This window comes from Tachyglossus aculeatus, chromosome 2 (genome assembly GCF_015852505.1).
Source record: "Tachyglossus aculeatus isolate mTacAcu1 chromosome 2, mTacAcu1.pri, whole genome shotgun sequence".
NCBI lineage: Eukaryota > Metazoa > Chordata > Mammalia > Monotremata > Tachyglossidae > Tachyglossus > Tachyglossus aculeatus.
Genome location: NC_052067.1, coordinates 34,144,930 through 34,257,366, shown reverse-complemented (window position 1 = coordinate 34,257,366; position 112,437 = coordinate 34,144,930). Strand labels below are relative to the sequence as shown.

The following is a 112,437-nucleotide window of genomic DNA, read 5'->3' as shown; positions in this document are numbered from 1 at the left end:
AAGAGTATTTACCTCCACTTACCTTCAAAGGAAGATGAAAAGAAAGCTGATAAAGGAAAGATGTTGATCTTTCCCAAGAGAAGGGTAAAGTCAGGTTGATAGGTAGATGGCATCAGAGCTTGTTTTGGTTCTTTATGCAGCAATATTTTCATTGGTAATCGCAATAATACTGTTACACAAAATCTCTAAAAGTGTTGAAGTTATATAATAACTTCAGCTTCAGCGTCTTTCAGTAGAAATGGCAGTGCCTGATTTTGTCAGTGGTCTGAAACTTGGAATTTAAAGGAGTGGAATGTAACCTGATGAAATGAGCAAGTATCCAAAGTAGCAGAAAATTTTTGAATTTCTTGCTTGATACACAAAACTTTTTTGAAAAGTCTGAAGATAAACGTGATAGTGGGAGGAAGAAATGCTCTGAGGAAGAAATGCTCTTAAAAAAAGGAATCTATTATTATTATTATTCTCTGCCCAGGTCCAACATCAAGCAAGTATGGTCACCTGTTATTATTCCCCAAGCCTCTTGTTTCTCTTATCACCCCAAGACATCAAGCCATGTGCTGAGTTTAGCAGGCAGGAGTAGGTGGGATAAGACTTTTAAGCGCTGGGGGAGATACAAGGTGATCAGGTTGTCCCGCGTGGGGCTCCATCCCCCTTTTCCAGATGAGGGAACTGAGGCCCAGAGAGGTGAAGCGGCTTGCCCAAGGCCACCCAGCTGACAAGGGGCGGGATTAGAACCCAAGCCAGGGCATCCACCAAGCTCGCTCTCTTCCTCCCTTCAAGGCCCTACCGAGAGCTCACCTCCTCCAGGAGGCCTTCCCACACTGAGTCCCCTTCTCCCCCTCCCCATCCCCCCGGCCTTACCTCCTTCCCTTTCCCACAGCACCTGTATATATGTATAGATGTTTGTACGGATTTATTACTCTATTTATGTATTTTACTTGTACATATTCTATTTATTTATTTTATTTTGTTAATATGTTTTGTTTTGTTCTCTGTCTCCCGCTTCTAGACTGTGAGCCCGCTGTTGGGTAGGGACCGTCTCTAGATGTTGCCAACATGGACTTCCCAAGCGCGTAGTACAGTGCTCTGCACACAGTAAGCGCTCAATAAATACGATTGAATGAATGAATGTATATATGTATATTTATTTATGTATTTTACTTGTACATATTCCATTTATTTATTTTCTTTTGTTAATATGTTTTGCTTTGTTGTCTATCTCCCTCTTCTAGACTGTGAGCCCACTGTTGGGTAGGGACCGTCTCTCTCTGTTGCCAACCTGTACTTCCCAAGCGCTTAGTACAGTGCGCTGCACACAGTAAGCGCTCTATAAATACGATTGAATGAATGAATGCCCCTTCCCTGGCAGACATAAGAAGCCGGTGCCTTTTCTAACTCATTCCCTTTGACCCTTCTGTTGGGCTGATTTCTGGGCTTACTCGAAAGCTACCTTAGGGCCCAGTTTTGACCATCTGTGGTCTCTCGGCAGGCCTGGCTCCAGCCTAGTAGTTCCTGGCTACCTTCTGGATTTATTCTGTGTCAGATTGCATTCTCCAGGGAGAACAGATATATGCCATGGAGGGGCTTCTGGAACTGTGAGTGGGGATAGGTGTCACCGGGGGCCTTTCAACTCTTTCGTCCCTTTTCGCTTGCACCTCCACACCCATGCTGATCAGTGCAGAGGCACTGCACACCAATGCAATGCTCCATGTTCTTCAATTCTCCAACCGCCCCTCGCAAAAAAAAAAAATTCTATCATGTCTAATGGGCACAATTGCCCTTCAGAAACATCACATGGAGTTGTTACCTATTTAGACCTCCCTTCCCTGAAAGTCTCCTGTCTTTTCTCCCTTCACCCTACTTCCTGGATTTCCATGATGTGTGCACTAGTTTTTTCCCCTTCCCTCCCCCCGCCCCAACCCCAATCCTTTATCCTTACTAGGGGTATCCATACCTAGAATGGATGTTTTCCCGTCGCGTCTCTTATTCATTCCATCATATTTATTGAGCGCATACTGTGTACAGAGCACTGTACTAAGCATCTTACCAAGACGTCCGGTGAGCAAACCACAAGGTCACTAAGCAATTGTAAATGTGTGGATTACGATGAGAAGGTCTTGGACCAGGACAGGACATAAATCCAATGGTAAAATAAGGAAATAGCCCCAAGTGCTCATTAAGTGGGTTCAGCAGTTTCTTGACTGTAAAAAGAACAGAAGTAGAAGACTGTGTCACTTGTTTCTTACCTACTCAACCAGTGCATTACCTGAAGGTTAGAATACCTAGCACTGTCTAGGAAACTTTCCATGACAGAAAAAGAACCCTAAATGAACAAACTGGGTTTTGAGAAAGGAGAAAGCACTCTAACGTGAGAGAAACAGATTCAGAACAGACACCAGCTTTTAAATACCTTACCATCTCTCCCACCAGGGCTCTACTCTGGGAACAGACGTGGATATGACTGAAGAAACAGATGCAAAACTAGCAGTCCATTCTACACTGGGTGCAGGTAAGATGATCCCTTGTCAGACTAATGTATTTGGTCAGTTGCAGTACCTATTTTTTTCCTTGGAACCCAACCACTACCAAGGCCTCTGAATGAGGAGGGTAGCTATATGTCCTGATTGTTCTATGTCATATTAGTCATTTAGCTGCTATTGTGTCATATCATTGTATGCTACATTTAAGTCAGTAAAATGGCTTTGGTTTTTTTTTCCCTTTCTGGTCTGTTTACACTCTTTTTCAGCCTGCTAAACAGCTGTTGCTGTCTTATTCATTCTTCACACGTTCTGCCTAAGGAAGCTGTTTATGTAAAGAATCATCTGAGTGCTGATTGACTGTGGCCCAGGGTCACAATGTTGATAATTCTCATAGATGCCAACTCTGTGGTGGTGATTTTTTGAGGTAGACTCCCAGCCTTGGTAATTCAGGCTTCTGATGAAGCCCGAGAGTTTCCAGTCAGGGCTGAAAAGACCTAAAATGGTAGTTTACTGGTTTGTTATTTCTTTAAAGCCTAAAACCTTCCAATTTCTACTACTACTACTACTACTACTACTACTACTACTACTACTACTACTACTAGTAGTAGTTCATTCATTCATTCATTCAATTGTATTTATTGAGCGATTACTGTGTGCAGAGCACTGTACTAAGCGCTTGGGAAGTACAAGTTGGCAACATAGTTAAGTACTAAGTATTGTACTCAACACTAGGGTAGTGCTTGTTAAGCGCTTATTATGTCCAAAGCACTGTTCTAAGCACTAGGGTAGATACAAGGTAATCAAGTTGTCCCACGTGGGGCTCACAGTCTTCAGCCCCATTTTACAGATGAGGTAACTGAGGCACAGAGAAGTTAAGTGACTTGCCCAAAGTCACACAGCTGAGAAGTGGCAGAGCCTGGATTAGAACCCACAACCTCTGACTCCCAAACCCAGGCTCTTTCCATCCACTAAGCCAGGTACTATACAATCAGATGAGGCAATCCCTACCCCTACGGCTTATAGTCTAAGTAGGAGAGAGACCAGGTATTTTATCTCCATTTTACAGTTTAGGAAATGGTGGCCCGGAGAAGTTAAGTGACTTGCCCAAGATCATCCATCAGGCAAGTGGAAAACCTGGAATTAGAGCCCAGGTTTCCCGACTCCCAGTCCTGTGCTCTTTCCACTAAACCATATTGCCTTTCTAAATATCCATGTCCCCATTTAACCCCCGCCCCATATTCAAAATGAAAGATTGGTTTAAAGGACTCCGTGGCCAGTGGTGATTCCCAGTACTCAAATTTGATAGGTAGTTGTCACAGATGAGTTCAGTAAGGATTATTTGCCACCTTTTGCACCTTGCTGTTGAGAGGCAGGCTTACCTGACACAGAATCCCATCAAACTAACTCCCTCCTCAAATCTGGCAATTACTCTCCACCCCCCTTCAAAGCCTTATTGAAGGCACATCTCCTCCAAGAGACCTTCTCAGACTAAGCCCCACTTTTCCTCAGCTCGCACTCCCTTCTGTGTCACCTTTACTTGCTCCCTTTGCTCTTCCCCCTTCCCAGCCCCACAGCACTTATGTAAATATCTGTAATTGCATTTATTTGCATTGATGTCTGTCTCCCCCTTCCTAGACTGTAGGAGCATTTTGCGCAGGGAGTGTCACTGTTTATTCTTTATTTTCCCAAGTGCTTAATACACAGTAAGCACTCAGTATGATTGAATGAATGAATGAATCCACGAGCTCTAAACAAGAACCCCTCCCTCTTGGCCTTCTGTACTAATTCTGTACAAATTCCACACATTAGCCCCAATTTCTTTGCCCAACTTAGATGATTCTGGGCCCTGAAGAATCCCCGGCATTCACACCTCACTGCATGACTTGCAATTCTGCAGCTTCCCCAGTTATTCTGATAGGCATCAGTACAAACCCTTTATAGAGGTGGGTCAGAAGGCTGTACCAAATACCCCAATGGTCTAGGAAAATACTCACTTCTAATAGGATAATAATAATAATAATGGTATTTGTTAAGCGCTTACTATGTGCCAAGCACCGTTCTAAGCACTGGGATAGATACAAGGTAATCAGGTTGTCCCATGTGGGGCTCACAATCTTAATCCCCCTTTTACAGATGAGGTAACTGAAGTACAGAGAAGTTAAGTGACTTGCCCAAGGTCACACAGCAGACAAGTGGCGGAGCCAGAATTAGAACCCATGTCCTCTGACTCCCAAGCTCACGCTCTTTCCACTAAGCCATGCTGCTTCTCTATGGATCTTTCTGGTGGTCTGTCCCCAAGAAATCATTTCTCCCAGTCCAACCTGGGTACACACATTCGCACCCCAAAATTCTGGGGAAATGCAAGGTCATTTCCTCTCTACTTTTGTGGAGGGGGGGAAAGTTGTGAGGGAGAAGAAATGAGGAAAAAGCATTGTCTTAGTGGCAGAATCTTTTAATAATCAGTTGACAGGTGGTAACAATGCATGATAAAGACAATTCCTTAGCAATCATTCCTGCTGCCTGTCGTAATGGTCAAATTATTTTGGAAGTCCACTAATCTCCTTTATTGCATTGTGTTCCGCCAACACCCTTTTTGCTTCCTCTGACTTGGAGCTAGAAATAAGAAAATGAAGCACAGTAATGTTCTCCGAATCCATTCATCTTAAGTATCTCCTGGCATTCAAGGTTATAGAAAAATATAGTAAATCAGCCGTCTCCATGGTTATGAGAACTTTAGAGGGAAAGGTCAAAGCAAGCTGGTGTTCATTCATTCAGTCATATTTGAGTGCTTACTGTGTACAGGGCACTGTATTAAATACTTGGGAGAGTACAACAATAAACAGACATATTCCCTGCCCGCAAGGAGCTTAATTTCAAGATGAAATCGTTATCACCATTGTCCCACTTGGGTGCTGGAGACTTGGTAACATACTTGGTAACACTGGGCCCTCCCAGTGGCTCCAGATGCCAGGTTCCACTATTCCATTATAATCTGAATGGCAGAACATTGTTGTAAAAAAGGTATCACATCGTTATAGTCTATAAACCCCCTAGCTAAACAAGCTCATCCCAATTATCCACTGAAATGACCGTAACAGCCTCCTTTTATTGTAACTGCCCATCTTCCAAAGGCAGCCTTTCCCTCAGGTACTTATGGATGGGATTCATGCGGCCCTTTTCTCAGGAACCTTCGTCCCTATAGCTGACAACTTTTGGTGCTTATTGTGATAATGAGTCTCCAGATCTCATCCTGAATCATTCTGCGGTTGGCTCACCGTGGGCACCAAATCGTAACGGTTCTGTGGCGGGCTGGTATCTTTTCACTTCTGTTCTAAATATACCAGCCTCTTTTTAGGGTATGGTCCCAACTGTTGAGCATGTAAGCTTTTAAATTAGTTTGTCTTTATTCAGCCCCCACACCTCTCCCGCTCACCAAGCAGTTCCATTAACTCTGTCCCTGTGGTGTATGCACAAGGAAGCTATGGGCTGAACATTTAAGGGACAGAGGGACGGCCATCGGAGGGCAGAGCCAGAAAAATACATTAAGAAACAAAATGGCACCTAAAAAAGAGCACATCAACAGGAAGTAAAGGACACTTCCTACTATAATGGGGTTAATTGGCTGGGCTTGTTTGACTCTAACTGCTTCAGAGGAAGTGTGTATTCCGTATATCTTCCCTCATGTCTCATTCCCAGGAGCAAGAGGGAAGGAGAAAGTTCCCATAACTCACTCTTTTGGAGCAAATAGCCCCCTTTTTTTCCTTGGAGTAATGAGCAGGGACTTTTGGGTGAGAGATTAGGATAGGGTGTGGCTGAAAAATGGGAATTTCCCTGTTTTCTTCCCTTCCTTTCTATTTTTAATGAGAGAAGGAAAGAGCCAGAGATTCTTATAGCAAGTACCCATCTGCAATAGCACCTCCTCTCTCAAGCCTCTGCATTCCCTATTTCATCCACCAAGTATCTGCCCAGATATAATAATAATAATAATAATAACAATAATAATGATGGTATTTGTTAAGCACTTACTAGGTTGCCACGCACTGTTCTAAATGCTAGGATACATCCAGAGTAATCAGGTTGTCCCGCGTGGGGCTGACAGTCTTGATCCCCATTTTACAGATGAGGTAACTGAAGCACAGAGAAGTTAAGTGACTTGCCCAAAGTCACACAGCCAAGTGGCAGAAACAGTATTAGGACCCCATCCTCTGACACCCAAGCCTGTGCTCTTTCCACTAAGCCACACAGCTTCTCTACAGAAACACCTTCTGCCTAGAAAGAGAAAGAAAGAAAAACCCCGCAGGCCGGAAAAGAAGCTTTCAAGGGTAATTTCTGTCTTTGGAAGGGAAAGAAGGAAGGTGACAAAGTGTGTGTTGGAGTGAGGAGGTGGGTGTTCAGAAAACAGGATGATGTAGGCAAAGGCTGGTCTTGTCTAGAAAAATAAAAAATCGGGGAAAATAAAGTAGCATATTCTCCCTCCAATTCAGTACAAGCCAGCCAAGAGTGAATATTTCCTAGCTGTCTAAAAAAAAATATAAAAAATTCAGGACATCTTCCCATTCTGAAAGATTGGGCCAGGTACCACAGGGAGAAGAAAAATAACTATGGGTGAGAGTGTTGCTGCCTGAATTGCCCAAGTAATTGTTGTATGTAGTACCAGAGTAGAGCCCTCCCTTGAGATGGTGCTCATGGCGTTGACAGACAGTGAGCATGTAGAATGATCAACCCATCCCAGAAGACAAAGTCTTGTCTATTTAGTAACCCCTTAAATCAAAGCCGTGACTGTAGGGACAGAGGAGAGAGCTAGGTACAATCCCTGCCACCTCAAATCAAGTGCAAAGAGCTTATAAAATTTGTATGATCAGAAGACAGATGAAAGGAAAAGACAAGAAAGCCTCTGGCCTTATCTCTTGAAGAACAGGCTGCTGGTCTGGTCGAGCTTTGTTTGAAAAGCCTGCAAATCAGTGTTTTCCTAGACACTTTTGGGGAACCAGGAGTCTAACCGAGTCACTACTTTTCTGTTCTCTGCCTATCCCAGCCCAGCACCTCAGGTCCCATCATTTAGGATGCTCCCACCAACCAAGACAGGAGAAAAGGTGTGTTTTATCTTCTCCATTATCGTATCTTCTGGAAGGCAGAGAAAAGCAGTGTGATCTAGTGGATAGATTACACTCCTGGGAGTCAGAAGGACCTGGGTTCTAATGCCGGCTCTGCCACTTGTCTGCTATGTGACCTTGGGCAAGTCACTAAACTTCTCTGGGACTCAGTTCCCCCGCCTCTATAAAATGGGGATTAAGACTATGAGCCCTATGTGGCCCAGGGACTGTGTCCAACCCAATTACCTTTATCTACCCCAGCACTTAGTACAGTGCCTGACACGTACAGTGTGACACATTACCACAATTATTGCTATTATTAAGTCTTAAACTTCCATCTGTTCTCTCCAAAAGCTTGATACAGTGCCTTACACTTAGAAGACACTCAAAAATTGTGTCTTTTTGGGTTATCACAGTTCATTCATTCAATCAATCGTATTTATTGAGCGCTTACTGTGTGCAGAGCACTGTACTAAGCGCTTGGGAAGTACAAGTTGGCAACATATAGAGACGGTCCCTACCCAACAGCGGGCTCACAGTCCAGAGAAAGTGAGACTAGGTGCAAGGTATTATCTAAAGTCGTGCAAGAAGGATCGTAGCCCTACCACTGGACAGCTAGGGATTGATAAGAGCCTCCCAATATATAAAAATCTCATTGTTTTTAAGAGTGAGACTTGATTCCAAGAGGAAAGAGGAGCTGAAGTAGGGTTGAAGATGATTGTAGGGTGGAATGGGTTTAGTAACACCAGCTTGAGGGCTTTCCTCTACCTCATTTTTTGTAGAATGTCTTGTCTTGATCCATTAGGGGAAGTGAAAGGGGAAAATGATTCATTGACCTTCTGTTTAAAGACATGCATTTCTTTTTCGTGTGCAGTCTCTTGAACCAGAAGACTTGGAGATAGAGGAATAAGGGGAGATGGTGGAAGGTGCGGGAAGGAAATGTCAGCTGGCTGGCGGAGGGCATCAGGGAGTTGTGAAAGGATAATGCTTGGCCACTTGCCCCTTTAGCTCTGTGAGTTTGGTGTTCCAGAACAACTTGGTGTTATCATCTGGGCCCTCCTCGTGATGTTTCTGACAGGGGCTTGGGGGGTGAATGACTCAAAGTCACTAGGACCAAGGGCCCCAAGCCAGAAGCCAGCAATGAATGTTATTCAAAAGCCAAAAGTTACTCTGTGACGTTTATTCTGAAATCTAACACTTTTCTAAGAACCATAGAAGATGTTTTAGCAGAGATGATCCAAGTAACTGCTAACCCCTTATTTGGGGGACACCTTACAATTAAATTTATTCAGCAGTCAAGTGGAAAGAGCACGGGCCGTAAGAAGACTTGAATTCTAATGCTGGTTCTGCCACTTGTCTGCTTTGTGATCTTGGGTTTTGCTGTGCCTCTATTTCCAAATCTGAAAAATAGGGATTCGGTACCTGATCTCCATCTTCAGACCGAGCCCCATGTAGTCCAGGGTCTGTGTCCAACCTGAGAATATTTTATGTCCCCTAGCGTTTAGTACATTGCTTGGCATATAGTAAGCACTTAAATATCACAATTAGCAGATCTGAGTTGAAAACATCATCCATCCCAGGATTTAGTCCTCTGTTATCCTTCCCGGTTCAAAATAATCAGATTTAGGAAGGTGGGAGGGAAGGGGTGATTAGAAGGGCAAAAAAGACTGCATAAATTGATGTTTTAATACTTGGAAGTAAGAGCCTCTTCAGTTCCATATGCAAAACATCCAGTTTTAAGTGTTATCAGTTAGTAGAATTTATCGAGTACTTAGTTTGCAGAGCATTGCACTAAGCACTTGGCAAAGTAAATCATTACAACACGTTATTATTAATAGCAATAATCAGTGGTATTCAGTGAACACTTACTATGTGCTGAGCACCGTACTCAGTTCTTGGGAAGATACATTGTTTGTAGACATGATTCCTGCCCACAAGGAGCATACAGTCTACAGGAGACAGGCATTAAGATAGATTAGGGATAGAAATAATATAGAATAATAAGAATATTTATACAAGTATTGTGGGGCTGGATAAGTATTTAAGTGTTTACGGGGTATGTAGCCATGTGCTTAGGACAGATAAAAGTGCTTTTAAGGGGTAGGTAGCCAAGTGCTTAGGGCAGAGGGCAGATAAAATAAATAAAGCCTTTTGGAGGAGACGTGATTTTAGGAGGGTTTTGAAGGTGGGAAGGGTAGTGGACTGTCGGTTATGAAGGAGGGAGGATTTCCAGGGCTTAGGGAGATCATGGGCAAGGGGTAGGTGCGGGATAGATGAAATTAGTTACGGAATATATGTTGGTTTTAGAGGAGCAGAGTGTGTGGGTTAGGTTAGAGTGTGGGGGACAGGGGGAAGCAGCATAGCTCAGTGGAAAGAGCCCGGGCTTTTGAGTCAGAGGTCATGGGTTCAAATCCCGGCTCTGCCACTTGTCAGCTGTGTGACTTTGAGCAAGTCACTTCACTTCTCTATGCCTCAGTTACCTCATCTGTAAAATGGGGATGAAGACTGTGAGCCCCCTGTGGTGCAACCTGATCACCTTGTAACCTCCCCAGTGCTTAGAACAGTGCTTTGCACATAGTAAGCGCTTAATAAATGCCATCATCATCATCATTACAGTAGGAATCAGTCATGTTAGTTAGGAAGCAGATAGCTGATTGAGTACCTTAAAGCCAGTGATGAGGAGCTCCTATTTATACAGGTGGATGGGCAACCACTGGAGGTTTTTGAGGAGTGAGGCTATAATAATAAAAATAATAATAATAATAATAATGGCATTTGTTAAGCACTTACTATGTGCCAAGCACTGTTCTAAGCCTAAGACTCCCAAGCCTGTGCTCTTTCCCATGCTGCTTCTCCATGCTATAGGGACAGAACAGTTTTTCTGAAAAATTATCTGGGCAGTAGAGTGAAAAATTAACTGGCGAGGGGAGAGAAAGCAGGAAGCTCAGCGAGGAGGCAGACGCTACATTTACTATTCTCTTGTGCATATTTACTATTCTATTTACTTTGTTAATGATGTGCATCTAGCTTTACTTCTATTTATTCTGATGACTTGGCACCTGTCCACATGTTTTGTTTTGTTGGCTGTCCCCCCCTTCTACACTGTGAGCCCGTTGTTGGGTAGGGACCGTCTCTACATGTTGCCAACTTGTACTTCCCAAGCACTTAGTACAGTGCTCTGCACACAGTGCTCAATAAATACGATTGAATGAATGAATGAATGAATGAATGAATGAAAGAATGAAAGAAAGAAATAAATAAGTGCTTGGATCAGGGCGGTAACAGTTTGGATGGAGAGGAAAGGGCAGGTTCTAAAGATTTGAAGATAGGACCGACAGGCTTTTGTTACAGATTGAGAGTGTGGAGGATGTGAGGAGTTGAGGATATTGCTGTGGTTACAGGCTTGAGAGACAGGGAGGATGGTGGTACTGTTTACAGTGATAGAAAAGTTATGGTGCAGGGGTGGGGAACATGAGGAGTTCTGTTTTGGGCATGCTGTTTGAGGTGTTGGCGTGACATCCAAGTAGGGATATCTTGGAGGCAAGAAGAAATGCAGAACTGTAGAGAAGGAAAGGGGTCAGGGCTGGAGAGTTAGATTTGGGAATCATTCATGTAGAGATGATAGTTGAACCTGTGGGAGTGAATAAGTTCTCCAAGGGAATAGATGTAGTTGGAGACTAAGAGGGAACCCAGGACTGAGCCTAGAGGGTGGGAGGCAGAGGAGGAGTCTTCAAAAGACTGAGAAGGAGCAGTCCGAGAAATGGGCAGAGAACCAGGAGAGGACGGTTTCGGTGAAGCCAAAGTTAGATAATGTTTCCAGGAGAAAGGGGGGTCCACAGTGTGGGAGACAGTGGAAAGGTCAAGGAGAATTAGGATGGAGTAGTGGCCATTAGATTTGGCAAGGAGGTTGTCATTGGTGACCTCAAAGAGAGCTGTTTCCGTGGTGGGGGGTGGGGCTCGAAAGTTGCAGGGGGTCAAGAAGAGAGTTGGAGTAGAGGCAAATAGTATAGACAGACAACTTGCTCAAGGAGTTTGGGGAGTGTGATAACTGGAGGGTGCCGTGGTGTAGGAGCCACTGAAAAGTGAGTGGTTGAAGATGGTGGTCAGGGAGGGAAAAAGGGAGGGGGCCGTTGCTTTGATGAGAATGAGAAGGGATGAGATAGAAGAATAATAATAATAGTAAGGTATTTAAGCACTTACTATGTGCCAATCACTACACTAAGCATTGGTGTAGATGCAATGAAATCAGACACTTTTAAAGATGAGAAAACTGAGGCACAGAGAAGTTGCCACTTTCCCTACGGTCACATTGCAGGCAAGTGGCAGAGCTGGGTTAAGAACCCAGATCTCCCAACTTCCAGCCCTGCGCTCCCTCCTCTAGGCTACGCTGGTTCTCAGTGTTCGTGTTAATAGAATAAACATGGCTACAGTGTTGACTCAATTCATGCGAACAGATTATAAAACTCTCCAGTCAGAAGGTGTCTGTAGTCATCTTCCAGGCAGCGCAAGGTAACTTTCTTTCATTCATTCAGTGAATATTGTAGGACACTTAAAGACCATAGATTCCTGAAAATGCTCAGAGCAGTGGAAAGAGCTATTTACTCCCATTTTTATTAGCAATTAGCACAGCATCATTCCTAGAACTGAAAGGAACCTGAAACGGCCACCTATACTGTTTCCCAGCTTCTACACACTTGATTTAAATCATTTTGGGAGACCGATAGCCTTTTACCCTGTTCCTTAAGTTTCCAGGGAAGTGAGGAATGCAAGCATCTGTTGTATTTCTCACACGGGATAGCTAGTTCCCTGGTTTATGGGAATTAAGTTTTTCCATAAAACAAAGACTCACTCAAAGCAAGTGAAGAAAAAAAAAGACCCAACAATTTGATCCAGCTACAGTTAAGTGATTATTCTGGGATAAAATATGTTTCACACATGCCCCTCATAGACAGTTTTGGGACATGTGAAGATTATGAGTACTGGAATCCAACTTGAATATTCCTCATAACTGCAACTTTGTTCAGCCATTTCTACTTAAAACCACAAATATGGAAGAGTAGTGAGCACTCCAAATGGGCAGATGGGACCAAGCTCTTTTCGGAATTCCATACAGATGGGGATAAATGCTGAAAGAGTTCATGAAGTTGAATAACTGGACAGGAGAGTGGCAGAGAAGTCTCAGGATGAGCAAGGGCAAGATGATGATGCATTTAGGAAAAAAATTAAGCTTCAGGTATATGATAGTGGCTTCCGAACTATTCGTTATGACTCAGGGAAAAGATCTTTGAGCCAGTTATTGTTCCCTAAAATTCACAAGTCCAATCTAGGACAACAACTGAAAGGGCTAACAAAATTCCAAGCATCAGGCAGGACATAAAAAACAAACAAACAGGTAGTGGCCCTTTGGATACTATGAACATTTTCATTAACACCTAAAGCACCTGTTTTAGGAAGGACAAAATAGTGGAAAACTTAGGGAAAAACAACCACAGTGATTAGGGGATGGAGCAGCTTGCATGTGAAAATAGAACCCTTTGGTTTGGAAAAAGAGCGTGATGCATCTGTTCTTCTGAGGATGGATGCATCCAACAGCTGTTAGCACCTCAAAATGTCTTATTGTCGTTGTCAGCAACAGAATATTGGGCTGAAGAGACCTTTGGGTGTATGGCACTTTGGGGCTCCCTTTCACCCTTCTCCTGATTGAGGCAACTCAAACTCAAAGGAAAGAGAACCTGGATGCTGAGGGAGAAGGACAATGAGAGCGATTGATGAATCGAATACTGGGATGAATTGAATTATTTTGGGGGAAAAGTACATTAGACAAGAAGGAAATGTTGAAGTGAGATTATTCAGCCTGGAGACCTAAAGGCTAACTGATGAATTAAAAAGTTGCATGTTCTGGTTGAGCTCCAATATGGAGATTAGTGACCAGCTGTTTCCAAAAGGAAGAAATGAAAAGAAAGGCTTAATTTTAAGAGGAGAAATTTGGGTATAATCTTCACAACAATGAGAGTTGAGAAACTCTAGAATGGACTATAGCTATTCCTCAACACAATCCTTGAGGCATCTTGGATTTCCTCCAATGAACTCGGAGACCTTGTACTGAGGTTGATGGTTTGGAATGAGAAAAAAAAAAACGGTGGGGGGGAAGAGGGGAAAAATAGATTCAAGTTACCATTCTGCCTTTAACCTGGAACTACTTGTGATGTTTTAATCCAGCTAGCCTTTATTTAGCCTAAGATTTGTTAGTTATTTTATAAAGAGAGTTGGAAAGTGAATTATTGTAGGTTTGGACTGACCATCCTTCTTAAGAGCTGCTTCAAAAGTCAATGTATCTGCATAGAGGGGACATCACATGGAAGTCCTAATCCTCAAAGAACAGCACATCATGGAATTTCTTTAGCCTTCTCTTTCAACTGCTGGGACTCAGTGTCTGAGCATGCTTTGGAAGTCATGGAGTAGTGAGCAAAAATTATTGTTATTAAAAGCTTCAGTGGGGTAGCAAGATGCCTAATGGCTTTGTTACTTTTGATACTTTCTTAGGTATCACATCTCCATATTCTCAGTCTGCTAGTTACAAGTGAAATCCCACAGTCTCACTCCTGACCTTGTAACAAAGAACACAATATTCAGATTCACTTCCAAATTCATAAAGATATAAAAATAGCCAAGCTTAGTACTACAAATGCTCTGTGCATGTCAGCTTCAGTTTTCCTAATAGCTCACGTGACCCACTCATAATTTCCCACTACTCCCTTCCTGGTTAAATGGTCTAGGTGGTTGAACTAATGCTCATCGCTTGAATTGGCTAATTAGTCTCTAGGGGGTATTAAACAATTTCAAGTTGGTTTAGTCAGGAGTTTTGGACATGGAAAAGAAAGGTTTTATACTCAGCTTCATAGTAGAGTCTTAGTGTCAAAATAAAATTTCTTTCTTAAATCAAAGGGATATTGGGGACAGGTCAAACGTGGTGATAGCCATCAGAGAAACCACAGAAAGAAAGAAGTGAGGAAAAGAACTGAGGGCTTTTTGGCCCCATCTATATTTCCAGAGGCTTAAAGATTTCCTCCTATGTCATTTTACAGATGGGAGGGGAGAGAGAAATCATCTTTTTTCAAAAAAGAGGAATCCTTCCCTTAGGTCCCGTCTACTCTTAGGCTCTATCCCAAGTAATAGTATTCATTGAGAGCTTACTGTTTGGTTGGGAGAATACCGTAGAATTATAAAACACAAATCGTGTCCTCAAGGAATTTACAATCTAGCTGGGGAGAATCTTTCCTTCAAGAGCTTCTTAGTATTAGCTTCTGGCTACACTCTTTTATGGAGAATAGGTGCCCACATTTCCCAGAAGCAGTGCTGTCAGATCCAGTCATTTCAGGGAACAGCAAACATTACCACATACTTGGGTAGAATCCAATCTGCTATAATACTCCTTAAATGATAGCAATGTTGTTTTCTAAATTTGATTTATTTAAAAAAGATTAAAGATTTGACATGATGGAAGACATGTTTTTCAAGCCGCGTGACTAATGAAACCTCCTCAAATCTGACACCAAACATGGAAAAATTTCACCTTTGCTAATTTAAAAAATCTGATTTGTATTACCCCTCTTTCAAAGAGATTAATATTCTAGGCAGAGAAATTTTGAAAGCAAAAATTTTGTATTCTAATAGGTCCAAGAAATGAAGAAGAAACAACCGGACATGGAGAAGACATAAAGCCAGAGGAAGTGCCTCTTCTCACTGAGCTGAGGGTGCTGAAGGGTAAGGGAAAGACTTCTCATTTAGTTACGGTTAAGTTGTTGAGTTAGGAATGTGATAGCAGGATTCACTCTGCTTTTATAAATCTTTCCCATCCTAATTCCTTTTACTTCAGTCTTCTAGACTGTGAGCCCACTGTTGAGTAGGAACTCTATATGTTGCCAACTTGTACTTCCTAAGCGCTTAGTACAGTGCTCTGCACACAGTAAGCGCTCAATAAATACGATTGATTCAGTCCTTGTAAAATCGGTGATATCTGGTTCTTAGAAAAGTTCCAAAACCATTTCTAATGCCAGCCTGCGAATCACTGATGTGAATCGTTATTTCTGCCTCTCTCCCCTTCATCCCCACCTTAATAGCTGCCACCCTGGTTCAAGCTCTGATGATATCCCAATTAGATTATTTTTATTAATGGTACTTATTAAGTGCTTATTACTTGCCAGGTACTATACTAAGCGCTGGGGTAGATACAAGATAATCAGGCTGGACGCAGTCCATGTCACACATGGGCTTCACGGTCTTAATCCCCATTTTACAGATGAGGTAACTGAGGCTCAGAGAAGTGAAGTGACTTGCCCAAGGTCACCCAGCAGACAAAGGAGAGAGTCAGGATTAGAACCCAGGTCCCTCTGACTCACAGGCCTGTGATCTTTCCGCCAGGCCATTCTGCTTCTCTGTCAGCAGCGGCCTCACTGGTTTCCTTGCTTTCAGCCTCTCCCCTCTCCAATCTGCGCCCACACATTGCTGCACAGGTCATCTTCCCGAAGCATCACTCGGCCCACATCTTCGAAATTCGCCACTGGCTTCCCTGTGTCTCTCAGCCTCAAACAGGTCATCACATCAATACTTGACTATTGTAGCAGCCACCTCAGAAGTCTCCCTGCTGCCAGCCTCTTCCACTTCCAATCTCTTCTCTTTCCAAGTTATAATCTACTTCTTGGATCACCTTTCTAGAATGTCATTCTGCACAACTATCTCCATTCAGAAGCCTCCAGTGCTTGCTCATTCATCTTTACATCAAAAAGAAGTTTCTGCCACTGGTTTTAAGATATTCCATCGGTTCTCTCCCTCCTACCTGTACACTGTCTTCTCGTACTACAGCCCAGAAAACATACTCAGTTCCTCCCAACTTTCCAATCTTACTGTGCCTCATTCTTAGCTCTCGTGCCTCAAATCTCCACTCCCCACCCCACCCCCAGTGCTCCAGACCCCAGCTCTCTTCATCTTCAAAGCCCTTCTGAAATCTTATATTCTCTAGGAGGCTTTTCTCGAATCGATTGTCTTCTCTCCAGGTCAAATCCTCCCTACTATCATCTCGGTATTTGTACAGCACCTTAGTTAGCCCTTTTGCACTAACAACTTCTGGCTGCACTTTTGTACATATGGTACATTCTTTCTCCTATTTGTAAATGATTTTATATCTTGTCTCCCCACCTAATTATAAGCTCCTTATGGGCCAGGATGGTGTCGTCTTCTAGTTTGTCCCCCAAGTGCTTAGTACAGTATACTAAGCGCAAAGTTGGTTGGACCCAATATGAGTGTATTGATTTCAACTATAAATCATTCCTTTTCTTTGTTTGTGTTGTGGCTCAGCTGGGGATTTTGTCCTGGGCAATCCTCTGTGCCTCATGTCCCAGGCACAATAAGGTAAAAATTATTCCAAAGATTCACACCAGGGAATTCCCTTCCAGAGAAAGTGAGCTTGATCCAGAAAGGCCAGTTGCCATTTGAGAACAAACTTGCAAATGGTTTCAATTAGTTTTGACATCTTTCTGCTGCCGAGTTGCTGTTTTTCCATTTACCTTGGTACTACTTTTTTCTGAGGAAAGTGATTCAGAGGTTAGTATTGTATGTGATATTTTAAGAAGAATTCTGCCAAGTCTGTTTAAGCAATTCTGGTGGGAGGCAGATTGAATAACGTGTTTGTACATACCACCAAATGCTTAAAAATAATTCCCTGATTCTGCACCTTCTTAAAAAGGAAATGGACTCCACCACAATGAAATTACACTTACTGTCTTAAAGCAGGAAAAAACTAAGATGATCTCCATTCACAGCTGCAGAATAATTATGTGTTTCTAGGCATTCCCTCAAGTATTTTCATGGATCTAGTTAGAAAGAAATCACCTCTTTGCTGCAGAGTGAGGTGTGTGACAGGAGGATGAATTCTTCTGGAAGGGCTGACTAGATTTTAAACTCCTTGAGGACAGAGATCTTTTCTACCAATTTTATTGTATTGTACTCTCCCAAACATTTAATATCGTGCCCTGTCTGCACATACTGTGTGCTCAATAAATACCAGTGATCGATTAATGTCAGACTCAAAGGAAATTTCTAGCAAACTTGAAATGTATTGGCCGACTGCCAGGGATCAGCAAAAAAAAAACCGGAAAACGTTTGCCATCTCCAGCTTCTCACAATCCTTGGAAATCTGTAGTAGAGTGAATAGTAGTGGCAGCTAAGTAGAGTTTAAAAACTGCTCTTTCCTCCGAGAACTATTCATTGCTGATTGTTTAGTCTCAGCCCAGGTTAGGAGAGGGGCAGGGAAGGATTTTCTTACTATAGCACTTGATTAAGTAAGCCAGTGTGGCTTATACATGGAATAAGCCATCAAATGAGATGGGTTTTGAGTAGCAGCGTGGCTCAGTGGAAAGTGCACAGGCCAAGGAATCAGAGGATCTGCGTTCTAATCCCGACTCTGTCACGTCTTCTGTGTGGCCTTGGGCAAGTCACCCAACTTCTCTATGCCTCAGTTACCTGGTCTGTAAAATGGAGATAAAGACTGTGAGCCCTTTGTGGGGCAGGGCCTGTATCCAACTTGCTATCTTGTATCTGCCTCAGTGCTTAGTACAGTGCCTGGAACATAGTAAGCACTTGGCAAATACCCTTGGGTGGTTGTGACTTTTACTCTTGGGTGGTTGTAACTGTGTTTTCTTCCCAAATGCTTCCTGTTCACTCTGAGCCTCAACTATTAGCTCCAATCTCAGAAAAACGGGACCTGAATTTATTAGTTACATCAGTTTACATTTCTTAATACAAACCTACAGAAGAAAGGAGCACGAGTGCTTTTTTAGAGAAGCTTGAAGGCATAATTTGTATCTCTTGTCTGTCCATTCAATTACCACAGGTTGAGAAAGTGGTGCAATAGCAGGCACAATTTTTACTTCCACAGAAATGAAATAGGTCAGACTCCTTGGTGACTCTGCTTTGCCATCAGGCAAATCCTCTCCTTCCCTGACCCCCTGATTACTTTGACTCCATCCCTCTTTCAAACTTTAAAAGTTCATTCATTCATTTATTCAATCGTATTTATCGAGCGCTTACTGTGTGCAGAGCACCGTACTAAGCGCTTGGTAAGTGCAAGTTGGCAACATATAGAGATGGTCCTTACTCAACAGTGGGCTCACAGTCTAGAAGGGAGAGACAGACAACAACAACAAAAAACATGTAGACGGGTGTCAAGTCGTCAGAACAAATAGAATAAAGCTAAAGCACATCATTAACAAAATAAATAGAATAGTAAATATGTACAAGTACAATAGAGTGATAAATCTGTACAAGCATATATACAGGTGCTGTGGGGAGAGGAGGAGGAGAGGAAAATGGGGGCTTAGTCTGGGAAGGCCTCTTGGAGGAGGTGAGCTCTCAATAGGGCTTTGAAGGGAGGAGGAGAACTAGCTTGGCGGATGTGTGGAGGGAGGCATTCCAGGCCAGGGGAAGGACGTGGGCTGGGGTAGATGGCGGGACAGGCGAGAATGAGGTACAGTGAGGAGTTTAGCAGCAGAGGAGCGGAGGGTGCGGGCTGGGCTGGAGAAGGAGAGAAGGGAGGTGAGGCTTAATAAATGTCATCATTATTATTAGGAGGGGGCAAGGGGATGGAGAGCCTTGAAGCTGAGAGTAAAGAGCTTTTGCTTGATGCGTAGGTTGACAGCCACTGGAGATTTTTGAGGAATGGCTACCCTATCATGCAATCAGAACTTAGAACAGTGCTTAGCACATAGTAAACGCTTAACAAATGTCATTATTATTATTATTATTATTATCTCTAAAGACACCTAGGCTCCCTTTTCCTTTGGAAGGAGTACTGCTCCCACCTTGTGACCTCAGCTGGGAATGGCGGCTTATCGCTAAGATTACACCGAGGAGCAAAACCTGCCATCAGGATGCTCCTTGATGGTGACAAAAACGGAAGACGACATTCATTTCTCGTGAAGTGGCCAGATCCCGAGCCAATACTGTGGTACTGAGTAAAACGAGGCTGTCTGATGGAGGACGTCAGACACTGTTTTCAGGAGTAGGGTGGGTTTGATGCCTCGATAGGTGGTGATCCTGAAATATTGCAAAAGTCACTGGACCTCCTGGGATTGGAAAACTAATGGCAGGCCCTTCTTCAGCTCAGCAAGTGTGCCAGATCAGCTCAGAATCCCCAGCACTGTCTTTGGAATTTTGCAGCTGGAGAGGGAGAAAGAGAGATTGGTAAAACGGAAAGGTAGATAGGGAAAAGAGAGGAAGAGGTGGGGAAAAGGAAGAAGAAAGCAAGGGGAAAAGAGATGATGATAGGGAGGAAAAAGATGAACTCCCTGCCACTCCAAGAATTCTGTTCCTTAAACTGCACCCTCCCCAGATTCTCCTTGGGAAACCATTGACTGGAGAGGGTGGTTTAAGGAGCAGAACTACCGAAGCAGCAGGGAGATCTGATATTAAATTCTCTCAATTGCTAGCTCCCACCCTACCCGTATTCCCTGACAGCCCGGGGGATTAGTGATCTGAGAGGGCAGTGAGCAGCTCACGGTACCAGCCCCTTTTGTCAATTCATTAATGCAACTCCCAACCTTTGCAATAATTACCGCGATTTCCCCTGCCAAGCCCTTTGCTCTCCACACAGCCCCGTTCAACAGCCAAGGAAGATGAGTCAGTCACACTTGGACAGGAAGCCCTTCTTCACTCACTCATTCATTCAATCATATTTATTGAGCGCTTACTGTGTGCAAAGCACTGAACTAAGCGCTTGAGAGGGTACAATATAATGACAGACGTATTCCTTTCCACAGCCAGCTCACAGTCTGATACTTCTTCCTCTCCCCACAGCCCCTGTAGCACTTTTATTACATATCTTTATTCTGTATTGCTTCCTTCTATCTGGAAATTATTGACAGTTGGTCTCCCCCACTAGACTGTAAACACTTTAAGTGCACTGAACCCTCCTACCATTTTCGTACGGGAAGGATCTGTGTCTGATTCCATTGTCTTGAATATGCCCCTCCACATAGCAGAGTGTTTGGCCCATGGTATGTGCTTTACAAACACCCTTATTATCATTATCATCTCAAGAACTTAAAAATGTACTGTGCACTTAGAAGGCACTAGAAATGCTGTTGATTAATATTTTCATACCACTCCATAAAAAGTAGCTGTTGGAGTAACAACTCTGTCAGGTCTGAATATATTGTAGCACTGCAGTTTATAGAAATGAAAATTTGTCAGTCCGCTTTTAATTCGATCTCATGGGTTGTATTTATTTTTGCTTTATGAGCTATTGCTTTATTATACAGAAGACCCCTGTTGTGATGCTACGAAACAGAACAAGTATCATTTTGATTGGCATTTGTACATTTTAAGTAAATTCCCCATTCTGCTGCTTTTGTCGAAGAGCCTGGTTGTGAGAGGGGATGACCGTACTGCTGCTCGTACTTTTGGAAGTAGGTGAGGGTTCTGCACAGCTGGGGGCTGGTCATCAGGATAGCTTCAGCAAACTCCCTTCCCTCCACTTCCCTTTCCCTACCTGAGAGGTTTCCTCTCCCTTAGTTGATCCTTTCTTGGATCTACAGTATGTAGATCCCCCATTCAGAGGTAGGAAAATTCAGATAAATAAAGAAATAAAATCCCTTCCAACACAACCTTATGACAAGACAGAGTTGTCTTTGCCCCTGATGGCTGGTACTTCACAAATCAGAAATCATTAATACTGACTAATGAGATGGCATATATAAAAATCGCCTAACTAGACAACTAGATAACAAATGCGGTTCAAGCCTTACTTCCTTGTTTTGGAAGGTTTACATTATGTAGTCCCTGAAATTTACAGTTAATACTAACTTAAGTTTAGTCCTTCTTCCTTTCCTCCCTGAATTTGTCTGCCCAGATGAACAGTTGCACCTGGTTTAGATAATAATAGTTATGATATTTGTTAAGTGCTTACTATATGCCAGGCACTGTACTAAGCGCCAGAGTGGATACAAGCAAATTGGGTTGTACACAGTCCCTGTCCCACGTGGGGCTCCCAGTCTCAATCCCCATTTTACATATGAAGTAACTGACGCAGAGAAGCGAAGTGACTTGCCCCAAGTCACACAGTAGACAAGTGGCAGAGCCGGGATTAGAACCCATGACCTTCTGACTCCCAAGTCCGTGCTCTATCCACAATGCCACGCTGCTTCTACATGATTTCCTTAGCCTTGGTATTATTTGACACACCAAGATTCACATTCGTGCAGTATTTCAAATCGATTGGGGTTGCCACCACAGCTGCCATACCAGAACTGCATGCAGGTTTTCTGCTTTAAATTGTAGAACCATTTCAGAATATAGTCCTGGCACTCCCCTCTGTCCTGTGCCATAGAGCAGACATCTGGAAAAATCAAATGTGGATACAGTTAGATTATATTTGTGAGAGGGACTATCTATTAAGTCATCTTCTGGAGCTAATTTTCCTGCCTAAGGTAGTTACTTCTTTACAAGACAGTCATTCTTCTCATCCCCACTTAATTACCTTTGACACCTCTCTCATTTTTTATAGCATTTATTAAGCACTTACTATGGGCAACGCACTGTTCTAAGCACTGGGGAGGTTACAAGGTGATCAGGTTGTCCCACAGGGGGCTCACAATCTTAATCCCCATTTTACAGATGAGGGAACTGAGGCCCGGAGAAGTTAAGTGACTTCCGCAAAGTCACACAGCTGACAATTGGCAGAGCCGGGATTCGAACCCATGACCTCTGACTCCAAAGCCCATGCTCCTTCCTAGTTTAAAGTCTGGTCAGACTTCTCCTAATGTCAAAAAATGATTTCAACCATTCACCCTCTTTCATATTTTATTTCTTGCAACTGTCCAATCCATTTCTTACTTCCCCCGAACTCTACTACGTCTATTCAGAGAACTTTTATTTCCTATTCAGAAAGAGCAAATATAGTGATTTCCTCAATTTAAAAGCTCAGATACTTTTTTCTACAAAATGAATGCTGCTTTTTTTTTAATCCAGAGAATAGATGCCCTACTTGCGAATGACTTTTGCCCAGGTCCCCAAAAATGGACAAAATGGAGGTTAGCCAGATTAGAGCAGTCAGATAATATAATAATAATAATAATAATAATAATAATAATAATAACATTTATTAAGTGCTTACTATGTGCAAAGCACTGTTCTAAGCGCTGGGGGGGATACAAGGTGATCAGGTTGTCCCACGGAGGGCTCGCAGTCTTCATCCCCATTTTACAGATGAGGTAACTGAGGCTAATTTTCCTGCCTAAGGTAGTTACTTCTTTACAAGACAGTCATTCTTCTCATCCCCACTTAATCACCTTTGACACCTCTCTCATTTTTTATAGCATTTATTAAGCGCTTACTATGTGCAACGCACTGTTCTAAGCACTGGGGAGGTTACAAGGTGATCAGGTTGTCCCACAGGGGGCTCACAATCTTAATCCCCATTTTACAGATGAGGGAACTGAGGCCCGGAGAAGTTACGTGACTTCGCCAAAGTCACACAGCTGACAATTGGCAGAGCCGGGATTCAAACCCATGACCTCTGACTCCAAAGCCCGGGCTCTTTCCTAGTTTAAAGTTTGGTCAGACTTCTCCTAATGTCAGAAAATGATTTCAACCATTCATCCTCTTTCATATTTTATTTCTTGCAACTGTCCAATCCATTTCTTACTTCCCCTGAACTCTACCACGTCTATTCAAAGAGCTTTTATTTCCTATTCAGAAAGAGCAAATATAGTGATTTCCTCAATTTAAAAGCTCAGATACTTTTTATTACAAAATGAATGCTGCTTTTTTTTAAATCCAGAGAGTAGATGCCCTACCTGCGAATGACTTTTGCCCAGGTCCCCAAAAATGGACAAAATGGGGGTTAGCCAGATTAGAGCAGTCAGATAATAATAATAATAATAATGATAACATTTATTAAGTGCTTACTATGTGCAAAGCACTGTTCTAAGCGCTGGGGAGGGATACAAGGTGATCAGGTTGTCCCACGGAGGGCTCGCAGTCTTCATCCCCATTTTACAGATGAGGTAACTGAGGCTAATTTTCCTGCCTAAGGTAGTTACTTCTTTACAAGACAGTCATTCTTCTCATCCCCACTTAAGTACCTTTGACACCTCTCTCACTTTTTATAGCATATATTAAGCGCTTACTATGTGCAATGCACTGTTCTAAGCACTGGGGAGGTTACAAGGTGATCAGGTTGTCCCATGTGGGGCTCACAATCTTAATCCCCATTTTACAGATGAGGGAACTGAGGCCCGGAGAAGTGAAGTGACTTGCCCAAGGTCTCACGGCAGACATCATCATCATCAATCGTATTTATTGAGCGCTTACTATGTGCAGAGCACTGTACTAAGCGCTTGGGAAGTACAAATTGGCAACATACAGAGACAGTCCCTACCCAACAGTGGGCTCACAGTCTAAAAGCAGACATGTGGCGGAGCCGGGATTCGAACCCATGACCTCTGACTCCAAAGCCCGGGCTCTTTCCACTGAGCCACGCTGCTTCTCTAATTATTCCATGTAATTCCGTGTAACTTCCAAATGTTACATGTGGTGAGTGAGTTTTGCTTAACTTCTGTATAATGATCTTAAGTGTAACTGTCGGTATCAAGAATGGTGAGTTTGATTCTCTGGGAAGCCAAAAAAAGCTTTGTAAGGCCTCTGGTGTGTTCGTGTGGTTCCAACCTGCTGAAAATGGGAGCGGTGGGGAAGTTCTGGGGCATCCCAACAACTGGATATCGCTGCGCCTGTAGGGATGGGATGATGAGACTCCCCGTAAATGTGTGCATGGACAAACCACGCACCCCACAAGGTCATTCATGTGGTAAAAGGGAAAGTCGATTGCATCTTGTTCTAAATTTACTTAATTTTAGAGAAAGCATATTTGGATATTTGCCACTGTTGGGCTTTCCCCTACTGCAGTACGCACTGGGATATAGAGATTAGCCCTTTGGTCCGCCCTCATGCAGACTTCCACAGATTTCTGGTTTTCATCAGGACTAGAAGTAGTCCATTAGACTACTATCCAAACTATCTCTTCCCCCCTTCAAAGTCCTACTGAGAGCTCACCTCCTCCAGGAGGCCTTCCCAGACTGAGCCCCCCTTTTCCTCTGCTCCTTCTCCCCTCCCTATTGCCCCGACTCCCTCCCTCTGCTCTACCCTCTTCCCCACCCCACAGCACTTTTGTTTTATTATTCCATTTATTTTATTGATGATGTGTATATATCTATAATTCTTTCTATCTATTTTGATGCTCTTGATGCCTGTCTACTTGTTTTGCTGTCTGTCTCACCCTTCTAGACTGTGAGCCTCCACTTCCTACTCGAGTAGCTTACAACTTTAACTTTCTATTCATCTCTGTCTGTATATATGTATATATGTCTGTACATATTTATTACTCTATTTATTTATTTATTTTATTTGTACATATTTATTCTAATTATTTTATTTTGTTAATATGTTTTGTTTTGTTCTCTGTCTCCCCCTTCTAGACTGTGAGCCCACTGTTGGGTAGGGACTATCTCTATATGTTGCCAACTTGTACTTCCCAAGCGTTTAGTACAGTGCTCTGCACACGGTAAGCGCTCAATAAATACGATTGAATGAATTAGACTCCGTGAGTTTTTATAAAGGAAACTCTTTTGTGGAGCATTTGGTACTGAGCACTATGAAAGGTAAAAATGTACATTTTGTTGTATCCCCAAGTGCTTAGTGCAGTGCTCCGCACACAGTAAGCATTCAGTAAATACCCTCGAATGATTTTGAAAATCAATCAATCAATCAATCATATTTATTGTATCAGTCGTATCAATCCAGCAGTAAAGAGATTTTTTTGAAAATAAATGTACATGACCTAACCAAATACCACCTTACCAAAAACCATATCTACCAGCATGGCTCAGTGGAAAGAGCACGGGCTTTGGAGTCAGAGGTCATGGGTTCGAATTCCGGCTCTGCTACATGTCTGCTGTGTGACCTTGGGCACTTAGCTTCTCTGAGCCTCAGTTACCCCATCTGTAAAATGGGGATTAAGGCTGTGAGCCCCAGGTGGGACAACCTGGTCACCTTGTATCCCCCCCCCAGCACTTAGAACAGTGCTTTGCACATAGTAAGAGCTTAACAAATGCCATTATTATTATTATTATTATTACCATAGTAGGCACCTGCATTTCCAGTTGTCTATTTTGGGAGCTCTTTTCTATTTTCTTCAGGAGCATATTTATTATCCTCGAAATAATTATCTTCTCCTTGGGGTGTGGTGAGTTTCTCAGCTGTTGAATTCACCCCTAAGAAGCTTTTTCTCCTCTCAGGGGTTTCCAATCTTTCCATATAGTCAGAGTCTTTGAGAGAGAACCTGTGGAAACAATATGAGAGGTTCAGTAGACTCCTCGCTTGTGCTCCGTGCTTGGCGGTCTCTCCTCCTGTCAGAAATAATGTTTTTTACACAGCTAAGCTCGTACCATAAGGCCTACCTCTTTGTATTCAAGCGTTCCTTGTTATCTCCTCGATTCTGCTCTTCACACTCTTTGAGAAGTTCTGGAGGAGGGTAAGGATTGATGTCACCTACAGAAAAATCATGGGGTGGGGGGGAGATTGTTTTTAGTCCATGAAGTATTCCGTATTTCTTCCGAAGAGCTGGTTGGACCCAATTCTCTTCCTCATGTGTAAAGGAAAGAGAACATGAGCAGGGTGTATAATGAAGATTTATACCAAGGCAAAAAACTTCCCCTCTCTTTCAGGGATATACCTGGAGTGTAATTCTTTTCCTCTGCTCCTCCTCCCCTCCCCATCACCCTCCCTCCCTCCCTCCGCCCTATCACCTTCCCCTCCCCACAACACTTGTGTATGTCTGTCCATATTTATTACTCTTTTTATTTTATTGAGGATGTGTATAGGTCTATAATTCTGTTTATCTATTCTGATGGTATTGACGCCTATCTACTTGTTTTGTTTTGTTGTCTGTCTCCCCCTTCTAGACTGTGAGCTCAGTGTTGGATAGGGATTGTCCCGATTGGTTGCCGAATTGTACTTTTCAAGCGCTTAGTACACCATCTCTCCGTTGCCGACTTGTGCTTTGTACTTCCCAAGCACTTAGTACAGTGCTCTGCACACAGTAAGCGCTCAATAAATACGATTGAGTGAATGAATGAATGACCGTCTCTCTCTCTCTCTCTCTCTCTCTCTCTCTCTCTCTCTCTCTCTCTCTCTCTCTCTCTCCCCGTTTCAGACTTGTGCCTTGTCCTTCCCAAGCACTTAGTACAGTGCTCTGCACACAGTAAGCGCTCAATAAATATGATTGAAGGAATGAATGAATGAACGGCCGTCTCTCTGTCTCTCAGTTGCTGACTTGTGCTTTGTCCTTCCCAAGCGCTTAGTACAGTGCTCTGCACACAGTAAGCGCTCAATAAATAGGATTGAAGGAATAAAAGAATGAATGGCCGTCTCTCTCTCTCTCTCAGTTGCCAACTTGTGCTTTGTCCTTCCCAAGCGCTTAGTGCAGTGCTCTGCACACAGTAAGCACTCAATAAATATGATTGAATGGATGAATGACCGTCTCTCTCTCTCCATTCCCGACTTGTGCTTTGTACTTCCCAAGTGCCTAGTACAGTGCTCTGCACACAGTAAGCGCTCAATAAATATGATTGTAGGAATGAAGGAAGTAAGCACTCAATAAATTCGATTGAAGGAATGAATGAGTGACCGTCTCCGTTGCCGACTTGTGCTTTGTCCTTCCCAAGTGCTTAGTACAGTGCTCTGCACACAGTAAGTGCTCAATAAATACGATTGAAGGAAGTGCTCTGCACAGTCAGCGCTCCATAAATATGATTGAACCAATCAATCAATCGTATTTATTGAGCGCTGACTGTGTGCAGAGCACTGTACTAAGCGCTTGGGAAGTACAAGTTGGCAACATACAGAGACCGTCCCTACCCAACAGTGGGCTCACATGAATACTGAGTCAGGGAAGCACAGTGTGACCCATCTTTCGGGTGCATCCGAGAGAGTGTGTTTCTAGTGGTTGGGCTCTTCTGAGAAGGATAGAACTCTATTTGGGCCAGTTAGGAGAAATACTGAGATGATTGGGAGCAACGGAGGACATGCCCGAAAGGGAGGGGAGCATGACATCCTGAAACCAGAAAAACCACAGGCCATGTGAGCAACCTGAGGTTGCTTGCTGCTTGTTGGCCAACATTCTGATTTCTTGTTTCCTAGAATCCCTTGTTCCTGGGCACGAGGCAGTCCCCTTCAGATCCCTCTCAACCCAAGCTAGACTCTAAATGTGGGGGCCCCAGACCGAAGCACCACCCCAGGCCCCACAACCAGTTGGTTCCCCACAGCCTCCTGCTCACAAAGGGAAGAATAAACAGTGTCTTCACATCCCTCGTCTTCATCATCATCATCAATCCATACTTCCATCCATACTTCATGCTGCTGCCCAGATTATCTTTGTCCAGAAACGCTCTGGGCATATTACTCCCCTCCTCAAAAATCTCCAGTGGCTACCAATCAATCTGCGCATCAGGCAGAAACTCCTCACCCTGGGCTTCAAGGCTGTCCATCCCCTCGCCCCCTCCTACCTCACCTCCCTTCTCTCCTTCTCCAGCCCAGCCCGCACCCTCCGCTCCTCCGCCGCTAATCTCCTCACCGTGCCTCGTTCTCGCCTGTCCCGCCATCGACCCCCGGCCCACGTCATCCCCTGGGCCTGGAATGCCCTCCCTCTGCCCATCCGCCAAGCTAGCTCTCTTCCTCCCTTCAAGGCCCTGCTGAGAGCTCACCTCCTCCAGGAGGCCTTCCCAGACTGAGCCCCTTCCTTCCTCTCCCCCTCGTCCCCCTCTCCATGCCCCCCATCTTACCTCCTTCCCTTCCCCACAGCACCTGTATATATGTATATATGTTTGTACATATTTATTACTCTATTTATTTATTTTTTTATTTTACTTGTACATATCTATCCTATTTATTTTATTTTGTTAGTATGTTTGGTTTTGTTCTCTGTCTCCCCCTTTTAGACTGTGAGCCCACTGTTGGGTAGGGACTGTCTCTGCATGTTGCCAATTTGTACTTCCCAAGTGCTTAGTGCAGTGCTCTGCACATAGTAAGCGCTCAATAAATGCGATTGATGATGATGATGATCAATCGTATTTATTGAGCGGTTACTGTGTGCAGAGCACTGCACTAAGCGCTCGTCTTCTATTCTAATGGACTGATCAGTGGTCTGGGAAGATCTGGATTTTAGTCCCAACTCCGCCACTTCATGCCTCATGCTGCAGTTTTCCCCCAAATGTCCCATTGCCTGATCCAGTACAGTCAGCCAAATGCCTCTGCGTTATAACTGTCACCGTTTTCCGCCAGCCAAGTCCTCCACCCCCACCGCTGCTACTCACTCCTTAGGAGATTGAGAAAGGCCCGGATAAACCGCCGGGCATATGGCATTTCAAGATCCAGAGCGTCGTCCAGTCTCAGCAGGTGTTGTTCTAAAGGGGAACTAGAGAGATCAGCCAGTTCACCAATGCTAACAGCTCTGCCCAGGGCCACAGTGAATAAGGTGTATCCTTTGCATCTGGCATCCAGTGAAACTTGTCTCAGAATTGACCTGTCCCAGGCACTTGTCTCGCTTCCCAGAATTATAAAGAAGACCCTGTTTCTCCTTGGGAAGGGAGCCTGTAAGAACACCTGCTCCATCGTCCATTCCAGGGCGTGGGCGATGGCAGGTGGCCCTTTCACCTGGCGGAAGGACGTTTGAATGTGGCTCTTCATCCGTGGTCCGCTGCGGTAGGTGAGCAAGTCGAACTCCTTCTCGGCTGGTAGAATGTCTTCGTAAGGGAAGAAACCAGGAGGTGCGTATTGCACCAAGGCCACCCGGGCCCCAGTGTTGGATGTCTGGGGGTGGGTGGCAATGACAAACTGATCCAGCATGGTGCTCACAAAACGCTTCACGACACTGAACGTTTCACTCCTAACACCCCGTGAACCATCCACCACATAGGCAATGTCCATATTCACCGGGATGGGGGACAGATTGTATTCCTCACAGTCCAGTTCCCTGTTGCAAGGATCTAGAGAGGAACCCAGAGAAATGAGAAATTAATCCACCAGTGACTAGCAGGCAGTAAGAGCTGACAACCTTTTCTCTCCGGTTCTTTTTCATTACAGAAAATGTGTCCCTCAAAAGAGAACTTTAGAAAGAAAATTAATTTTGGGGGGCCCATGAATCCCAAAGAACGTGTTTTGAACTTGGTCAGTGAAATCTTCCTTAAAATCATGGTATCTAAAGGGTGAATACTGAACATGACCAATTTTCCTTTTTCTCAGATTCCACGGTAAACAGAATGGCAAATTAAAAGATGCAAAAAAAAAGTTGACAGCCTACAGCCATTGAGTTAGCCATTCTTACTGAAGGGAAGCTGAAATATCAGTCTTTTCTGGGCACAACAGTGGCCATTGGGATGCCTTCTGTGGGGCAAAAATCATGACGATTCCTCCACTCAGAGCAGTATTCTGAGAATGGAAGTTTTTCAACCTGAATGCCTCTTATTACTACTGGTGCCTGGGGTCAGCTGATCTAGAGCTAGGGCTCGCTCGCTCTTCATTTCCTTCCCTCCAGCAGTAAAGTGTCATGATTCTTAGGTAGGCAATAATTTGGTTGAGTTTCTTTCTGAAGGAGCAGAGACCATAATACTGTGAGGGCCTTGGAGCAAGGGTCTGTGAAGCCTTCTCCTCTTCCCATCTGCTTCACTCAGCAGCCACCTGAGAGCTGAGTAGGAAGGGAAAAAAGTAACTCCTGAGACTCATAGTCCCAGAAATTCCCTTGGAAATTCCCAGTGCACTCCTCCGTGTCCTCGTTCCTCAGGTCTCATCTTCATGGTAAGCACCCATCCACAGCTTTTGGGGGAGCTTAGCCTGAATTGTGTTGCAAGGGCTCCGCAGAGGTTTGAGGATGGAAGTCCTACCAAAAAGAAGCCCCCCTCCCCAAACAAATTCTCTGTGACCCTGAGCAAAAACTCTGGCAGCCCCAGTGGACTGTCCATGCCCTAAATGGATACTCAAACAGGAACAATTAAAAACCTTCCTTAAAATCACTCAAATCTCATGATTTGGTCATCATAAATCATGCTGTATAAACAAATGAGTCAAATTTTACAGCAAATCCACGACTCTGGCAGAGCCCAAAATGAGCTGTTGAATGTACAGATTTACCGTAGCAGAGCGTACAACTGGTCAGCCTCTCCAAGTCCTGTTCCTCCTTGCTTCCCCAAACAAACAGCTTAAATTGCTCTGAATCATCCATCTAGTATAAAACATACATAAAATGATTCTTATTTAGGTTGATGGACTTTCAGTTTTCTGTCTGACGGGGCAATACTAGTGACAGAACAAAGGAGCAGATAAATTTCTAGAAAAAAAAATAAGCTTTAACCGTCAGTTACCTGCTTCGGCTGCAAACTGCCCCAGGGTGGTTATAATGTGTTTATGATGGGACCCTATTCAGCCCAGTTGACATAAGCTCACTTTTGTCTGTTCAGCAGGTCTTTGGGTCTTCCAACCCTTGGTTTCATGCCTTTTTGAGTCGGTTATCTTAGTTGAGGGCAGAAATATTTAACTTTTTTTGATTCTCCTCAAATTGTTCAATACGCTCTCCCCCTAAACTTTCATTCTTTGAGGATCAGGACTGAAGGACTTTTACTAGGAACCTTTGGAATGATTTTTTTGCTTTTCGATGTTGCTGTTCCTGTTGTGGGCAGGGACCATATCTACAAACTCTGTTATGGAATGCCCAGTGTTTTAAGAAAGCAAGGTCAACATAGCTGATAAATCTAGATTCTGGGTGAAGCAAAAAATAATAATAATAATTGTCACTGAGACTTAGAAAATATGTATGCTGGGAGCTGATTTATCTGTGCCTTCCAGAAAATGAGGCTACCAAGTCCAGAAAACTCTCAGTATTGTTTCAGCTGAATAGGATGCAAAGCCAGGCAGGCAATGTTATTAAAATCCTTTTTGTGGAGGACGGATGTTGAATAGCTGTAACATGAGGTGAGAATTTCATTCTGTTAAAATTGTCACTGGCTTCCTCCCTGGAGAAAATAATTTTGCTGAAAGGCTGGCTCAGAAGCACCATCTCCAACTCCAGTCACACACTTTCTCAGTGATTTAAACTGCTGGCTAGGGCTTGCTGGGAGTGGAGAAGTGGCAAAACTATCTTGGGCAATTGGGGAAGTTGCCCGTGGGACCCTGATCAGTGAAATCTTCACATTTTCCAACTGTCCAGGCTTTTGAGCAATTTGCAGTTACAGTACTTAGACAGAACATATCAATAAATCAGTTATATTTATTGAGTCCTTCCTATGTACTAAGCACTTGGGAGAGTTCACGACGACATCAATTCAAACCAGATGCTTCACCAAAATACACTACCTAGCTGCTCCAATTTTGCCCGTAATTGACCTCTGCCCAATCACCTGTGCAGTGATCTGTCCCCCCACTGAAATTTTTTTGCGCCCCCCGCTTTTTTTAAAATCATATTTGTTAAGCACTTACTATGTGCCAGACACCTGAACTAAGTGCTGGGGTATATTCAAATTAATCAGGTCGGACGCAGTCCCTGTCCCACATGAGGCTCACAGTCTTAATCCCCATTTTATGGGTGAGATAACCGAGGCCCAGAGAAGTTCACCGAGTTGCCCAAGGTCACACAGCAGACAAGTGGCAGAGCTGGGCTTAGAACCTGGGGCCTCCTGTCTCCCAGGCCCGTGCCCTATCCATTAGGCCACACTGCCTTTTCATAAAAATAGAGGAGCTGCTTCTCTTGTAGAAATATTCTTGAAGATGATCTCCCCCTTGTCCCCCTTGTACCCCCTCCATCCCCCCATCTTACCTCCTTCCCTTCCCCACAGCACCTGTATATATGTATATATGTTTGTACAGATTTATTACTCTATTTATTTATTTTACTTGTACATATCTATTCTATTTATTTTATTTTGTTAGTATGTTTGGTTTTGTTCTCTGCCTCCCCCTTTTAGACTGTGAGCCCACTGTTGGGTAGGGACTGTCTCTATATGTTGCCAACTTGTACTTCCCAAGCGCTTAGTACAGTGCTCTGCACACAGTAAGCGCTCAATAAATACTATTGATTGATTGATTGATTGATTGACAACCAGCCTTAGCCAGGCATGCTTTCTATATAATTAGTTCAACCCCCAGGTACATGCCGTACTTACCACAAAGGCACGACGGACATTGGGAACATCCGAGAAAGCAATTATGGCAGGAATGATGCCCAGAGCGCTTAGCTCCAGTGTAGCCGTATTGATAGAAGTGGCATCTTTGGACAAGCCTGCGGCAAAGAAGATGGCCACCTTTCTCAGAAGTATACCAGCACGGGTCCGCTTGAACACATTCCTCGCTACAAATAGCATGGCCCTGCCAACATTCCTGGAGCCAGATGAATGCTTCAAAGGTATTTGCCCAACAGCAGCCAGGAGCAGATTCTTCTTCTGGAAGTCCGAGAAGCGTAGCAGATATCTAGTGTTGTCGTTGTATGAAACGATGGCCACGCGGGCGCCAGTTGGACAGTTGTTTCCGCTGATATTCATTCTCTCCAGGAGTGATAGCAAAATGTCGATCATCCTTTTGAAATCTGATGGGGTGACACCTTCAGACATGTCCAGGGCAAAAACCACTTCCGTTGGGAACACCGGACATCTAGGGGTATCTGGATCAAAAAATAAGCCATTTACTTGATTTCAGTAACCCACCAGCATCCGTGATTTAAGATCTGACCAATGAGCAAAACTATTTACCTGATGAGCAAGCTGAAAGAGAAAGGAACAGAAAAAGAAATAATACGGTTATGTTCCTTTATACAGTAGCGTGTTTTCCACTTTTCTGTTCTTTGGGTGGGGTTCTGAGATGTCACATCTTCTAATTATATCATCTTATATGGGAAGAGATACCATCATGAGGAGGTGTGACCTGTTCCTGCCTCCCTTTAACACAACACAACACAACACAAATCAGCCAAGGCAAACAGTTCTCTCTCTTACACTTGAATATCTCTATGGGTAGAATTTCAACAACCTTTCTGAACATCAGAGGACTGGAAAGGCTCTAGGTGGGTGGGGAGGGGAGAGACAGGAAAGAGGAGGCAGAGGAAAGGACGGAGAGGAGAGGGAGGCAAGGTGGCCCAATTATAAAAAGTAGCCCTGCTGTCAAATCACCGTTAATCCTGGAAAGATTTGGAGTCCTGAGTCTGCCTCCCACTGGCCCCAAGGAAACGGAAACCCAAATGCAAAACGTACTGACGAAGGAAGAGGTGGATTTTTATAAAAGAACTAGTGTGATATAATAATAATAATAATAATGGCATTTATTAAGCGCTTACTATGTGCAAAGCACTGTTCTAAGCGCTCAGGAGGTTACAGGGTGATCAGGTTGTCCCATGGGGGGCTCACAGTTTTCATGCCCATTTTACAGATGAGGGAACTGAGGCACAGAAAAGTTAAGTAACTTGCCCAAAGTCACACAGCTGACAATTGGCGGAACTGGGGTTTGAACCCATGACCTCTGACTCCAAAGCCCGGGCTCTTTCCATTGAGCCATGCTGCTTAGAGGCAATGCAAGAATATTGTTAAGAATGAAGAGTAATCATTTTCAAACAGTGTTTTTTTGTGTAGCTGTGTAGGGTAGGGAGTCTGTTGCTTGAAACCGAACGCTTGATTTCTTTAGTGCTTAGGTTAGCCATTGTTTTAACAAATCCAAAGGACAAAGACTCCACATTTGCTCATATAATGGAAACAGAACTGACTGCAGAGGTACTAGAGTGCGTCACCTGCCCATCTCGCTCCTTCAACCCTGAACAGAGGAGTCTGTCTCCAGAACTAAGAAAATGATTCCTGGTCTTTTGGTAGCCGGTGATCTTGGCTCTCTGATGGTAACTTGGTGATGAGAACAGTTACTTACTAAAAATAGTTCCAAGTCCATTTCTACACCAAGTCCCATTACACCCCGACCTCCATGGGTCTTTCTTCTTCATCTCCCAAAACTCATCTAATTCCCTCCAGTCCAAATCCATTGCCCAACTCATGCAGCTTCCTGTCCTTTGGTTCTTTGGCAAGCCAAGGGTGATGCAGATTTGTCAGATATGAGGAAAGGATGGAGCCTATACTCACGGCAGTTGAATCGTGTAAAGTTGACCATCTCACAAGGCTGTTTGGAAAAGAGAAGGGTAAAATGAAGTTTCAATTTCCACATAAAGAATTAGAAGTTTTCTGGGCCCACTTCCTGGGTAATTTATACCACCTGAAGCTTGGAATGAACAATGGGTACCTTCCACCTGAAGAAAAAAATAAGTACCTTTTCCAGTGCAGACAGCCCTACCTTGCTCTTTATTGTCTCTCCCGTCAAAGTCATCCCCAAAGTTTCACACCCAGAAACTCTGACTGAGGAACAGCCTAGGCAGCTCAGCATTCATCCAGCATTTTCTGCCTAGTCCTATATTAACTGTCCATGCGGTAGGTTGGAATAAGCTCCCACTTCTAACTTCTGTATCACTTCATTCCTTACCCCATCCCGGAGGCGCTTCCCTCTGCCCAACCCTTTCTCCTGCCCTTCTGGTGATGCCTTATTTTCTCCATGGGGCCATTATCTCGAAAACTAGTATGGTATATGGATCAGGCAGAATGTGGGGTGACAAGGAACATGTGGGATCATAAGGGTTTTAAAGATAATTTTTTTATCCTATTGTGGCAGATGTGTAATAGGCACAGAGCATGTTTTCAGTGAATAAGATCTATCCTGGGGGTTAAAAAAAGAAAGCCCTAACTAGGACCAGGATCTGTCTTGCAGGCCACGCCAATTCCTAGGGTGTCAGACCACTGGGCAGTACTTTGAGGGATGGGCTTCTAGGGATGCGGACATTCTTGGTGACAGGATTATGGAGTAGTTGTAGACATAGGCCAGCTGAGGTGTTGCTCCCCTGTCCTCGTCCCCAGACATCCCTAGGTAAAAATACCTAAATTCCTTCTGAAGCAGGTCATCCTGATGAGGATACCCTCCAGTAGACATAAATAAATTTAGAACTTGAAAACCCCTTACCGTCATAGACATCACACCTCTGGGTCCTTTTATGCCCTGGAATAAATGAAGACCCAAAAAGTTTAGAATGCTTGTCCTAAACACCCAAGAAGTGTTTCATTTTGAAACATAAAAAGATTTAGAGGCTAGCAACATGCCTGTTCTCTTTTTCACTTTATGGACTTTTTTTTCTATACTTAACTGAGATTTTATGCAAAAAAAATGGTGAAATAATCATATTATTAATGTAATAAAATCCTAGATTTCCCAATTTTTTTTTTTTGGCAGACAAAGAAAACTGTATTCAAGTTGTTACCATTGGTCCAGGTGGGCCGAGATCTCCTGGAACTCCTCCTAAACCAGGGTAGCCAGCAGTATGCTAAAATGAATCAGACCAGAGTCAAATGATTTCTCCTTGGACTCAGGCTTTACAATTTCAGGGGATTGAATTGGCTTTTTGGAATCCTGAAGGGAGTGAGAAAACAGCCTAGAGAAGAAAGGGATGGATGCGTATAGAATACTTGCGTTATTTTATGAGAGGCAACAGAAACCTCATGGATTAAACTACTCCTTGGTTGGGTGGACGTGAAACCCCTTTGGTTACTTTTTAAAGTGGGATGGCAAAGATCCAATCAATCAGTGGAATTTATTGACCGCTTATTTGTGCAGAGCACTGTAATAAGCACTCAGAACAGTAAAATACACTTGGTAGACACAGTATCTGCCCTCAAGGAGTTTTCAGTCCAACTGGGGAGACAGACGTTAAACTACATTACTGATAAGGGAAATGGCCAAATATAAGGCTATGGGGATGGCAACCATTGGAGGTATTTGAGAAGCGGGAAGGTGTTCATTCACTCGTTTATTCAATCATATTTTTTGATCGCTTACTGGGTGCAGAGCACTGTACTAAGCGCTTGGGAAGTACAAATCGGCAACATATAGAGACGGTCCCTACCCAACAACGGGCTCACAGCCTACAAGGGGGAGACAGACAACAAAACAAGTAGACAGGCATCAATAGCAGGTGTGTGCAGAATGATTTTTTTAAAAAGATGACCCAGGCGGCTCAGCGAAGTGTGGATTGGCAAGGGAGAAGCTGGAGGCAAGGAGGTCAGCGACGCGGCTGATGCAGTCGTCAGGATAAGATGTGTCAAGTTCTTGAACCAATGTAGCAGTTTAGATGGAGGGGAAAGAGCAAATTCTGCAGATGCTTTGGAGATAGAACGGACAAGATTTAGTGCTACCAGCCAAACCGTTAGCAGGCTTTTGGCATGTAATGTGATTGTCCCCATCGCCACTCCAAAGCCACCTGTGCTTCTACAAGCGGGTCAGAGTAGCCTCAGGGAAATCATTCTTAGTGCCAGCTCTGGACTAGGAATGGCTACCCAGGTCAAAGACTCTTCCAAGGCTATAAACAGATGTTCTAAACTCTCAAAGCCTTCCTGATGATTCTAATAATAACAACAACAATAATAATAATGGCATTTATTAAGCGCTTACTATGTGCAAAGCACTGTTCTAAGCGCTGGGGAGGTTACAAGGTGATCAGGTTGTCCCACGGGGGGCTCACAGTCTTAATCCCCATTTTACAGATGAGGGAACTGAGGCACAGAGAAGTTAAGTGACTTGCCCAAAGTCACACAGCTGGCAGTTGGCGGAGCTGGGGTTTGAACCCATGACCTCTGACTCCAAGGCCCGGGCTCTTTCCACTGAGCCATGCTGCTTCTCATGGGCTCTGGCATTGTTGTGGGTGAATGTTGAATGTGCCATTCAACAAATAGTGACAAAACAAATGTCCGGGAGAAGAAATAGTCTTAAAACTAGTAGGGGATTCAGCAACCTGTCATGACAAGGGCCATTTTCCTACAAAACCATTCAGGCCATGTTTCCCCACACCTCAAAAACCTGCAGTGATTGCCCATCCAAATCCATATTAAATAGAAACTCCTTACCATTGGCTTTACCATTGGCTTACCATTTCCAACTTGTACTTCCCAAGTGCTTAGTACAGTGCTCTGCACACAGTAAGTGCTCAATAAATACAATTGAATGAATGAATGAATGAATTGGCTTTAAAGTACTCAATCACTTTGCCCGCTCCTACCTCGCCTAGCTACTTTCTTACTACAACCCAGCCTGAACACTTCGCTCCTGTAATGCCAACCTACTCACTGTACCTCAATCTCTTCTTTTTCCCCGCCAACCTCTCACCTATGTCCTGCCTCTGGCCTGACACGCCCTCCCCCCTCATATCTGACAGACAATTACTTGCTCCACCTTCAAAGCCTTATTGGAGGCAAATCTCCTCCAAAAGGCCTTCCTTGACTAAGCCCTCATTTCCTCTTCTCCCATTCCCTTCTGCGTCACCTGTGCACTTGGACTTAATCCCTTTATTCATCCTTCCCTCAACGCCACAGCACCTGTGTACATATCTGTAATTTTTTATGTATATGAATTGGCTTTCCCCCTCGCCCCCCTCTCCATCCCCCCCATCTTACCTCCTTCCCTTCCCCACAGCACCTGCATATATGTATATATGTTTGTACATATTTATTACTCTATTTATTTATTTATTTTACTTGTACATATCTATTCTATTTATTTTATTTTGTTAGTATGTTTGGTTTTGTTCTCTGTCTCCCCCTCTTAGACTGTGAGCCCACTGTTGGGTAGGGGCTGTCTCTATATGTTGCCAATTTTTACTTCCCAAGCACTTAGTACAGTGCTCTGCACATAGTAAGCGCTCAGTAAATACGATTGATGATGATGATGATGATGTATATGATGTCTGTCTCCTCTTCTAGGCTGTAAGCTCACTGTGGGCAGAGAATGTGTCTGCCAACACTATTATATTGTTATGTTGTAGTCTCCCAAGTGCTTAGTACAGTGTCCTGCACACAGTAAGCACTCAATAAATACGACTGATTGATTGATTGACAAGTGCTTCAGTATAACCTATGGCTTCTGTAACCAAGTCATAGAGTGCTTCTTGGGAATTGTTGCAACTACTCCCATAGTGATGGGTTGGTCACAGTTGTACCCATTTTCCACCCCTCAAAAGATTCCAATAAGGATGAAAGAGGTAGCTGAAGAATCCAGGGGTCAATGATCCCAATTTAGGAAATAAACCAGAATAGCCACAGTGAGATTCCTAGCAAGCACCAAATATCCAGAGCAGCTTCCGACCAGTGAACCCTCAGTATGGGAGCCCGGCCCGCCCTTTGCAGAAGGAACGGAGCATCCAGAAGGCTGCCCTCTTAACTGCTAAATAATAATAATAATAATAATAATGGCATTTGTTCAGCACTTCCTATGTGCCAAGCACTATTCTAAGCGCTGGGGGGATACAAGGTGATCAGGTTGCCCCACATGGGGCTCACAGTCTTAATCCCCTTTTTACAGATGAGGTAACTGAGGCTCAGAGGAGTTAAATGACTTGCCCAATGTCACACAGCAGACATGTGGCAGAGCCGGGATTCGAACCCATGACCTCTGACTCCAAAGCCCGGGCTTTTTCCACTGAGCCACGCATTAGGGAGGCTGAGCCATCCGTAAGCAAGGGCTATGGCCTGGAGTGACATGGCTCCTTAGGATCCCCCCTCCAAGCACCGTTTCCCCTTTCAATGGTCTAAATTTTTGAATCCTGTGCTTCAGTTGCTCCTGTGGTTTGTAATATAATCCTCTTTCTATGTGCCCATCGTCCCCTTTTTAGATTGTGATTCCCTTATTGAATCCTATATGAACAGTTTATCTTGTGCCTGCTCCCTTTCTTTCCTCCCACTTCTCCAGCTGGAACAGTAGCAGAATAATAATAGCCCCCCAATCTGCCAACCACCAACCTCGTGCTCGGGGGATGGCTATTATTCATTCCTTCAATCATATTTATTGAGCGCTTACTGTGTGCAGAGCACTGTACTAAGCGCTTGGGAAGTACAAGTTGGCAACATATAGGGACGGTCCCTACCCACTGGAGAGGCAGGAGGAAAGAAATAATAATTATGGTATTTGTTAAGCGCTTACTATGTGCCAAGCACTTGGATAGATCCAAGGAGAGATACACAGTGAAAGGTAGCAGGCAAATGTAGAGGCGGGTTTTTAGTTTTACTGTGTGTTTGTGCTCAGACAGAGAGGGAGGGGAGGAGAAAGGAAGGAAGGTGTGGTGGAAGCTGTAGAGTACACCCTCACAGAACAAAAATAAATCACAGAAAATATGGAGGGAAAGCACTGTTGACCTATGTGGAATTTACATAGCCCTAGTAAAGTGTTCTTATTATTATTGAGAACTGGAACCCATCAAAAATTCTTTTTAAAGTGTTTGTTGTGCTCACCCCTCTTCCTCTAACCCCCTTGGATCCTTGTTTTCCTGGGTAGCCTGGAGCACCATCTTCTCCCTTTTGAGAATTTAAACCAGAAGCTTGAAGGTGAGACGATACCGAGGAAAAGAAATAGTAAATGCTGTTACGGAAATCCTAAAAAGGTTGGACTCCTTACCTGCAAGCCAGGAAATCCAGGGAATCCATATTCTCCCTAGTGTAATAAAGGAGAGGCATTTCTTTAGTCTAATTTGGGTTACGCCTTCCAGAGCTTTGGGGGGAAAATGCATGTTTCGTAAATCTAGGTAAAACAGACTGTAAACACTGGTCAAGGTGAGCAGCTAAAGTTCTCACTCCCATTCCAGGTTTCTCCCAGGGGACCAGCTTTTATTTTTGTAGTCCTGGATAAAATGATGTAGAAATTGATTTTTATAAAATGCTTTCCTTTTCTTCCGTATATTGAGATTTCTTTTCACCACTCCTGTAGTGAATCGGCAGTAGTCAGCTGCTGCTTGTGGGGTTAGAGGGATTGGAAGGACCTCTAGCACTCTATTAAACTCAATCGAGGTGCGGGTCTCCACTAACTGTTCTCAAATCCTAAGGTAGAAACAATTCTTAGGAGATAAAATGGTAAAAAGAAGTCAAAAGCAACTGAAACTCCATCCTCTTTTTAATGGGAAGTGGTGCTTGGGGAAAGGTAACACCAAAGGCAAAATGTCACATGAAAGAAATCTTGACTTCTGGCCACTCTCACTCATTTGTTCAACCAAGAATGCTCATTTAAGGCCCACCAAAATCATCATCAACATCATCAATCGTATTTATTGAGCGCTTGCTGTGTGCAGAGCACTGTACTAAGTGCTTGGGAAGTACAAGTTGGCAACATATAGAGACGGTCCCTACCCAACAGTGGGCTCACGGTCTAAAAGGGGGAGACAGAGAACAAAACCAAACATACTAACAAAATAAAATAAATAGAATAGATATGTAAATGATGGGACGTAGGTGCAGTGGCAGTTGCAGCTGTGGTGGGTGGGATAGCAGGAGAGCCGGTCATAGCTGATGCAGGGATTTGGCAGGGAGAAGGGGCGAAAAGCTACTGCAAAACTCTACTGTGGGAATGCCGTGGGAAAGCCACTCCGGTGACCTTTCCCCAAGTCCCCAGCAAAGATGGAAGGAGACTGACCATAGACAATTAGGGGGAAGGACTCTCCACAGCCATACTTCTTCCCGGCTCCGTCTCCCACTCTTCCCAGTTGATCCCACTGGCCAATTAGTTTCCAGGCCCTTATGTCACTCCTTGAGAGGAATGGCACAGTGGATATATATTAGTCAGAAGCTCCTGAGGATTATCCTCAAGTTTTGATAACCATTCAACGTCCTTGCTGCAACAAAATAGTAGATGGTAAAAACTCCGTGTCTAGAACCTAGAGAAGCGCCGTGGCCTAGTAGAAAGAGCACGGGACAGGGTGTCAGGGGACCGAGGTTCCAATCCCGGCCTCACCTTGTCTACTGTGTGATCAAGTAACTTAACTTCCCTGTGCCTCAGTTCCCTCATCTGTAAAACGGGGATTAAAACTGTAAGCCCTTGTATCGACTCCGATGCTTAGTCCAGTGCCCGGCACTTGGTAAGCGCTTAATACCATTAAAAAAGAATTTTTGATTGCTATCCTCCATGAAAAAGATGAGTTGCGATTAAGTATTCAGAGGACATAAACACTGCTTGAGCCTACCTTAGCTCCTTTTCTTCCTTGATGACCATATCCTTCTTTGCCAGGTAGGCCCTGTGAAAATGGCACAGTCAAAGTTAGGGGACGTAATGGACAGAGCCTTCACATATTTAACACTGGATATTTGGAGGTGTGGTGTACTAGATAACTGTCTAGTTAGAGACTGAGGAGAGCAAAAGCCCTAGCGAAATTATGATTGTGATGAAAAGAGGGGAGGGTGGGAGTTCATCGGGCAGATGGACCCTTCCCACTGGACTGCAAATGGGGGTGTCCTCTTTGATTTAAAAATTTCTCTGCCTTAAGGTGCATCCCAGATACCTAGACTAGCCCTTGCCAGGGGATTGTTATAGGAAAAATTGATTTTCAAGGGGTAAAAAGGCAAGACAGCCCTTTCTCATTATAATAATAATAATAATGGCATTTATTAAGTGCTTACTATATGCAAAGCACTGTTCTAAGCGCTAGGGAGGTTACAAGGCGATCAGGTTGTCCCACGGGGGGCTCACAGTCTTAATCCCCATTTTCCAGATGAGGTAACTGAGGCCCAGAGAAGTTAAGTGACTTGCCCAAAGTCACACAGCTGACAATTGGCGGAGCTGGGATTTGAACCCATGACCTCTGACTCGAAAGCCCGGACTCTTTCCACTGAGCCACGCTGCTTCTCTCAATTATCCTATTGTGCTGTCTGAATGATGAGTTGGAAAGCCATCTGTCATGGATACTGCAGTCAAGAGACTTTAATAGCAACTGCATGGAGACTTTAATTCATAGGTGGGTGTAATGGGCTCCTGCTGAATTTGGTAAATGGACGGAAATGACAACCACAAATCCAAACCCTATGAGCAATTAGGTGGTAGAGAACAGAGGATTTGGAGAGATAAAGGGAAAAAGTGATTAGAAGTCCAAATGCAATGATATGTGATGTACTTTGTTCAGAACACTAAAATTTAGTGTCCTTATTCTGGTTTTAGAATAAGGGTCAAGGACATTTCTACTTCTCGATGGTATTAAAAGGAATGATGAGCCTGAATCATCTTTATCCCAAAAAAATCTATTTTGGAGACATCTACCATGGCCTGGCAACTTCTTCAACTGTTGACTTTAGTTAAAATTTCATAATTATCATTAAAATGTTTCATTTGCAGAGGCAGCGCCAACATGCGCTCTGAAAGTAAGAGTAATGTGAGTGAAGAGAAAAGGAGAGTAGGATACTTCTCCCATATGAATGTTTATGCTCCGTCCATTTTGATAGCATTTTGGTGTCTCTGGGAGAGCTGGATGAGATACTCAGAGTTCAGGACTTTCTTTATCTCAGAGATTTCAGACAGCCAAAGAAGAGAGAAATCACAGTGATGATAAATGAGATGAACAGCATCGATAATCAGTAAGGTGTTACAAATTTAAAAGCAGAAAAACAAGACTCACAGGCACGCCTCTTGATCCTACTGGCCCCAGTGGGCCTCTCTCTCCTAGTTCTCCATGATCTCCCTATTGGAATATAATTAAAATGAAATTATTTTCCCTTGCCGATCTTTTCATTCATTCATTGATTTATTCAACTGTAGTCATCGTAGGTAAGCCCTGCAGTTGTTCTACTGGGAAAAGCCCTGTTTTGAATCAGGAGACCTGAGTCCTAGACTCACCTACTCTGTCAAATAGTGATAGTTTCTTACCAAAGGACCGTCCAGTGCGTATCACAAGGTGGACAGAGCCAGCAGGAATCCTGAAAAGTAACTGGCAATTTGGGCAGCAGAGACCGTAGTGGTATTGATGCAACTATCTTGTGGGTCATGGCACCTTGGCACGGCATTTCGTACTCTACTGTGAATTCTTCAGCCATTAATGCGTCCTGATCACCAAAAGCATTGCATGCACTTCACAATGTGCGAATGCCTGCCACTGAAACACTCGTTCCCAGAGGGAACAAGACAGGCAGAGAAGGGAAAGTGAGAGTGTGCTCTGCCCAAATCACCAGCGTTCGTAATCAGTACCTCCGTACGGGTTCTCGACCTGAAATATCAGGACCAGGGCTCATCCATCATTCCCAACCAGAGACTCCGTCTTGTATTCACTGAACTCCCACTGTGTGTGCATGGGAGGATACAATAAAATAAAAGACACAATCCCAGCTCTTGAGGAGCTTAGAAATCATAAATTGTGTACTACGGAGGCACTGGAAAAGTGGGGGAAATGTAGATAAAACTGATAGTAGTAAAGGTACTGACAAATGAAATAAAAAAAAATGGAATGTTAATTCAATCAATATATTAAGTGTTTACTGTGTGCAGGGCACTGCAATCAATCAATCAATCGTATTTATTGAGCGCTTACTGTGTGCAGAGCACTGTGCTAAGCACTTGGGAAGTACAAGTTGGCAACATCTAGAGACAGTCCCTACCCAACAGTGGGCTCACAGTCTAGAAGGGGGGAGACAGAGAACAAAACCAAACATATTAACAAAATAAAATAAATAGAATAGGTATGTACAAGTAAAATAAATAAATAGAGTAATAAATATGCACAAACATATATACATATATACAGGTGCTGTGGGGAAGGGAAGGAGATAAGACGGGGAGGATGGAGAGGGGGATGAGGGGGAGAGGAAGGAGGGGGCTCAGTCTGGGAGGTACTAAGCACTTGGGAAAGTACAATACAACAATAAACAGTGACATTCCCTGCCCACAATGAGCTTACAATCTAGAGGGGGGGAGACAGTCATCAATACAAATAAATAAAATTACTGATGTATACATAAGTTCTGGGGTGGGGGGGACTTGGGGGAAGAGCAAAGGGAGCGAGACAGGGCGACACAGAAGGGAGTGGGAAATGAGGAAAAGGAGAGAATAGTCTGGGAAGGCCTCTTGGAAGAGATATGCCTTCAATAAGGTTTTGAAGGTGAGGAGGGTAATTGTCAGATTTGAGGAAGGAGGGGATTCCAGGCCAGAGGCAGGACATGGGCATGAGACAGGAGAGATCTATGCACAGTGAGAAGGTTAATAATAATAATAATAATAATGGCATTTATTAAGCACTTACTATGTGCAAAGCACTGTTCTAGGTTAGCAATAAATGAGCAGAATATGCGGGCTGGGTTGTAGAAGGAGAGAAGTGAGGTGAGGTAGGAGGGGGCGAGGTGATGGAGTGCTTTAAAACCGACGGTGAGGAGTTTTTGTTTGATAAGGAGATGGATAAGCAACCACTGGAGATTTTTGAGGAAAAGGGGTGACGTGTCCCGAACGTTTTTGTAGAAAGATGATGTGGGCAGCGGATTGAAGTATGGACTGGGCTGGGGAGAGACAGGCGGTTATCAATGCTTGCACATTGAGAAGACAAAACCAGTTGTGGTGGAAATTAGTCTGGTAACATCTCTTGAAGGAGGTGGGTATTCAGGAGCAATTGGAAATGTGGGGAGCTAGGAACTACAGAAGGACTAAATTCCAGGAAAGTGGAGAAGGGTGTGAGCCGTAGGTCAGAGTTGGGAACAAGTTCCCTAAGAAGGTTAGTTTGGTCATAATGAAGAATGTGATCTGGAGTATAGCCCGTGAGGAGGGAAGATGCGTAATAAGGAATTCTTGTTTGGTCTTGCTGAAAGGTGTTGTTTTGGGGCATTTGTTGTATTTGCCCTTTCCTCTTTGAGTGGGTTAAGTTACAGGCTATTATACATTTCAGTGGGAGGTCTGACACGCCTGGTATGCCAGGTCAATGGAGGTGCACTCAACTGACCAGAATCAAAATTTTCCCAGAAGCCCTGTACACAACACCAGCTTTGCATAAAGGAAATTCATGAAGAGAAGATAAATTTCTGCAATATTTACTGAGTAGGAAACCGCATATTCTGGAGTTTACCTTAAATCCCCTGCGTCCAATTTTCCCTTTTAAGCCAGGTGCACCTGGAGATCCTGGAGCACCCTGAGAAAGAAATAATATGAACGACCAGAAAAGATACACAAGAATTCAAATACCACAATTCTAGTCTCCAGTGGCATATAAGTAGTTTATGGAGCTTCTTGGGGAAGAAGTCATTAAATTTTCTCACACAATATTCTGAGGTTGATCCAGTTCTTTTATTATAGCATAGAGCTGATTCAGTGTTTGAGATAGGCCTTCTGAAGTGCGTCCTTAAATTTAGACAATGCTTTGTGCTAATCAGTTACATCCAGATGAAATTAAATTAAGATATAGGATTAGTAGTGATCGGTAAGTATTTTATTCAAGGCCAGCACTTATCAATCAATCAGTGGTATTTATTGATCACTTATTGTGCGCTGAGCACTGTACTGAGCTCTTGAGAGAGTGGAAAGACAAAGGGAAATGGAGCATTGAGGCAATTATCTGGACAATTCAGGTCTCTAAGCATTCGTTAGTGAGGAAAAAGTGTTATTTTGACCTGAATAATTAAGATTGAGAAAGGTTCAGATTCTTTTTGAGTACTTCAATGTTATGCTGACATTTTCTCCAAGAAAAATAGTGAAAGAAACCTGTTGAATTAGGTGCCAAGTTCAGTCCTAATGGGGTTCCAGTAGAGACTGGGAAAAAAATGTTTTCAGATTTATGTTAGAAGGCTGCCGTTTAGGCATTCAGTAACAAATTGTTTTGCTTCTTCCCTCTTATTCCTTAGACATAGTTTCCATTTCAGAACTGTGACAAAACTGCAAAAGGCATAAGCATCCTAACTGACTTTTGAGGGTTTTTTTAACTGAATTTTTAAGCATTTATTGTGTTCCGGGCACTCTACTAAATGCTAGGGTAGGTACAGGATAACCCCACACAGGGCTTACAGTCTTAATCCCCATTTACAGATGAAATAACTGAGGCACAGAGAAGTTAAGTGACTTGCCCAAGATCACACAGCAAGCCAGTGGCAGAGCCAGGATTAGAATTCAGGTCCTCACACTCCTAGGCCATGCTGCCTCTCTGATTCACATGTTGTGCAGTGATTTGCACCTTTTTATCTGCCATTTCCTATCTAGAAGTCATTGTTAGGTCTGCAACAGTGGGTGACCTACTTGGGGACCGGGTAAACCTTGCAATCCAGATGTTCCCTTGGGTCCTTGGTGACCTCTTGGACCCTAGCCAAAACAACAACAAATCGATGAAGAACTATTAATACTTTTTGCCATTATAAAAGTCAGAGTTCTGGAAAGAAACACTAATTCTGGATTTAGTTCTGCAGCCTTATCCTAGAGCATCCTGAAAGATTCTGGAAAATATTGATCCACAAGTAAGCGCACATAAATAAATAACTCGACCTCCCAGGTTCATGACTCCTTGTGCCCAGAGGCTCTCTTAATAAGACAGACTCTGGTGTCTGAGAAAATGCTATTAAATGGGGCTTTTCATGGTGCTAGTTTCATTTTAAATAATGAAAGGAGACAAGGGTTAGTTTCAAGAGCTCCCCATCAAAATTTTACCACGCTACGATAGAGAGAGATCATATACCGGCTGATCATACAGTGACTAAATTGCTTTAGCTCTCTCCCTCCAAATCCCCTTCTTTTCCATTTATTTTTCTCTAGATCTCCTGTGAACAACCTGAATACACTAATTCCTCTGCTACTGGCTTCCTGCTGGGTGAAATAGTGGAAATTGAAATTAGCCTATTTTCAATAGTGAGACACCAACAGTCACTGAGGATTGATTATCCCATTGATCATTATCTTAACTTCCCCCTGGAGCCAGGGTTTCTGAAGAAAAAACAGACCCGAATGATGAATAGTTCTTCAACAAAGCCAGTTAGACTCTCGTGATACCACCTGTGAGCCTTGAAACCCAGGCCATCCTTTAGAACCCTCTTGTCCACGCTGTCCTTGAAAACCCTGCCAAAATGAATGAAAATGAGTCAATTCGTCGGTCAGTCTTAATAATCCCAAAGGCCCCCTACTCTTCCATTATATATGGTTATTGGACCCCAAAAGAAACATGGGAAATGATGATATACTGACTTATTCTTCTTCGAAGGAGGTGTAGCTTAGCACAGAAAAGGATGTAGGGAGCGTATGGGAATATCTACCCTATGTACTGAAGAATGTGGGGCCAGAATTTTGTTCCACTCTCATCATCATCATCATCATCAATCGTATTTATTGAGCGCTTACTGTGTGCAGAGCACTGTACTAAGCGCTTGGGAAGTACTATCCCTCTCTTCCATTTGCTGAGCTCTGTGAATGCATTGCTGTTATATCTTGTGTACTGTATCTATGAAGGGTGAGAGGGCATGCAGGGCTTGGGTTGCTTAGTGAAGCACATTATAGTATGGGGGCATATTGATCGGGTTGGGTGGTCTCCACATTGTATTCCATTGCATTGATTCTAAATTAGATATCCTTGAAAGCTGCATTCATTAACGTTTGGTTCACAAGGTACAATATTTATCAAGTTATTTTAAATTTGACAGAAGGCCGTTCCTTTTCTTACATCTTGACACATTAATCCTTGGAGGTCCGGATGGTCCCGCTAACTAAATCAGCCCTGACATCAGACCTGTTAAGTGCCCTGAAGCAGTCAATATTACCCTGAACTGAGAGATAGATGTAATGCATCTCACACTGCTAAATTCTCCAAGAGCATGGCTTGAGCCCACTGTTGGGTAGGGACTGTCTCTATATGTTGCCAATTTGTACTTCCCAAGCACTTAGTACAGTGCTCTGCACACAGTAAGCACTCAATAAATACGATTGATGATAATTCTGATAAGACTACCTAAGTAGATAAGACTCCACTACCAAATTAGCCTCCTTGCAGACCTCCATCCCTCTTCAGTCCATACTTCCCTCTGTTGCCCGGATTATTTTTCTAAGCCAGAAGTCGACACATGTCTCCCCACTCCTCAAAAACCTCCAAAGGGTAGGTAGGCCTCTATTTGGATACGCCACATGGGAATCAGCCCACCTGGAGCCGAGGGGCTGGATTCAATGTGATCTCTCCAGGAAGTCCCTTCCAGCTAAAGAACAGGGAAATTCCTCACTCCTTGGCTCATTGTCATTTGCACATGTAGTCGTCGTGCTGACTTTGGAACAGGGCCTGATGCCTGCTCCACATGCTGCTCTTCCCCATCCCCATCTCTACTCTCCCATAAGCCAAGGCTGCCTCTGCCCCAGGCTTGGAAAGGAAAATTCTGACGTGTTTTCACAGGAAAAAAGTTTGGATTCGCACCTTCCCCGGCATTTGGAAAATTTCCTTTTTACTAATGGAAAGGCAAAAAAAAGCCATTTTCCAATAATTCCCACATAACCCCCTGAGGTGAAATCAATCCCCCAAATAACTCATGTGCCAACCCACTGACTCAAAACCAGTGCCAGAGGATCATGGATTAGAGAGCTGGAAGGGTGATTCAGAACAAAGTTTAGCTCTGTCTGTAGAGTCAGTAACAGCCACTCACCTTTATGCCAGGTTGGCCTCTTTGACCTCTTGCCCCCTAAAAAATAAAAGACAAAAATTACCCATCAATCAGAAGCATCAAAACAATCAAAATAAGGAAAGTCCCTGACTGGAGGGTGACTCGCAAAGGAAACAGTGCCGACTATAAATTGTCCGTACCTCAGGGCCCCTGTTTCCAGTCTCTTCCTGCAAGGCGACTCGTCCAGGATTTCCCTAAACGACAGAAGGCAGAACTGTTTCGATTGAAGTTTGTTGGGTTTAGATTTGTTTCCTAAAAGCAAACCAGTGATAGCTGTATGGTAGAATTCCAAGGTTCCAGGATTTTTTCTTCAGGTATTTCATTACATTTGCAAATGGGGAAAGTCCCACCTTAGGCAAGCAGCCCAGTCCCACAGAGTCCTGAAACAACAGACCTTCCTCCCTTCCCCTTTCCTCCTGCTTCACTATCTCGGGTAGAGGGCAGGGCCAGAGAAGTAGAATTGAATGTTGCAGTGGCAATTTGAATTTGAATTTGAACATTCAATTTGAATGTTGCCAGAAAGCCACATTTTCCTGTAGGAGTGGATGAGGGGAGCTAGGAGCACATCAGTAGGGAAAGGGCCAAGGATGCTTGCCAAGGGGGAAAGGGGAGCTAGGATTTCTATGTCTCCTGCTTTAACTAAATTCGGGAGCTGGTCTAAAGTCTTCCCTGAAGATACACAGAGGGAAATAGATCATTACGGTTTGATTCACAGCAACACTGTAGCTAGATAAGTGTTGCTAACTTCGTGGGGGCAATTGCTGCAGTAAACCCGTAAAGGGACGTGTTCCCCAACACTGTCTCCCAACCGGCTACATACTTCTGTTCCAAACATTTTCCAAATGGATCACTAGCCAGGCTTCAACTAAGCAATGGGTTGTTAATTGACTTGCAATAAATCCGCCTCTTGTCATTGAACAAATGGTCCACAGCAAAAGCTTTGTGTGCAAGGGAAACAAAAACAGCCCTTATTCTTGGGAACTTTAATACATGAGCCAAACTGGTTTAAAAGACATTCTTAAGACAGTGTCCAGTTATTTGTATTTTACGGGATGATTTATAACAATCTTTTAGTTTGCGGGAACCCAGATCAGGAGGGATAAACTGACAGAACTGCTTTCTTCTTTGATACATTCTGAATCACAGTTTGATTTGTTCCAGCTCTGAAACAATTAATCATTAATCTAAGTTATTTCCCACCATAAACCCTGGGGAAGCAATAATTTGCATCCCCTATGGCACTGGCCACAGAGAACCCAAAAGCTATTTTTGAAATGCGACCTTTGATTAAAAATATAATCTCTAGTATTTCTTTAAGTCTGCGGGACAAAACCCTTTATAAATTCTCCCTAATTTTTATCCCCTTCAAAAGCTACCCCAAAAGCCTATATCAGCATCAATGAGACCCGGATGCCTCTTTGCAGCTGCTTTTTGAAATGGGCTTTACCTGTCTCCCTCTTCTGCCTTTTTCTCCCTTTTGACCTCGGATTTTACTGCTGGTTCCAGGATCCCCCTGAGGATATAAAAGCTTTGTTACTCAAGGGAAGAAGACAAAAGGAGGAGGGAAAATGTTCCGATCAGAGAAACTCAACTAAATTGGACTAGGTAGCAGCAGCGTGGCTCAGTGGAATAGAGCACGGGCTTTGGAGTCAGAGCTCATCGGTTCAAATCCCAGCTCTGCTAATTGTCAGCTGTGTGACTTTGGGCGAGTCACTTAACTTCTCTGGGCCTCAGTTACCTCATCTGTAAAATGGGGATTAAGACTGTGAGCCCCCAGTAGGACAACCTGATCACCTCGTAACCTCCCCAGTGCTTAGAACAGTGCTTTGCACATAGTAAGCGCTTAATAAATGCCATCATCATTATTGTTATTAAATTGGACAAGGTGTATTTTATTTTCATTTTCATGTGTTTGCCATCAACTCTTAATGGGGAGAATATTGTTAAATGTTCGATCTGTCTTCTTCTCCAGTCCCAATTTTCCATTTGATGGATTTCACTGATAAACAGCATAGTTCCTGCAGTGTCTGGGGAAAGGCAACCATTGCTGCAAACTTTTGTATGTCACTCCTGACCGATGGAAAAGCGTGCTCCCCAAACCCAGCTTACGGGATCTCCTCCGAAGCCCAGAAGTCCTGGATCACCGACCTCTCCGGGAGGGCCTTTCCAACCCTTTAATCACAAAAAGAGGAATGGCTGTTAGTGATTCACCTAGAAAGCTGTCAAGTTCTTAATACCCAAGAACTTACCCATCAGGAGGTGCCCAAGGGAGGAAAGGATGTTGACAAATGAAGATTCACTTGGAATTTAGGATGTCTTCTGCCAGAAGGAGAGGGTGAAAAGGGGGCCCACTCCTAGAAACCTTCTGGCTACAGAAATATAGGGCAGTAGTAGTTGGAACATTGAGTTCCTGGAGCCTCTGAGAAAGGGAGGAGAAGGACTTCTTTTGGGGCTTGCTTGTCCCTCAAGCTGCTGTAAGAGGGCTATGACAAATAAAGTAAACCACTCTCCAGGACGATTGTTGATCTGAAGAGATGCAATCATAGAATACTATAATATTATGGCCCATGACCGGCAGTGAACTTTAAGTATTTCCACATTGTTTCATTGGTGTTTTCATTTCCATCCCTGCGAGGTAAGGAGGAGTACCCTTCTCCTCCCTCCCAAACCCTGTCCTCTCCCGAACTTTCCCGTCACGGTACACGGCGCAACCATCCTTCCCGTCTCACAGGCCCGTAACCTTGGTGTGGTGTCGTCCTTGACTCTGCTCTCTCATTCAACCCACATATCCAATCCGTCACCAGACGGTGTCGGTCTCACCTTCACAACATCGCCAGGATCCCAGCTTTCCTCTCCATCCAAACCGCTACCAAGTTGGCACAGTCACTCATTCTACCCCGACTGGATAACTGTATCAGCCTCCTTTCTGACCTCCCAGCCTCCTGCCTCTCCCCACTTCAGTCCATACTTCGCTCTGCTGCCCCGATTGTCTTTCTACAGAAACGTTCAGGGCGTGTCATCCCCCTCCTCAAAAACCTCCAGCGGTTGCCTGTCTGCCTTCACATCAAACAAAAATTCCTCACTATTGGCTTTAAAGCTGTCCATCACCTTGCCCCCTCCTACCTCACCTCCCTTCTGTCCTCCTACAACCCAGCCTGCACACTCCGCTCTACTGCCGCTAACCTTCTCACTGTGCCTCGATCTCACCTGTTTCGCCACTGACCCTTGGCCCACGTCCTACCTCTGATCTGGAGTGCCCTCCCTCCTCAAATCCGCCAAACAATCCTCCCTCTGCCCCTCCGCCAAGCTAGCTCTCTTCCTCCCTTCAAGGCCCTGCTGAGAGCTCACCTCCTCCAGGAGGCCTTCCCAGACTGAGCCCCTTCCTTCCTCTCCCCCTCGTCCCCCTCTCCATCCCCCCATCTTACCTCCTTCCCTTCCCCACAGCACCTGTATATATGTATATATGGTTGTACATATTTATTACTCTATTTATTTATTTATTTATTTATTTTACTTGTACATTTCTATCCTATTTATTTTATTTTGTTGGTATGTTTGGTTCTGTTCTCTGTCTCCCCCTTTTAGACTGTGAGCCCACTGTTGGGTAGGGACTGTCTCTATGTGTTGCCAATTTGTACTTCCCAAGCGCTTAGTCCAGTGCTCTGCACATAGTAAGCGCTCAATAAATACGATTGATTGATTGATTGATTGAAACAATCACTCTTCCCCCCTTCAAAACCCTACTGAAGGCTCACCTCCTCCAAGAGGCCTTCCCGGACTAAGTCCCACTTTTCCTTATCTCCCACTCCCTTCCACGTCACCGCCACTCACTCCCTTTGATCTACCCCCTCTCCCTGCCCCACAGCACTTATTTATATATGTATATCTATAATTCGGTTTATTTTTATTTTATTGATGCCTGTTTACTTGTATAGATATGTATATCTATAATTCTGTTTATTTTTACTGATGCCTGTTTACTTGTATTGATGGCTGTCTCCCCCCTCAAGACTGTGAGTCCATTGTGGGTAGGGATTGTCTCTATTGCTGTATTGTAGTTTCCAAGTGCCTAGTACAGGGCTCTGCACACAGTAAGCTCTCAATAAATATGACTAAGTGAATGAATGAACTGAAACCCTCCCATTTTACAGACAAGGAAATTGAGTCACTGGGGTCTCAAATAACTTGCCTAAAATCATTCTAGACTTTGAGCTCATTGTGGGCAGGGAATGTGTCTGTTGTTATATTGTACTCTCCCTGTGCTTAGTAAAGTGTTTTGCACACTGTAAGTACTCAATAAATATGAGAAGCAGTGTGGCTCAGTGGAAAGAGCACGGGCTTTGGAGTCAGAGGTCATGGGTTCAAATCCCTGCTCTGCCAATTGTCAGCTGTGCGACTTTGGGCAAGTCGCTTAACTTCTCTGGGCCTCAGTTACCTCATCTGTAAAATGGGGATTAAGACTGTGAGCCCCCTGTGGGACAACCTGATCACCTTGTATCCTCCCCAGTGCTTAGAACAGTGCTTTGCACATAGTAAGTGCTTAATAAATGCCATTATTATTATTATTGAATGAATGAATGAAAGAATGAACACAACTTTGGTATAAGTTACATTTCAAGTCTCCCGGTCCAGCCCAATGCTTAATATTATTTTCCCCAAATTTGTTTTTCAGACTGCAGGGAATTTATGACCAGAAGGATTGATTTGCACTCTTCGTATATCTGGCTAACAACAACATTTCATTCAATAAATCAATCAGTTATTTAATAGTTTTTATTGAGCAGTCACTGTGTGCAAAGCACTACACTAAGCATTTGTGAGAGTAAAATAGAATTGGAGACACGCTGTCTGCCCTCAAGGGTCTTCAATTTAGTGGAGGATGCAGATATTCCCTGACTAAACCCTCTTTTCCTTTTCTTCAACTCCTTTCTGCATCACCTTGACTTGCTCCCTTTATTCATTCATTCAATCGTATTAATTGAGCGCTTACTGTGTGCAGAGCACTGTACTAAGCGCTTGGGAAGGACAAGTCGGCAACATATAGAGATGGTCCCTACCCAACAACAGGCTCACAGTCTAGAAGGGGGAGACAAACAACAAAGCAAAACATGTAGACAGGTGTCAAAATCGTCAGAACAAATAGAATTAAAGCTAGATGCACATCATTAACGAAATAAATAGAATAGTAAATCAATCAATCAATCAATCAATCAATTGTATTTATTGAGCGCTTACTGTGTGCAGAGCACTGTACTAAGCGCTTGGGAAGTACAAGTTGGCAACACATAGAGACAGTCCCTACCCAACAGTGGGCTCACAGTCTAAAAGGGGCTCACAGTCTAAAATCAATACATATATCTGTTTTGCTTATTTATTTTGTGAATCAGAGCCCACTTTGCTAAAGTGCCTGGAAACTGAAGCAAAAGGAGCCCTTCATCAACCTCGGTATTAAAATAAATAAAAGAGGAATGAAATTTAGCCAGAATCAGTAAAGAAATGCTGAGTTCATTGATGAGCTGTGAAACCCTGATTCAACGTGCCAACTAATAAATAATATTTTAATCAGCACTTCAGTTGAAAAGAATGTATATGTACAAGTAAAATAAATAGAGTAATAAATCTGTACAAATATACGTACAAGTGCTGTGGGGAGGTAGTGTGGGGGGGTGGGGATTTCTCCCAGCCCTATAGCACTTAAGGACATTTCTGTTATTTATTGATGTTAAGGTCTGTCTCCCCCTATAAACTGTAAGCTCATTATGGTCAGGGAATGTGTCTGTTATATTGTTATATTCTACTCTCTGAACCTGCACAAAATAATAACAATAATAATGGAATTTATTAGTTGCTTACTATGTGCCAAGCACTGGGGTAGGTACAGGCTAATCAGGTCCCACTTGGGGAGCATGGAGTAAGTTGAAGGGAGAACAGGTATTGAATCCCCATTTTGAAGATGAAGAAACTGAGGCACAGAGCAGTGAAGCGACTTGCCCTGGTCATAGAGAAGCAGCGTGGCTCAGGGGAAAGAGTGTGGGCTTGGGAGTCAGAGGTCATGGGTTTGAATCCTGGCTCAGCCACTTGTCAACTGTGTGACCTGGGCAAGTCACTTCACTTCTCTGGGCCTCAGTTACCTCATCTGTAAAATGGGGATTAAGACTGTGAGCCCCACGTGGGACAACCTGATCACCTTGTATCCCCCAGCGCTTAGAACAGTGCTTCATACACAATAAGCGCTTAACAAATGCCATCATTATTATTATTATTATTACTCTCTCAAGTGCTTCATACAGTGTTCTGCACTTAGCACTCAATAAATACGATTGACTGAATGACATTAAAATAATTTACAGCTAAGATAAAGAAGGATACGTGGCTATAGAGATTGGTGAATGCTTAAGCACTTGTCAATCAATCAATCAATCATATTTATTGAGCACTTACTGTGTGCAGAGCACTGTACTAAGCACTTGGGAAGTACAAGTTGGCAACATATACAGTCCCTCCCCAACAGTGGGCTCACAGTCTAGAAACTTCTCTGAGCCTCAGTTCCCTCGTCTGTAAAACGGGGATTAAGACTGTGAGCCCCACGTGGGACAACCTGATCACCTTGTATCCCCCAGTGCTTAGAACAGTGCTTTGCACATAGTAAGCACTTAACAAATGCCATTATTATTATTATTATTATTAGGAGGTATAAGAAATATACAAAATAGATATGTTCAAAAATGCTACAGGTGGTTGTGAGGGCAAAAGTGCTGAGGTAATAGTTGGGGGAAAATGAACTTGGGGAGAAGATGAATTAACCAGGGAAAGCCTCCTAAGGACAGGCTATTTCAGAAGAGCCGTGGTATGGTGGATTTGAAGTGGGAGCAAGGGATCAGACGCCCGTGAGATAAGACTAAGGCACGCTAGTTGGTTATCTTGAGAGAAATGACAAATACGAACTGGGGTACATTGGGAGAAGAGTGGATTAATAGGAAGGAAATAGCTGTTTGAGTGCCTCAATACCAATGATTAGGAATTTAGGCTTCCTGACGAGGGGAATGGGGAATGGGTTTTAACAAGGGAGTCAAAATTATACCCGCTTTCCTGCACTGCCTTTTTCTCCATGGGTTCCAGGAGTTCCGCTCTCTCCCTAGACCCAGAAAGAGGGGAAAAAATAGAGAAATATGAAAGACATGGAATAACATCCTCTGAATATCAATGGAAATCTGTTTTATTCAGTTTCAAGTTTCTGCTGTAAGCAGAAAGTTTCTATACCTGCTCACCATCCACCCCATTAATGCCATCATCACCCTTACTGCCCTGTGGTGAGAACAAAACAAAATCAACATGTTATTAGCAACAAGAATAGATATAAAGTGATCATGTGAGATCGTCTTTGATATTATTTCTTCTAGTTTTCCTGTCAGTTTTTTCCATCAACCAATCGTGTTCAGCAACCTAAATAAGAATCAAAATAATGTAAAGACAACACTAAAAAAATTCCCTGGAGCCTCCACCACCCTATTTCCAATTCTTCATGGCACTATTACCCTATGTAGATTTGGGCCTAAGAAGGAAAAAACTGTTTAAAAATTACATATCCTGGGCACACTCAGTGACTGTCACTTCAGTGATCATTTGAAATGAAAGGAGCCTGGTTAGAGGTAAGTTGTGGGTTTGAAAGAGGGGCAAATGAATTTTCCATTTTTGGAATAGCTGACTTCCTCCCAGAGTAATTTTCATATATGAAAGTAATGTTAGACCAACATGTTGGGCTTATAAAGGAAATACTTATTACAATTCTTTTGGCAACACTTGCTTCCCTAAGATTTACACTATAGATCTGATGACAATATTCTTGCCTCTTGCCTTTGATCTTCTTGGAATTTTATTGTCTTTCCTCAAGGAGGAAAAGGAAAAATGAAATAATTCAGTATTGTTTTGTTGGTAGAAAAGCAAACTCCATTTAAAAAGAGAAGGGGGGACACCTACCTTATCTCCTTCATGGCCTCTCAGTCCCTGAAATTGCAAAATCAAAGTGTGAGTTTCCTTTTAGTGGGATTTCTTTTTAAAAATAGACTTTCTTGAAGTATCTTGCAGGATGGATGATGAAAAAGAACATGGTTTCTCTCCCAGTGAGTGTGATGGGTACTTAAGAAAAGTGTGTTGGCTTTTTAATGTGCCACTTTACCTGCATGCAACCACCCCCCGTAGAGTCACAAGGAGAAAGGGATGAAAAGGGAGATAAATAGATGGAAAGAGAGAGGGAGAGAGATAGCAAGAAAAAGACAGGTATGGAGCAAGACTGAGATAGACAGAGACATTCATAGACAGTGAGAAACAGGGCCAGAAACAGAAAAAAAAAAAAAAAAAGAGAGACAGAGAAACAGATTCAGAGCCAAGCAGAAAGATTGATATAGTGAGGGCTTTTTAAAGTAGGACAGATGTTTTTCAGATGTGATTTGGGGTTACTGCAATGATGACAACAGCAAACTTTTCATGGAGAACTATTTCATCAGCTAGAAGGGTAAAATGATTAGTGTGGTAACACATCCTTTTACTGGCAGTACAAGAGAGTCATCAAGAAAGTGATCAGCAGGGTGAGAAAGATGAATTGGCAGCCCCCAGAATAAGGAGTAAGATGAATTATCTTTCACTCCAAGGAGGTCTTGGGACTAAACAGCCACATATGCTTAAATTCTCCCAGGGAAGGAAGTTTCTCCAGATCTGTGATAACGGTAGCAAAACAGGAATGAGAATGGTGAATCTCCATGAAACTCACCTTAGGACCTCTTGCACCTAGGCATCCTGTCTCACCCCGCTGTCCAGGGAAACCAGTGGGGCCTCTTTCTCCCTGTGAAATGAAAAGGAGCCTTGCATTTTAACATTTGCAGCACTTAATGAACTGTAGCACTTGTTAAGTGCTTACTCTGTGCTGTGTAAGGGTACAGAAACCAAGATGATAAACTGATTTATGAGGATAGAGCTTTGTACTCTAAAATCATTCCTTAGGATCGAGTGAAGTTTGGCCCACTCTCCCCCAAGTCCACAACAAGCTCTTTGTTATGGCACTACAAAGGTTAATGCTCTGTTGAACGACTAACGAGATCTAAGGAACAATTAGGAACGGTACAATTCCCAGAAAAGAACTTTCTACACAGCGCTGAGTGAAATGAAGATTTGGCAGTTGGGTTAATTTAATGAATATTGACAATCAATCTAGATAAACCCTACTTCAAGCTCCAAGAAAACTCTCTTTTTCCACAGTGGTGCTTTTTCCCCCCAATTAGCCAGATAAAATGCCTTAACTAGCATTCACATTGCCTGTGTAGTCACCCCATAAATAACATGAAACAATCCCAAAATCGTTAAATATCTTATTAATTATCATTGATAACTGTAAGGTCAGTTCTCCTAGAATGCGTGCTCTCACTGTACATCTTCAAGCAAATGTGATGGCAGAATTAGAAGAAGTTCATCCTACATTACATGTCTTTCTAGACACCACACAGATTGGGAGAAACATCTTCTGTGCATGCCAGGCCCAGCTTCAGACAAGCCAGTGTGCCTGCTGGCCCTTCCAAGATAGCCATAACTTGAGACATTCAGAGATGGCACCCGAATCACACTTCATCAAGAAAGCCGTGCCATCTTCTACTCTCCCGCTCTCCCCTAAAACACCACCACTCCTCCGTCCCCGAAGTTTAGGGAGGCATGAGTCTACAAGAGAAGCAGCGTGGATCAGTGGAAAGAGCACGGGCTTTGGAGTCAGAGGTCATGGGTTCGAATCCCGGCTCCGGCAATTGTCAGCTGTGTGACTTTGGGCAAGTCACTTAACTTCTCTGTGCCTCAGTTCCCTCATCTGTAAAATGGGGATTAAGACTGTGAGCCCCACATGGGACAACCTGATCACCTTGTAACCTCTCCAGCGCTTAGAACAGTGCTTTGCACATAGTAAGTGCTTAATAAATGCCATTATTATTATTATTATTATTATTATTATTATTATTATTATTATTATTATTATTACATCTGAAGCCACAAAAACCACTCTGTTCCCTCCCTAATATTCTCCTCCTCCTCTAACATTCTCTACAGAGCCTCCTGAAATAGTCTCTTCAGAGCCCCCGATATAGTTTCTACAGAGCCCCCTGATAAAATCTCTACAGAGCCCCCAATATAGTTTCTACAGTCTCTTGAAATAATCTCTTCAGAGCCCCATGAAATAGACTCTACTAAGGTTTCTTGCTTTCTTTTACTTATTTATTAAATAGCTATGGGTTCCCCAATTATGCTCCCTTCAGTCCACCTTCCTCCCCAGTGCCCTGGGTGGGGGAATGTCATGCTTTACTAAGGTTTCTTGCTTTCTTTTACTTATTTATTAAATAGCTATAGGATCCCCAATTTCTCTCCCTTCAGTCCACCTTCCACCCCAGTGCCCTGGGTGGGGGAATGTCATGCTTTACTAAGGTTTCTTGCTTTCTTTTACTTATTTATTAAATAGCTATAGGATCCCCAATTTCTCTCCCTTCAGTCCACCTTCCTCCCCAATGCCCTGGGTGGGGAAATGTCATCCTATACATCCATCATCCATCAATCGTATTTATTGAGCGCTTACTGTGTGCACAGCACTGTACTAAGCGCTTGGGAAGTACAAGTTGGCAACATATAGAGACAGTCCCTACCCAACAGTGGGCTCACAGTCTATACAGCATCAAGGGGTGGGCAGTAGTGGGTTTTGATGGCAGCCAGAGAGGCCACCTCATTGAGGCCAGGAGCCAGGGGTGGTTGGGCTCACAAGGGACGTGTGGGAGGGTGGATGTGTGGGTTTTCCACACAGCACCAGGAGGGAGATCTCAGCCTCTGCTTTCCAACCCAGATAGTGGGAGTCGGGAGGATTCAGCCTCCCCGAGAGGGGAAAGGAAGGGGCTGGGCATTGGTCTATCCTAGTGGCTGTCTTACTGCCTGCAGAGATTTTCTAGGAACCACGTTGCTGCCGTCCCACTCCCCAAAGCCTGCAGCTTACCAACGATGGGCACCGTGGGTACTGTGCAGGGAAACTGAGTCACACTGTGTGGGTGGGGAGAGGAGACACCGATCCAGTGCCCCGGTCTCACTGTCACCACGCCCTAGAGAGTGTTCATCCCTGCCCGCTCCCCATCTCTGGCATCTGCCCAAGACTAGGACGAGTGGTGTCCTAGCAGGAGCTCCAGAGGCTGCTCTCAGCCTTGCCCCGAGGGTGACACATTGTGATGCCATTGCATGATTCATTCAAAGCGCTTGGGAAAGTGAGCGATGTCCCCAGGTTATGTGATGGGGACAGCCCTCTGGGCTCTTACCTCAGGCCACAAGCCACCTTGGAGCCAGCCGTGGTACACGTGTGTGGTGTCGTCATCAATCGTATTTATCATCAGTCGCATTTATTGAGCGCTTACTATGTGCAGAGCACTGTACTAAACGCTTGGGAAGTTCAAGTTGGCAACATATAGAGACAGTCCCTACCCAACAGTGGGCTCACAGTCTAAAAGGGGGAGACAGAGGACAAAACCAAACATACTAACAAAATAAAATAAATAGAATAGATATGTACAAGGAAAATAAATAAATAAATAAATAAATAGAGTAATAAATATGTACAAACATATGTACATATATACAGGTGCTGTGGGGAAGGGAAGGAGGTAAGACGGGGGGGACAAGGGGGCACAAGTGTCCTTAACCTGGCATTCGACAAGAGTTTTATCCCTGGGTTCCATTGCATTTTCTGACTGCAATTTTGATATGCACCCTAGTCCTATCCCCACAGCATATACGTACGTATCCAGCTGTAATTTATTTTAAACTATTTCTCCCCCTCCAATCTGTAAGTTCCCTGTGGGTAGGGATTGCGTCTATCTACTCTATTGTATTGTTCTCAGCTCTAAGTACAGTTCTCTAAACAGTGCTATCTCCACAGTAAGCACTCGTAATTTCTGATTTCGGTTCCTTGGTTTCTTGGTAGGCGCAAGAAATTGTGTCTACCTACTCTATTGTATTGTTCTCAGCTCTAAGTACAGTTCTCTATACAGTGCTATCTCCACAGTAAGCACTCGTAATTTCTGATTTCGGTTCCTTGGTTTCTTGGAAGGCGCAGGAAATTGTGTCTACCTACTCTATTGTATTGTTCTCAGCTCTAAGTACAGTTCTCTATACAGTGCTATCTCCACAGTAAGCACTCCTAATTTCTGATTTCGGTTCCTTGGTTTCTTGGAAGGCGCAGGAAATTGTGTCTACCTACTCTATTGTATTGTTCTCAGCTCTAAGTACAGTTCTCTATACAGTGCTATCTCCACAGTAAGCACTCGTAATTTCTGATTTCGGTTCCTTGGTTTCTTGGTAGGCGCAAGAAATTGCGTCTACCTACTCTATTGTATTGTTCTCTGCTCTAAGTACAGTTCTCTAAACAGTGCTATCTCCACAGTAAGCACTCATAATTTCTGATTTCTGAGAACTGATTGACTTTTCAAGTCAACTTGTACATATTTACTATTTACTATTCTCTTTATTTTATTTTGTGAATATGCTTTGTTTTGTCATCTGTCTCCCCCTTCTAGACTGTGAGCCTGCTGTTGGGTAGGGACCATCTCTAGATGTTGCCAGCTTGTACTTCCCAAGCGCTTAGTACAGTGCTCTGCACACAGTAAGCGCTCAATAAATATGATTGAATGAATGAATGAATGAAATTCTACCAATGAAGTTGGGGTACAATAATTTTTCTCATGAAAAGAGAAAGCAAACACTTTTGGGGGGATGTTGAAGTACTTGACAACTTATTTTTTAAAACTCAACTCATTTCTCTTTGTTTCTGTGGTTTACAACAGGTAACCAACCACATTAACTCTTGGTTCCTGCCTACAAATTCCAAACACAATATGGATTCACCCTACCGATTTCTACTGACCTGCCTTTATCACTACTTACCTCTTTTGGAATTTCTTACCTTAAAATACGTGATTCGGTAGCTCAGGAACATATCTATTCCATTTATTTTATTTTGTTAGTATGTTTGGTTTTGTTCTCTGTCTCCCCCTTTTAGACTGTGAGCCCACTGTTGGGTAGGGACTGTATATGTTGCCAATTTGTACTTCCCAAGCGCTTAGTACAGTGCTCTGCACACAGTAAGCGCTCAATAAATATGATTGATACATGATACTATGCGGAACGGCCAAATTAGGCATGTTAGCCAATTAGAATTAAAGAGGCCTTCAAAATAATGATAATAATAAGTGTGGTATTTGTTAAGTGCTTACTATTTGCCAGGCACTGTACGAAACACTGAGATACAAGGAAACTGGGTTAGAAACAGTCTCTGTCCCACACGGGGCTCACAGTCTCAATCATCATTTTACAGATGAGGTAACTGAGGCGCAGAGAAGTGAAGTGACTTGCCCAAGGTCACAAAGCAGAGCTGGGATTTGAACCCATGACCTTCCGACTCCGAGGCCTGGGTGCTATTCACTACGCCAAGCAAAATAGCTTGAGTACATTTGGTTAAGCAACCGACCGTAGCAATATTTGTGCCTGTTTTGATGTATCCCTTTAAATAGCAAAATGAGAAATACTTACAATTTCACCTTCTTCGCCAGGGTAGCCGAATATTCCACTGGGACCTGTAAGTCCCTACAAAAATGGAATTGAAGAAATAAAGTTCATTCAGAATTTTTCTTCAGTAGCCCTATACCTCTCTCAAATTGATTAGTACATAGCAGTACTCATATTGTATAAAATTGCCACACTGTTTCAATCAATCAAGCAATGGTATTTAGAACTGTACTTAGTGCTGAGAACAATATAGTAGAGTAGGTAGACGCAATCCCCACCCGCGGGGAATTTACAGATTGGAGGGGGAGAAAGAGTTTAAAATAAATTACAGGTGGATACATACATATGTGCTGTGTATTTATTACTCTATTTATTTATTTATTTATTTTACTTGTACATATCTATTCTATTTATTTTATTTTGTTAGTATGTTTGGTTTCGTTCTCTGTCTCCCCCTCTTAGACTGTGAGCCCAATGTTGGGTAGGGACTGTCTCTATATGTTGCCAATTTGTACTTCCCAAGCACTTAGTACAGTGCTCCGCACATAGTAAGCGCTCAATAAATATGATTGATTGATTGACTGATTGCTGTGGGGATGGGACTAGGGTGAATATCAAAATGCTGAAGGGATACAGACCCAAGTGCGTCAGTGACGCAGAAGGAAGGATGACGGGGGGAAGTGAGGGCTTGGTCAGGGAAGGCCTTTTGAGAAGATATTATTTTAATAAGGCTTTGAAAATGGGGAGGGTGGGGGTCTGTCAGATATAATAATAATGATGGCGTTTATTAAGCGCTTACTATGTGCAAAGGACTGTTTTAAGCGCTGATAGGTATGAAGGGGGAGGGAATTCCAGGCCAGAGGGAGGACATGGGCAAGGAGTCGGTGGCAAGAAAGATGATACTGAGGTACAGTAAGTAGGTTGGCATTAGATGTGCGGGCTGGGTTGTATATAGAGAAAATCGCCACGTTAAGGGAAGAGGAAGAGAGCTGATTGAGTGATTTAAAGCCAAGGGTCAGGAATTTCTGTGTTACGTGGAGGTGGAAGGGTGACCATTAAAGATTTTTAAGCACCTGTATATGTGTATATATGTTTGTACATATTTATTACTCTATTTATTTATTTATTTTACTTGTACATATCTATTCTATTGATTTTATTTTGTTAGTATGTTTGGTTTTGTTCTCTGTCTCCCCCTTTTAGACTGTGAGCCCACTGTTGGGTAGGGACTGTCTCTACATGCTGCCAATTTGTACCTCCCAAGCGCCTAGTACAGTGCTCTGCACATAGTAAGTGCTCAATAAATACGATTGATGATGATGATGGCGACGGCCCGTGAGGAATATCAGGAAAATGATCCAGGGAGCCGAGTGACGTATGGACTGGAGAGGGGAGAGACAGGAGGCAAGGAGGTCAGCAAGGAGGCCGAAGTAGTAGTCAAGGCGGAATATGATAAGGATCAGCACGGTAGCAGTTTGGATGGGGAGGAAGGGGCGGGTTCTAGAGATGTCTGAAGGTAGAAATCACCGGGATTTGGATTAAATATGCAGGTCGAATGAAAGAGTTGAGTCAAGGATAGTCGATCAATCATTCAGTCATATTTATTGAGTGGTTACTGTGTGCAGAGCACTGTACAAAGCACTTGGGAGAGTAAAACGCAACACTGTTACAGACACATTTCCTGCCCGCAGCAAGCTGACAGTCTAGAGGGATAATGCCAAGGTTGCGGGCTTGTAGGACAGGGAGGGTAACGGTGTTGTCTACAGTTATGGGAAAGTCTTGGGGAGGACAGGGTTTGGGAGGCAAGATGAGGATTTTTGTTTTGTATGTAATGCTCACACTTTTCTTTTATCAAATAATGTGTCAATTTATTTTATTCTATTATTTATTTATTTATATTTATATATCTATTTATATAAAATAAATATTCTATTTATTTTATTTTGTTAATATGTTTTGTTTTATTGTCTGTCTCCCCCTTCTAGAGTGTGAGCCTGCTGTTGGGTAGGGACCGTCTCTATATGTTGTCAACTTGTACTTCCCAAGCGCTTAGTACAGTGCTCTGCACACAGTAAGCGCTCAATAAAAACGATTGAATGAATGAATGAATGAATGTGAATGTGTCAAAATTTCAACGTGCTTTCTTTAAGATATTGGGAATAAACTGAGCTTCTTTCTTTACTACTTTTTCATTAAATAGCATTTTTAAAAAAGAATAATTTGAGGTTATTTTAGAGAGAGTTTGACTCACCTGTATTTTGAAGAGTTGGGAAATTAACTTGGGCTGGCACAGACAGGCAAATCAATCAATCAATCAATCAATCGTATTTATTGGGCGCTTACTATGTGCAGAGCACTGTACTAAGTGCTTGGGAAGTACAAATTGGCAACACATAGAGACAGTCCCTACCCAACAGTGGGCTCACAGTCTAAAAGTAGGCAAAGGCTAGCAAACACGCAGGCACCATCACTAAGTTACAGTTTTATTATATATTTATGACGTTTAAGTGCCTACTTTATGCCAGACATTATACTAAATGCCCAGGTAGATGCAGTCAAGTTGGACACAGCCCATGTCCCACATGGGGCTCACTGTCTTAATCCCCATTTTACAGATGAGTTAACTGAGGCACAGAGAAGTGAAGTGACTTGTCCAAGGTCACACAGCAGACAAGTGGCAGAGACGGATTAGAACCCAAGTCCGGCTGAGTCCCAGGCCCACGCTTTATCCACTAAGCCATGCTGCCTCTCTGTAACTCTTTATGACTTTTTTACTTCATGTACCTGCATTGACATTCCTCCCCTTTAAACCACTGGAAGATTCAAGTCTTTTCAGCCCATTGGAGTGAGTTTTGAGGAGCAAAATGTCCCTTGTATGTTATTTGTTGCCAAATTGTCCTTTCCAAGTGCTTAGTCCAGTGCTCTGCACACGGTAAGCGCTCAATAAATACGATTGAATGACTGAATGAATGAATTTAGGTGTTATTTTCTATGGCAAGAACAACTTGGTCGTAATTATTAATTATTATTATTTGGGTATAGCTCTTTTGTTTTCCCATAGTATTTTCACATTCATTATTTCATTTTATCGTCAATCCTTCAATAGCCGAAATCCAACAGAGGGTAATTTTTTTTGTCATTTAATTGTTCACTCTCCTTTAGCTCTTCTCTTGGTATTTTATTTGTGGTTCAGTTTAGGGAGAACTGGTCAAAATGACTAATAAGTCGTGTTATAATGCAGACACAGTGGGATATAAGCCCATCACTGTCCTAGAAAAAGACTCTAATGGAAAGTTCATTTGACATCCAGGAAATGCCTGTCATTGACTCTTGTTGAATTTATTGCGGGTAGATTGGGAAACATCTCAAGAGGTTCCCAGGCAAAGATCCCTGATTCTTGGGTATGTTTACTGAAATAATATGGGAAAGTGCCTTTTTAAAAATTTTTTTTGGAAAATTCACATCCTTCAAGTTTAAAAACGCTCATTTTAAATGCCCCAAACGCAATCAACAACATCATGGCAACCCCATTTTTACAGATTCAATGAGACAAAAATAATCAGGAAAACAGGAAGGGAAATCTTCTTATAGAGTTAATTCAGGGTGGTAGTAATAAATTTGAGATGTGTAACAACGTGGGGTTACTCTGCCATAATAGTATGATACTGTTCGCTGTGGCGTAGTCCATCAGGAACCTTTCTCTGAAGCCCCTTCCTTCCTCTCCCCCTCGTCCCCCTCTCCATCCCCCCATCTTACCTCCTTCCCTTCCCCACAGCACCTGTATATATGTATATATGCTTGTACATATTTATTACTCTATTTATTTATTTTACTTGTACATATCTATTCTATTTATTTTATTTTGTTAGTATGTTTGGTTTTGTTCTCTGTCTCCCCCTTTTAGACTGTGAGCCCACTGTTGGGTAGGGACTGTCTCTATATGTTGCCAATTTGTACTTCCCAAGTGCTTAGTACAGTGCTCTGCACACAGAAGTGCTCAATAAATACGATTGATGATGATGATGATGAAGCCCCGTAGCCATAATTTATTTATTTATTTATATTAATGTCTGTCTCCTCTTGTTGAGGGTAGGAAATGTGCCTACCAGCTCTGTTATATTGTATTCTCCCAAGCACTTAGTGTACAGTAAGTGCTTAATAAGTATGATCGATTGGCCGAGGAACATCTCAGTCTTGCTCCCAGCTCCTCAATGGCTCACAAATTCATTCATTCATTCAATCGTATTTATTGAGCGCTTCCTTTGTGCAGAGCACTGTACTAAGCGCTTGGGAAGTACAAGTCGGCAACATTTAGAGACGGTCCCTATCCAACAACGGGCTCACAGTCTAGAAGGGGGAGACAGACAAGACAAAACATGTGGCCAGGTGTCAAGTCATCAGAATAAATACAAATAAAGACAAGACATGTGGCCGGGTGTCAAGTCATCAAAATAAATACTAATAAAGCTAGATGCACATCATGAACAAAATAAATAGAACAGAAAATATGTACAAGTAAAATAGGGTAATATGTACAAACATATGTACATATATAATAATAATAATGATGATGGCATTTATTAAACACTTACTATGTGCAAAGCACTGTTCTAAGCACTGGGGGGATACAAGGTGATCAGGTTGTTCCACGGGGGGCTCACAGTCTTAATCCCCATTTTACAGATAAGGGAACTGAGGCCCAGAGAAGTGACTTGCCCAAAGTCACCCCTCCACTCCCCCCACCCCCCTACAGCACACCCAAATGCTTCCATAGCACAATATTTGTCACATACACATTCATTCAATCATATTTATTGATGATTAGGCTCCAGAGAGCCTAAACCACAATGAGGCAAACTCAAACTTCCCCGCATTAGATGGAGCCCTGGCAACCTTCTTGACTCTCAAGGATGGAGCTGGGATTCCCCTCCACTTCAGTCATTTCGCTGCCATTTTTACCATGACTAAAATGTGTGGGAAGGACCGTTGGAAACGCTACGCGTTGATCGATTGATTAAACCTATAAGCACAGCTGCACTGCGGTTTAGCTATCTGTGGTTAACTTGGCCTTCAAAATAAATTCCTTAACAGTTCACGGAAATTTTAACCGGCCAATAAACTATTCACTCTTTTGCTTTCATTTTCAGCATACCCTAATAACTTTTATGTCCTTGAAAATGCTATGTAGTTCATTAACTTAAAAAAAATTCCTTTACCTTTGTGATACTTCTCAGTGAGTAAATTCTGCCTGTAACACCATGCTCTCTTAGTTACCTGGCAACTGTCAGTCTCCTGATTTGTTGCTTAGCTCTATTAAAAGTAGCTCATTAACTTAGTTTTTAATATGCAAATACTTATGACTTCACTTCCCAGGTGGGAATGAGATTTTGAGAAGCAGCGTGGCTCAGTGGAAAGTGCACGGGCTTCGGAGTCAGAGGTCATGGGTTCAAATGCCGCCTCTGCCACTTGTCAGCTGTGTGACTTTGGGCAAGTCACTTCACTTCTCTGGGTCTCAGTTCCCTCATCTGTAAAATGGGGGTGAAGACTGTGAGCCCCCTGTGGGACAACCTGATCACCTTTTATCATCAATCGTATTTATTGAGCGCTTACTATGTGCAGAGCACTGTACTAAGCGCTTGGGAAGTACAAATTGGCAACATATAGAGACAGTCCCTACCCAACAGTGGGCTCACAGTCTAAAAGGGGGAGACAGAGAACAAAACCAAACATACTAACAAAATAAAATAAATAGAATAGATATGTACAAATAAAATAAATAAATAAATAAATAGAGTAAAAAATATGTAAAAACATATATACATATATACAGGTGCTGTGGGGAAGGGAAGGAGGTAAGATGGGGGGATGGAGAGGGGGACGAGGGGGAGAGGAGAGAAGGGGCTCAGTCTGGGAAGGCCTCCTGGAGGAGGTGAGCTCTCAGCAGGGCCTTGAAGGGAGGAAGAGAGCTAGCTTGGCGGATGGGCAGAGGGAGGGCATTCCAGGCCCGGGGGATGACGTGGGCCGGGGGTCGATGGCGGGACAGGCGAGAGCGAGGTACGGTGAGGAGATCAGCGGTGGAGGAGCGGAGGGTGCGGACTGGGCTGTAGAAGGAGAGAAGGGAGGTGAGGTAGGAGGGGGCGAGGTGATGGACAGCCTTTAACCTCCCCAGCGCTTAGAACAGTGCTTTGCAAATAGTAAGTGCTTAATAAATGCCATTATTATTATCTAACCAGCTCTAGAATGTGAGCTCATTGTGGGCAGAGAATGTGTCTGTTGTTATTTTGTACTCTCCCAAGTGCTTAGTACAGTGCTGCTTAGTTCAGTGCTTTACTCACAGCAACTGCTCAGTACATACAATTGAATGAATGAATGAATGAATGGACCAGAACTAAATCAAAGTGTTCCAATTCTTTGTCTCCACCCCACATTTTGTAGATTCACTGAAAAGCAGATAAACCACCCTTTTCCTCCAGGATACCCAGAGAGGATGTACCTGACACTCTATTCACGATTCAGGCACTTCACCCTGGGCTGTTCCTAGAGGTGTCGTTGATAACAAGGGGTAGAGCGAAGAGTGTTCAAAGATCCAAAGGGAACCCTCCAAATCACCTAACCTTTGTTTGAAACCCAGAGAGGGGCACCCCATTAGGAAAGTTTGTCTTTGGTAGTAGACAGATGCTGTACTCGCTCTTCATAAACCACAGATGAATTTTAGTCCAGTCACTAAGACATCAGGACCAAGAATCCGTGCCAGTCGATTATAGGACTAGCGGCTTGAACAACATCACTCATACTCTCTTACCTCTGCCGGGCAGTGGATGCGAGTCAGTTAAAGTTGCATGCAGTAATTTTTTGTACCAAACCCATTTATGCCCAAAGGGACCACAGTACAATCCTAAAGCCGTGTTGCAGCATCGTAGAACGGCACATGGCTACCTGAGTAGCTGCCAAGCAGTTAGAGTGGATAGGGTGAACATGGGAGAGGGAGTGGACACTGGGCATCTTGGGAACAGTGAAAATTTTAGCCAGGAGAGCATTTTTTTGGAAACCAGTCAAATTTTGGGACCCCGAGGCAGGTTAGGTGTCCTCTCACCTTTCTCCCAGGCTGTCCATAAGGTCCTCGGAAACCATCTTCTCCTAAACATTTCCCCAACAGTCCGCAGCACCTTCTTTCTGCAACAGTGTCCTAAAAAAAAAAAAATTGGAAATGCATACCATGCTTTCATTTGAAAAAGTAAATAAGGTCATTCCTTTAAATTACCTGTTTTTAAGGGATGTTCTTCTGTGAACTGGGATGGGTGGGATTTGATAAAATCAAGCAACTTACAAGTTGTTTCAGTAAAATCCTGGGCAGATCTTGCATTTTGATACTCAGAGGTTGTTTATAGTAATATCCTCTACCGAATTCTATCTCCTGCAATTCTTCTAAGTTCTGCACACCTTCCAAGCCAACTGCTAAAAGTGCATCGAACACTTTAAAAAAAGCAAATACACATATACTCACATTAACATTTTTTGAACATTACTGTGCCTCTGCCCACTCTCCAGAAGCCTAAGAATCTATCATTCCATACACATTAATCTTCTTGTCCCACAGTTCCCATGTTGTGATGCATGTGAGAGGAGAGAGCCCATAGATTTTCAATATTAATGATGTGAATTGTACAGTTTTATTAAAAATGATTTTCTCATGGCGTGATTTTGTATAGGTTCATTCTCAATTGGGTTTTTGTCTTTAGTTTTAGACTTCTTTTCCATTGCACTCGATGTCAGTTGGCTTTTGGTATCTCTCTCGGTTGTCTTGAGACTTAAGTTTCTCAAGAATGAATTGAGTTTTCATTCATTCGGGGTATTTTATTGCCCGTCTGTTCTGTAAAGAGAAATGTAATAGTGCTTGGGAGAGTGTGATAAAAGTAAAGGACTTGGTTCCCTGCCCTGAAGGAGCTGACAACCTAATGGAAGATACAGACAGATATATATTGTTTATTTTCAGTGGGAGTGTAAGAAAAAGTATAGTTACAACAGGTTATACAACTGACAAGAAAATGAAATATTAAATGGAAAACATAATCCAATATGAGTTGAGGGTGGCTGTCCCATCAGTGTGACTTGGTGTAGTGGAATTTAGTTGTAGATTGCTTCCTGGAGAAGGTGGGTTTTCAGGAGGGCTTTAAATATGGGGAGAGCTGTATTTAGAGGTTTTGAAATAGAAGAGAGTTCTAGGTAGCTGGAAGGGAGTTAGTAATGGGTCAGAGGCAGGTGAGGAAAGAATGAAATACAAGAGAAGATTAGCTGGAGAAGGGTGAAGATTGTGAGCTGGGGATCTACGGTTGAATGGGTGGAAATGTAAGATGAAAAGATCTGGCGGAAAGTTTTGAAGCCAATAGTCAGGAACTTCTATACGGTGCAACAACAGAATTAAGGAATATTCTTCTGAGAGTGTGAACCTGTCTGGATACAGTAGGTTGCAGTGTCAGAAGAAATGGTTGTGTACTTTCATGAGTGCTACAGTGCAGTGTCAGAAGAAATGGTTTTTCATGAGTGCTACAGTGCAGTTTTCCTTAATGTGGTGTTTGGGTTTTTTTATGGTATTTGTTAAGTGCTTACTATGTGTCAAGCACTGTTCTATGTGCTTGAGGCAGATACAAGTTAGGTTGGACACAGTCCCTGTCCCACATTGAACTCATAGTCTAATTAGGAAGAAGAACAGGTATTGAATCCCCATTTCACCGATGAAGAAACTGAGGTGCAGAGAGGTTAGATAACCTGCCAAAGTCTCAGAGCAGACCAGTGGCAGAGCCAGAATTGGAACGCAGATCTTCTGCCTCCCGTGTTCATGCTCTTTCATTCGTTTATTCAGTCGTATTTATTGAGCGCTTACTGTGTGCCAAGCACTTACGATTAGACCAGGCTGCTTCTCATCCATGCTGGTGTTCTGCAAAAACATGACCCCCACATTATCGAACTAAGTTTATAGGATAGGCCAAAGAGGGGAGAGACGGACGCAGGTATCGAGGCACCTCTCCTCTTCTCCCACTCCCTTCCGCATCGCCCTGACTTGCTCCTTTCATTCATCCTCCCTCCCATCTCCACAGCACATATGTATATATCTGCAATTTATTTATTTATATGAATGTCTGTTGCCCCCCTCTAGGCTGTGAGCTCATTGTGGGCAGGGAATATGTCTGTTTGTTGTTGTACTCTCCCAAGCGCTTAGTACAGTGCTTTGCACACAGTAAGCGTTTACTAAATACGACTGAATGAATGAGGTGTTCATTAGAGTTGAATCATAATGGTGTTCACAAATATGGAGAGGAAGGGGCGGATCTGTACATATTGTACATATTTACTATTCTATTTATTTTGTTAATGATGTGCATCTAGCTTTACTTCTATTTATTCTAATGACCTGTCCACATGTTTTGCTTTGTTGTCTGTCTCCCCCTTCTAGACTGTGAGCCCGTTGTGGGGTAGGGACCATCTCTATATGTTGCCAACTTGTACTTCCCAAGCGCTTAGTACAGTGCTCTGCATACAGTAAGAGCTCAATAAATACGATTGAATGAATGAATGAATGAATCTGGGAGCCACTGTGGAGAAAACTCCTACTGGATCGAGAGACCAAACATTGAGATAAGCAATTCCTCTCCTAACTATTCAATAGGCAGATTACATACATGAACAGGGAGGCAAGAAAATTGGCATATCCTTAATCAGCTTTTCAGATAAACTCACTGCAGTAGCGTTATCTTAGATTAATTTTAGAAAACACAAATTCATCATTCTAAATATGGGAAAAGCAATATATAGAAAAGTAATGGAAATCGAGGAAACACTGTAAATCAGTACTAGTAAGGCGTATGATCTGGGGGAAGGAAGATTATTAGTAAGAAATTAAGCAGCAGGTACAGCAAAAGAGGAATGTTTGTCGTGATACCTTTGGAATGAAGACTCATAGACGTTTCCTTTAGTTTCCCGACATCATCATCCAGTCCATCAGTAAACACGAGGAGAACCTGTTTCAAAAAATGTTGGCACATCTGATCAGTATACACCAAACCTGTCCTTTGCTGGTTTTCCTCCTATCTCTCTGGCCACTCATATTCACAGTCTCTTTCATGGGCTCCTGCTCTGCCTCCCACCCACTAATTATGGGGGTCCCTCAAGGTTCAGTTCTGGGGCCCCTTCTATTCTCAATCAATCAATCATATTTATTGAGCGCTTACTGTGTGCAGAGCACTGTACTAAGCACTTGGGAAGGACAAGTTGGCAACATATAGAGACGGTCCCTACCCAACAGTGGGCTCACAGTCTAGAAGGGGGAGACAGAGAACAAGACCAAACATATTAACAGAATAAAATAAATTGAATAGATATGTACAAGTAAAATAAATAAATAAATAGAGTAATAAATATGTACAAACATCTCCATCTACACTCACTCCCTTGAGAACCCATTCACTCCTATGGCTTCAACTACCACCTCTACGCGGATGATACCCAAATCTCCAGCCCCAAGCCCTGATCTCTCTCCCTCTCCGCAGTCTCACATTTCCTCCTGCCTTCAAGACATCTCTACTTGGATGTCCCTCCATCACCTCAAATTTAACGTGTCTAAAATAGAACTTCTTATCTTCCCACCCAAACCCTCCTGTCTTCCCCATAATTTTTCCATCACTGTAGATGGCACTACCATCCCTCCTGTCTCCCAAGGCCATAACCTTGGCATTATCCTTGAATCCTCTCTCTCATTCAGCCCACATATTCAATCCATCACTAAATCCTATCGGTTCGACGTTCACACCATGGCTAAAATCCACCTTTTTGTCTCCATCCAAACTGCTACCATGTTAATCTGATCACTTATCCTATCCGGCCTTGATTACTCTATCAGCCTCCTATCATACCCCATGAACTGGAACTCGTCACTCTGCTACCCGGATGATTTTTCTCCAAAAATGTTCAGGTCATGTTTCCCAACTCCTCCAAATGTTGCCCAGCCCACTCCATGTCAAACAGAAACTCCTGACCATTGGCTTTAAAGCCCTTAGTCACCTTGCCTCCTTCTACCTCGCCTTGCTACTCTCCTACTACAACCAAGCCTTCACACTTCGCTCTTCTAATGCTCGCTCCTTCTCCCTGCACCTCAATCTCGTCTGTTTCGCCGTTAACCTCTCGCCCACGGCCTGCCTCTGGCCAGAAATGCCCTCCCCCTCATATCCGACAGAGAATTACTCTCCCCCTCCCGCCGACTCCAAGCTTTATTGAAGGCACACAATAATAATAATAATAATAATGGTATTTGTTAAGCACTTACTATGTGCCAAGCACTGTTCTAAGTGCTGGGAGATACAAGGTGATCAGGTTGTCCCACTTGGGGCTCACAGTCTTAATCCCCATTTTACAGATGAGGGAACTGAGGCACAGAGAAGTTAAGTGACTTGTCCAAAGTCACACAGCTGACAGTTGGCGGAGCCAGGATTTGAACCCATGACCTCTGACTCCAAAGCCCGGGCTCTTTCCACTGAGCCACGCTACATCTCCAAGAGGTCTTTCCTGACTAAGCCACCTTTTCCTTTCCTTCATCTCCCTTCTGTGTCCCCCTTACTTGCTTCCTTCATTCATCCCCCCTCAGCCCTACAGCATTTATGTACATATTTGTAATGTATTTATTTATATCAATGTCTGTTTTCCCATCAAGACTATAAGCTCGTTATGGGTAGGGACTGTGTCTGTTATATTACTATATTGTACTCTCCCAAGTATTTAGTACAGTGCTCTGCACACAGTAAGCACTCAGTATATACAACTGACTGACTGAAGAGCTTTAAATGACCCTCGACAGTTGCTAAAGATACCCCACCATCACCACCACTAGCTCCCTGAAAACGAATCCCGAAAGTTTACGACGCAGTTGCATCTTCAGTAACACTGGGAAACCGTGGGTAGCGCAGAATGCAGTGACTCCTTTATTTTGAGTTTAGGGATGTTAGAAAATAATCCTTGTGGTCCCTGAAGTTCAAAGTGTTGCCCAGGCCAACTGTCTTTTAGGGATCTAAACTGAATCCTGGTGGCCCAAAACAATTACACCGTTGGAGTTATTTCAGCACTAGGAAAATCTGCTTGGACATTTTAAACCTTTCAGTTCTCCTCAACCAAGCAGGTGCTCTTCTCGTGGTAGAACATCAAATAAAGAATAAGGCTTAACTCAGGAAGAAAGAATGGGAAATTGAGTTTTAGAACAGGAAGATAGTATATATCTCGGAGGATCTTATACTATATGTTTTGATTAAAGTCATAAAATATCATTCATTGTCAGTCATATTTTTGGGTGCTTACTGTGTGCAGACCACTGTACCAAGTGCTTGGAAAGTACAGACAGCAACTGCCTTTTGGGGATCTCAACTGAATCCTGGTGGCCCAAAACAATTACACCGTTGGAGTTATTTCAGCACTAGGAAAATCTGCTTGGACATTTTAAACCTTTCAGTTCTCCTCAACCAAGCAGGTGCTCTTCCCGTGGTAGAACATCAAATGGAGAATAAGGCTTAACTCAGGAAGAAAGAATGGGAAATTGAGTTTTAGAACAGGAACATAGTATATATCTCAGAGGATCTTCTACTATATGTTTTGATTAAAGTCATAAAATATCATTCATTCAGTCAGTCATATTTTTTGAGTGCTTACTGTGTGCAGACCATTGTACTAAGCGCTTGGAAAGTACAGACAGCAACTGTCTTTTAGGGATCCAAACTGAATCCTGGTGGCCCAAAACAATTACAGTGTTGGAGTTATTTCAGCACTAGGAATATCTGCTTGGACATTTTAAACCTTTCAGTTCTCCTCAACCAAGAAGGTTCTCTTCTCGTGGTAGAACGTCAAATGGTGAATAAGTCTTAACTCAGGATGAAAGAATGGGAAATTGAGTTTAAGAACAGGAACATAGTATATATCTCGGAGGATCTTCTACTATATGTTTTGATTAAAGTCATAAAATATCATTCATTCAGTCAGTCATATTTTTTGAGTGCTTACTGTGTGCAGACCACTGTACTAAGCGCTTGGAAAGTACAGACAGCAACTGTCTTTTAGGGATCTCAACTGAATCCTGGTGGCCCAAAACAATTACACCGTTGGAGTTATTTCAGCACTAGGAAAATCTGGTTGGACATTTTAAACCTTTCAGTTCTCCGCAACCAAGCAGGTGCTCTTCTCGTGGAAGAACGTCAAATAGAGAATAAGGCTTAACTCAGGAAGAAAGAATGGGAAATTGAGTTTTAGAACAAGAAGATAGTATATATCTCGGAGGATCTTATACTATATGTTTTGATTAAAGTCATAAAATATCATTCATTCAGTCAGTTATATTTTTTGAGTGCTTACTGTGTGCAGACCACTGTACTAAGCGCTTGGAAAGTACAGACAGCAACTGTCTTTTAGGGATCTCAACTGAATCCTGGTGGCCCAAAACAATTACACCATTGGAGTTATTTCAGCACTAGGAAAATCTGCTTGGACATTTTAAACCTTTCAGTTCTCCTCAACCAAGAAGGTGCTCTTCTCGTGGTAGAACGTCAAATGGAGAATAAGGCTTAACTCAGGAAGAAAGAATGGGAAATTGAGTTTTAGAACAAGAAGATAGTATATATCTCGGAGGATCTTATACTATATGTTTTGATTAAAGTCATAAAATATCATTCATTCATTCAGTCGTATTTTTGAGTGCTTACTGTGTGCAGACCACTGTACTAAGTGCTTGGAAAGTACAGTTCAGCAATAATGAGAGACAATCCCCACCCACTGGGCTTACAATCTGGAAGGGTGAAGACAGTCACAAGAACACGGGCTTGGAAGTCAGAGGTTATGGGTTCTAATTCCGGTTTCGCCACTTGTCTGCTGTGTGACCTTGGGCAAGTCACTTAACTTCTCTGTGCCTCAGTTACCTCATCTGTAAAATGGGGATTGAAACTGCGAGCCCCACGTGGGACAGTCTGATTACCTTGTATTTACCCCTGCGCTTAGAACAGTGCTTGGCACATAGTAAGCGCTTAACAAATAGATAATAATAATAAATAAATGAACATGACATAGTGGATAGAGCACAAGCCTGGGAGTCAGAAGGTCATGGGTTCTAATCCTGGCACTGCCACTTGTCTGCTGTGTGACCTGGGGCAAGTCACTTCACTTCTCTGGGCCTCAGTTATCTCATCCGTAAACTGGGGACTGTGATCCCCATGCGGGACAGGGTCTGTGTCCAACTTGTATCCTTGCTTTTCTCGTATCCCCTTCAGCACTTAGTACAGTTCCAGGCACATAGTAAGCGTTTAACAAATACCATCATCATCATATGTACATAAATGCTGTGGCGCTGAAGGAGGCATAAATAAAGGGTGCAAATCTAAGTGCAAAATAGACTTACGTGCAACTTTTCTCATTCAGTGATAATATTGAGCAGATCCAAATCTTTTGTAAAGACAGCACACATGCACACGCAAACGCACACCCATTCACATATACACACCCGGGGACGGACACACACCTTGACTTTAGCGGAGTTCTGGTTAGTAGATGCCGCCCCCAAGGACCGTAGAAAGCCACCATTCATGTGCTGCTTGACTTTGTCCTGCTGAGCCAGGAATTCCTGGATGATTTCTTCACTGTACTCCTTAAATTCCGAGTTAAAGAGAAGCTGGCCGTTGGGAGCAGGCACCATGTACCGGAACCTGATGATGATCTTATTGTTGCCTCCACAGCTCAGGTTGGAGAAAGACGCTAGCTCCTGCAGTAGACTAGGCAGAACATCTCGTAGTTTCTGTTGCACTGGCCTTGATGGGCGGGTAATATCTATTGCTACCGATATATCTGTACTGCAACCTTCTAAACCTTCTGTGTGAAAGAAGGAAAAAAGGAAAATCAGAAGAAGTTGTCTCGTAGAACCTGATGATGATCTTATTGTTGCCTCCACAGCTCAGATTGGAGAAAGACGCTAGCTCCTGCAGTAGACTAGGCAGAACATCTCGTAGTTTCTGTTGCACTGGCCTTGATGGGCGGGTAATATCTATTGCTACTGATATATCTGTACTGCAACCTTCTAAACCTTCTGTGTGAAAGAAGGAAAAAAGGAAAATCAGAAGAAGTTGTCTCGTAGTTCCTTATTTGGGCTTCCGTGGGTGACCAAATCCAGTGTCATATTTGGTACAATTTGTGCATTTGGCTTGCAAATTAAAGCAGCTCAAACTTTGATTAAATCAACCTACATCGACTTCATTTCAGGAGGATTATAACCAGACCGCCAAGTGGGAGACTCCCTAAGAATCAAGTGATAATAATCACGTGTTGAAAATAAGTGCATTTGAAACGTAGAATCAAATGATAATAATCACATGTTGAAAATACGTGCATTTGAAACGTAGTGATGGCACGCTGGCGCACGTAGAGAGACGTTTCCTATTTAGCACTAGCGAGAGGGCTTCTCTCTCCTAGCCTATACGGAGCCCCAAGATGCCAGCTGCCGCTACACGCATTGGCATAGCCCTTGCTTAACTTACTCCATCATTTCCCATTTGCTGTCAACTGCTCTCCTCAGGGATGGAGGCTAGACATCACTGTAAAATGAGAGAGCGCTGTAGGAATTATCGGCATTCAAATTTTAAAAGGCGCTCGTGAAAGAGCCCTAAAAGGAGAGTGATTTACAAAGCCAACTTTGCACCCAAGATTTCAAGACTGCTTTGGACACAAGAAAATATGCAAGATTATAAATGTCAGAAACACGTGAAGTCTTGGACCAATAATGAGTTTGAAAAAACGCTGAGGTTCGGAATCATCCTGCACCAGGGATAATAATAACACTAATGATGATGGTAGTTGTTAAGTGCTTACTGTGTGCAAAGCACTGTTCTAAGCGCTGGGATGTATAGCTAAGGATTTTCATTGATAATGCACAACTGTTTAATATCAGATGTAATTACATTCTGCTAACTGAATACTGCCAACAATGTGCTGATATTGAGAAGTAGAAAAATAAAGTCATACCATCCCCTAATAGGAAGAAAAACAGTATAGCTAAGCATACAGATGCGCTTAGCCCAGTACTAGGCACGTAGTAAACACAGTACATGGCCTTAAAAAATTGGCCACCAAATGGGGCATTCAGGGACAAAAAAGGAATTTTTCCCGAGAAACATCCTTTCCTCAAAAAGCTCTCTGTGAGCCCGCTGTTGGGTAGGGGCTGTCTCTATATGTTGTAAACCTGTACTCCCAAGCGCTTAGTACAGTGCTCTGCACACAGTAAGCGCTCAATAAATGCAATTGAATGAAAATGAATGAATGCTTTGCACCTAATAATAATAATGATGGCATTTGTTAAGCGCTTACTATGTGCAAAGCACTGTTCTAAGCACTGGGGAGGGATACAATGTGATCAAGTTGTCCCACGTTGGGCTCACAGTCTTAATCCCCATTTTTACAGATGAGGTAACTGAGGCTCCGAGAAGTTAAGTGACTTGCCCAAGGTCACACAGCAGACTTGTGGCGGAGCCGGGATTCGAACCCACGACGTCTGACTCCAAAGCCCGGGCTCTTTCCACTGAGCCACGCTGCTTCTCTAAGCAGCTTAATAAATGTAAATGTAAATGTAAAATAATAACCTAGTAAGCGCTTAATAAATGCCATCACTGTTATTATTATTTTCTAGACTGTGAGCCCACTGTTGGGTAGGGACCGTCTCTATATGTTGCCAACTTGTACTTCCCAAGCGCTTAGTGCAGTGCTCTGCACACAGTAAGCGCTCAATAAATATGATTGAATGAATGAATAAAGTGGGCAGGAAGTAAGAGGGCTTCCTACAAACAGTTCATTTTGTGTGGTTGGGGGTTTTTTTTTGGATTTTTTTGTTTCGCTTTTTCATGGTTTTGTTAAGTGTTTACCATCTGCCAAGCACCGTACTAAGTGCTGGAGTAGATACAAGGTAATCAGGTTGAACACATCCCTGCCCCACATGAGGCTCACAGTTTTAATTCCCAATTTACAGATGAGAAGCAGCAAGGCGTAGTGGATAGAGCGCGGGCTTGAGAATCAGAATGCCGTGGGTTCTAATCCCGGCTCTGCCATTTGTCTACTGTGTGACCTTGGGCAAGTCACTTAAATTCTCTGTGCCTCAGTTATCTCAGATGTAAAATGGGGATTAAAACTGTGAGCCTCACAAGGGACTGTGTCCAATCCGATTTTCTTTAACCTTCTCTCTGTACCTTGATCTCACAGCGTGGCTCAGTGGAAAAGAGCCCGGGCTTTGGAGTCAGAGGTCATGGGTTCAAATCCCAGCTCTGCCAATTGTCAGCTGTGTGACTTTGGGCAAGTCACTTAACTTCTCCAGCGCTTAGAACAGTGCTTTGCACATAGTAAGTGCTTAATAAATGCCATCATTATTATTATTATTATCTATCTCGCCTCCAACCTCTTGCCCACATCTTACCTCTGGCTTGGAACACCCTCCCTCCTCAAATCAGATAATTGCTCTTCACCACTTCAAAGTCTTATTGAAGGCACATCTCCTTCAAGAAGCCTTCCCTGACCAAACCCTCCTCTCCTCTTCTCCCACTCCCTTCTAGGCCGCTTTTATTTTCTTCTTCATTCATCTTCCCTCCCATCCCCATAGCATATATGTATATATCTGTAATTTATTTATTTATTTATTATTCATTCATCTATTTATGTCTGTATTTACTTATATTAATGTCTGTCTCCCCCTCTAGACTGTGAGCTTGTCGTGGGGAGGAATGTGTCTGTTATATTGTATTCACCCAAGTGCGTTATACAGTGCTTTTCACACAGTAAGTGCTCAATAAATATAATTGAATAAATGGATAAATGATTGAGGTAGCTGAGGCACAGAGAAGCTAAGTGACTTGCCCAAGGTCACACAGCAGACAGGTGGTAGAGCTGAGATTAGAATCAGGTCCTTCTGACTCCCAGCCCCATGCTTTATCCACTAGGCCACACTGCGTCTTGAAAATAGCTGATAGAAAAACACTTTTAAAATGATTATTTGGCTTTGATTCAGTAGAAACAAAAGAAGGACCCTTATTTTGGAAAAGCAAGTTTGTTTCGGACTTTTACCCATGAGAAAGTTCATAGACGTGTGAGGGCAGTAAAGTCCAGCAACAGAACCAAGACCACGGACACACCTAACTATGAAGAAAGATGATTTTTTAAAGGTTAATTTGGAAAGAGCACTTTGAGGCTTAGCCTCTGGAAGAACTGAAATGTAGAAGCCTGAGTGGTGGTTGGGGAATTAGTATTTTTCCAGAATAAATGAGGAAAGTAGTTAAAGACTGGGGTCAGGCTGAAGTTAGTCTTTGAACGAGATTACAGCATAGAACATGGGCTCCCTTTCCTTTTTTAAGAAATTCACTGTTCTCTCCTCACCAGGCTAATGCTACTGCCAGGAAGGTCCGCAACAGGAAAGGCCTAGTCCCATTGTTAGACAGTGTATTAGATTAACCTTCCTACCTCTAATTTTATTTCTCATGGGAGTGGAATTATATTTGTTCTACTTTACATTAAAGTGGGAAAATATTCCCAATCCACTGCTTTCAATTAGACAACATGTAGACTGGCTCACTCTCTAATTTACTTATTTTGAAGTCCACTTATATAATCAGTTTCGGCTCCAAAAAGAAACTGGAGGGAAATATAATGCTAAATAGCCTGCGCAAAACTCAGTGAATTATGATGAGTAAGATTATCCTCATGACTCCAATTGCGACGACCATTCATTAACTGGGGAATAACAAAGTGGAGATAATTAAAATAAATCCTCCGTTTAAAAACAACTGCAAATATTCATTTTCTTTTAAACCTTAAGGGATGGGACAAAAATAATGTAATTTCTGAATTGAAAGAGAAATACGAATTTGGGGCTGATGAGGAAACAATTTAAAAGATTTGGATTGAGCCAGGCATTGAAAGAGTTGCATGATACTTCTTCACCAGTGCACACCGTTGGAAGATTGGGTCACTTCTACCATAAAAGATCAGCACTTCACCAAAGGAGAGACGAACAGACCATGTCACAGTCTCTTCCGTAACTAGAATGGGAAAGAGGGGAGGAGTTTCCCTACACATCCCTGGTGAGCGTGTTACTGCACCTTCCTGAGACAGAGCGGAGAATCAGGGTCAATGATAACGGAAAACTTTGCTGTGAATATGTCACTACAATTTACGGGGGGTAGGGAAGTTTGAGAGATATTGACAACCATTGTCTCGACTGTTGCCAGTTTTTCGAAGTCTCCCATTAGGAACACTATTTTTGGAGCCGGTGATGTCTCGCAACTCAAAGCCATTTGAAACTCCAATACCAATGGCAAAGATGATGATCCCCTCCTTTCTCAGGGCAATCACTGCTTTCACCGTGGAATCATTGAACCTCTCTTTGCAATCACTACCACGTTCTGCACCACACCTAGGTTTTTCCAGCTCCCGTTGACGGGTTCAAAAAGGCTACTGATGAACTTCAGCTCTTTGCCAGTGAGGTTGGTTTTTCCCATTTGGGAGAGTACAGTGCTCTGCACACAGTAAGCACTCAATAAATACGATGGATTGATTGATTGTGACGATGAAGAAATGGATCTCGTGTTTCTGATTAGTGAGTCAATCCGTTGGTTGTATTTATTAAGTGCTTACTGTGTGCTGAGCACCGAACGAAACATTTCGGAGAGTACAGTATAACAATATAACAGACACATTCCCTGCCCACAGTGAGCTTACAGTCTAGAGGGGGAGATAGACACCAATAAAAATAAATAAATTATAGATACGAACATAAGTGCTGTGGGGCTGGGAGGAGGGATAAATAAAGGGAGCAAGTCAGGGTGACACAGAAGGGAGCTGAAGAAAAGGAAAAGAGGTGGTCAACTTGGGTTCGGGGGCCCAAGTAAAATTTCAGTAATATTCCTTCTGAAGAATAGGATCATGTTGAGCCACACTAACTTGAGTCTTGTCCTTTGGAATGGCAAAACTGCCTACCAGCTGTTTCTTGAAAGCCTTCAAGGTTGTGAAGTGTCTGGGTGCGATGCCTGATGACCCACTGGCCTGGAACTCCCTCCTTCCTCAAATCCAGGGGAGATTTACTCCCCCCACACCCTCCGTCAAAGGCTTATTGGGAGCACATCTCCTCCAAGAGGCCTTCCCTAAACTCTCTTTTCCTTTTCTTCAGCTCCCTTCTGTGTCACCCTGACTTGCTCCCTTTATTTGTTTCTGGATGGCCACACTGGTTAAATGGAATGGCGAAATGAAGCTTGAATCACTCTTTAGACCGTAATCAAATTGAAATAGCTGTATTATCCAGGTTATGTGTTGTTCCCATTAAAAAGACAGCAGATTGGTGATACCTTCTTATTTAAAGTCTGGAAATTATGTTTATAATTTTATAATTATAAAATATAATATAATTATATTATATATATAGCATATATATAATATAATATAATTTATAATTATGTTTATTTGCCGAGTTTTAATTGTCTCAAGTCTTCAGTGCCTTAGAGGTTCACCCTGCATAACCCGACAGTCTAGCCTACTTTCTTGAAAGGGATCATCAATCGCATTTATTGAGTGCTTACTGTGTGCAGAGCACTGTACTAATCAATCAATCAATCAATCGTATTTATTGAGCGCTTACTATGTGCAGAGCACTGTACTAAGCGCTTGGGAAGTACAAATTGGCATCACATAGAGACAGTCCCTACCCAACAGTGGGCTCACAGTCTAAAAGGGGGAGACAGAGAACAGAACCAAACATACCAACAAAATAAAATAAGTAGGATAGAAATGTACAAGTAAAATAAATAAATAAATAAATAAATAAATAAATAAATAGAGTAATAAATATGTACAACCATATATACATATATACAGGTGCTGTGGGGAAGGGAAGGAGGTAAGACGGGGGGATGGAGAGGGGGACGAGGGGGAGAGGAAAGAAGGGGCTCAGTCTGGGAAGTACTTGGGAAGTACTTGGGAAGTACAAGTAAGCATCATAAGCACTTAATAAATGCCATTATTATTATTATCAACATCAAACAAAACGTTGAATTGGTTGCACACAGTAAGCGCTCAATAAATACAATTGAGTGAACCTCTCGTAAACACTGGCTGCTTGGGGGAGCCCACGGGATAATTCAAAGAAACAGTACATCATTACTTACCGGGGGTGCAGAGCTTAAAAGAAAGTTTCTTCTTCAGGAAAATAAGTGAATCAAAGTCTTTTTCATAAAAAACCTGGTCCTCAGACCCCGTGATCTCCAGAAGCTGGGTTTTATTGGCCTCCAGTACACCAATGGCAAAAATGGTAATGCCTTTATCCCTGAGTGCCTTGGCTGGGCTTTCAACAGAATCCTGGGCTTCCCCATCAGTGATCACAATCAGATATTGAGGTCCAGTGGGTCTCCCCCCTCTTGAAGGGTCAAAGTAAGGCAGAGTAAATGTCAGGGCCTGTCCAGTCCGGGTGCCAGCTTGAATTTGCTGGATATCTGAGATGGCTCTGGAGAGATCTTCTTTTGTGGTATATTCATTGAGCATAAACTCCTTCTTAGGGCTTGAGCTAAACTGAAGAACTCCAATCCGGACATTCTCGGGCCCGATGTTTGACCTGTTCACCATCAGCTTCATGAACTCCTTCATTTTTCCAAATTGACTTTCTTTAATGCTTTCGGAGCCATCGATCAGGAAGATAATGTCAGCTTCCATGTTCTTACAGGCTGTAAATTGGATAATGAAAGAGGACTGTTAAGTTCTAGACTGTAGATTCTAGCCTGTAAGCTCCTTGAGGGTAAGGGAGTGTGTCTAGCAACTCTATTATACTGTAGTGTCCCAAGCCCTTAGAACAGTGCTCAGCACGCAGTAAGCCCTCGGCAAATACCATCGATGGACTGAATTAAGATCTTGAATTCATTTAGCTATAAAATCTTCTTGGAGATTTACAAAAATCCTGTAATTGTTGTGATCCAGTAAAACCTCTTTGGATATCAGAGAGTGGCCTAGAACGATCCCCCATTATTTAACGTACCAGTGAACCTAACTACCTTTGGTACTTACACATGAAACCTCGTATCTTAGGTTAGAGCACACAATTTCTGTTACATATTCAAAACCAAAACAACGCTTGCTATCAATACTCTTATGAGATCCACTTGAAATGAATAGCGCAGGGCTTTAAAAAAAAATAAAAAAGATTTGAGAGAATCCAACCTCCGCTTAATGAATGTTAGTTCTCCAAGTTGTTTACCAACTAACTCATTGGCAAGGAGTTGGTAACCGGCATTTTGACTTCTCAGGGAACGTGTCTGCTAAATTTCCCTTGTACTGTAATAATAATAATAATGGCATTTATTAAGTGCTTACTATGTGCAAAACTGCTCTAAGCACTAGGGAGGTTACAAGGTGATCAGGTTGTCCCACCGGGGGCTCACAGTCTTAATCCTCATTTTACAGATGAAGTAACTGAAGCACAGAGAAGTTAAGTGACTTGCCCAAAGTCACACAGCTGACAATTGGTGGAGCTGGGATTTGAACCCATGACCTCTGACTCCAAAGCTCCTGCTCTTTCCCCTGAGCCATGCTGCTTCTCTTGTACTGTACTCTCCTAAGCGCTTAGAACAGTGCTGTATAAATAGTAAACACTCAGTAAATTGATTGATTCAGAACCATTCACTTTTCTAATGTCAGGATTTTCCTTGCATACGCAAGATAGCAGATCCCTGACAGTAATCTCCAGTTTGATAAGGGATTCATTCAATCGTATTTATTGAGCTTACTGTGTGCACAGCACTGTACTAAGAGCTTGGAAAGTACAATTCAGCAAACACATAGTACAATTCGGCAACAGATAACGTTGTTATCTGTTTGGATTGCTTTACCGAGCTTTTCTTGTATATCAAATTACCCTAGAAATTTTAATCGGTATGCAGAATTCATAGCAGATGCCTAAATCCTTTTCTAGCAAGAGAAAGAATAGTCTGGATTGTCCAAATTCAGAGGCTTCTTCCTTGGGGCTTCACTTTGGGCAATGACTGCTTCACAACTCTAATGGAATCCTAGAGGACAGAAGGAAGAGATCCTGGTTCATTCAGGCCATAAAATAGATTTGGTTTTGGCCTAATTTATCCTGTTTGATTACTGGGATGAATCAAATTAACTGGCAAATAGCCGAATCATCACTCTCCTCTGAACTGTGGAAGCTTAGCCAATGAATAGTTTCCAGAGATGCTTAATTTGCTAATGATGAATAACTTAGAGAGGGATGACTGTTTTAATATTGAATTGAGCACATTTTATCTAAAAAAAGCCTTAATGACCAGAATTCAAAATATAATAATAATAATGATGGCATTTGTTAAGCGCTTACTATGTACCAAGCACTGTTCTATGCGCTGGGTTAGATACAAGGTGATCAGGTTGTCCCACATGGAGCTCACAGCCTTACTCTCTATTTTCCAGAGAAGGGAACTGAGGCCCAGAGAAGTGAAGTGACTTGCCCAGGGTCACACAGCAGACAAGTGGTGGAGCTGGGATTAGAACTCACGACCTCTGACTTCCAAGCCCGGGCTCTTTCCACTAAGCCACGCTGCTTCTCATAAATAATAATAATAATGGCATTTGTTAAGTGCTTATTATGTGCCAAGCACTGTTCTAAACACTGTGGGGGGGATGCAACGTAATCAAGTTGTCCTACGTGGGGCTCACAGTCTTAATCCCCATTTTCCAGATGAGGTAACTGAGGCCCAGAGAAGTTAAGCGACTTGCCCAAAGTCATAACTGAGGCCCAGAGAAGTTAAACGACTTGCCCAAAGTCACACAGCTGACAATAATAATAATAATAGTGATGGCATTTGTTAAGTGCTTACTATGTGCAGAGCACTGTTCTAAGCGCTGGGGGGGATACAAGGTGATCAAGTTGTCCCACGTGGGGCTCACAGTCTTAATCCCCATTTTACAGATGAGGTAACTGAGGCTCAGAGAAGTTAAGTGACTTGCCCAAGGTCACACAGCAGACATGTGGCAGAGTTGGGATTTGAACCCATAACCTCTGACTCCAAAGCCCGTGCTCTTTCCACTGAGCCACGCTGCTTCATGGCATTTATTAAGTGCTTCCTATGTGCAAAGCACTGTTCTAAGTGCTGGGGAAGTTACAAGGTGATCAGGTTGTCCCATGGGGGCTCACGGTCTTCATCCCCATTTTACAGATGAGGGAACTGAGGCCCAGAGAAGTGAAGTGACTTGCCCAAAGTCACACAGCTGACAAGCGGCGGAGTCGGGGTTTGAACCCATGACCTCTGACTCCAAAGCCCGGGCTCTTTCCCCTGAGCTGTGGAGGCGGGATTAGAACCCATGACCTCCGACTCCCAAGCCCGGGCTCTTGCCACTGAGCCATGCTGCTTCTCACACTTACATATATCCTCACACTTTCTAGTGAGATGTAGGAAAGATTCCAACCAGAGCCATTCTCATACTGATACAAAAATCTTAACAATATTAAAAGAAAGCACAATTTTCCCAGTGCATTTTACTCTAAGAACATTGAGCTCGATTTTTTCTTATTTTGAAGGGCGTGGGAATTCAGACTATGGAGTTTGGGATGCAAGGGCTAGATAGAATGTTACAATGACAACTATTTTTCCAAAGCTTACAATAAACCCCTTTATTTCTAATAAATATTAATTTATTTCTCTTTTTTTTTCAAATTAAAAGAAATGTGAGCTTTGCATAGTTGTCATTCCTTCCCTCTATAAATCAGGGTTTCAGATCCCCGAAACCCACAATCTGCATATCAGGGATACAAAATTGGGACAATAACACTGAAAGAAGCCGTGTGGCTCAGTGGAAAGAGCCCGGGTTTGGGAAACGGATGTCATGGGTTCTAATCCCTCTCCGCCAATTGTCAGCTGTGTGACTTTGGACAAGTCACTTCACTTCTCTGCGCCTCAGTTACCTCATCTGTAAAATGGGGATTAAGACTGTGAGCCCCCCCGTGGGACAATCTGAACGCCTTGTAACCTCCCCAGTGCTTTGCACATAGGAAACGCTTAATAAATGCCATTATCATTATTATTATTATATAACCCAAAGACAAGCCCTGAGGTAGACAATAAGTGTAAGCTGATTTATGTAAATCTCTTACCTCCTGGGAAACAGATATCCTGGACCACCTCATCTTTGATATGCTTCAGGGTGTCAAAGTCATTCACAAAGAACACGTTCTCTTCCGTCCCCGCAATAGTAATAAGTTTTACTTTGTTGTCAGTTTTGACACCGATAGCATAGATGACAATTCCCCTTTGCCTCAGCTCACGGGCCGATTCTGCCCCTTCATCCTGATCATTCCCGGCTGTGATGACGATCAGGATTTTGACCGGGCCGCTATCCGTGAAACGCTGCTTCATATATTTTAGTGCTTCTCCCATCCGGGCTCTCCCTCTTAGCTGTTTAATGCCTCCGATGGCCTCCTTCAATTTTACCGTGCCGTCATACTGGCCAAGCTCAAACTCCAGGTGAGGACTGTCTGAATACTGCACCACCCCAAATCTCACTTGGTCGGTGCCCAGCGGGAACACGCTTAACACCTCAGTCATGAACATCTTCACGTCCAGGAAGTCATCGTGGTCTATGCTGCCGGAGCCGTCAATCAGGAAGTAAATATCCGCTTTCTCTGTGTCCCTGCAGCCTGATCCGTGAGGATAGGCGGGAGGGTGGAAAAAACGTAAGCAGCAGCGTCACATCATCAATCACCAATCGTATTTATTGAGCGCTTACTATGTGCAGAGCACTGTACTAAGCGCTTGGGAAGTACAAATTGGCAACATATAGAGACGGTCCCTACCCAACAGTGGGCTCACAGTCTAAAAACAGTTCAAGCTTTCCAGGGATCGTCCTGTTTGCTTATCCCTCAAAGGAGGAACTTTCAGTGTCGCAATAACAAATTTTCATCCGTCCTCTACATTGACAGAAACCAGTTTTGATAATACGCACCTGCCCCTGCCACCTCACCTCTTCAATTTTCCATTGCTTCACACTTGCCTTCTTCCCTTTTCCCAATTCGCACATGGACATTCCCACCAAACTGACTAGTGCCGGTGGGAGTGTGTCTACTTCGCTCTCTCCTTCTACCTCGGCGATGCAGGGAGGTTGGTGGGAAACAGAGAGACTAGCACAGATCTGTTTTGCCCTCCCTCCATTCTCCTTGCTGCATGTGGTATTTCTATTTATTTATATACATATATATATATAATATTTATATATAACATGTATATTATATGTAATATATAACTATGTATATATCTCTGTTTATTCTGATGACTTGACACTTGTCCATATGTTTTGTTTTGTTGTCTGTCTCCCCCTTCTAGACTGTGAGCCCGTGTTGGGCAGGGACCGTCTCTATATGTTGCCAACTTGTACTTCCCAAGCGCTTAGTACAGTGCTCTGCACACAGTAAGCGTTCAATAAATACGATTGAATGAATGAATGGAGCATCTGACATCCCATCTGACCACACCGTTCACTTTCTGTGCAGAAAATTGGGTAGGAAGCGGCTAGCTTGCCCATCCCTCTGAGCCAGAAAGAGGACGAGGGGAAGCCAAGGTGGTGACTCCACTCCTCACCAGACAGCAGGGCAAGCCGGACCTGCTTCTGTGCCCCACTTTCATTCATTCGTGCAACCGTATTTATTGAGTGCTTACTGTGTGCAGAGCACTGTACTAAGTGCTTGGGAACTTAGTTGTAACTATATAATAATAATAATAATAATAATGGTATTTGTTAAGCACTTACTATGTGCAAAGCACTGTTCTAAGCTCTGGGGGCAGATACAAGGTGATGAGGTTGTCCCATGTGGGGCTCACAATCTTAATCCCCATTTTACAGATGAGGTAACTGAGGCTCAGAGAAGTTAAGTGACTTGACCAAGGTCACCCAGCAGACATGTGGCGGAGCTGGGATTCGAACCCATGACCTCTGACTCCAAAGCCCGGGCTCTTTCCACTGAGCCATGCTGCTTCCTTAACTATATATATATAACTACATATGACTTGTAGCTATATGTTACAAGTCGGCGACATATAGAGAATGGTCGCTACCCAACAACGGGCTCGCAGTCTAGAAGGGAGAGACAGACAGCAAAGCAAAACAGGTAAATAAATAGAATTATAGCTATATAAATAGAATTATAGTTCCCACTGCCCTCCTGTTTGCCCACTCTTTCCAGTAGCTAACAGCAGCGACAGAAAGCGGCAATGTCAGTCAAATTTATTGATAATAATAATAATAATAATGGTATTTGTTCATTCATTCATTCAATCATATTTATTGAGCGCTTACTGTGTGCAGAGCTTGGGAAGTCCAAGTTGCCAACATATAGAGACGGTCCCTACCCAACAGTGGGCTCACAGTCTAGCGCTAAGCTAAGCGCTAGCTAGCTAGCTTGTTAAGCGCTTACTATGTGCCAAGCACTATTCTAAGCACTTGGGGGGGATACTCTATTTATATTATATTATCTAATCTAATATATTATATTAGATTAGATAATATATTCTATTCTATTCTATTCCATTCTATTCTATTCTATTCTAATATATTATATTATATTAAATTACTCTATTTATTTATTTATTACTCTATTTATTTATTTATCTTACTTGTACATATCTATTCTATTTATTTTATTTTGTTAGTATGTTTGGTTTTGTTCTCTGTCTCCCGCTTCTAGACTGTGAGCCCACTGTTGGGTAGGGACTGTCTCTATGTGTTGCCGACTTGTACTTCCCAAGCGCTTAGTACAGTGCTCTGCACACAGTAAGCACTCAATAAATACGATTGATTGATTGATTGATTGATTGATACAGAGTCATCAGGTTGTCCCATGTGGGGCTCACAGTCTTAATCCCCATTTTCCAGGTGAGGTAACTGAGGCACAGAGAAGTGAGGTGACTTGCCCAAAGTCACGCAGCTGATAATCAATCAATCAATCAATCATATTTATTGAGCGCTTACTGTGTGCAGAGCACTGTACTAAGCTCTTGGGAAGTACAAGTTGGCAACACATAGAAACAGTCCCTACCCAACAGTGGGCTCACAGTCTACAATCAATCAATCAATCAATCGTATTTATTGAGCGCTTACTGTGTGCAGAGCACTGTACTAAGAGCTTGGGAAGTACAAGTTGGGGCAAGTGGCGGAGTGGGATTAGAACCCATGACCTCTGACTCCCAAGCCCGGGCTCTTTCCACTGAGCCGCGCTGCTGCGTGCAGAGCATTGTACCGGGCCAAGCAGCCCCCTTGCCTGAAGCCGGGCAACACGCGTACTAATAATCGCCACAGGTTGCTGCACACCAGGCGGGGAGGTGCCAGGGCAGGGGACTAGTTCAGTCGCTGTGCTGAATCATCATCATCAATCATCAATCGTATTTATTGAGCGCTTACTGTGTGCAGAGCACTGTACTAAACGTTTGGGAAGTCCAAATTGGCAACATATAGAGACAGTCCCTACCCAACATTGGGCTCACAGTCTAAAAGGGGGAGACAGAGAACAAAACCAAACATACTAACAAAATAAAATAAATAGAATAGATATGTACAGGTAAAATAAATAAATAAATAGAGTAATAAATATGTACAATATGTGCTGGATGCCACAAACACTTCTCATGAGCCTTTGCACCCACCAGGTCCAGGAGCAGCTGAATTAAGCCATGGCGGTAGTGGCAGAGGAGCAGGATGAGAACTCTCTTTATCTTTACTTCCCTCTTATTCTCTCACTTTCTTTCTGTCCTTCCTTCACAGGGTAGGACATGTGCTGTAGGACATGGGTAGTACATGTCCAACTTGTACTTCCCAAGCGCTTAGTACAGTGCTCTGCACACAGTAAGCGCTCAATAAATACGATTGATGATGATGATGATGATGCTGGCATTAAAAAAAAAAGTCAGGGAAGCTAAAGGTCCCCGAATGGGTGGACACAGTCAAGCTAGCCAAACACAAAGAATTGGCGCCTTATGACGAGAACTGGTTCTACACTCGAGCTGAAAGCGCCTAACAGACACCAGGACTATTAGTTTCCTGTCTATGCTTGGCACCCTTGGAGATGGAACAGCCGTTGCAGAGTGGGAATGGTTCTGCTCGGAACTGGAATCAATCAGGCAGTGGAATTGGCTGGTGGAAGCGGAGTGTTTGCCGGGTAACTAGGACTAGGTGTCTGGGATGGAACGATAACAGTCGAGTTGGCAGAAGTGTTCCCTGCCCACAAGGAGCTCATAGTCTGCGTGACCTAGTGGAAGGAGCCTAGGTTGTCACTCTTGTCTGCTGTGTGACCTTAGGCAAGTCACTTCTCTGCCTCAGTTGCCTCACCTTGTAAAGTGGGGGTTGAGACTGTGAGCCCCACATGGGACGATTATGACACCTGTCTACATGTTTTGTTTTGTTGCCTGTCTCCCCCTTCTAGGCTGTGAGCCCGTTGTCGGGTAGGGACTGTCTCTATATGTTGCCGACTTGTACTTCCCAAGCGCTTAGTCCAGTGCTCTGCACACAGTAAGCACTCAATAAATACAATTGAATGAATGACAGCCTGTGTCCAACCTGATTTGCTTGTATCCACCGTAGTGCTTGGCTCATAGTAAGCTCTTAATATTTATTACTCTATTTTATTTGTACATATTTATTCTATTTATTTGTTAATATGTTTTGTTCTCTGTCTCCCCCTTCTAGACTGTGAGCCCGCTGTTGGGTAGGGACCGTCTCTGTTGCCAACTTGTACTTCCCAAGCGCTTAGTCCAGTGCTCTGCACATAGTAAGCGCTCAATAAATACAATTGAATGAATGACAGCCTGTGTCCAACCTGATTTGCTTGTATCCACCATAGTGCTTGGCTCATAGTAAGCTCTTAATATTTATTACTCTATTTTATTTGTACATATTTATTCTATTTATTTTATTTGTTAACATGTTTTGTTCTCTGTCTCCCCCTTCTAGACTGTGAGCCCGCTGTTGGGTAGGGACCGTCTCTGTTGCCAACTTGTACTTCCCAAGCGCTTAGTACAGTGCTCTGCACATAGTAAGCACTCAATAAATATGATTGAATGAATGACAGCCTGTGTCCAACCTGATTTGCTTGTATCCACCATAGTGCTTGGCTCATAGTAAGCTCTTAATATTTATTACTCTATTTTATTTGTACATATTTATTCTATTTATTTTATTTGTTAATATGTGTTGTTCTCTGTCTCCCCCTTCTAGACTGTGAGCCCGCTGTTGGGTAGGGACCGTCTCTGTTGCCAACTTGTACTTCCCAAGCGCTTAGTACAGTGCTCTGCACATAGTAAGCGCTCAATAAATATGATTGAATGAATGAATGAATGAAAGTTAATATAGACAGAAAGTTTCCTTCCAAATCGGCCCCAAGGAAACTGCTCCAAGGGCTGGTCTCCAGGGGAGAAAAGGAACCGGTGGAAACATTGTTCCCCACTGGGTTGGAGGGGAGTCTGTACCACCCCTAAACTGAAAGTGGGGCTGTTCAGGGCAGAGCGGGAACCAGGATGCCGTAATAATAATGATGGCATTTATTAAGCGCTTACTATGTGCAAAGCACTGTTCTAAGCGCTGGGGAGGTTACAAGGTGATCGGATTGTCCCACGGGGGGCTCACAGTCTCCATCCCCATTTTACAGGTGAGGTAACTGAGGCCCAGAGAAGTGAAGTGACTTACCCAAAGTCACACAGCTGACAATTGGCGGAGCCAGGATTTGAACCCGTGACCTCTGACTCCAAAGCCCATGAGTGGGATGAGTCAGAAATGAAATAAAGACTGCTTTTTCCAGGTAATAGCTCCTAGATCTACCCACTTGAATCATAGGATCACTTCCTAGGGTGGAAACACACACGCTGTCTCTGTCTCTTTCCCTGTCTCTCTCTTTCTCACTCTCTTCTTCTCCACTAATATTTTCTCACCCACCTTCTCCTCTTCTAAGTCCCATTGCAATGTAAATGCAATATTAACTTGAAATGACTAATATCCCTGTTGCAGCGTGGCTCAGTGGGAAGAGCACAGGCTTGGGAGTCAGAGGTTCTCATTCTGGCTCCACCACATGTCTGCTGTGTGACCTTGGGCAAGTCACTTCACTTCTCTGAGCCTCAGTTACCTCATCTGTAAAATGGGGGTGCCCCACGTGGGACAACCTGATCACCTTTTATCCCCCCAGCACTTAGAACAGTGCTTCACATAGTAAGTGCTTAACAAATGCCATCATTTTTTTTAAACTCTGTTATGTACTTATTAATTTTATGATAGGCTTTTTGCATACCAACTGCTCAAAGATTTTTTTAGGGGGGGGATTTTCTGCATGATTAGGCTGCAGACTTCTGCGGTAGAATTCCAGCAGAAGTGAGCCGGGGGAAATTACAGGAGAAAAAAATCCTAATTTCTTAATTTTGTTCCTTATTAACAACTCTGGTGAAAGTTTTGGTGGGGACTATTGATTAAAATGAAGGTTGCTTTGCATTACAATTATCCAAAACAATTCAGTTATCCATGTTTTGCTTTCCATCAGCCTAGATAAGGAGGAGTTTGTTTTTTCTTCTCAAGATGTTATAGTGTGAACACAGCTTTGAATACCCATTGATCATTTGATCGTGTTCTTTCTTGGGCTTCAAAGGAATTCAAAGATCTTTCTTTTGAAAGAGTGTGTGTGCGTGCATGTGCGTTTATATATGTGAGTTTGTGGAAGAAAGACCTGCAACATAGACTACTCCTCTTACCTCTTTTCAGGGCATTGTTTAACATTGCAACTGAAGTTTGAAAGAGATCATCAGTACAAAGCAGTTTCTCGATCCTCTTCCCAGCGAAAGAATGGTCCTGAAAGAGTTCCAGTTTCATGACATGCTTCCGAGGGGGATACGATGCCATTTTCTCTAGGTTGCCACTCTCCGAGCCTCCTTGGGTACCTAGAGCATAGATGGTGACACCAGCCCGGCGGAGTTGAGAAGCAGATTTACTCACTCTGTCCTCAGAGAAGCCTTCTGTGACAACTACTGCCATCCGCGGCACTCCTTGTTTATACCTGCTATTCCCATCCTGCGTGAAAATCTTTTCCCTTAGGAATTTCAAGGCAGCTCCAGTCTTGGGCTTCCCACCTCGGAATGGCAGTTTGGCCAAATGGCTCATAATTGACTCTTTGGTCTGAAATGGTTCCAGGGAAAATACAAGTCTTGGCTCATCACTGTAAAGCACCAAACCAATTCTCACATTATCGGGTCCAATATTAAGGAATTTGACAGTTTCCCTCAAAATGTTCCCAATTTGCTGGGTGGCACTCTGCCCGATATTGCTGGATTCCTCAACCAGGAATACTATGTCTGCTACAGTAGCACTCATACACCCTAAAATAAAAAACAGATAATGCTCTGTGAATTGGTGGGAGAGCAAAATTTAAAAGATTATCATAGTTCCACCCTCATTCATTCGTTCATTCAGTTGTATTTATTGAGCGCTTACTGTGTGCAGAGCACTGAACTAAGCGCTTGGGAAGTACAAGTTGGCAACATATAGAGACGGTCCCTACCCAACAGCGGGCTCACACTCATAACATGCACACTCACAACCCACTTGTAAATTGGATTAAAATTTAACAATAACTCTTTTTTTGAAGGAGAAGTCAAACTGTATAATACACACAATACCCAATGTCGCAAAGGGTTTTTCTCCTCTGAATGCGTAAGTGCTGGAAATTATTATGAAAGCCTTTCTGTATGAGGAAAGTAGATCGTCTCACTTATGTCTCCCTTTAGTAATTGGTAGGAGTAAGGTAGGAGTAATAGCATTTATCAAGTGGTTACAATGTGCAAGACACTTCACTTAGCACTACGGAGACATATAAGGGTGTCAAAACCTGGGGGAGAGTAGGACAAAATAAAGGACAGAGTAATCTACAAAAAAAGCAAAATTTGAAAGAAAAATCCTCTTTCCCTTCCCCACACAGATGGTTGGTCACTCTATGTCCCAAGATATGATAGTAATAATAATATAATATTGGTATTTATTAAGCGCTTACTATGTGCCAACCACTGTTCTAAGCACTGGGGTAGATACAGGGTAATCAGGTTGTCCCACGTGGGGCTCACAGTCTTCATCCCCATTTTACAGATGAGGTAACTGAGGCACAGAGAATTTAAGTGACTTGCCCAAGGTCACACAGCAGACAAGTGGCAGAGTCAGGATTAGAACCCACGACCTCTCACTCCCAAGCCCGGGCTCTTTCCACTAAGCCACACTGCTTCTCAATAGTAGCTACCAAACCTGCTCCCTCAATCAATCTGTAGTATTGCTGAGCTCCTACTGAGTGCAGGCACTGTACTGAGTGCTTGGAAAAGTTCAATAGAAATAAAAAACATGATTCTGCCCTCAGGGAGCTGATAATCTAATGCTTGGCGGTCAACACATGTACATGAGAAACAGCATGGCCTAATGGAAAGAGCATGGGCCTAGGAGACAGCCAACTGGGATCTCAACCTAGCTCTGCCACTTCTTTGATGTGTGATCTGGGGCAAGTCATTTCACTTCTCTGTGCCTCAGTTTCCTCATCTAGGAAATGAGATTTCACTACCTGTTCGTCTTCCTATTTAGACTGTGAGCCCCATGTGGGACAGAGACGGGGTCCAACCGGATGAGCTTATATCTACTCCAACACTTAATGCGGTACTGGCACATAGTAAGCACTTAACGATCACCACCAAATTTATTAGTTATTATTACGACAGTTTCCATACTTAACCGCATACCTGGAACGCTTCCTTCCTCCTCCTCAGTGCTGTCTCGTTTCTTAATCGATCTTCGAAGCAAATCGATGACTTTCCGCTCCAACTGGCCGGCCCCTTCTTCTCCCTGGATTGTGAACACCAGTGAAGGAGACGCTATCATCTCCAGTTCTTTCTTGTCAAAATTCTGAATCCCCACAGACAAGATATTTACTCCCTTTCCCCTCAGCTTCCTGGCGGCTCCCGCGACTGCATCCTCAGACTTTCCGGAGGTGACGACCACGGCGTACTGAGGGACGCCCTGACTGAACCTGCTCCCCGCTGTCTCTCTGAAGAAAATCTTCTGAAGGAACTGCAGGGCGTTACCGGTCCGCCTCGGACCGTGTCGGAGAGTGAATTCCCGCTGGACGTGGTCGATCATCTCTGCCTTGGTGAGGTAGGTGTTGAGTAAGAACTCGGCGTGACCTGTCTCACTGAACTGAGCCAGGCCAACCCGGTACCGGTCGCTTCCAACCTCCAGTGCCCTGATAATTCTGAAGATGAAATTTTTAATCAGCGGCAAGTGGTTCAGCTCCATTTTCTCGGAGGCATCCACAAGGAAAACCACATCAGCGTAAGGCTTGAACGATGCTGCAGTGGAGGAATCGGGAGAGTAGGGTGGAGAGGAAAGCAGAGGAAGGAGGAATAGATGGGAGAGGAGACATGATTACTAAATGCAGTACAAAGACGCTTTTATGTGGGCAATGTGGAGGGAGGATATACGTATATGTGTTTGTACATATTTATTACTCTATTTATTTTACTTGTACATATCTATTCTATTTATTTTATTTTGTTAGTATGTTTGGTTTTGTTCTCTGTCTCCCCCTTTTAGACTGTGAGCCCACTGTTGGGTAGGGACTGTCCCTATGTGTTGCCAATTTGTACTTCCCAAGCGCTTAGTACAGTGCTCTGCACACAGTAAGCGCTCAATAAATACGATTGATGATGATGATGATGATGATGAGAGAGGAGGATGTGTATTTCTGTGTACATGTGTGTTTATATATTAGTCAGTTCAATAAAATTGTCTAGTCGATGGCAGCATTTTAAAAGATCCCTTGCGGTTGTCTCTCTAAAGAGCGACAACTTTCTTGAGTCTCACGGTTGAGTCCAGGCCACATGCTGGACTGACAAGAGGGCTGTGAAGGCCTCTCCTCCCCTTCTCCCCACCACCATGAGGTTCTAAGACTTGGGAAGCTTTAACAGACGGACCATGGGTCAATTGTTATGCTTTTCCTATCCATTAGGAAGGATAATATAGATTCTCCAATGCAGGGGAACTGAGGGAGTTTCTGGAAAATGGGCGTGAGGCATCAGATTCAGGAATGCAGAATAGTAGTAACCCATATACGTGCGACTTCAGCAGTGGGGGCAACCTTGAAGAGTCCTCTCCTGACCCACCGCAGGGGCAAAAATTATCCCAGTCTCTCTTCTCTAATCAATCAATCAATCGATCGTATTTATTGAGCGCTTACTGTGTGCAGAGCACTGTACTAAGCGCTTGGGAAGTACAAGTTAGCAACATGTAGAGACGGTCCCTACCCTACAGCGGGCTCACAGTCTAGAAGGGGGAGACAGAGAACAAAACAAAACATATTAACAAAATAAAGAGGATATGTACAAGTAAAATAACTTGCCCAAAGTCACACAGCTGATAAGTGGTGGAGCTGGGATTTGAACCCATGACTTCTGACTCCAAAGCCCGGGCTCTTTCCACTGAGTATGATATTAGGAGTAACTTAGCAAGGTCGAAATGGGGGCATTTTTTCCACGTCCTTCTGAAAACCAATGCAAAAATCAAAAAATCAAAACAACAAACAGCAACAAAGAAATCCACTGTGGTGGTCCAAACAACTAAACAAACTGGAGCCAGAAGTCGACAGGAGCAACAAAGTAGGTCATATGCAGACGACGGCAGTTTGTGGGGTTGGGCAGTTTAGACAACGTAGTCTATTTGTTTAAAAATGTGATGACTTACGGTTTTCCACAAAATTCTTAAACCCCACCATATGCTGGAGTGATAGGAACATGTTGTCTCTGCATATTACATAGAGCAAAAAGTTCAAAGAAGTTTTTCCAGTATTATCCAGTGAAATGGTGGAATTAATTGCCATTCCCCATTCTTAAAGCTCAAGGCCAGCCAAGTTGGATTAATCATAGCAAGTTGCCAGTAGAACTCGTCAATGTTGCTGGACAATTATTACAGTTCATTCATTCAATCGTATTTATTGAGCGCTTACTGTGTGCAGAGCACTGTACTAAGCGCTTGGAAAGTACAGTTCGGCAACAGAGACAATCCCTACCCAATAATGGGCTCACCCTAGTAGCCTGGATTGGGGTTAGATGAAATTGTCTCCCTGCTGAGAGAGAATTCGGAGGGTGTCACACCATGGCCTATCAAATTCTTCAACATGAGATCATTTTTTTTCCATTATTGCAGCCCTCTTTTAAGGATAAAAAAATGACTACCGCTTGCCACTGATTTCTATTCGCTTATCAAAGGGAAACATTGTTGCCTACAGAAAACATAGTCAGGCAATAGTAATTGATTTCATTTTATACAAAAATCAGAAATATCTTGTATTCTTTCAAGTGCACTCAATAGGCCATTTAAGTAGTTTGGGGATTTATAAAAAGGTTTTGTTACTAAATCTCCTGTTCATAAATGAGGAAGGTCAGAGCTGAAAACAAACTTTATCAGCTTCATAACCCCTAATGGTGTTTCCCATTAATCATCATCAATCGTATTTATTGAGCGCTTACTGTGTGCAGAGCACTGTACTAATAGATTATATTTTTCCTACTAAACAACAGGACCAATTTTGGTACTATAAAATATAAAACGCATTATTACAGCTTAAATGAAGCTACAAGTAATAGGGAAAGGCTGAACCACTGACAGACTGAAAGACTGAATAGGGAAAGATAAAATTTTCATCTAGACTACTAAAGAGAAGTGAGAACTATAAAAATATTGGCGTCATCAAGTAAATCTGAGAATGAAATCAGCTCTACTTAAGAGGAGTTGTGATACATAAACAGAACTGGCATATTAGAAAAATAATATGCCTTTAGCTCTGATAACTTGTCAAGATGATTTGTCAGGAAGCCGTTTTCATTTAACGATCCCAAGTTATGCTCAATAAAATTTAAATGATGACACCATGTACAGCACTGCATGCACACCAAGATCCCAACTAAATCAGCTTTCAGATGAATTTTTCATCATGTGAATGGTGATCTCATGACACTTTTTTTGATTTCCATTGACTTGTACCAAAACTCAGCATGTATTACCAGTTATCTGTGCCTGGAGTGGGTAGAAGGTAGCTGCAGAGACGAATACCCAAAAGAGGGGCTGCCAAGTGTCCATTATATAGGTGACCCTACAAAAGAAATAAAATCTGTTAGGCATAAGAGCTGTCTTTTTAAAAACCTCACAGAGGTTTTCTAAAAATCAACGAGCAAATCAACCCTGTTGCTCCTATTTGCTTCTAGACTGTAAGCCCTCTCTTCTAGACTGTGAGCCCACTGTTGGGTAGGGACCGATTCTATATGTTACCAACTTGTACTTCCCAAGTGCTTAGTACAGTGCTCTGCACACAGTAAGTGCTTAATAAATACGATTGATTGATTGATTTGGCTGACAGGAAATGGCATTACTAGTTAAATGCTGGGAGATTTAAAAAAAACAACCAAAAAAATAAAACATGTTTCTTCCCAACTCAGTTTTAAAAGCCTCTCCCAGAAATAGTTGGAGGATTACTAGCATTCAAAACCTGGGAGTCAATTTTTCATTTTTCAGAACTGGAAGTGAACATGGAGTACAGCTTGGGATGGGGGAGGGAATGGAAAACCAGAGAGGAATTAGTTCAAGAGAGAAATATCTGGGGAAGTGAGAGACCCAGAAAGACAAAGAGAAGAAGCACAAGAGTCAAAAAGGAAGAGAAAAGACAAGCTAAAACAGAACCAGAGACAAAGACCAAAACATCACTTACTGGTCTTTCTCATGGATCAAAGGGTAGGGGAACGACCCAGAACCAGATCAATCAATCAATCAATCAATCAATCAATCAATCGTATTTATTGAGCGCTTACTATGTGCAGAGCACTGTACTAAGCGCTTGGGAAGTACAAATTGGCAACACATAGAGACAGTCCCTACCCAACAGTGGGCTCACAGTCTAAAAGGGGGAGACAGAGAACAGAACCAAACATACCAACAAAATAAAATGAATAGGATAGAAATGTACAAGTAAAATAAATAAATAAATAAATAAATAGAGTAATAAATATGTACAACCATATATACATATATACAGGTGCTGTGGGGAAGGGAAGGAGGTAAGATGGGGGGATGGAGAAGGGGACGAGGGGGAGAGGAAGGAAGTGGCTCAGTCTGGGAAGGCCTCCTGGAGGAGGTGAGCTCTCAGCAGGGCCTATCCAGATGTGATGGATAGTCTTGGAGAAGTCTTTTCTGTGGCCCTGGCTGAGCTGGGGAGCCATACCTGTGCTCCCAAGATAGTTTATGCTCTCTCTGAAATGCCTAGACATCAAACTTCCTTCCCCATGCTTCTTTTTATCTATCAAATGCCTTCTGCAGAGGTTTCTATGGTTTCCATCCCATCCCCACACACCGCCAGCTGAAAATTACTTTTCAGTTCAAAAAGTACAGAATATGTTTAGAAGAAAGTGAATCTCTTTACTCACTCCCAGCTAACGGAGACCTAAAAATTTGATTTAAGCTTTCCTGAATATAGAGTAAATATGTTTATATCACTTTTCTATAAGTAGGGGTGGCAGTGCCGATCACCAACTCCAGAGAAAACTACACTATTGCTTCGGAGAGGGAGTTTAGACATTTGGCTTTCTTCCCCAGCCAGTGCAAAACCGTCAGTGGTTCAGGTCAGCATCTATCCCTCCACAGGCCTTTGAAGAGCAAATCTGTTCTTTCGTGGAATGGTGGCAGCGAATTACTTAGGGAGCATTGTGCCCAGTAGCTGGAGCTACTTGGAAGTATATACTAAGGTCAAAACATCCAGAGTTTTTCCCCTTTCACCCTGACCTGAGTTGGGTCGAATCAGGGAAGTTTGCCTCGGCTGAGACTTTCCAGTCCAGCCCTGGGCAAGTAAAATAGCCCAGGGAGTCTTGGGGTTCAAATCCCCAGCGGTATCTTGTGTTCTGTGTCCTCACTCGGCTGCAAAGCTGGGAACATCTTCACCCTAGCCATTTCCCTGCTGCAGCCATAAAATACCAGCTGCCGGAGCGCTAGAGTTCCCTTGAAATTATTAGGGAATGACATGGGATTTAAGGCGGCAGTTCTGCTGCCAGAGCAGCATCCATAGCTGTGTTCTGCTCCAACCCCCGAAACACACGGCTCAAAGATCCAGACTGTGAGGGAGCAGAGCCCAACCGCAGCTGCCCCGGCAATGATTTTCCAGTTAAAACAGGCATGCACGGGAGAGTCGGGAAGCGGGGGTGAAGGTTCTGGCTCTTCTTTCTGCAGCTGGCAAGGACCTGGTGGACATTTTTGTCAGTGCTAATATGTTTCCAGTTCAAGTCAGATCCCTGGAACCTTTCTGAACTGGGAGCCGTGGTGTCCGAGAAGCTGTCTTGCCCACCTTCATCACCGCTGCTTTGCTCCTGGTTCCTTAAGATGCTGCATTTTATAGGGGGGCTATAGCTCTTCAGCCTTGTTTTAGGGATGGGGAATAGGAGGGTAGCCGTGGCTAGAAGTAACAGCCGTTCTTTCGTACTTACAAAGCAGCGGTACATGTTGAATGTCAAAGTGAAAAATGCCTGCATAGTAGTTTCCTTCAGTTCCACAGAGAATATACTGAACAGTGAAACTAAGTTTACATTTCTATTGCAGAAACTCTTTCGATCTGTGGCTGTTTTGCATTTGACTGTCAATATGTAATTATCTTTAGTTTCCAAAGATGTGCTCCCAGCAGTGAGATCCAATCCATCTGTGCAAGTGTGGCTGAAAAGTCTAACTTATGACTGACAGTGTTTGTCCATAAAGCTAGATCGTCATCATCATCAATCGTATTTATTGAGCACCTACTATGTGCAGAGCACTGTACTAAGCGCTTGGGAAGTACAAATTGGCAACCTATAGAGACAGTCCCTACCCAACAGTGGGCTCACAGTCTAAAAATCTAGATCTTTGCTCTGCCCGTGGTCTTGCTCTGTACAGGGCCAGCGTCTGTTTTAGACTCTACCTCTTGGCATTCTGATCTTCCCAAAGCTTTTCGCAAATGACAGCAACCCCTTTCCTAATTACTGCTCACCAGGTTAGTCTTCCAACATCAGTGGTCGCTCAACAGACCACTGCGTTTGAATCTGTGCTTCATTAAGTGGAAGGATTGTTTGTTCAGTACTCCCAGCTTGGTTGTGACCTCCTCCAGCTCATTGAAGCAACTGCTTGGGTAGCCAGCAATCATCCAATCTCCTGGTGTGCTCCAGGACTTCGTTACAGGTAAATATGTCTGTTCTTTGGCAGTTCCCCTCGGTGGTGAACTAACCAGTGATAGTCAAATAGAGAAACAATGTGGTCTAGTGAATACAAACCAGCAGCGGGAAGCAGTGTGGCTCAGTGGAAAAGAGCATGGGCTTTGGAGTCAGAGGTCATGGGTTCAAATCCCAGCTCTGCCAATTGTCAGCTGTGTGATTTTGGACAAGTCACTTAACTTCTCTGGTCCTCAGTTACCTCATCTGTAAAACGGGGATTAAGATTGTGAGCCCCCCTTGGGACAATCCGATCACTTTGTAACCTCCCCAGCGCTTAGAACAGTGATTTGCACATAGTAAACGCTAAATAAATGCTATTATTATTATTACAGCACAGGCCTGGGAGTCAAAAGGACCTGGGTTCTAATCCTGGCTCCACCACTTGCCCCTCTGCTACCCTGGGCAAGTCACTTAACTTCTCTGTGCCTCAGTTAGTTACCTCAACTGTAAAATGGGGATGAAGACTGTGAGCACCGTGTGGGACATGGACTGTGTCCAACCTGATTTACTTGTATTTACCCCAGCGCTTAGTATAGTGCCTGGCACAGAGTAGGTGCTAAAAAAGTAGATAAAGAAGTAGAAAACATAATTTTTAAACTAGCATATAAAATGTAAAAAGACAGCCAAAATTGATAGACAGAATGCTCTCGGGCTATAAAAATTCAATTGAAAAATAATAACATAATTGTGCTGTCATTCATTCATTCATTCAATTGTATTTATTGAGCGCTTACTGTGTGCAGAACACTGTACTAAGCGCTTGGGAAGCACAAGTCGGCAACATACGGAGACGGTTCCTACCCAACAACAGGCTCACAGTCTAAAAGGGAGAGACAGACAACAAAACAAAACATGTAGACAGGTGTCAAAATCGTCAGAACAAATAGAATTAAAGCTATATGCACATCATTAACAAAATAAAAAGAATAGTAAATATGTACTAAACGTTTTCCAATGGCTGTTAACACTGCCCAAATATTTCCTAACTAATTGTTAAGAGCTTACTATGTGCCAAGCACTGTAACAAGCACTGGGGTAGACACAAGATAATCAGGCCCCAAATCAATCAATCAATCATTCAATTGTATTTATTGAGCGCTTACTGTGTGCAGAGCACTGTACTAAGCGCTTGGGAAGTACAAGTCGGCAACACATAGATACAGTCCCTACCCAACAACAGGCTCACAGTCTAGAAGGGGGAGACAGACAACAAAACAAAACATGTAGACAGGTGTCAAAATCGTCAGAACAAATAGAATTAAAGCTATATACACATCATTAACAAAATAAAAAGAATAGTAAATATGTACTAAACGTTTTCCAATGGCTGTTAACACTGCCCAAATATTTCCTAACTAATTGTTAAGAGCTTACTATGTGCCAAGCACTGTAACAAGCACTGGGGTAGACACAAGATAATCAGGCCCCAAATCAATCAATCAATCATTCAATTGTATTTATTGAGCGCTTACTGTGTGCAGAGCACTGTACTAAGCGCTTGGGAAGTACAAGTCGGCAACACATAGAGACAGTCCCTACCCAACAACAGGCTCACAGTCTAGAAGGGGGCTCACAGTCTAGAAGGGAGCTTACAGTCTAAGTAAGAGGGAGTACAGGTATTGACTGAATCCCCATTTAGCAAATGAGGAAACTGAGGCACAGAAAAGGTCACACAGCAGCTGCGGGGCGAAGGTGGAATTAGAATCCAGGTCCTCTGACCCCCAGGTTCATGCTCTTTCCATTTGGCCACATTGCTAGGTCACTCAACTTCTCTGGGCCTTAGTCTCCTCATCTGTAAAAAAAGCATTCAGTACGTGTTCTCCTTCCACCTTAGACTGTGAGCTCCATGTAGAACGTGGACTGTGTCCGACCTGATTATCTTTTACAGTGCTTAGTACAGTGCTAGGCACATAGTAAATGCTTAAAAAAAAAACCCATTGTAATTGTTACCAAAACTGGTTCACAGTTGTACCTGGATAAAGCAAAATTCCCCATCCCCAATCACTTCCCCTCCTCCAGCATGGGACATTTGCCCACATTGGGTGGGCAAAACAAAGCTTCAGACAAAACAGCATCTTAACTGAAAACTGTCAGACAACTGACACAGACAGGCCAGCGTGTCTTATTGCAATCAACAAAGGCACCATTCTTTTCAATCGGGAACTTCTAGAAGACTGGGAGGCCAGGAGGCAAAAGGAAAAGCAATGCCAGGCACTACAGGTAACAAATACGACAACCCAACAAAGGGCAGTCTTTTTGTGGACATAGTGTGGTCAGAACTGTGGGGCCCACAGTGGCCCTTTCTGCCACAAATGAACCCATCGGGTGAATTTCACCATCTTCTTTGAGTACAAAGGGCAACTATTTGAATACGCAAACATTAAAAATGGCAGTTTAGGAAACTGAAGTTTAAGGGGTTTTTTTAATTGTCCCACAAATTAGCATCACTGAGAGACTCAGCAGCTCTGTGATTCCCCTTCCCACGTGTGAAATGAAAACGTCTGAAATTTTGTCTCTCTAGGAGAAATGTTGTGAGCGTGAAGGACAACTAACACTAGCCTGACACCTCTCCCCACTCTTATCCTACACTTGCATATCACATTTGGTGCCCCTTCTAGGCAAATAACTTTCCCTCGTCCCCTATACATCTCAAATTAAGAGAGAGTTGGGGTGACTATCAGCTCCAAAATCTTTGAATGGAAGATTCTGACAGACATTTCAAAATCTTGAACACATTTCTCTCCCAAGGGGTCATAAGTTCAGAAAGATGGAATGGAATGCAGTCTCTTCCCTGGTTCATTGACAGAGGCAGACCACACTGTTTTACTGAATCACCCTCCCAGGAAATGTCCCCTTCTATTCTCCATCTACACGCACTCCCTTGGAGAACTCATTCGCTCCCATGACTTCAACTACCATCTCTATGTGGATGATACCCAAATCTACATCTTCAGTGCTGATCTCTCTCCCTCTCTGCAGTCTTGCATTTCCTCCTGCCTTCAAGACATCTGTACTTGGATGTCCTCCCATCATCTCAAGTTTAGCATGCCCGAAACAGAAGTCCTTATCTTTTCACCCAAACCCTGTCCTCCCCCTCACTTTCCCATCATTGTAGTTGGCACCACCGTCCTTCTTTCTCAAAAGCCCATTACTTTGGTGCTATCCTTGACTTCTCTCTCTCATTCAGCCCAAATATTCAATCCATCACTAAATCCTGTCAGTTCTACCTTTACCACATCGCTAAAATCTGCCCTTTCCTTTCCATTCAAACCATGTTAATACAATAACTGATCCTATCCTGCCTTGATTTTTGTATCATCCTCCTTGCTGATTCACAGCCTCCTGACTCTCCCCATTCCAGTCCATACTTTGCTGCCCAGATCATTTATCTACAAAAACGTTCAGGGCCTGTTTTCCCTCTCCTCAAGAAACTCCGGTGGTTGTCCATCCACCTCCACACCAGAGACTCCTCTCCATTGGCTTCAAAGCACTCAATCACCTTGTCCTCTCCTACCTCACCTCGCAACTCTCTTACTACCACCCAGCCCGCAGACTTTGCTCTCCTAATGCCAACATTTTCACTATTCCTCGATCCCATCTATCTCATCGCCAACCCCTCACCCACATCCCGCTTCTGGCCTGGAGTGCCCTCCCTCGTCAAATCCAACAGACAATTACTTATTGAAGGCACTTCTCCTTCAAGAGGCCTTCCCTGACTAAGCCCCCCTTTTCTCTTATCCCCTTCCCTTTTGCGTCACCCTGACTTGCTCCCTTAATTCATCTCCCCCTCCCAGCTCCACGGCACTTATGTACAGATCTGTCGTTTATTTTTATCAATGTCTGTCTCCTACTCAAGACTATAAGCTCATTGTGGGCAGAGAATGTGTCTGCTTATTGTTTTATTGTACTCTCCCAAGCACTTAGTACAGTGCTGTGCACACAGGAAGTGGCCTATCACAGCATCTCTCTGTTACAAAATTGCTTCTTTTGCAAAGGAATGACTAGACTGTGAGCCCATTGTTGGGTAGGGACCGTCTCTATACGTTGCCGATTTGTACTTCCCAAGTACTTAGTACAGTGCTCTGCACACAGTAAGCGCTCAATAAATATGATTGAATGAATGAATGAATTTCACCCTCAACACGTCCCACAAATGGCCCTGAGCACTACTGCGTGCTCACTTTGCCTAAGGAGAATGCTTAGCCTCCTTTCACACACAGCCCTTCATAAGGCGAAGGATCAGTCTGCATGGGGTTACACATCAATCAATCAATCAATCAGTCGTATTTATTGAGCACTTACTGTGTGCAGAGCACTGTACTAAGCGCTTGGGAAGTACAAGTTGGCAACATATAGAGACGGTCCCTACCCAACAGTGGGCTCACAGTCTAGAAGGGGGAGACAGAGAACAAAACCAAACATATTAACAAAATAAAATAAATAGAATAGATATGTGCAAGTAAAATAAATAAATAGAATAATAAATATGTACAAACATATATACATATACACATTCTATTCCTCCACGCATTCAGCCTGGGGAACAGAGTTCCACAGAACTTACACACAGCTGTTCAGATTTCTGTTCTCAGCCAGGGCAAAAAAACATTCAGTATTTCAATGTTATTCATACGTCAAAGCTGAATAGAGTAAGCTTAATGATAACTATGGTACTTGTGAAGCACTTACTGTGTGCCAAGCACTGTCCTAAGCTCTGGGGGAGGTACAAGTTAATCAAGTTGGACACTGTCCCTGTCCCACAATGGGCTCACACTCCTAATCCCCATTTTTCACAAATGAGGTGAGGCACCACAGAGAAGTTAAGTAACTTGCCCAAGGTCACAGAGCAGACAGTTGGTGGGATCGGGATTAGGATCCATGACCATGCTAACGGGGGATTGAAACCATTTACTGTAGTAGATTATGTGTGTCAACACCCATAAGGATATTGAACATTAACTAATGGGAATAAATGTAATTCTAACACTTTCAGGATGGTGGATATCAAGAGGGAAAAGCTGAAGTTCGTTAGACATGGAATTTTCCCCAAGAAGTGGGTGTCCTTCATGCATGCCTCTGGGTTGCTTGAGAGCTTGTCCAATTGCAGAGACACAAGGAGTTCTTTCGGACAATTATTCATCCCACTTTCAAAGCCTTTTGGAAGGCACATCTCCTCCAAGAGGCCTTCCCTAAGCCCTCATTTCCTCTTCTCCCATTCCTTTCTGGGTCATCCTCTATATGTTGCCACCTTGTACTTCCCAAGCGCTTAGTACAGTGCTCTGCACACAGTAAGCGCTTAATAAATACGATTGATTGATTTATTGATTGATCCATGCACTTGGATTTGCTCCCTCTATTCACCCCTCCTTCAGCCACACAGCACTTCCGTACCTATCCGTAATTTATGTATTATATTAGTGTCTGCCTTCCTGTGTAGATCATAAGCTTGTTGTGTGTACCAACTCTGTTATATCGTGCTCTCCCAGACGCTTAGGACCGTGTTCAGCACACAGTAAAGTGCTCAGTAAATATAATTGATTGATTCTTTACATTCCCTCATCCCTTCAACAGCCAGATCTCTAGAGACTAGTGGTACACAGCTCCACAAACTGTGGTCTGGCCTTCTCAAGGAAGTCCCAGGTGACATTAAATTAGCCTAACAGGAGAATCCAGCAGAAAGATGAAACTGTCTAGAGGAAAATTCATTTTTAAAAATATGCCTGCCTTATGCAGACACAATCCTTAAGTATTTTTCTTCATTACAAACCAGACTGTAGAGACGTTGATTTGTTTTTGACAGCTGTGCCTGCAGTAGAAACAAGTGGGCAGCAATACGAAACCAGCTATGTAAAAATAAAAAAAACCAAATAAACAAACCTGGGAGCAGATCATTCATTTTTCTGCACCCAAAAAGCTTTAGTCCACACAGGTTTTAACAAAAAAAGTCAAATTTAGCTTGCATCTGCAGTTATTATCTGTTTTAGGATATACATATACATATTTGAGGGCAATTTGAGGGCTAGGATGTGTCTTATAACTCTTTCTGAATTCCCGAATCACCAAACACCATACCCTGCTCATCAGTGGCACTTAATAATAATTGTATATGCATAAAACGTATGTATATCCTAAAATATATCAATTCCCATGATATATTTGTAAATGTTCTAAATATAGCAGGATAAATTAAAGAGGCTCCAGTACGGGAAAAAAGAAAATAGGCTCGTGGGGGAGATTCAGAGATATTTTTGAGAGACAGAGAGAAACAAGGAGAAGCAGAAAGAAACAGAGCCAAAGAAAAGTACCATTTCAAACCAGTAAGAGCTTAGTACCCAATTTTCTCTTTCAAAATTTCAATTTGTGAACTTATTTTAAAAGAAAATTATTGCACCTGCTTTCCACTCCAAACTTTTCTTTCACCTTTCTCCTTCTGCTTGTTGGTTCAAGCGAAGATCTGTAGGTGGTACAAGCAGAGTCAAAGCAAGGAGCACATACTTTTAAATGTTCAATTTTAAAACTACAATGGGAAAAAAGTGATTCTGCCTACCTAGTAAAAGTTTTCCGCTTGGTTCTTTTAATTTCTCCTCCCTGTCTTCAGCTCTTAAGAAGCCACTTGAGGAAAATGAATTCCCTTGAGTCAAGAAAGTCCCTGAGTGCAGGCAGATTTCCTTTGTAGATAGGAGATTCACCAAATGATTACAAAGGGGTGGGAAATGGGAGGAGCGGTAAATACGTTTAAAGAACCAGGTCCATAGTTCATGTTTTACATTGATTTTATAGGTATGAAAATACAAAGTGTAATTAATATTATTCACAACAGTTCATAAATAAATCCTAAAAAAATGCCCACTCCACTTCACCCAGTGAATGTAATCCTGACAGTTAACTGAATAAAATCAGTGGACCCCATTAATTTTTTCCAGTCCTGTACTTCTGATCATTGATTACATAGTTCTCCAATGTATTTAATGTTGATTTGATTGTTACCTATGCCTTTGCTTCCTTACTTAGAGCTACTGGATAGTCAGCAATCTGAGGGCAAGGCTGTTTCTTATACCTCTTTCTGAATTCCCAAATCACCCAAAGCCATACCCTGCTCATCAGTGGTACGTAATAAAAATTGGATCTGCATAAAAATGAACATGGTAATAATGATGGTATTTGTTAAGCACTTACTATGTGCCAAGCACTTTTCTAAGCGCTGGGGTAGATACAACGTCATCAGATCGTCCCATGTGGGGCTCGCGGTCTTCATCCCCATTTTACAGATGAGGTAGCTGAGGCACAAAGACTTGCCCAAGGTCACACAGCAGTCCAGTGGTGAAGCCAGGATTAGAACCCACATCCTCTGACACCCAAGCCCATGCTCTTTCCACTAAGCCACATTGCTTCTCTGTAATATAAATTCCTCTAAATGATAGTGAGAATGATAACAGTGATGTTAAGCTTGTGAGTTAAAAATCTGAATTCCCTTTGTGAAACTTGCACAAGCCAGAAATCTTTCTTGTTTTCAATCTTGTACCAAAGTAATCAATTGTAAGGTGGACCTACTCTGAAGCGCGCATAGCTCTGAGGCATTGATGAATTCATACATTTTGAACTGCTTATCTATTTACCAGGCATCCTCACCTTAAAAACCCTAAAACCCTATTGGTGTGATCAGTTTTTCTTGCAAATGCACACTCTGTGAGATAGCTACTGTTTCTGTTGTGTTACTGTACCCCCTGAGAATCATCAGCTTTAGAAAAACGTTATTTGGAAAATAGGCATTAAACCTAACTCCAGATAAATGAGATCAGTTTCCTGGATGGAATTTCCTAGTCCACTTTTGATATTTTGGAGATGATTGTTTGTCTCTCTCTCTCCTGGCCAGGATTACATTCACTGGGTGAAGTAGTACTCCAGACTACTTTTCCCTGGCCTCCCTGCCTCCAACTGCTCCCCTCTTCAGTCTGTACTACACTCTCTTCCTAAAATGTCATTTGTTCCATCTCAGTTCACGCCAATGGCTACCATTTCCCTCTATAACAAACAGGAAACCCAGGACTATTGACTTGAAGAGTCTTTAACTTTCTCCCTCTTTTCACTTCTGCTCTCATCTTCTACCACCCCCCAACTTGTGCTCTTTGTGCCTCCCAAATTTGCCTTCTTACCCTAATTTGTTCTTGATTTGCACAGGATCTTTCCCCTTCCAGAGCTGCCTTTCCCTTCAAATTCACCGGACGACAGGACTCTCCATCTTCAAAGCCATCCTCCGCTGGGCATTTCTTGATAATAATAATAATAATAAAAATTGGCATTTGTTAAGTGCTTACTATGTGCAAAGCACTGTTCTAAGCACTGGGGAGGATACAGGGTGATCAGGTTGTCCCACGTGGGGTTCACAGACTTAATCCCCATTTTACACATGAGGTAACTGAGGCCCAGAGAAGTAAAGTGACTTGCCCAAGATCACACAGCAGACATGTGGTGGAGTCGGGATTCGAACCCATGACCTCTGACTCCAAAGCCCGTGCTCTTTCCACTGAGCCACGCTGCTTCTCTTAATGACTTGATGACTTTCCACCAACCTAGACTGTATCATCCCTACAGCCACCTTGGCTTTTTTGTTAATTTTTGCAACAGTTAGGGACTGTCCTGAACTATCAAGCCCTCAGGATTCTCTTGATGTTGGGTTAGGATGGGGAAGAGAAAAAAATCTCTTCTTTCCTGTCTCTAGTACACTAAAGTATTGTCTTCCTCCAGCTCTTGGAAGCAGGCACCACATGGTAGGAAGTCTTATCACTTTATTAAACTGCTGGTAAAGTAAGATGGATTAAAGGGGATTAATAATATATTTTGGAGTTTTCTGATTTAAATCTTAATTTGTGATTTTACATCTCCATTTGAATTTTCTTTTTACATTCTTTTCAACCGAAGCTCTGATTAAAATATTATTTATTAGTTAGCATGTTGAATCAGGGGTTCACAGCTCATCAATGAACTCAGCATTTCTTTCCTGATTCTGGCTAAATTTCATTCCTCTTTTATTTATTTTAATACCTAGGTTGATGAAGGGCTCCTTTTGCTTCAGTTTCTAGGCACTTTAACAAAGTGGCCTCTGAGTCACAAAATAAATAAGCAAAACAGATATATGTATTGATTTTAGACTGTGAGCCCCTTTTAGACTGTGAGCCCACTGTTGGGTAGGGACTGTCTCTATATGTTGCCAATTTGTACTTCCCAAGTGCTTAGTACAGTGCTCTGCACATAGTAAGCGCTCAATAAATACGATTGATGATGTGACTGGGCAAGTTACTTCACTTCTCTGTGCCTCAGTTACCTCATCTGTAAAATGGAGATTAAGACTGTGACTCCCAACTGGGACAACCTGATAACCTTGCATTTACCCCAGTGC

General features: G+C 43.0%; 1 protein-coding gene across 1 annotated transcript; it reads right to left on the bottom strand.

Annotated features, from left to right (window-relative positions):
* Window positions 1-21,795: 21,795 nt before the first annotated feature.
* On the bottom strand, window positions 21,796-99,900 carry LOC119922424 (collagen alpha-4(VI) chain-like). Its single transcript, XM_038742271.1, is given in 35 exon segments — window positions 21,796-21,962; window positions 25,771-25,961; window positions 26,080-26,170; window positions 28,993-29,664; window positions 30,806-30,896; window positions 32,830-33,323; window positions 33,412-33,423; window positions 34,780-34,816; window positions 35,705-35,740; window positions 36,000-36,062; window positions 40,015-40,077; window positions 40,178-40,213; window positions 41,733-41,783; window positions 43,155-43,217; window positions 45,579-45,641; window positions 46,739-46,801; window positions 47,486-47,548; window positions 49,111-49,146; window positions 49,269-49,322; window positions 50,576-50,641; window positions 51,238-51,300; window positions 56,210-56,263; window positions 56,389-56,433; window positions 57,106-57,132; window positions 57,896-57,967; window positions 62,719-62,772; window positions 69,788-69,880; window positions 70,022-70,167; window positions 72,632-72,710; window positions 77,234-77,580; window positions 83,898-84,449; window positions 87,869-88,411; window positions 94,491-95,111; window positions 96,510-97,115; window positions 99,825-99,900. Coding segments are annotated over 35 exon segments (5,790 nt in total).
* Window positions 99,901-112,437: the final 12,537 nt, after the last annotated feature.